The 144,179-nt window shown below is 46.5% G+C and overlaps 2 protein-coding genes across 2 annotated transcripts; one reads left to right on the top strand and one right to left on the bottom strand.

The window, feature by feature from the left end:
• Positions 1 to 27,409: 27,409 nt before the first annotated feature.
• LOC139380308 (DNA-binding protein SATB2-like) lies at positions 27,410 to 99,800 on the top strand. Its single transcript, XM_071122902.1, has 13 exons — positions 27,410 to 27,472; positions 50,006 to 50,230; positions 59,262 to 59,465; positions 73,814 to 73,940; positions 77,233 to 77,356; positions 80,317 to 80,419; positions 81,649 to 81,699; positions 81,818 to 82,407; positions 83,683 to 83,895; positions 87,194 to 87,331; positions 88,204 to 88,356; positions 89,468 to 89,662; positions 99,090 to 99,800. The coding sequence occupies exons 2-13, from the start codon at positions 50,050 to 50,052 to the stop codon at positions 99,798 to 99,800; spliced, it is 2,790 nt and encodes a 929-aa protein (XP_070979003.1). The 5' UTR covers positions 27,410 to 27,472; positions 50,006 to 50,049.
• Positions 99,801 to 136,247: 36,447 nt separating this feature from the next.
• On the bottom strand, positions 136,248 to 137,472 carry LOC139380124 (keratin-associated protein 4-12-like; the record flags this gene model as incomplete). Its single annotated transcript, XM_071122573.1, has 2 exons — positions 136,248 to 136,317; positions 137,084 to 137,472. Coding segments are annotated over 2 exons (459 nt in total), but the record flags the coding sequence as incomplete, so codon positions are not given.
• Positions 137,473 to 144,179: the final 6,707 nt, after the last annotated feature.

Raw genomic sequence — 144,179 nt, 5'->3', positions numbered from 1 at the left:
TACTCGCCAACGTGCAATCATTGGACAATAAAGTGGACGAGGTACGATCACGAATATCCTACCAACGGGACATCAAAAACTGTAATATCCTATGTTTCAAGGAATCGTGGCTGAATGACGACATGGATATTCAGCTAGAGGGATACACGCTGCACCGGCAAGATAGAACAGCACACTCCGGTAAGACGAGGGGGAGGTCTGTGCATATTTGTAAACAACAGCTGGTGGAAGTCTCTAGATTTTGCTCGCATGAAGTAGAATATTTTGTGATAAATAGCAGGCCACACTACTTGCCTAGAGAGTTCTCAGCTATACTTTTTGTGTCTTTATTTACCACCCCAATCAGATGCGGGCACTAAGACCGCACTCAGTCAGCTGTATAAGGAAACAAGTAAACAGGAAACCACTCACCCAGAGGCGGCGCCGGAGACTTTAATGCGGGGAAACTTATATCAGTTCTACCAAATCTATATCAACATGATGTTAAATGTGCAACCAGAGGGGAAAAAAATCGAATCACCTGTACTGCACACACAGAGACACGTACAAAGCTCTCCCTCGCCCTCCATTTGGTAAATCCGACCACAACTCTATCCTCCTGATTCCTGCATACAAGAAAAAATTAAAGCAGGAAGCACCAGTGACTCGGTCTATAAAAAAAATTTAAAAAAATAAAAAATTGTCAGATGAAGCAGATGCTAAACTACAGGACTGTTTTGTTATCACAGACTGGAACATGTTCCGGGATTCTTCTGATGACATTGAGGAATACACCACATCAGTCACTGACTTTATCAATAAGTGCATTGAGGACGTCGTCCCCACAGTGACTATACGTACATACCCCAACCAGAAGCCATGGATTACAGGCAACATTCGCACTGAGCTAAAGGGTAGAGCTGCCGCTTTCAAGGTGCGGGACTCTAACCCGGAAGCTTTCAAGAAATCCCGCTATGCCCTGCAACGAACCATCAAACAGGCAAAAGCATCAATACGGGGCTAAGATTGAATCCTACTACACCGGCTCCGACGCTCGTCGGATGTGGCAGGGCTTGCAAACTATTACAGACTACAAAGGGAAGCCCAGCCGCGAGCTGCCCAGTGACTCGAGCCTACCAGACGAGCTCAATCACTTCTATGCTCGCTTCGAGGCAAGCAACACTGAGGCATGCATGAGAGCATCAGCTGTTCCGGACGACTGTGTGATCACGCTCTCCGTAGCCGACGTGAGTAAGACGTTTAAACAGGTCAACATGCACGAGGATGCGGGGCCAGACGGATTACCAGGACGTGTGCCCCTGGCATGTGCTGACCAACTTCACTGACATTTTCAACATGTCCCTGAGTGAGTCTGTAATACCAACATGTTTCAAGCAGACCACCATAGTCCCTGTGCCCAAGAACACAAAGCCTAAATGACTACAGACCCGTAGCACTCACATCTGTAGCCATGAAGTGCTTTGAAAGGCTGGTAATGGCTCACATCACATGGTAGTGGTGTTAGTGATGGTAGTAGCAGTGGTGGTGGTGGTGGTAGTTTGGTAGTGGTGGCAGTGGTAGTGGTGGTTGTGGTAGTAGTAGTGGTAGTTGTGGTATTAGTATTGGTGGTAGTGGCTGTAGTAGTAGTAATGGTGGTGGTTTACGTGGTGGTGTTGGTGGTAGTGGTAGTGGTGGTGGTTTACGTGGTGGTGTTGGTGGTAGTGGTAGTGGTGGTGGTTGTGGTGGTACTGGTAGTGTTGGTAGTGGTCGTAGTGTGAGTGGTGGTAATAGTGGTGGTGGTCGTGGTAGTTGTGTTAATGTTGGTGGTGGTTGTGGTGGTAGTAGTATTGGTGATGCTGGTGGTAGTGGTGGAGGTAGTGGTGGTGGTTGGGGTGGTAGTGGTGGTGGTAGTCTTGGTGTTGGTGGTGGTGGTGGTAGTGGTGCTGATGGTGGTGGTTGTGGTAGTGTGGGTACTGTTAATTGTGGTGGTAGTACTGGTCGTGGTGGTAGTGTTGGTGGTGGTTGTGGTGGTATTGGTGGTGGTAGTGGTAGTGTGGGTACTGGTCGTGGTGGTGGTGGTAGTAGTATTGTTTGTTGTAGTAGCAGTGGTGGTGGTGGTGGTAGTTTTGGTAGTGGTGGCAGTTGTAGTGGTGGTTGTGGTAGTAGTAGTAGTGGTAGTGGTAGTTGTGGTATTAGTATTGGTGGTAGTGACTGTACTATTAGTAGTGGTGGTGGTGATAGTGGTAGTGGTGGTCGTGGTGGTGTTAGTGGTGCTAGTGGTGGTGGTAGTGGTGGTGGTGGTAGTGGTAGTGTGTGTCATGGTAGCGGTGGTGTTGGTTGTCGTATTAGTGGTGCTGTTGGTAGTTGTATTGGTACCGGTAACGGTGGTTGTGGTGGTGGTGGTAGTGGTAAGTGTGGTGGTTGTGGTACTAATGGTATTGGTGGTGACTGTGTTAATGGCGGTAGTTGTGGTAGGTACTGGTGGTGGTTGTGGTGGTGGTGGTAAGAGTGGTGGTGGTAGTGGTGGTGGTGGTGGTGGTGGTGGTGGTAGTGTGAGTACTGGTGGTGGTGGTGATAGTGTTGGTTGTGGTAATGTAGGTGGTGGTGGTAGGTGTGGTGGTGATTATGGTGGAGGTGGTGGTAGTAGTGGGGGTGATGGTAGTGGTAGTGGGGTGATGGTGGTTGTGGTGGTGCTATTAGTGGTATTGGTGGTGATGGTGGTAATGGTAGTGGTAATGTAGGTGGTGGTGGTAGGTGTGGTGGTGATTATGGTGGAGGTGGTGGTAGTAGTGGGGGTGATGGTAGTGGTAGTGGGGTGATGGTGGTTGTGGTGGTGCTATTAGTGGCATTGGTGGTGATGGTGGTAATGGTAGTGTTGGTGGTAATGGTGGTAGTGGTAGTTTTGGTGGTTGTATTGTTGGTGGTATTATTGGTGGTAGAAGTAGTGGTGGTGGTGGAAGTAGTATTTCTGGTGTTGGTAATAGTGGTGGTGTTGTGGTGGTCTGGTAGTGGTTTCAGTGATGGTTCTAGTATTGATGATGGTGATAGTAGTGGTGGTGGTGGTAGTGTTGTTGTTGTTGGTGGTGGTCATGGGGTAGTTGTACTGGTGGTTTTACTGGTGGTTGTGGTGGTAGTGGTGGTGGTAGTAGTATTGGTTATGGTATTGGTGGTAGTGGTGGTAGTGTTGGTGGTGGTAATGTAGGTGGTTTTAATTGTGGTGGAGGTGGTGGTGATTGTAGTGGGGGTAGTGGTGGTAGTGGTAGTAGTTGTAGTGGTGGTGGTGGTAATTCTAGTGGTAGTATTGGTTATTGTAGTGGTTTTGGTTGAAGTATTAGTGGTCGTTGTAGTGCATGTGATGGTAGTGGTAGGGGTGGTGTTAATGGTGTAGGTAATAGTGGTTGTGGCAACCACCACTACTACCACCATGACCACTACCACCACCACCACCACCACCACAAACACCACTACTACCACCATTACTTCCACCACGACCACTACTACTTCAACCAAAACCACTGTATTGGTACCGGTAATGGTGGTTGTAGTGGTGGTGGTAAGTGTGGTGGTTGTGGTACTAATGGTATTGGTGGTGACTGTGTTAATGGCGGTAGTTGTGGTAGGTACTGGTGGTGGTTGTGGTGGTGGTGGTAGTCTTGGTGTTGGTGGTAGGAGTGGTGGTGGTAGTGGTGGTGGTGGTGGTGGTGGTGGTAGTGTGAGTACTGGTGGTGGTGGTGATAGTGTTGGTTGTGGTATTAGTGGTGGTGGTAGTGGTGATGGTAGTTGTATTGGTACTGGTAATGGAGGTAGTGGTGTGGTGGTAATGGTGGCGGTGGTAGGTGTGGTGATGGCAGTGGTGGTGGTAAGTGTGGTGGTTGTGGTACTAATGGTATTGGTGGTGACTGTGGTAATGGTGGTGGTTGTGGTAGGTATGGTGGTGGTAGTGGTGGTGCTGGTGTTGGTAGTGGTGGTAGTAGTAGCTGTGGTGGTGTTAGTAGTATTGCTGGTAGTAGTTGTGCTGTTGGTGGTAGTGGTGGTGGTAGTAGTATTTCTGGTGGTGGTAGTAGTGGTGGTGGTAGTGGTTTTGGTGGTGTTGGTATTAGTGGTAGTGTTTCTAGTGGTGGTAGTGGTGGTGGTAGAGGTGGTGGTAGTATTTGTGGTATAGGGTTGGTTGTAGTAATGGTGGTGATGGTGGTAGTAGTGGTAGTGGTGGTGGTGGTGGTAATGTAGGTGGTGGTGGTAGGTGTGGTGGTTGTTGTGGTGGTAGTGGTGGGGGTGATGGTAGTGGTAGTGGGGTGATGGTGGTTGTGGTGGTGCTATTAGTGGTATTGGTGGTGATGGTGGTAATGGTGGTAATGGTGGTAGTGGTAGTTTTGGTGGTTGTATTGTTGGTGGTATTATTGGTGGTAGAAGTAGTGGTGGTGGTGGAAGTAGTATTTCTGGTGTTGGTAATAGTGGTGGTGTTGTAGTGGTCTGGTAGTGGTTTCAGTGATGGTTCTAGTATTGATGATGGTGATAGTAGTGGTGGTGGTAGTGTTGTTGTTGGTGGTGGTCATGGGGTAGTTGTACTGGTGGTTTTACTGGTGGTTGTGGTAGTGGTGGTGGTAGTAGTATTGGTTATGGTATTGGTGGTAGTGGTGGTAGTGTTGGTGGTGGTAATGTAGGTGGTTTTAATTGTGGTGGAGGTGGTGGTGATTGTAGTGGGGGTAGTGGTGGTAGTGGAAGTGGTGGTTGTGGTGGTTGTAGTGATGGTGGTGGTTGTGGTATTAGTGGTGGTGGTGGTGGTAGTTGTGGTGGTAATTGTGGTGGTGGTAGTAGTGGTTGTGGTGGTTTTGGTTGAAGTAGTAGTGGTCGTGGTGGAAGTAATGGTGGTAGTAGTAGTGCATGTGATGGTAGTGGTAGGGGTGGTGTTAATGGTGTAGGTAATACCACCATGACCACTACCACCACCACAAACACCACTACTACTACCAACACCACAACCACTACTACCCACACAACCACCTTTTCGACTACCACCACTACTAACACCACCAATACCACAACCACAACTACCACCACAACCACTATTACCTACACCATTAACACCACCCCTACCACTACCACCACATGGTAGTAATGATGATGATGGTTGTAGTGGTGGTGGTAGTAGGGAAGGTTGGGGTAGTGGTTGAGGTGGTGGTGGTAATTGTGGTGGAAGTTGTGGTGGTGGTAGTACTATTGGTGGTTGTGGTAGTTTTGGTAATGGTGGTAGTTGTAGTGTTCTTTGTGATAGTTGTAGTTGTGGTAGTAACAGTTGTAGTAGTAATGGTAGTAGTATCGGTAGTGGTTGTAGTGATGATAGTAGTAGTAGTGGTGGTGTAAGTAGTTTTAGTGCTGCTGGTGGTGGAGGCTGAGACAGGAGGGGTCAGGAGACACTGTGGCCCCATCCGATGATACCCCCCGGAAAGGGCCAAACAGGAAGGATATAACCTCACCCACTTTGCCAAAGCACAGCCTCCACACCACTAGAGGGATATCTTCAACCACCAACTTACCATCCTGACACAAGGCCGAGTATAGCTCACAAAGATATCCGCCATGGCACAACCCAGGTTGGGGCGCCAACCCAGACAGGAAGATCACGTCAGTGACTCAACCCACTCACGTGACGCACCCCTCCCAGGGACGGCATTGAAGAGCACCAGTAAGCCAGTGACTCAGCCCCTGTAATAGGGTTAGAGGCAGAGAATCCCAGTGGAGAGAAGGGAACCAGCCAGGCAGAGACAGCAAGGGCAGTTCGTTGCTCCAGAGTCTTTCCGTTCACCTTCACACTTCTGGGCGTGACTACACTCAATCATATGACCCACTGAAGAGATGAGTCTTCAGTAAAGACTTACAGTGCCTTGCGAAAGTATTCGGCCCCCTTGAACTTTGCGACCTTTTGCCACATTTCAGGCTTCAAACATAAAGATATAAAACTGTATTTTTTGTGAAGAATCAACAACAAGTGGGACACAATCATGAAGTGGAACGACATTTATTGGATATTTCAAACTTTTTTAACAAATCAAAAAATGAAAAATTGGGCGTGCAAAATTATTCAGCCCCCTTAAGTTAATACTTTGTAGCGCCACCTTTTGCTGCGATTACAGCTGTAAGTCGCTTGGGGTATGTCTCTATCAGTTTTGCACATCGAGAGACTGACATTTTTTCCCATTCCTCCTTGCAAAACAGCTCGAGCTCTGTGAGGTTGGATGGAGAGCATTTGTGAACAGCAGTTTTCAGTTCTTTCCACAGATTCTCGATTGGATTCAGGTCTGGACTTTGACTTGGCCATTCTAACACCTGGATATGTTTATTTTTGAACCATTCCATTGTAGATTTTGCTTTATGTTTTGGATCATTGTCTCGTTGGAAGACAAATCTCCGTCCCAGTCTCAGGTCTTTTGCAGACTCCATCAGGTTTTCTTCCAGAATGGTCCTGTATTTGGCTCCATCCATCTTCCCATCAATTTTAACCATCTTCCCTGTCCCTGCTGAAGAAAAGCAGGCCCAAACCATGATGCTGCCACCACCATGTTTGACAGTGGGGATGGTGTGTTCAGCTGTGTTGCTTTTACGCCAAACATAACGTTTTGCATTGTTGCCAAAAAGTTAAATTTTGGTTTCATCTGACCAGAGCACCTTCTTCCACATGTTTGGTGTGTCTCCCAGGTGGCTTGTGGCAAACTTTAAACGACACATTTTATGGATATCTTTAAGAAATGGCTTTCTTCTTGCCACTCTTCCATAAAGGCCAGATTTGTGCAATATACGACTGATTGTTGTCCTATGGACAGAGTCTCCCACCTCAGCTGTAGATCTCTGCAGTTCATCCAGAGTGATCATGGGCCTCTTGGCTGCATCTCTGATCAGTCTTCTCCTTGTATGAGCTGAAAGTTTAGAGGGACAGCCAGGTCTTGGTAGATTTGCAGTGGTCTGATACTCCTTCCATTTCAATATTATCACTTGCACAGTGCTCCTTGGGATGTTTAAAACTTGGGAAATCTTTTTGTATCCAAATCCGGCTTTAAACTTCTTCACAACAGTATCTCGGACCTGCCTGGTGTGTTCCTTGTTCTTCATGATGCTCTCTGCGCTTTTAACGGACCTCTGAGACTATCACAGTGCAGGTGCATTTATACGGAGACTTGATTAGACACAGGTGGATTGTATTTATCATCATTAGTCATTTAGGTCAACATTGGATCATTCAGAGATCCTCACTGAACTTCTGGAGAGAGTTTGCTGCACTGAAAGTAAAGGGGCTGAATAATTTTGCACGCCCAATTTTTCAGTTTTTGATTTGTTAAAAAAGTTTGAAATATCCAATAAATGTCGTTCCACTTCATGATTGTGTCCCACTTGTTGTTGATTCTTCCAAAAAAAGTTTTATACAGTTTTATATCTTTATGTTTGAAGCCTGAAATGTGGCAAAAGGTCGCAAAGTTCAAGGGGGCCGAATACTTTCACAAGGCACTGTAAGTCTTTACAGAGTCTGCGTCTCTGACATGGGTAGGCAGACCATTCCATAAAAATGGAGCTCTATAGGAGAAAGCCCTGCCTCCAGCTGTTTGCTTTGAAATTCTAGGGACAATTAGGAGGCCTGTGTCTAGCACTGGAGTAATATGATCAAATTTTTTGGTTCTAGTCAGGATTCTAGCAGCTGTATTTAGCACTAACTGAAGTTTATTTAGTGCTTTATCAGGGTAGACAGAAAGTAGAGCATTGCAGTAGTCTAACCTAGAAGTGACAAAAGCATGGATTAATTTTTCTGCATCATTTTTGGACAGAAAGTTTCTGATTTTTGCAATTTTACGTAGATGGAAAAAAGCTGTCCTTGAAACAGTCTTGATATGTTCGTCAAAAGAGAGATCAGGGTCCAGAGTAACGCCGAGATCCTTCACAGTTTTATTTGAGACGACTGTACAACCATCGAGATTATTTGTCAGATTCAACAGAAGATATCTTTGTTTCTTGGTACCTAGAACAAGCATCTCTGTTTTGTCCGAGTTTAAAAGTAGAAAGTTTGCAGCCATCCACTTCCTTATGTCTGAAACACAGGCTTCTAGTGAGGGCAATTTTGGGGCTTCACCATGTTTCATTGAAATGTACAGCTGTGTGTCATCCGCATAGCAGTGAAAGTTAACATTATGTTTTCGAATGACATCCCCAAGAGGTAAAATATATAGTGATCCTAACAAGGAACCTTGAGGAACACCGAAATTTACAGTTGATTTTTCAGAGGACAAACCATTCACAGAGACAAACTGATATCTTTCCGACAGATAAGATCTAAACCAGGCCAGAACTTGTCCATGTAGACCAATTTGGGTTTCCAATCTCTCCAAAAGAATGTGGTGATCGATGGTATCAAAAGCAGCACTAAGGTCTAGGAGCACGAGGACAGATGCAGAGCCTTGGTCCGATGCCATTAAAAGGTCATTTACCACCTTCACAATTGCAGTCTCAGTGCTATGATGGGGTCTAAAACCAGACTGAAGCATTTCGTATACATTGTTTGTCTTCAGGAAGGCAGTGAGTTGCTGCGCAACAGCTTTTTCCCAAAAAAGTTAGAGGAATGGAAGATTCGATATATGCCGATAGTTTTTAAAATATTTTCTGGGTCAAGGTTTGGCTTTTTCAAGAGAGGCTTTATTACTGCCACTTTTAGTGAGTTTGGTACACATCCGGTGGATAGAGAGCCGTTTATTATGTTCAACATAGGAGGGCCTAGCACAGGAAGCAGCTATTTCAGTAGTTTAGTTGGAATAGGGTCCAGTATGCAGCTTGAAGGTTTAGAGGCCATGATTATTTTCATCATTGTGTCAAGAGATATAGTACTAAAACACTTAAGTGTCTCTCTTGATCCTAGGTACTGGCAGAGTTGTGCAGACTCAGGATAACTGAGTTTTGGAGGAATACGCAGATTTAAAGAGGAGTCCGTAATTTGCTTTCTAATGATCACAATCTTTTCCTCAAAGAAGTTCATTAATTTATTACTGCTAAAGTGAAAGCCATCCTCTCTTGGGGAATGCTGCTTTTTAGTTAGCTTTGCGACATTATCAAAAATACATTTTGGATTGTTCTTGAGGGCTCTTCAATACTGCACGGTACTGTTTTTCCAAGCTAGTCGGAAGACTTCCATTTTGGTGTGGCGCCATTTCCGTTCCAATTTTCTTGAAGCTTGCTTCAGAGCTCAGGTATTTTCTGTATACCAGGGAGCTAGTTTCTTATGACAAATGTTTTTAGTTTTTAGGGGTGCAACTGCATCTGGGGTATTGCGCAAGGTTAAATTGAGTTCCTCAGTTAGGTGGTTAACAGATTTTTGTCCTCTGACGTCCTTGGGTAGGCAGAGGGAGTCTGGAAGGGCATCAAGGAATCTTAGTGTTGTCTGAGAATTTATAGCACGACTTTTGATGCTCCTTGGTTGGGGTCTGAGCAGATTATTTGTTGCGATTGCAAACGTAATAAAATTGTGGTCCGATAGTCCAGGATTATGAGGAAAAACATTCAGATCCACAACATTTATTCCATTGTACAAAACTAGGTCCAGAGTATGACTGTGACAGTGAGTAGGTCCAGAGACATGTTGGACAAAACCGAGTCGATGATGGCTCCGAAAGCCTTTTCGGTGTGGGTCTGTGGACTTTTCCATGTGAATATTAAAATCACCAAAAATTAGAATATTATCTGCTATGACTACAAGGTCCGATAAGGAGTTCAGGGAACTCAGTGAGGAACGCTGTATATGGCCCAGGAGGCCTGTAAACAGTAGCTATAAAAAGTGATTGAGTAGGCTACATAGATTTCATGACTAGAAGCTCAAAAGACGAAAACGTCATTATTTTTTTTGTAAATGTACATTTGCTATGGTAAATGTTAGCAACACCTCCGCCTTTGCGGGATGCACGGGGGATATGGTCACTAGTGTAACCAGGAGGTGAGGCCTCATTTATCACAGTAAATTCATCAGGCTTAGGCCATGTTTCAGTCAGGCCAATCACATCAAGATTATGATCATTGACTATAACAGCCTTTGAAGTGAGGGATCTAACATTAAGTAGCCCTATTTTGAGATGTGAGGTATCACGATCTCTTTCAATAATGACAGGAATGGAGGAGGTCTTTATCCTAGTGAGATTCCTAAGGCGAACACCGCCATGTTTAGTTTTGCCCAACCTAGGTTGAGGCACAGACACGGTCACAATGTGGATAGCTGAGCTGACTACACTGACTGTGCTAGTGGCAGACTCCACTAAGCTGGCAGGCTGACTAACAGCATGCTGCCTGGCTTGCACCCTATTTCATTGTGGAGCTAGAGGAGTTAGAGCCCTGTCTGTTGGTAAATAAGATGAGAGCACCCCTCCAGCTAGGATGGAGTCCGTCACTCCTCAGCAGGCCAGGCTTGGTCCTGTTTGTGGGTGAGTCCCAGAAAGAGGGCCAATTATCTACAAATTCTATCTTTTGGGAGGGGCAGAAAACAGTTTTCAACCAGCGATTGAGTTGTGAGACTCTGCTGTAGAGCTCATCACTCCCCCTAACTGGGAGGGGGCCAGAGACAATTACTCGATGCCGACACATCTTTCTAGCTGATTTACACGCTGAAGCTATGTTTCGCTTGGTGATCTCTGACTGTTTCATCCTAACATCGTTGGTGCCGAAGTGGATAACAATATCTCTATACTCTCTACACTCACCAGTTTTAGCTTTAGCCAGCACCATCTTCAGATTAGCCTTAACGTCGGTAGCCCTGCCCCCTGGTAAACAGTGTATGATCGCTGGATGATTAGTTTTAAGTCTAATACTGCAGGTAATGGAGTCACCAATGACTCGAGTTTTCAATTTGTCAGAGCTAATGGTGGGAAGCTTCGGCGTCTCAGACCCCGTAACGGGAGGAGTAGAGACAAGAGAAGGCTCGGCCTCAGACTCCGACTCGCTGCTTAATGGGGAAAACCGTTTGAAAGTTTCTGTCAGCTGAATGAGCGACACCGGTTGAGCATTCCTACAGCATTTCCCTCCAGAAGCCATGAGAAAGTTGTCCGGCTGCGGGGACCGTGCGAGGGGATTTATACTAACGTTACTATCTGTACTTACTGGTGGCACAGACGCTGTTTCATCCTTTCCTACACTGAAATTACCCTTGCCTAACGATTGCATCTGAAGCTGGGCTTGCAGCACAGCTATCCTCGCCGTAAGGGGATCATTCTCCTGTATATTATGAGTACAGCGACTGCAATTAGAAGGCATCATGTTAATGTTACTACTTAGCTTCGGCTGTTGGAGGTCCTGACGAACCATGTCCAGATAAAGCGCCCGGAGTGAAAAAGTTGAATGAGGGAAAAAAACAAAAATATAAACGGTAATTAAAAAGTAAAAACCGTAAAGTTGTCAGGTAGCAAAGGAAGGTTGGCAACAAAATGCACAGCAACACGTGGTGGTAGTAGTGGTGGTTGTGATACTAGTAGTGATGGTGGTGGAAGTAATGGTGGTAGTAGTAGTAGTGGTGGTGTTAGTGATAGTGGTAGTAGTAGTGCTGGTTGTGGTAGTGGTGGTGGTGGTTGTGGTGGTTGTGGTAGTGGTGGTTAGAGTAGTGGTGGTTGTGGTTGTGGTAGTGGTGGTGGTGGTAGTATTGCTGGTTTGTGGTGGTGGTGGTGGTGGTTGTAGTGGTGGTGCAAGTAGTTTTTGTGCTGCTGGTGGTAGTAATGGTGGTGATGGTGGTTGTGTTGTTCGGGGTGGTGGTAGTACTAGTGGTGGTGGTTGTGGAATTGGTAGTGGTGGTTGTGGTGGTGGTTAGAGTGGTGGTGGTGGTGGTTGTAGAATTGCTGGTGGTGATAGTAGTGGTAGTTGTAGTTGTGGTGGTGGTGGTTTTAGTAGTGGTAGTGATGGTAGTGGTGGTGGTAGTATTGGTGGTAGTGGTAATGGTGGTAGTAGTGGTGGTGGTGGTAGTAATAATGGTGGTCATGATGGTAGTGGTGGGTTGTTAGTTGTTGTAGTGGTGGTTGTGGTAGTTGTAGTGGTATTGGTGGTGGTAATTGTGGTGGTTGTCGTGGTTGTGGTAGTGGTGGTGGTAATGGTGGTTTTGTGGTAGTGGTGGTGGTAATTGTGGTGGTAGTAATGCTTGTGGTAGTGGTGGTGGTGGTGGTAATGGTAGTTATGATGGTGGTGGTAGTAGTGGTGGTTTTTGTGGTAGTGATGTTGGTAGTAGTTGTGGTTGTGGTAATTGTGGTGGTAGTAGTAGTTGTGGAAGTGGTCGCGTGGTGGTTGAGGTAATGGTGATGGTAGGTGTGGTGGTAGTGGTGGTAGTTGTAGTGGAGGTAGTGATAGTGGTGGTGCTAATGGTGGTATTGTGGTACTGGTGGTTGTGGTAGTAGTGGTGTTCTTGGTAGTTATGATGGTGGTGGTAGTATTGGTAGTTTTTGTGGTAGTGGTGTTAGTAGAAGTGGTGGTGGTGGTAGTAGTAGTGGTTGTGGTATTAGTGGTGTTGGTGGAAGTAGTGGTGGTTGTGGTAATTTTGGTTGTAGTAATGGTTGTGGTAGTAGTGGAGGTGGTGGTGGTAGTAGTAGTGGTGGTGGTGTAAAAAATAGTTGTTGTTGTAGTGCTGGTGGTGGTAGAGGTATTGGTAGTGGTTTTAGTGGTGGTAGTAATGGTGGTGATGGTGGTAGTTGTGGTGGTGGTGGTAGTGGTTGTTGTGGTGGTGTTGGTGGTGTTAGTATTGGTTGTGGTGATAGTGGTGGTTATGGTAGTTGTGGTGGTAGTTGTGGTGGTGCTGGTATTGGTGGCAGTGGTGGTAGTAGTAGTGGTGGTCGTAGTAGTAGTAGTGTTAGTAGCTGTTGTGGTGGTAGTAGTGGTGGTGGTGGTAGTTGCAGTTGTGGTAGTGGTATTGGTAGTGGTTGAAGTAATGGTGGTGGTAGTAGTGGTGGTGGTGGTGGAAGTAATGGTGGTTTTAATAGTGCTTGTGGTGGTGGTGGTAGTATTATTGCTGCTGGTGGTCTAGTAGTATTGTTGGTGGTAGTTGTTTTAGTGGTAGTGATGGTGGTGGTTGTAGTGTTGTTGGTTGTAGTCGTATTGGTGGTGGTGGTGCTGCAGGTGGTTGTTGTAGTGTGGGGGTGACGGGCTGAGGTCTGATGAATATATCTGTTTGTGATTAGCAGTTATAAAGCCATCACCAAATGACACCCTATTCCTTACATAGAGCACTACTTTTGACCAGAACTCTATCAGTTCTGGTCAGAACTATTTCACTATGTAGGGAATAGGGTTGTATTTCGGATGCTGTCTGCTTCTTCCTGGCCTTGGCACTACACGCCCTCAATATGTTCCATGTTAGTAGGACCACAGAGGGCTTTTGAAGAATGGATAGATGGATTGATGGATAAGGCGGTGGGGGGAAGTGGTAGTACTACCGTACTGTCAAACTCAAAGGAGGGGGTTGATGTAGTGCTGTGTTAACCTGTCCAAGGGCAGCATAGCAATAACAAACAGGAGATCACAGCACTGCTCTGGCCTCTAACCCTGGCCTCTAACCCTGGCCTCTCCTGACCAAGGAATAGATCAGTATCACACCAACACTGCCACACAGGGACAGTTGCAGCACACACACATACACAAACACACACACACACAATTATATGCACACACAGAAACGCTCAATAAGAAACATTGAAATCCCTCGTGTGGAACCGAAATCTGTGTTACCTGAATGGTTGAATCTCCAACCCATCCTGGGGTTTCTGTTCATGTGTCGGACGCTCAGACCAAGGTATTTGTTCCCTTCATCTTTGGGACATTAAATGTCTTTCACTAGGGCTTGCTTTCAATGATTAACTGCTTTTTGTAGATTTTTGTTTTTTAGCAAATCAAAGGGATTTACCTGGGAGATTTAAAGCTTCCTCATTGGTGTCTGTCAGTCAATGATTGACATTCTTCATGGCAGCTAGCTCCGCCCACTAAGGGATTCACGAAGAGAAACAGTATTTTCCGTATTGTCTTACCCACAAAGCCATTCTCATGTCCGGGTTCGGAAAAGCGCTTCAGATGCATTTGAGACGGAAACACTGGGGGACGGCTGAGACAGTCACACACTGATTGGGACAAGACCATGCAAACCACAAGACCCCAGGGTCTGATGAAACTCATGGTAAGAAGACTTCAACATCTACATGCATCAGGGCAACCGAACTTCACACCAAAACAATGTAGTATGATATAACTGCTGAGCCTGAAGTTTATTTTCCCAGAATTCAAGGCTTCCTCCTTGAGTGCTCATTGATGAGAGATACTCATGTGAGCTCTGAGTCGAGGCCACCAATATTGATGGGTAAAGCGATAAATGTGTGTGTGTGTGTGTGTGTGCGTGTGTGAGCGCATGTGTGTGTGTGCTTACTTGCTTATGTGCCTACGAACGTACGTGTGCATGTGCGATCGTGCATCAGTGTATATGTTTGATGTTGGACTTGTGTGTTGATTAGTTAGAAATGTGTTTGATGTTCTGTCTCCTTGACTTAGTGAGGTGGACTTCAAACCCTATCAGCTTGCCTTTGACGACTCTCAAATGGCTGCAGCATCACTAGCTATAAAATGGTCACCCTCCAAGCCCCTCCTTCATTGATGAACAGATAAGATTTCCTTCTCTCTCCTTCTCTCTCCCCTTCTCTCTCTCCTCTCTCTCCCATCTCTCCTTCTTTCTCGCTCTCTCTCCTCTCCCCCCCTCTCTCTCACCCTCTCTTTCTCTCTTCCCTCTCTTTCCCCACCTCTCTCTCCCCTCTCTCGCTCTTTCTCTCTCTCTTTCCCCTCTCTCCCCACCTCTCTCTCTCTCCCCCCTATCCACCTCTCTCTCTCCTTCTCTCTTTCTTCCCTACCTACCTCCTTACTCACATGAATAGTTGTACTTAGGTTGAATATAGGGCTAGTATTCAACCGTATCTGTTTCCATGTTTTCTAACCATATGCCCGAGCTTGACGTCCCCTTTTAGGCGTTGGGTCAGAGGATAAATGTGTGACAACGGTGTTGGAAAAAACAGTGTTTTCAGCTGAGCTACACCTCCCCGATGCTTTAATCTAACTGTAGGGTAAAGAGACAGGATGCAAAGTTAGACTTGTAGCCATACATCCTGTTCCAATATCTAAACACCCTATACCCTCAACAACCAGTGGACCTGTCATTTTGCTGTTGTGCCCCTCATATACACCCATTAAAGACCGCTAACTTATTTCAGATATTAAAATGTCAAGCAAACACCATTCCATAATTAAGCAATAAGGCATGAGGGCTGTTCTTATGCATGATGCAACGTGAAGTGCCTGGATACAGCCCCTAGCCGTGGTATATTGGCCATATACCACAAACCCCCGAGGTTCCTTATTGCTATTATAAACTGGTTACCAACGTAATTAGAGCAGTAAAAATACATGTTTTGTCATACCCATGGTATATGGTCTGATATACCATGGCTGTCAGCCAATCAACATTCAGGGCTCGAACCACCCAGTTTATAATGTGCATAATAAACTTCCTGTTGAGTCCTTCATTGAGCTATAACATGCTCATCAAGATGACTAAGTCACTCAGTTTTCCATTTGAATAATTGTTTGTCTCAATTTCTAGATGTTCAAGAATAGAGCTTTGCACATCTGGCATGGTGTCCTTCTGGAGGACAATCCATGTAGCGGGTCAAATGATTCCTGGCCCAAACATTGTGCACGCGCTCCATCCATCATTACTCGACCTCCACTGTTTGTTCTTAATTTAAGTGGGCCGATCAAATTCTGGAAGCTCGCGAGCCCCTCCTACCTCCACCTCTTTCAAACACGAATAGATTTCTTGGGGGTGTGTGTTTATGTTATCATTTGTAAATCTTACCAGAAGTGGACCATGAGGCACAAGGGGTAGCCTAACTCATATCCAGTTTAATGAAGTATTTACAGATCATTCCAACTGTCAAATACTTCGGCCCAATGACACAGTGCAGAGTGCTGACGATAACAACTCGCTTTCTCCCTCCCTAACTTTCTCTCTCTGCGTCTTAGGTCAGACGGATTTTATTTCAGGTAAAAACGTATTCAGAGAAGAAGAAAAAAGGCGACAAGGGTGCCAGGTTCATGGCGTTTAGTTTAAGGAAAAGCAATCCTCTTTGTTGCATGTCATAGCTCCCAAGGACTCAATTTCCAAACAGGTATTAGAAGATTACTGTTTTTCTTGATAAACGCAATTTGCACGAAAAGTTCAAACTTCTTGAGTTCATATTATTCTAAAATTCATATTATCATATTATCTAAAGTAGTGAGATATTAAAGTGAGCATCAAAGTGCGTATTTCCGGATAGGATATCTCATTTTCATTTTAGGCCTACTGCACAGTAAAACTGATTCCAGCATACCTTGCTGACGTTTTTAATGTATCCTAGATGGGCTTTATGTTTGTCTGCCATCCTTCAACCTTTTTCACAATGAATAGCTGAACCAAAACGTAAATAGGCTATCGAACATGCACAAAGGGAATACGAATACTTATCATGTCTTACTTTCATAAGCATATACGTTTTTTTCTTGAAAATGCACGACTGATTTCATTTTAATATTGTCTGTGAAGTTATTCAAATGCTTTGCCAAATATTATAATAAAAATAGTGATACTAATAGCATATTAGTGATAATAATTATAATAATAGGCTAATAATAATAATATTAGGTGTATTAGGTGTTTGTTTAAAAAATATAAGTAATATGATTATTGTGGCAGATGTTTGTGTGTATATAGCACATTTTATGTTTAGGTTTTCAATATATCGCAAACTGTTTCTGCATATTGCAAAAACATTCAGGTGCCATTCGTTTAGATTTTCAAAAGAGGAAGAACAACAAAGTAGCTCAGCACACAAACATTCTCTCACACGCAGGCACACAAACTTTCACAGGCATACATTTAAGACACTAACAAACCACAGAGAGATGACTGACTATCAGTTTAAAAGGAAAACAGGAAGGTCCTACCTGCTGAGTAAACAGAACATTTGGGATGTTATCGACCATCTCTGGTATTAATAGGCCTATACAGTCACGAGTAGCTCATGTAATCCTACTGACAGCAGCGCTGTAGCACACAGGGCGATTAGCGGGGAAAAAATGATTCGGGGCAATAATGGACTCTGAGTCATGACCTTTGTATGGAAACAATTTAGACTGGGGCTGAAGGTCCGCTCGATTAAAAGACACATTAATCCCAACCGGCAACGAGATACATCCTTTAAAAACAAGCCATTAGGCGCGCCTCAAATTCACTCAGAACCTCGCGGATCACTTGAACCAGAACATTAAGTTGCACTGTAAGGTTCACTCGTACGCCAACCGGCAACCACAAAAGATAGTTTGAGTTGTTTGATATTGTCGACATATGGTAGTTTAAGATAGAAAGGTATCCTAATATTCTTCGGGTGAAGACTACATAGGCTACTTACTACTGGTCTACAGTATTTATTTTTGTGGATGGTGTTAGATGGGCTATAATCGGTGTTGAACAAGATTGGCAATGGATTTGAATACAATGTTTATGAATTGATCATATCTGTCGACAAGCCACCAAAGGGACTATTGTTGTGAAAATATAGAGTCCAAAAATGGTGTGACCACAAGTGATACTGTAAAGATGTGTGCGTTCCCACTCCCAACTTGAATCGTGGCCATGACATGTCCTTATATACATTAATTAAGATTAATTGACGTAGGTGACGAATCTGGTGAAAGAAATCGGTGTTCTGCAAAATATGTAGGCTATTTATTTATGTTAGATTTTGTTTAATTGTCTGTTTTCTGTTTTAACGTCAGCCATTCATTTCGCGTTAGTCTCCTTCCTCTCTAATTATGGGTGATTTAAGCCATGGTTCATTGAGCAGTTACATTTTCGTTAAAGCGAAGGTTTACATTGCTTAGACCTTTTACTGAATACTGAGCCATTTTACGTTAATTAAATTAAGACTCTTTTTTTCAGGAATTAGTTTATTATAATTATTGTTACTATTATTATTACTATTAATAGTCCTATATAATTTAGTTGTGGTTGATGTTATTATCTATAGGTTAATTAAATTATTATAATTATTAGGCTAATGCTTTTTTTTACTAGCCTATTTGCCTTTGCTCTCCGTATCACGTTTTAGCACTGAGAATATACTCCTTCAAATTCCACAATGTTAAAGGAATGTGTGGTCACAGATGCAGCGTATAGTAAATTACCACGTTTGTGTTTGTGACAGCATGGAGCGGTGCTGCCATGGCCCTCCCGGCGATTTGAATTCGCTAGTAAAGGTTTCACAGAGGGCCTTGGCCTGTGGCTTCGGGCACAGTTCTCTGGCCACACCATGGCTTATACTTTGGCCAGTGGACCATTACAATATTTATCGTTATTAAAGTTTTAAAAAAACCCATTAACTATAGGTTTATCGTTTTGGTTTAAAACCTGTCATTTACAGTGCATTCGTTAAGTATTCACAATCCTTGACTTATCCACATTTTGTTACATTACAGCCTTATTCTAAAAGTGATTACATTGTCCCCCTCCCCCCTCATCAATATACACACAATACCCCATAATGACAAAGCAAACACAAGTTTTAGATATTTTTGAAAATATATTAAAAATAAAAAACTGAAATATCACATTTACATAAGTATTAAGACCCTTTACTCAATACTTTGTTGAAGCACCTTTCGCAGTGATTACAGCCTGGAGTCTTCTTGGGTATGACATTTGGGGTGTTTCTCCCATTCTTCTCTGCAGATCCTCTCAAGCTCTGTTAGGTTGGATGGGGAGCGTCGCTGCACAGCTATTTTCAAGTCTCTCCAGAGATGTTTGATCAGGTTCAAGTCCGGTCTCTGGCTGTGCCACTCAAGGACATTCAGAGACTTGTCCAAAAGCCACTCTTGTGTTGTCTTGACTGTGTGCTTAGGGTCGTAGTCCTGTTGGAAGGTCAACCGTCGCCCAGTCTGAGGTCCTGAGTGCTCTAGAGCAGGTTTTCATCAAGGATCTCTGTACTTTGCTCCGTTCATCTTTCCCTCGATCCTGACTAGTCTCCCAGTCCCTGCCGCTGAAAAACATCCCCACAGCATGATGCTGCCACCACCATGTTTCATCGTAGGGGTGGGTTCTTGGTCACCTCCCTGATTTTCTCCCCCGATTGCTCAGTTTGGCCGGGCGGCCAGTTCTAGGAAGAGTCTTGGTGGTTCCAAACTTCTTTCATTTAAGAATTATAGAGGCCACTGTGTTCTTGGGGACCTTCAATGCTGCAGAAATGTTTTGGTACACTTCCCCAGAACTGTGCCTTGACACAATCCTGTCTCAGAGCTCTACAGACAATTCCTTTGACCTCATGGCTTGGTTTTTGCTCTGACATTCAATTTCAACAGTGGGACCTTATATAGACAGGTGTGTGCCTTTCCAAATCATGTCCAATCAATTGAATTTCCCACAGGGTGGACTCCAATAAAGTTGTAGAAACTTCTCAAGGATGATCATTGGAAAGAGGATTCACCTGAGCTCCATTTCAAGTCTCCAAGCAAAGAGTCTGAATACTTATGTAAATGTCATATTTCAGTTGTTTGTGTTTTATACATTTGCAAACATTTCTAAAAACTATTTTTTTAACTTTGTAATTATGGGTTATTGTGTGTAGATTGATTATGGAAAAAAAATATTTAATCCATTTTAGAATAAGACTGTAATGTAACAAAATGTGGACAAGTCAAGAGATCTGAATACTTTGAATGCACTGTAAACCAGACTGAGCCTTCGTTTATTGGTTAGAACTGTTTGAAGTAACCTGCTTCAACCTGCTACAGTACCAGTCCAACATTTGGACACACCTACTCATTTTATTTGGACTATTTGGACTATTCAAATACTAGTCCAAATACTAGAATACTAGTGAAGACATCAAAACTATGAAATAACACATATGGAATCATGTAATAACCAAACAAGTGTTAAACAAATCAAAATATATTTGATATTTGAGGTTCTTCAAAGTAGCCACCCTTTGCCTTGATGACTGACAGCTTTGCACACTCTTGGCATTCTCTCAACCAGCTTCATGAGGTAGTCACCTGGAATGCATTTCAATTAACAGGTGTGGCTTGTTAAAAGTACATTTGTGGAATTTCTTTCCTTCTTAATGCATTTGAGCCAATCAATTGTTTTGTGACAAGGTAGGGGTGGTATACAGAAGGTAGCCACATTTGGTTAAAGACCAAGTCCATGTTATGGCAAGAACAACTCAAATAAGCAAAGAGAAATGACAGTCCATCATTACTTTAAGACAATGAAGGTCAGTCAATCCGGAAAATGTCAAGAACTTTCAAAGTTTCTTCAAGTGCAGTTGCAAAAAACATCAAGCGCTATGATGAAACTGTCTCTCTTGAGGACCACCACAGGAAACGAAGACCCAGAGTTACCCCTGCTGCAGAGGATAAGTTCTTTAGAGTTAGCTGCACCTCACATTGCAGCAGATTGCATGCTTCACAGAGTTCAAGTAACAGACACATCTCAACATCAACTGTTCAGAGGAGCCTTCGTGGTTGAATTGCTGCAAAGAAATCACTACAAAAGGACACCAATAATAAGAAGAGACTTGCTTGGGCCAAGAAACACGAGCAATGGACATTAGACCGGTGGAAATCTGTCCTTCAGTCTGATGAGTCAAAATTTGAGATCTTTGGTTCCAACCACTGTGTCTTTGTGAGACACAGAGTAGATGAACGGATATTCTCTGCATGTGTGGTTCCCACCGTGAAGAATGGAGGAGGTGGTGTGATGGTGTGGGTCATTTGCTAGGAACACTGTCTGTGATTTATTTAGAATTCACGGCACACTTAACCAGCATGGCTACCACAGCATTCTGCAGCGATACACCATCCCATCTGGTTTGCGCTTAGTGGGACTATCATTTGTTTTTCAACAGGACAATGACCCAACACACCTCCAGGCTGTGTAAGTGCAACTTGACCAAGAAGGAGAGTGATGGAGTGCTGCATCAGATGACCTGGCCTCCACAATCACCCAACCTCAACCCAATTGAGATGGTTTGGAATGAATTGGACCGCAGAGTGAAGGAAAAGCAGCCAACAAGTGCTCAGCATATGTGGGAACTCCTTCAAGGCTGTTGGAAAATCATTCCAGATGCAGCTGGTTGAGAGGATGCCAAGAATGTGCAAAGTGGTCATCAAGGAAAAGGGTGGCTACTTTGAAGAATCTAACATCTAAAATATATTTTGTTTTGTTAAACACTTTTTGCTTACTACATGATTCCATATGTGGTATTTCATAGTTGTGATGTCTTCACTATTATTCTACAATGTAGAAAATAGTGAAAAATAAAGAAAAACCCTTGAATTAGTAGGTGTGTCCAAACTTTTGACTGGAACTGTATATATAGGTTTAGTCACATATAATACATGCATTTACTGTCCTTCAGTCTGATGAGTCAACATTTGAGATCTTTGGTTCCAACCACTGTGTCTTTGTGAGACACAGAGTAGATGAACGGATATTCTCTGCATGTGTGGTTCCCACCGTGAAGAATGTATTTATATTTAGTAAATGCATGTATTATATATGCCTAATAATTGATAGGCTAAATATCACAACAAAAAATCTTTGTATTTTATTCGTTTGTATGTTAGACAGAAACAGTAGGCCTATGTATTATTCCACCTCCAAGAAATGTCAATATCAAGTTTTCGTTTGGGAATAGGGAATACCATATATTCTATGCAGAAATGATTTCTATATTTTTTCTATTTCTATTTCGAGAACTTGTGGAATCCATTATGTTGCTATTCCGTAGACCTCCACACAGTGGTGCTATTTCTACATGAAGTGGCAGGTTTTGTCACGCTGTCAATATATACTGAGCAAATGAGACCAATGAAAACCAGATGAACCGGTAGCCTAGGCCAGTGGTTCCCAAACTGTGGGTCGCGCCCCCCCCCCCCCCCCCCCCCAAAACAAATTAATAATAATATATATATATATATATATATATATATATATTTTTTTTTTTTAAAGGAACTCAGTCTGGCTTTAAACTTACTCTTGAAACTTGTAATAGTTGAATGCACGTGGTGCGGGATGTTCCCCAATGCTGGCAGTGGGGCCGAGTAAAAAAGTTTGGGAACCCCTGGTTATTTGAAAGTAGTCTCTGAAATTATTTTAAATTGACATTTTGGTTACACTTTTTCATTCCCCTGTGTTGTTGTCCTGTAGCATAGAGGCTTCACCAATTGCCCAAAGCTACACACACAACACAGTCATAACGGTGGTATTAATTCGGCATCATGGCTGACATATTCCAGATGCAGTTTTCTTTAAGTTATTCTGCTGACTTCTTGAATTTAAGTTTGCTTTGTGCCGGAGGTCTGCGTCAAATCACCAGATGATTTCCTATCAAATCCCAGCATGGGCTTCGATGGGGATGTAAATAAAATACTGTTATTCTTATTTTGGGGCTGTAGTGACGCAGTGGGCACCGAGGGGCTTAGAATCTAGATACTGTATCATCCAGTGACTAGCCTAGCCTACTCAGTCTCCGTCAGCCAGTACAAGAGGCTCGTTGGAGCCTGGTCATTCGTTGCATTTAGACCTTCCATCAGAAATCCCGCTCCCTTCGCATCCCAATTAAATGAAATCGACGCTTTTTGTGGGTCTGTTTGTCTCGCCCCCCCCCCCCCCCCCAAATCTAGACAGACCTGTTTCAACTTACCTGGGGATGATGTGTGCTCAATTGTTCTAACTGCTTCATAATTACTGTCATGTTTCACGAAAGCTTTAGGGATATTTCATGATTTGAATAATGTAAAAGCTTCTTTCGGGTTGTTTTCTATTGGGGCTATTGTCGAAATCAATTTTTCATTGTTTCACGGCATTCTGAAGTTTCTCGCTTGTTTGAGCTCATGTGCAAGACTCACTGCTACTACTGCCTTTCAACAGACGTATTATTTTAGATAACCAGTTTCCCAAGAAATGGAAAACAGTGAAGTGGAGTAAGTGCAGGAGAGATGCAAAGGAGTCACTAAGCAGTGTTAAATTATTTAAAAAGACCCGAATAGACAAGAAATAGCTGCTTTGCCAGAGGAAGTGAAATGCACATCAAGTTATCAAAACATTTCTTTGAAAAATACCACAGGATAAAACAAATGCGTCTACTTCATTTAATCCGCCTTTAGGTGAAGCGTTGAAATAAATGCCCGCACGCAGCTTTGTAATAGGCTCCATCCAATAGCCAGGTTGCTTGACAAGCGCCTTGCGTATAGCAATTAAACTAATACGACGGTTGTCGTTTAATAGGCAGCCTAATACTTTTTTTTGTAATATTCAAATATGTAATGTAAATAATAAGACATATTCCGTGTCAGACAAAAATAGAAATATATTTATAAGAATAGTAGGCCTATAGGCTATCAATAATCATATTTGAGGATAATAGATAACAGATCTATACTTAAATCACATTTTATACCCCTTAAATTCGAAATTCATTCCAAGTATTTTCGATAACACTTATTTGTTTCACTTGTAAGGAAGGACATTGGCGTTTTGATTGCCTGTTCTTCTAGACATTTTAAATTACGTGTCTCTATAGTTTAGTGGCGCATAAATCATTTTTTATCCTTGTGACAAAATTCACACAGATTGCTTTGTAAAAGTGACACGTCGAGCCAAGGCCATTCTGCCAGGAGCCACAAACACGTCCATTTACACGTCTCGTTTTCACGTATAAATTAAGACTACCTATAATTTTCGATTTGAAAAGGGGACATTTTTAGGTTAAGTTAAAACCATTGGTCTAACAAATTACATATTTGCCGAGGTCACGTCGGCCACAGTCTAGCTTTAGGGCCATCTTTAAAACACCACCGGTTCTTTATATAAGCTGAGGTTGGGCATTTCACGACCCAAAATGTTCTCATTGAGAAAAAATATATTTTAAAGATCACTTCAGAAAATGAACCAGGCATTTTACGCACGTGTTAGATATTTTAATTATACCACCCCTTTCCCACTTACGGGTTGTGCACACCGGTTGTGTAGAAGTGTAGGCCTATGCCTTCCGGCACTCCAAATTGCTGCTACTCATCTGTCGTACTTGGAGTGGTGTGGGACTGCGTGCAGTGTGTCACAGGCGTTGGATTTTTTTCAACTTGTGTGTTGCTTGCTTTTCAGTGCCATAGGCCTACCAGTATTAAACCACCGAAGAAGTTGCTCACGTGTAGCATGATTATTTTTGTTGTGATGCAACGCATGGATTGTGAAGACTATGTCAAATGTATAATTCCAAACAAAAAATGTGCACATGGCGTGCAGCGCCCAACTCGTTAGCGCACACACACACGTTTCAAAAGCAGGGCATTTTTTAAAAACCTTTATTTAACTAGGCAAGTCAGTTAAGAACACATTTTTATTTTCAATGACAGCCTACTGGGGAACAGTGGGTTTAACTGCCTTGTTCAGGGGCAGAACGACATATGTTTACCCTGTCAGCTCGGGGATTCGATCTTGCAACCTTTCGGTTACTAGTCCAATGCCTCTAGGCTACCTGCCGCAAATGTTTGCCTCCCCCAAAGACATATGTTGATTAATTGGTTTATAATACTTTTACAAATCAAATATAAGGTATTGTCTGGTCAAAAATTGTTGTTCGTTCCAAGAATCGATTTGAGAAACCTTTATGCACAGACCAGACGCTGGTCTCTAGTCTACGCACTGCTACATCATCATCATAATCATATTTAATATTATTGACGAATGAGCTACGCGCATTGGCCGGCGTTTCGCCACTGTCACCTCTCACGAACCCCAGCGCGCATCTCGTGTATTCTGCACCCAGAACACTGCGATCAGCAGAACGGTTCCAAACCGCCAATGGTCGACCTTTTCGAGCTGTTATTGAACCTTCATTACGGTGTTCCAAACCAGGTAAGGTTATGCGGCGGCACTCACTTCTAGCCTATGCTGGTAAATATTAAATTGAAACATGTATAGAGTTTTATTGATGTGACTTGTGGAGAGTTTTTGACAAAGGGTGTCGTTAACAATTTGAGTTGGCAAAGAGCGTTGTTAACACTGTGACCGAAAAACGATACGATTCCAAGGTGCCCTCTCTGACACTTTAAATCAAGTTATATCAGTCTTGCGTTCATTCTCGACATTCTCGAGACGATTATTTGATCGGTTTTGTCTGAGATTGGACATCGTGATGTTTGCTACCAATGGGCCTCCACTTAAAAAACAAATATGATCCAAGTGTTTTTACAACATGTATCATCTCCAGAGACTGTTCCGTGGATTTCGTAAAGCAAATGGCAATTGTTAGGCTATATCATGCCTTACAAAACACTGCAAACAGGAATAGAATGACCAAAAGTATCGTTTGAGACGTGCATGAAATATTGCTGCACGCGCCACTGTATCTCCTACATATTGCCCACCCTCTCTCTATATGACCCGCGCGCAGGCACTCACGTGGAGGTTCGGGACCTTCTCCTGCTTGTTGCGTCAGTTATTCAGGAGGCTAAACTATGCATCTCGAAGGCATAAGTAGCGTCGTGTGGCCGGTCCTCACATGTACTGATGCCCATCAATGTGATGTATCACACTGTCTTTGCGAGGTTTTGGGGTCGGTTGCAGGTAAATCAAATAGTCATCAAATATTTTACAAATATTCCAAAGTTTTGACTGTGTTAATTAACACCAAAACTATATATATATATATATATTGTTTTGTTTGTTGTGCATGCATGCTCCTATGGCAACACATGATAGTATTCTTTAAAATACATCTAATATCCAATTTAATCTGAAGGATTTGAGTCTTGACCCACAGGACACAGATGTCAATTCAAGGTCTATTCCACGTTGGTTCAACGTAATTTCATTGAAATTACGTGGAAACAACGTTGATTCAATCAGTGTGTGCCAAGGTGGGCAATGAGACAGAAAGGCAGACAGCAAAGTTAACCCTTCCATAGTGCCAGGCTGCCAACCATGAAGCGGCATATACGTTGTTCATCACCATCACACCGTGTGCTATTGAAACTCACCTTAAACCTATCAGAGCCTGAAACATAAAACACAGCTTATCAAATATTTAGGACAGACAGTTTTGTGTCGCTCTCTCGTCGAGGTCGTCCTGACTTTAGCACATAAACGAGAGGGCCACACAAAACAATTTGGCCTCATTATGTATTAAAAGCCGGTGACATCTGTCTGTCTATCAAGAATGTGGTTTATTATTAACTGCTTTCACCTGACACTCCTGTTGTATTTACACAGGACATCTAATAAAACAGACGGGCAGAGGCAGGGACGGCTATTTAGTCCACGTTTATTAGACTACTGATATCGTTGTTGAGCATGGACTTAAACCTCACCCTTTTGTATATCATCTGCCTGCCAATCTACTCTGATGGTAGTTCATTGTTGTTAATTGTCAGTAATGACATCATTTGTATCTGACACAGGCACACATTGTATCAGAAACCAAATATATGTGAATGGCAATGGCGCACAGTCTCGCCAAAACTGATGTTTGAAAGGAAAAAGACAAATAAGTGCAAAATGTTCTGACTTTTATATTAGTTGGATTTAAGCAAAACACCAAGGAAGGAATAGGCCTAATTACTTTTGATGCCTCCTCCCTCCTCCCCTCTCCCCTGCGCTCGCTTCCGTCTCTCCACGCCTCTCTGCCTCTCGCCTCCCTCTTCCATGAACCAGCCTGTCAGTTAGCGCGCCGGTTGACACGGGACTGATTGAACGTGACACAATCAGATTGCTCTCCGTGAAACTGTAACCGTTTAGCGGATATCAAGTTTTCTTCAGTTCAAACATTATCTGTGTCGCAAACACTGTGATTTCGGTACATTTTTATTTTGTTTGAGGAACTTGGTTGTTTTGCCTGTTGTTACAATTTTTCTGGTTATGATGCGTTTTGTGTTTTCCTTGTTCCCGCTGGTGAAGCAGCCACGAGTTCAAAGGAGGGCAGATTTGTGCCTCAGCCTTTTCTAACCGGTGACGACTGAAACGAAGTGCGATCAAACGACTCCAGCTGTGCCCATTGACGAAGTCCTCTGCGCCGCGACACGCAGCGGCTCGAGCTCCAGCAGGATTTAGCGCTCAAGCCAGCCTCCTCGAAGCACTGGGTCTGGTGCGAAAGAGACACTTTCTCTCTCTCGCTCTCTCTCTCTCTCTCTCTCTCTCTCTCTCACACAGACAATAAGCCAACATTGTCTACCCTTGTCACCCATCCTCCCCTTTCTCTCGGACTCGCTCACATCCAGCGCCCCGAGAACGAAGTTGTGTCCACCGCACCGACTCTAGCCGATTTCCGCCCGTCGTTGATCCGACGCAGCCCAACCCTGGATTCAATACTTTTAATCAATGGACAGAGCCTCCTCAACGGCCAGCAGAGGTACAGACACGCCATAAGCAGTGAGTACAAGTCAGAGGTGTTCCATAGTGACACATCTCACCGTTTCCATCTATTTCACATGAATTGTAATAAGCCATAATGCTGTATATATTTTGGACCAGACATGAGCAGCAGCTGTGTTATGCAGTAATGCAATTGATTACGAGAAAGAGAAATCACGTGTTGCGCTCAGGTGTAAAAAGCCAATCTGGGGTTTGTTATCAAATTGCTAAAATGATCGATAGGCTAAACTATTGGCTTAAAATGTTTAATTGAATTATTAATAGGCCGATAACGATATCTATAGCATATCTCCAATTCTCCCAAAGTTGTTTATGGGAAGTTTTTCGGCGACTTAATCCATATAACAATCTATTTGGTCACATATTTCATCACCAGACTAAACGATCTAAACGATTATTATAATTATTATTATTAATTATTATTATTAGTAGTATTATTAGTAACCTATTATATTAATAGTCCAATGTAATAATATGATGACAATTATTATGTTAGCCTATAGCCGACTGATAAATTATAGTATGATTACTAACTATAACAATTCATGATTATCAAGCAATTTCTATAATAATGATTTCACATATGCCGACATACTGTATGTAGCCTTTCATTCTGTTTCATCTGATTGATGTGACTCGTGCATAAGAAAGGTCAGACGAATGTCCCTATGGTAGACTAGGGGAAAACGAGGAATACACTTCTAGCTATGCATGCAGTCTTTAAATATATATATATATTTTTTATTTATTTATTTAACCTTTATTTAACCAGGCAAGTCAGTTAAGAACAAATTCTTATTTTCAATGACGGCCTGGGAACAGTGGGTTAACTGCCTGTTCAGGGGCAGAACGACAGATTTGTACCTTGTCAGCTCGGGGGTTTGAACTCGCAACCTTCCGGTTACTAGTCCAACGCTCTAACCACTAGGCTACCCTACCCTAATATATAATTATTATTTCACATTTATTTAACCAGGTAGGCTAGTTGAGAACAAGTTCACATTTACAACTGCGACCTGGCCATGATAACTTCTTTTTAAAATATTTGATTACTTTTTACATGTAGGATTGTGCTCATTTTCAGCTCGTGAAACGGCATACTTCTTCATTGTCAAAGTGAAAACAGTTATTTTGATAACTCCATGGTTGTTATAAGGTGTGATGTTTATCAATCAAATATAGATTATGTAAAACACAAATTCATTTTTCTTTCAGTGCTGCCCCTGGTTGGAATTTGGTTTAAAACCTAGGCTATTCAGTGTTCCTGAGAGTGTATCAATAGAAACACCTCGTTTAGAGTAGAGTTGGCCCTGTAATGTCACACACAAAGGTTCATCTTCCTTATTGTTATGTCTCCATCGAGTAAACACTTTCAAATTACAAATCATTAATTCACTCTCCTGCATAGGCCGGGTTGCACGTGCTATTTTAGCGTATCCCAGCGTATTTTGTGTTTTAAACTACAGCCTGAGTAAAGTTTTAGGCCTACGTTTGCGATGAGGTTTTATGGTGTTTATGGTGACTCATATGGTGAACCTTTTTGCCCCAAAAAGATAATCGTTTGAGTGAATAATTTATCAATTCACCAAAGGACTAGGTTAGGAGACATGCGCTGCTCTCGCGAACGTGTGTTTTTCCCAAAATGGAACATATTTCTTTATATTTGTGTGTGTGTGTGTGTGTGTGTGTGTGTGCTTATTTAGGTTGTCTTTTTCCTTTGACTAATATGTAACCTTATTGAAGATTTGGACTTAACTGTTGTCTCAGGAAAATCACATAATGTAGCCTACTTTGTGAAACTGCGTCATGATTAGCATTTTCTTAGAACTGTCTTGTTGAACTTTTTAATGACTGAATGACTGAGCCATTACTGTTTGAAAGGTGTCAGTTGAGTTATAAATTAACAGACAAGTTTTTAATTTAGAATTACGTGAATTTCCACTCATGGAGTTAATGAAAAGGCACATATTAACTAAATCATTCATCAAATGATGTAGTCATTATGTCGCGAATTAGTTTTGTTGTCATTTGTTGGACATTAGCCTATATTATTGTAAACCCATACGAAATATAATTACATGTATTCTAATTAATTAATATCATATTTTAGGCCTATAATAATACGATCATGTGTCTTCTAAGCATCCTAATTAAAAGCTATATGCCAAAACGCGTTGGTAGGCTATTGAATAATAAACAAACACTTTCTATTGATCTGCTATTCCTAAAAGGTGGCTGAATAATTTTCACATTTCTAATTTGCTCTCCTCACCCTAGTTAGACTGCGAAGCAGCTACCGAAGCCTAAACAGTTTCCTCTTCACCCAATAGAACATTTCGTCACTTGTCTAACTGTATTCCTAAAACTCTAGCGTTCATACAAAGTCATGCATACTATTTGTTAGATTTAAATCGTATCATGTATGGATTGATTAGTGGCTAATAGGCACGTAATGGTAGGGGAATATATATTTTATTACCTGTATAATAATCCACATAGCTACTTCGATCTCATCCTGTATTAGGCACAGCATACTTTCACCGAATTCAACAGCTCCATACCTCCAATACTAATGAGAAGAGCATGGACGTATAGACTGATAATGAGCTTTATGCAACAAAGTTATGAATCCCACACGGCATCAGTGACAGTGGAGGTAGGCTAGTCTGTCTCTCATTTTCACAGAGGGGGTCGTCTGATCCTTTCCTTAACAGGCCTCTCCCTAGGCCTACAAATCTCTCTCATGCACAGACCAATTATGCTCGTTTTTTTCTTTTGTGAGACATCGTCAAAAGGAGGCCACGGGCAACCAAACGGGCAAGTAAGTCAGGAAGCGGCCTTAAACGCAAATGTTGCCAATACAATTATAAGGTCTACGTTTCCTCTTGCAATCAATACGGGTAACATGCATCAGGGGTTGAAGCAATGCTGCATTTCAGACTAAATGGAAAACAGTCGCTCCCATCATTAAGTCGGGGAGTAGCTCTGGCAAAAACGTTTAGGCCAATTCTAGTACAGTAGAGAGAGAGATTAGTTGTATTGTTGACACCAGTCAAATGGAATGGAACCATTATTTTATTACAATTGTCATCTTCGACCATTTTCTCTTTTACATTAAACGTATCTCTTGTATGTTTGAGTAAACAGAGCAGTCCAACAAAGCCGAAAGAAACAGGAATTTGTGTCAGCTCTTAAAATGTAGATTTTTTTTTTCATTCACACCAGATCTCCTTTTGTTTAAAGTTTGCGTATATGTTGAGATTTTTTTGCACAGAGCTCACATTTTCTCGGCACTAGAAGGAACTGACTTTATAGCGCGCACAAGCGCGTGTCATAACCGAAAGAATAGATTTTTTTTAAATGATGGAAATCCGACTTTTCACCGTTCCTTTTCTCATACCATTACTTGAATTTCGCCTGAGAGTTATGTGAATTCTAAACTATGATTTGTATCACTTCAGGAAATGTTTTTCAACTGTCATTGACCCCGATGCCAACTGACATTTTTTTTCTTAATTTTTTGTAATTTAGCAGATGCTCTTATCCAGAGCTACTTAATGGAGCAATTAGGGTATGCTCAAGGGCATATCAACACATTTTTCACATATTCGGCTCGGGGATTTGAACCAGCTCGGGGATTTAACTTTTCGGTTACAGACCCAACGCTCTTTAGTGCTAGGCTACGTGCTGCCTTAAGATGCACGTCATCATCAAAGGGCATCATCCGCCAATTTGAATATTTGAAATCAGAGCGACTTAAGAGAAAGTATACCCGACTTAACTTTCTCTCCCCAGTAATACTGTAGGCCTATCTACATTTATTTAAATAATCACAGCCAATTTGATAATGAATGTGGCTGTTTTGGGGGAATGCTATACACAAGAGTCAATCATTTAGCTGCTTAATGAAATACTCAAATGTGTCAAGATTGCATCAAAAGCAATACGCTAAAAATGAGACTTGTCACCGCTGCATTTTTGCCATATCCCTTCATCCCTCCATCCTCCATCCCTCCACATATCCCTTCATCCCATCTTCCTCCCACCTCCCTTCCCTTCATCCCATCTTCCTCTCTCCATCCGCAACCCCGCCCTCCACAGCAATCTGTGTTCACATATCAAAGGTGTGTCTGTGCTATTAAACAGCAGATTAGATATCGGCAGGGATGGCCTATTGGGAAATAAAGGGCATACTAATAACCACTTCAACGTAGCGATCCAAATGGTAGCTTCTAGTCTTCCATCGTGTGTTCGGTTCCCGCTGAGAACACCCATACCATAAAATGTATGCACGCGTGACTGTAAGTCGCTTTGGATAGTTATCATGGCATAATATAAATGAATACACTGGACATATAAGTGCTAAACTGTATGTTACTGTAAAGCCTAGAGGGGTTGATGGTGTCCAAGCCGCAGCCATTCCTCTTCTGGTGAGTCTGGTGTGATTCTGGTGCGATCCAGGCTGAGGTGGGACTGAGTTGAGTTGGATTTGGCATGTAGTGTGTGCAAAGAAGCAGCCCTGTTGATGTGGCATGCCTGTTACTGTGTAGATTATCTAGTGGCCGTCACAGCCGTCCACACAGCACACCATACACAGGAGATCAGGACACAGTGGGTGTGAGGCCGCTGCTCCAGTGTCATTGCTGTCACGCGGAAGGCTGAGTTGGTGAGTGTGTCTCTGTTAGTGTGTGTGCGCATGCGTGCGTGAATCACCCCCCTCATGCGTGTGTGTGGTGTGTGTGGTCCCAGACTGTGTTAGTCAGAAGGCTGACCTAGGGTCCCATGTGTGTGCCTGTGAGTCAGTGTGTGGTCCCTGGAAGTGTCAAAGCAGTCAGCCTGTGTTGTGTGTGGCCTGTGGTTTGCGTGTGTGTGTGTGCCCGCATATGTGTGTGTGTTTTCCTGTGTATGTGTGTGTGTGTGCATGCACAAAGGGTGGGGCTATAAAGTCCTGCTGTTAACTCTTATCAAATGAGATGTTTATGAGAGAGCTAAACATGTTCGCCAGAAGGGCTCTCTCCCCCTCCAACTCCCCCTCCAACTCCCCCTCCAACTCCCCCTCCAACTCTCCCCCTCTCTCTCCAACTCTCCCCCTCTCTCTCCAGCTCTCCAACTCTCCCCTTCTCTCTCCAGCTCTCCCCTCTCTCTCCAACTCTCCCCCTCTCTCTCCAACTCTCCCCCTCTCTCTCCAACTCTCCCCTCTCTCTCAAACTCTCCCCTCTCTCTCAAACTCTCCCCTCTCTCTCAAACTCTCCCCTTCTCTCTCCAACTCTCCCCTTCTCTCTCCAACTCTCCCCTCTCTCTCCAACTCTCCCCTTCTCTCTCCAACTCTCCCCCTCTCTCTCCAACTCTCCAACTTTCCCCCTCTCTCTCCAACTCTCCCCCTCTCTCCAACTCTCCCCCTCTCTCCAACTCTCCCCCTCTCTCTCCAACTCTCCCCCTCTCTCTACAACTCTCCCCTCTCTCTCCAACTCTCCCCCTCTCTCTCCAACTCTCCCCCTCTCTCTCCAACTCTCCCCTTCTCTCTCCAACTCTCCCCTTCTCTCTCCAACTCTCCCCTTCTCTCTCCAACTCTCCCCTCTCTCTCCAACTCTCCCCCTCTCTCTCCAACTCTCCCCCTCTCTCTACAACTCTCCAACTTTCCCCCTCTCTCTCCAACTCTCCCCCTCTCTCCAACTCTCCCCCTCTCTCCAACTCTCCCCCTCTCTCTCCAACTCTCCCCTTCTCTCTCCAACTCTCCCCTTCTCTCTCCAACTCTCCCCTTCTCTCTCCAACTCTCCCCTTCTCTCTCCAACTCTCCCCTCTCTCTCCAACTCTCCCCCTCTCTCTCGAACTCTCCCCCTCTCTCTACAACTCTCCAACTTTCCCCCTCTCTCTCCAACTCTCCCCCTCTCTCCAACTCTCCCCCTCTCTCCAACTCTCCCCCTCTCTCTCCAACTCTCCCCCTCTCTCTACAACTCTCCCCCTCTCTCTACAACTCTCCCCCTCTCTCTACAACTCTCCAACTTCCCCCCTCTCTCTACAACTCTCCCCCTCTCTCTACAACTCTCCAACTTTCCCCCTCTCTCCACAACTCTCCCCTTCTTTCTCCAACTCCCTCCCTCTCTCTCCAACTCTCCCCTTCTCTCTCCAACTCTCCCCCTCTCTCTCCAACTCTCCCCTTCTCTCTCCAACTCTCCCCAACTCTCCCCTTCTATCTACAACTCTCCCCCCCTCTCTCCACAACTCTCCCCTTCTTTCTCCAACTCTCCAACTCTCACCCGCTCTCCAACTCTCCCCTTCTCTCTCCAACTCTCCCCTCTCTCTCCAACTCTCCCCTTCTCTCTCCAACTCTCCCCCTCTCTCTCCAACTCTCCCCTCTCTCTCCAACTCTCCCCTTCTCTCTCCAACTCTCCCCTCTCTCTCCAACTCTCCCCTCTCTCTCCAACTCTCCCCTTCTCTCTCCAACTCTCCCCTCTCTCTCCAACTCTCCCCTTCTCTCTCCAACTCTCCCCTTCTCTCTCCAACTCTCCCCCTCTCTCTCCAACTCTCCCCCTCTCTCTCCAACTCTCCCCTTCTCTCTCCAACTCTCCCCTTCTCTCTCCAACTCTCCCCCTCTCTCTCCAACTCTCCCCCTCTCTCTCCAACTCTCCCCTTCTTTCTCCAACTCTCCAACTCTCACCCTCTCTCCAACTCTCCCCTTCTCTCTCCAACTCTCCCCTCTCTCTCCAACTCTCCCCTCTCTCTCCAACTCTCCCCTTCTCTCTCCAACTCTCCCCTCTCTCTCCAACTCTCCCCTTCTCTCTCCAACTCTCCCCTTCTCTCTCCAACTCTCCCCTTCTCTCTCCAACTCTCCCCCTCTCTCTCCAACTCTCCCCCTCTCTCTCCAACTCTCCCCTTCTCTCTCCAACTCTCCCCTTCTCTCTCCAACTCTCCCCCTCTCTCTCCAACTCTCCCCTTCTTTCTCCAACTCTCCAACTCTCACCCTCTCTCCAACTCTCCCCTTCTCTCTCCAACTCTCCCCTCTCTCTACAACTCTCCAACTTTCCCCCTCTCTCTCCAACTCTCCCCCTCTCTCCAACTCTCCCCCTCTCTCCAACTCTCCCCCTCCAACTCTCCCCCTCTCTCTCCAACTCTCCCCCTCTCTCTCCAGCTCTCCAACTCTCCCCTTCTCTCTCCAACTCTCCCCCTCTCTCTCCAACTCTCCCCCTCTCTCTCCAACTCTCCCCTCTCTCTCAAACTCTCCCCTCTCTCTCAAACTCTCCCCTCTCTCTCAAACTCTCCCCTTCTCTCTCCAACTCTCCCCTTCTCTCTCCAACTCTCCCCTCTCTCTCCAACTCTCCCCATCTCTCTCCAACTCTCCCCCTCTCTCTACAACTCTCCAACTTTCCCCCTCTCTCTCCAACTCTCCCCCTCTCTCCAACTCTCCCCCTCTCTCCAACTCTCCCCCTCTCTCTCCAACTCTCCCCCTCTCTCTCCAACTCTCCCCTTCTTTCTCCAACTCTCCAACTCTCACCCTCTCTCCAACTCTCCCCTTCTCTCTCCAACTCTCCCCTCTCTCTACAACTCTCCAACTTTCCCCCTCTCTCTCCAACTCTCCCCCTCTCTCCAACTCTCCCCCTCTCTCCAACTCTCCCCCTCTCTCCAACTCTCCCCCTCTCTCCAACTCTCCCCCTCTCTCTCCAACTCTCCCCCTCTCTCTACAACTCTCCCCCTCTCTCTACAACTCTCCCCCTCTCTCTACAACTCTCCAACTTTCCCCCTCTCTCTACAACTCTCCCCCTCTCTCTACAACTCTCCAACTTTCCCCCTCTCTCCACAACTCTCCCCTTCTTTCTCCAACTCCCTCCCTCTCTCTCCAACTCTCCCCTTCTCTCTCCAACTCTCCCCTTCTCTCTCCAACTCTCCCCCTCTCTCTCCAACTCTCCCCTTCTCTCTCCAACTCTCCCCAACTCTCCCCTTCTATCTACAACTCTCCCCCCCTCTCCCCCTCTCTCCACAACTCTCCCCTTCTTTCTCCAACTCTCCAACTCTCACCCGCTCTCCAACTCTCCCCTTCTCTCTCCAACTCTCCCCTCTCTCTCCAACTCTCCCCTTCTCTCTCCAACTCTCCCCTTCTCTCTCCAACTCTCCCCCTCTCTCTCCAACTCTCCCCTCTCTCTCCAACTCTCCCCTTCTCTCTCCAACTCTCCCCTCTCTCTCCAACTCTCCCCTCTCTCTCCAACTCTCCCCTTCTCTCTCCAACTCTCCCCTCTCTCTCCAACTCTCCCCTTCTCTCTCCAACTCTCCCCTTCTCTCTCCAACTCTCCCCTTCTCTCTCCAACTCTCCCCTTCTCTCTCCAACTCTCCCCCTCTCTCTCCAACTCTCCCCCTCTCTCTCCAACTCTCCCCTCTCTCTCCAACTCTCCCCTTCTCTCTCCAACTCTCCCCTTCTCTCTCCAACTCTCCCCTTCTCTCTCCAACTCTCCCCTTCTCTCTCCAACTCTCCCCCTCTCTCTCCAACTCTCCCCTTCTTTCTCCAACTCTCCAACTCTCACCCTCTCTCCAACTCTCCCCTTCTCTCTCCAACTCTCCCCTCTCTCTCCAACTCTCCCCTCTCTCTCCAACTCTCCCCTTCTCTCTACAACTCTCCCCCTCTCTCTCCAACTCTCCCCTTCTCTCTCAAACTCTCCCCCATGAGCACCACAACATACTTGACTACAGCACTTCATGAATGCTCAACATACTCACAGATAAACACCCCACAATATCACAAGACTCACATTCAGCTACACAGGTTTTCATATAATTTCCATTGACACTTATGTTGTTGTGGTGGCGTGGCAGGTTCGTGCCAGGATGGTGCTATCATATTAGTACCCAATGGTAAGCAGCCAATCCCTCCTCCCCAGAGAGACAGAGAGACAGACAGAGAGAGACAGAGAGACAGAGAGAGAGAGAGAGAGAGAGAGAGAGAGAGAGAGAGAGAGAGAGAGAGAGAGAGAGAGAGAGAGAGAGAGAGAGAGAGAGAGAGAGAGAGAGAGAGAGAGAGAGAGAGAGAGAGAGAGAGAGAGAGAGAGAGAGAGAGAGAGAGAGAGAGAGAGAGAGAGAGAGAGAGAGAGAGAGAGAGAGAGAGAAAGAAAGAGCAGAGGAGAAAATAGCAACACTTCTAATATCTCTCCCTCTACCCATCTTTTATCTCTGTCATAGAGAGCAGCATTAGCCAAAAGTATGATAGCCCTGCTGTAAAACAGGACTTTGTCCCAAATGACACTCTTTTCCATATGTAGTGCACTATTTTTTTTTTACCAGGGCTCAAAGGGATCTCATCTAAAGTAGTGCACTATACAGGGTGCCATTTGGGACACAGTGTTTATTGGAGAACAGAGCTCTGCTGAGTGAACGTTCAGTAATGTGATTCATCTAATCTTTCCTGGTAATATGGTTAATAATGTGTCATAAGCCCTTCTCCCTTCCTGCTTTGCATTTCTATGGTGGAGCATTTCTTTAATACAATCTGATCACACTGTTAGCAAATAGATAGGTTTGTGTGGGACAGGCTAGGCATGTGTGGTTTACTATGTGGGGGCGAAGAGCTACTGGAAATTTGTCTCTCTCGTTTTCGCTAAGATGTTTAGCCTTCCTCTGTTTTTGTGCTCTGTCTCTCCACAGGTTATCTGCATTTAGTCTTTTCCATCATTCACTTTATATGTGTATTCTTTCAGACTGTATTTCTCTGTGTTCTTACTTACAATGTTTCTCCTCCACTCGCTTTTGTTCTCCATCTGTCCTAATACAATCTCTCCCTCTCGCAACCTCTCTCACCCCTCACCCTGTCACTCACCCCTCACCCTGTCTCTCACCCCTCACCCTGTCACTCACCCCTCACCCTCACCCTGTCACTCACCCCTCACCCCCAACCCTGTTTCTCACCCCTCACCCTGTCACTCACTCCTCACCCTGTCACTCACCCCTCACCCTGTCTCTCACCCCTCAACCTGTCACTCACCCCTCACCCTGTCACTCACTCCTCACCCTGTCACTCACCCCTCACCCTGTCTCTCACCCCCAACCCTGTCTCTCACCCCTCACCCTGTCTCTCACTCCTCAATGTGTCACCACCCTGTCACTCACCCCTCACCCTGTCTTTCACCCCTCAACCTGTCACTCACCCCTCAACCTGTCACTCACCCCTCACCCTGTCACTCACTCCTTACCCCTCAACCTGCCACTCACTCCTCAACCTGCCACTCACTCCTCAACCTGCCACTCACTCCTCACCCTGTCACTCACCCCTCAACCTGTCACTCACTCCTCACCCTGTCACTCACCCCTCAACCTGTCACTCACCCCTCACCCTGTCACTCACCCCTCAACCTGTCATTCACCCCTCAACCTGTCACTCACCCCTCAACCTGTCACTCACTCCTCAGCCTGTCACTCACCCCTCAGCCTGTCCCTTTTATAGTGTTTAGGGAGGTGAAAGGGGAGGATAGAGGAAGGTAGAGAGGAAAAGAGAGAGAGGAGGTGAATGAGAGAGAGAGAGAGAGAGAGAGAGGAGGTGAATGAGAGAGAGAGAGAGAGAAGAGGTGAATGAGAGAGAGAGAGGAGGTAAATGAGAGGGGGAGAGAGAGAGAGAGAGAGGAGGTGAATGAGAGAGAGAGGAGGTGAATGAGAGAGAGAGGAGGTAAATTAGAGGGAGAGAGATAGAGAGAGGGGGGTGAATGAGAGGGAGAGAGAGAGAGAGAGAGAGAGAGAATGGAGGTAAATGAGAGGGAGAGAGAGAGAGGAGGTAAATGAGAGGGAGAGAGAGAGGAGGTGAATGAGAGGGGGAGAGAGAGAGAGAGAGAGAGAGAGGAGGTGAATGAGAGGGGGAGAGAAAGAGTGAGAGAGGAGGTAAATGAGAGGGAGAGAGAGCGAGAGAGAGAGAGAGGAGGTGAATTAGAGAGAGAGAGAGAGGAGGTGAATGAGAGAGAGAGAGAGAGAGAGAGGAGGTGAATGAGAGAGAGAGATAGAGAAAGGAGGTAAATGAGAGGGGGAGAGAGAGAGAGAGAGAGAGAGAGGAGGTGAATGAGAGAGAGGAGGTGAATGAGAGAGAGAGGAGGTAAATGAGAGGGAGAGAGATAGAGAGAGGGGGGTGAATGAGAGAGAGAGAGAGAGAGGAGGTAAATGAGAGGGGGAGAGAAAGAGAGAGAGAGGAGGTAAATGAGAGGGAGAGAGCGAGAGAGAGAAAGGAGAGGAATTTGAAAGAGGAGGTGAGAGAGAGAGAGAGAGAGAGAGATAGAGGGGAGATGAATGAGAGGGAGAGAGAGAGGAAAAGAGAGAGGAGGTGAATGAGAGGGAGAGAGAGGGAAAGAGAAAGAGGAGGTGAATGAGAGGGAGAGAGCGGGAAAGAGAGAGAGGAGGTTAATGAGAGGGAGAGAGAGGGAAAGAGATAGAGGAGGTGAATGAGAGGGAGAGAGAGGGAAAGAGAGAGAGGAGGTGAATGAGAGGGAGAGAGAGAGAGGAAAATACAGGAGGTGTACAAGCGAAGGGAGAGACAGTCTCTTTGGCCTTACACAGTTCCACCCTGTCATTTGACTGCACAATTCTAAGAATGAATATGAGTTGGCCGATGGCCCCCGTATTACAAAGGATGATGGAAACTCATGAATACTCTTTGCTCTGTGTCTCGTACAGTATAGGAAGGTTTAGAATGACACGTGTGTGTCTGTGTGTTTCACAGATTGTTTATAGGTGTGTTCATTGCTCTGTAGTATTGTCTCATCAGTAAGGGTGGGTCTGTATTCTTCCTTTGTAATCTTACGTCTGTGCCTGTGCATTTGTTGTGTCTGTGTGAGACTGTGACATTTAGGAGTAGCCACTTATGAATTGTAGATTAAACCTTAGTGTCCAAGATAATCAAGTTAGTGAATTTCAAAGGAGTTTGTATCTAAATAGCTGCTCAAGGTCTCAAAAATGCCTCTGTGTCTTCTCTGTTATCACAAGGCCTAACAAGATGGCCGTCTCTGGGACAGATATTTAACTTCTTATCGACTCAATATTAACTGACGCTTTTATCTCACTGTTGATCTCCCAGCACCATATAAGTATCACAATGTATGATACAGTAGGATATTAATTTGAGACAGTTTGGTACAGAAGGGAAATGTGAATTATTATGTGGGTTATAATTAATGGAAATGTTTGTAGGGGTCGATAACATTTTTTACATTTCCTAACTTCAGAAGCCTTTTTAAACCTCAAATACACTACACATTTTAAATATCCTGCTCAGGAAAGTTATCCTGCAACAGGGTGATCTGTTTCTGGTGAACCTGACAAGGCCAAGTCATCTAACAGTTATATCTGGCCTGTTAGATAGATCGGTTTATTCCTCATGAAATCCGTTTATATATCGACCTTTCATAAGAACAGTTAGTAACTTTTGTCAACATTCAGTGTATATACAATGTGGAAGTGCTTCTTAACCATTACACAACTATCTGTGTGTGTGTGTGTGTGTGTGTGTGTGTGTATGTGCGTGTGTGCGTGCGTGTGTGCGTGCGTGTGTGCCTGTCTGTGTGTCTGTCTGTGTGTGTGTGTGTGTGTGCCTGTGTGTCTGTCTGTGTGTGTATGTATTCATCCGTGCTTGCATTTGTGTATGCACTCATATTTTTCCCTGTAAGTCTAGACTAGGCCATGGCACTCACCCACACACACCCATACAGACACACACACCCATACAGACACACACACCCATACAGACACACACACCCATAGAGACACGCACACCCATAGAGACACGCACACCCATACAGACACGCACACCCATACAGACACGCACACCCATAGAGACACACACACCCATACAGACACACACACCCATAGAGACACACACACCCATACAGACACACACACCCATAGAGACACACACACACACCCATACAGACACACACACCCATACAGACACACACACCCATACAGACACGCACACCCATACAGACACACACACACACCCATAGAGACACACACACCCATACAGACACACACACCCATACAGACACACACACCCATACAGACACACACACCCATACAGACACGCACACCCATACAGACACGCACACCCATACAGACACACACACACCCATAGAGACACACACACCCATACAGACACACACACCCATACAGACACACACACCCATACAGACACACACACCCATACAGACACACACACCCATAGAGACACACACACCCATACAGACACACACACCCATACAGACACACACACCCATACAGACACACACACCCATAGAGACACACACACACACCCATACAGACACACACACCCATACAGACACACACACCCATAGAGACACACACACCCATACAGACACACACACCCATAGAGACACACACACCCATAGAGACACACACACCCATACAGACACACACACCCATAGAGACACACACACCCATACAGACACACACACCCATAGAGACACACACACACACCCATACAGACACACACACCCATAGAGACACACACACCCATACAGACACACACACCCATACAGACACACACACCCATAGAGACACACACACACACCCATACAGACACACACACCCATAGAGACACACACACCCATAGAGACACACACACACACCCATACAGACACACACACCCATAGAGACACGCACACCCATACAGACACACACACCCATAGAGACACACACACCCATACAGACACACACACCCATACAGACACACACACACCCATACAGACACACACACCCATACAGACACACACACCCATAGAGACACACACACACACCCATACAGACACACACACCCATAGAGACACACAGCCCCATAGAGACACACACACCCATACAGACACACACACCCATACAGACACACACACCCATACAGACACACACACCCATAGAGACACACACACACACCCATACAGACACACACACCCATAGAGACACGCACACCCATACAGACACACACACCCATAGAGACACACACACCCATACAGACACACACACCCATACAGACACACACACACCCATACAGACACACACACCCATACAGACACACACACCCATAGAGACACACACACCCATACAGACACACACACCCATACAGACACACACACCCATAGAGACACACACACACACCCATACAGACACACACACCCATAGAGACACGCACACCCATACAGACACACACACCCATAGAGACACACACACCCATACAGACACACACACCCATACAGACACACACACACCCATACAGACACACACACCCATACAGACACACACACCCATAGAGACACACACACACACCCATACAGACACACACACCCATAGAGACACACAGCCCCATAGAGACACACACACCCATACAGACACACACACCCATACAGACACACACACCCATACAGACACACACACCCATAGAGACACACACACACACCCATACAGACACACACACCCATAGAGACACACACACCCATACAGACACACAAACCCCACAGACACACAGCCCCAACCCCACAGGCACACAGCCCCAACCCCACAGGCACACAGCCCCAACCCCACAGGCACACAGCCCCAACCCCACAGGCACACAGCCCCAACCCCACAGGCACACACCCCCAACCCCACAGGCACACAGCCCCAACCCCACAGGCACACAGCCCCAACCCCACAGGCACATAGCCCCAACCCCACAGACACACATCCCCAACCCCACAGACACACAGCCCCAACCCATACAGACACACAGTCCCAACCCCACAGACACACAGCCCCAACCCGTACAGACACACAGTCCCAACCCCACAGACACACAGCCCCAACCCATACAGACACACAGCCCCAACCCCACAGGCACACAGCCCCAAGCCCACAGACACACAGCCCCAACCCCACAGACACACAGCCCCAACCCCAGCCCCAACCCCACAGGCACACAGCCCCAACCCCACAGACACACAGCCCCAAACCCAGCCCCCTCCCCACAGGCACACAGCCCCAGCCCCCTCCCTACAGACACACATCCCCAACCCCAATAATGACACTATGACACATGGGTGGCTCTGCTCTGCTCTCGCTACAGGTCCACAGGCTAACAGGCATTGTCTGGCTCTGGGTTTCATATTTAATATACACCACATTCTTACAATCCATAATTCAGAAAGATAAATGTTTCACCAGATCACCGGATTTGACTGAAAAGGGATTGTCGTAGATATTGATACTTTTCAGTGAGGCTGCTATTGTTAGTGGGTTTGGTCTGCCTCGTCTCGAGACAGGAACTTAATAACAGTCAGGACATTGGAGAGGCAACACAATGTCCTCTGGGGTGTATCAGCCTCCTCCTTATTGGTACAAGTTGACTTCACTGGGTCTCTACAGTAACAAACATCACATTAACATCACATTAAAGAGGGGAGGAGAGGAGAGGTTGTATCAAATTAACTGAGAGAGAGTTGAAGGGAGCGGAGGTCAGTGTGGCAGGAAGGAAGATACGATTCAACGTTATGCAAAAGAGAAAGCTATCATCTCTGAACCTTATTCACTGTTGCTACACAACTTCCCATTTACTATGATATCCTTCCTGGTGCACGACCACACACTGGGCTAGCTAGCGTACCGGAGGCTCTATTCTGTGTTGTTGTGGTAAAGCCACCAGCCAAGCTATAAGGAGTAAAAAAATCATCTTAATTACAGGAGGTTGGGAGTCAATTTGTCTCCATGCAGTTTAATGGCTGTTCCTAAAGCTGTAGACATTAGACAGTATATTATAGAAAAATAAAGCTTATGTGTGTTCTTGAACAGAGCTGCAGGTTGGATTTAAAGGTGAAACCGAGCTATAGACCCCCCCCCCTGTTGGTGAGCTCCACTGTGTACCCCCCCCCCCCCTGTTGGTTAGCTCCACTGTGTACCCCCTCCTGTTGGTGAGCTCCACTGTATACCCCCTCCTGTTGGTGAGCTCCACTGTGTACCCCCTCCTGTTGGTGAGCTCCACTGTGTACCCCACCCCTCTGGTGAGCTCCACTGTGTACCCCACCCCTTTGGTGAGCTCCACTGTGTACCCCACCCCTGTTGGTGAGCTCCACTGTGCACCCCCCCCCCCCCCCTCTGGTGAGCTCCACTGTGCACCCCCTCCCCTCTGGTGTGCTCCACTGTGCACCCCCCCCCCCCCCCCCCCCCCCCGGTGAGCTCCACTGTGCATCCCCCCCTCTGGTGAGCTCCACTGTGTACCCCCCCCTCTGGTGAGCTCCACTGTGCACCCCCCCCCTCTGGTGAGCTCCACTGTGTACCCCCCCCCCCCTCTGGTGAGCTCCACTGTGTACCCCCCCCTCTGGTGAGCTCCACTGTGTACCCCCCCCCCCTCTGGTGAGCTCCACTGTGCACCCCCCCCCTCTGGTGAGCTCCACTGTGTACCCCCCCCCCCTCTGGTGAGCTCCACTGTGTACCCCCCCCTCTGGTGAGCTCCACTGTGTACCCCCCCCCCCTCTGGTGAGCTCCACTGTGTACCCCCCCCTCTGGTGAGCTCCACTGTGCACCCCCCCCCTCTGGTGAGCTCCACTGTGTACCCCCCCTCTGGTGAGCTCCACTGTGCACCCCCCCCCTCTGGTGAGCTCCACTGTGTACCCCCCCCCCCTCTGGTGAGCTCCACTGTGTACCCCCCCCTCTGGTGAGCTCCACTGTGTACCCCCCCCCCTCTGGTGAGCTCCACTGTGTACCCCCCCTCTGGTGAGCTCCACTGTGTACCCCCCCCTCTGGTGAGCTCCACTGTGTACCCCCCCCCTCTGGTGAGCTCCACTGTGTACCCCCCCCTCTGGTGAGCTCCACTGTGTACCCCCCCCTCTGGTGAGCTCCACTGTGTACCCCCCCCCTCTGGTGAGCTCCACTGTGTACCCCCCCCTCTGGTGAGCTCCACTGTGTACCCCCCCCCTCTGGTGAGCTCCACTGTGTACCCCCCCCTCTGGTGAGCTCCACTGTGTACCCCCCCCCCTCTGGTGAGCTCCACTGTGTACCCCCCCCTCTGGTGAGCTCCACTGTGTACCCCCCCCCTCTGGTGAGCTCCACTGTGTACCCCCCCCTCTGGTGAGCTCCACTGTGTACCCCCCCCCTCTGGTGAGCTCCACTGTGTACCCCCCCTCTGGTGAGCTCCACTGTGTACCCCCCCCTCTGGTGAGCTCCACTGTGTACCCCCCCCTCTGGTGAGCTCCACTGTGTACCCCCCCCCTCTGGTGAGCTCCACTGTGTACCCCCCCCCCTCTGGTGAGCTCCACTGTGTACCCCCCCCTCTGGTGAGCTCCACTGTGTACCCCCCCCCTCTGGTGAGCTCCACTGTGTATCCCCCCCTCTGGTGAGCTCCACTGTGTACCCCCCCCTCTGGTGAGCTCCACTGTGTACCCCCCCCTCTGGTGAGCTCCACTGTGTACCCCCCCCTCTGGTGAGCTCCACTGTGCACCCCCCCCCTCTGGTGAGCTCCACTGTGTACCCCCCCCTCTGGTGAGCTCCACTGTGTACCCCCCCCTCTGGTGAGCTCCACTGTGCACCCCCCCCCTCTGGTGAGCTCCACTGTGTACCCCCCCCTCTGGTGAGCTCCACTGTGTACCCCCCCCCCCTCTGGTGAGCTCCACTGTGTACCCCCCCCTCTGGTGAGCTCCACTGTGTACCCCCCCACTGTTTGGCCCACGTAAAGTTTCTTGTTAATCATGCCAAGGCTAATGTTTTTCATTTATTATTCATTTAGAAATGTCAACCAAACTCGGAATTCCTCTTTGATTGGGTGTGTGGGCTGTTTTTTGTTTTTGTTTCATAGTTGGTGGTGTGTTTCTGTTGGTGGGAGAAGAGAGGGAGAGAGACCGCAGCAGGAAAACATTGTCTTTGTGGGGACTTATGACAGCGTTAGCAGGGACAGAGAGACTAGGTCTGTAAAAACAATCAGGGGAAGAGGATGGAGATCATCCCTCGCTTTCAAACACGTCTTATGCTTAGTTTTTTTTCCTTTGTCACATTTCTTGGTCCTCCCTCTTGCTCCCAAAATTAGGTCATTCCTATTTTCCTCCCCGCTTATTTGTAGGCAGTAAAAGAAGGTCAGATATGCCTGTGGTCTAAATAAAATACATCCTCTTAGCCTCCCCCAGTCATCTGTGGTGGGTACCTTTTGTAATTCTCTCTCTCTCTCTCTCTCTCTCTCTCTCTCTGCTCTCTACTCTCTACTCTCTCTGCTCTGCTCCCTCTGCTCTCTCTCTCAATTCAATGCAATTCAATTGACATGACAAGTTCATTATTACTTACATTGTCAAAGTATACATATCTAAAAATAAAAATATATATTTATATATATGGTGGGACCGACAGCTCTCTTTCTCTCTCTGCTCTCTCTCTCACTCTGCTCTCTCTCTCACTCTGCTCTCTCTCTCTCTGCTCTCTCTCTCTCTGCTCTCTCTCTCACTGCTCTCTCTCTCTCTCTGCTCTCTCTCACTCTCTGCTCTCTCTCTCACTCTGCTCTCTCTCTCTCACTCTGCTCTCTCTCTCTCTCTGCTCTCTCTCTCACTCTGCTCTCTCTGCTCTCTCGCTCACTCTACTCTCTCTCTCTGCTCTCTCTCTGCTCTCTCTCTCACTCTGCTCTCTCTCTCTGCTCTCACTGCTCTCTCTCTCTCTCTGCTCTCTCTCACTCTCTGCTCTCTCTCTCACTCTGCTCTCTCTCTCTCTGCTCTCTCTCTCACTCTGCTCTCTCTCTCACTCTGCTCTCTCTCTCTCTCTGCTCTCTCTCTCACTCTGCTCTCTCTCTCTGCTCTCACTGCTCTCTCTCTCTCTCTGCTCTCTCTCACTCTCTGCTCTCTCTCACTCTCTGCTCTCTCTCTCACTCTGCTCTCTCTCTCTCTGCTCTCTCTCTCACTCTGCTCTCTCTCTCACTCTGCTCTCTCTCTCACTCTGCTCTCTCTCTCACTCTGCTCTCTCTCTCACTCTGCTCTCTCTGCTCTCTAGTATTACCTTCAATTTTAAGAATATCCTTGCTGTTAGATTATCAACTGTAGCTAATATTTTACTTGCTTAGCCTAAGATGTTTAAATAGCTCTCTCTCTCTTTCTCTCTCTCATTGGTCACACACATTGGCTGGCAGTGTCCAGGGACTAGTATGTAAATAAGGCTCTGCTCTTTGATACATGGCAGGTGTCATATATGGCTTAGCAGCCTCTTGAATGCACAATACCAGTATGAGAGCACGATACCAGTATGAGAGAACAATACCAGTATGAGAGCACAATACCAGTATGAGAGAACAATACCAGTATGAGAGCACAATACCAGTATGAGAGCACAATACCAGTATGAGAGAACAATACCAGTATGAGAGCACAATACCAGTATGAGAGCACAATACCAGTATGAGAGAACAATACAAGTATGAGAGAACAATACCAGTATGAGAGCACAATACCAGTATGAGAGCACAATACCAGTATGAGAGAACAATACCAGTATGAGAAGAGAGAACAATACCAGTATGAGAGCACAATACCAGTATGAGAACACAATACCAGTATGAGAGAACAATACCAGTATGAGAGCACAATACCAGTATGAGATATCAATACCAGTATGAGATGAGAGAACAATATCAGTATGAGAGAACAATACCAGTATGAGAGAACAATACCAGTATGAGAGAACAATACCAGTATGAGAGAACAATACCAGTATGAGAGCACAATACCAGTATGAGATATCAATACCAGTATGAGATGAGAGAACAATATCAGTATGAGAGAACAATACCAGTATGAGATAACAATACCAGTATGAGAGCACAATACCAGTATGAGCACAATACCAGTATGAGCACAATACCAGTATGAGAGAACAATACCAGTATGAGAGAACAATACCAGTATGAGAGCACAATACCAGTATGAGAGCACAATACCAGTATGAGAGAACAATACCAGTATGAGAACAATACCAGTATGAGAGAACAATACCAGTATGAGAGAACAATACCAGTATGAAAGAACAATACCAGTATGAGAGAACAATACCAGTATGAGATGAGAGAACAATACCAGTATGAGAACAATATCAGTATGAGAGCTTTGGCAGACCAATATTAGTGATCCCAGGACACTGCACTGATGCATCCAGCAACGCACGTATGAACAGACTCATGCACACACACACACACACACACACACACACACACACACACACACACACACACACACACACACACACACACACACACACACACACACACACACACACACACACACACACTCCTGACTGACTATGTGAGTGGCGTGGCTAGAGGAGAGAGAGGGAGACAGAGAGGAAGACAAAGAGGGAGACAGAGAAGGAGACAGAGAGGGAGAGAGAGACGGAGAGAGAGACACCACCCCACCACCCTACAATCCCACCAGATAGCCAGATAGTGATAATTTTGCTGGTATTGAGAGGGAGACGGGGAGTGAGACGGAGAGAGAGGGAGACAGAGAAGGAGACAGAGAGGGAGACAGAGAGGGAGACAGAGAGGGAGAGGGATACAGAGAAGGAGACAGAGAAGGAGACAGAGAGGGAGACAGAGAGGGAGACAGAGAAGGAGACAGAGAGGGAGAGAGAGACGGAGAGAGAGACACCACCCTACAATCCCACCAGATAGCCAGATAGTGATGATTTTGCGCAAAAACAAAGGAGTTAGACAGGCCTTCTAGGCAGAAAATGGACCAGCCCATCAGGTATTTGCCCGAGATGCCAGATGTCCAGTCCGCCTCTGGTGGTGAATGTGCTGCTAAAAAGGCAAATCAGGCAGCAAATCCAGGAGATGCAGGCAAACATTAAGAAGAAACCACTGTTCATGATTCCACTTGTTCTCAAAGAGGCAGGAACGATTAGAACTCAGATCATGAATACAAGCATTCTGAACACTGGGTGCAATATTTACATGTTGACTGTTGACCCTTTATTGTGTACTATTTGTGTATATCTATTAGTATTACATTTTCTGATGAGAAAAATGACCAGAGTCCGGACCTCGGTGTTCTCATATTTAAGGCCACGATCACATGGTTTATCCACCTCTGTTACTGCCAACAAAGTTGACTACAAATACAAACTTGCCAATGTATTTGCAGTTAATACAAACAAGCGACTTGTAAAAATTAAAACCGAGATGTCTGCATTAAAATGTAAATACAGTAGGCTATATGCCTATGTAAATCATATTGAGATACATTTCATGTTCAATCAATTGAGTTCTATTTTTCTACTGTCTGGGGCGGCAGGATAGCCTAGTGGTTAGAGTGTTGGACTAGTAACCGGAAGGTTGCAAGTTCAACCCCCCGAGCTGACAAGGTCTTTCTGTCGTTCTGCCCCTGAACAGGCAGTTAACCCACTGTTCCTAGGCCGTCATTGAAAATAAGAATTTGTTCTTAACTGACTTGCCTAGTTAAATAAAGATGTTTTTGTTTGTTGTCTTGATGTACACTGAGTGTACAAAACATTAGGAACACCTGCTCTTTCCATGACTCAGACTGACCAGGTGAATCCAACTGAAAGCTATGATACCTTATGATCAATCAGTGTAGATGAAGGGGAGGAGAAAGATTACATAAAGATTTTTAAGCCTTGAGACAATTGAGACATTGATTGTGTATGTGTGCCATTGAGAGGGTGAATGAACCACACAAACAATTTAAGTGCCTTTGAACAGGGTATGGTAGTAGGTGCCAGGTTCACCGGTTTGTGTCATGAACTGCAGCGTTGCTGGGTTTTTCACGCTCAACAGTTTCCTGTGTGCATCAAGAATGGTCCACCACCCACAGGACATCCAGTCAGCATTGGGGTCAACATGGGCCAGCATCTGGAATGCTTTTCAGGGGGGGGGGGGGGGACAACTCACTATTAGGAAGCTGTTCCTAATGTTTGGTATACTCAGTGTATTTCATGATGTGTAACCTAACATGTGAGCACTGATGTGCCAAATGTTGATTTAATTCATTATTATAGGGTAAGCATTAGAATAAACCGCCTCAATATTTGCAACCATTGGTGATCAATCTTTCTTGGAGCTGATCCATCGTCAGTATTGTGGAATAATTCTAATGATAAGAGAAAGCTTTCCTTCAATCCTATCAGTATTGACACATGCCTCAATGACACACTTAGCAAACGTTGGAAAGACGTATTGTTAAAACACTCCTAAGCCGAAATTCAATCGCTATCGGGAAACCTGAACCTGGTCAATTTCTCCCTCTCTCTCTCGCTCCCCCCCCCCCTCTTCCTCCTCTCTCTCTCTCTCTCTCTCTCTCTCTCTCTCTCTCTCTCCCTCCCTCCCTCTTCTCTCTCTCTCTCTCTCCCTCCCTCCCTCTTCTCTCTCTCTCTCTCTCCCTCCCTCCCTCTTCTCTCTCTCTCTCTCTCTCTCTCTCCCCTTCTCTCTCCCTCTCTCCCTCTCTCCCCCTCTCTCTCCCTCTCTCTCTCCCTCCCCCTTCTCTTCTCTCTCTCTCTCTCTCTCTCTCTCTCTCACCTCTCTCTCTCCCCCCTCTTCCTCCTCTCTTACCCTGCTAGGCCCTTACCCTCTGGCATTAGCTCCCCCTGGTGGTTGGAGGGGGATGGAGCGCGGTGGTGGGGAGAGCCCCCGTATGCAGGACAGTCCTGAGCGGGAGCGGCGGGGGGGCAGCCCGGACCTCAGCGGACCACCGCCAGGGAAGATGGGGCGTCTGGAGCGCAACGGGAGCCCCACTGGGCCATGTCTCCTACACCACAACGGCAACCCACACGGACCCCTGGGAGGTATGATACCCCAAAACACACCCACAGATAGATGCTGCTCTACACCAATCCAAGGCTTTGAAATCCGTAATGGGGTGTGTGCAAGTGAGGAGAATCAGGATGCAGTCACACTCACAGTAGAGGCCTTCACAGGTCCTAAAAATTGGACCGAACCCGATATGCATAAATTAATTAGTACAATATAGAGAACCGTTCCGAATGGACCCGAGGACAACTAGACCCGTTCCATATAGACCTGGTTAGATCCAGAACCATTCCAATCCAATCTTTCCTGACTGCATCAAACTGGGAAAAGTTAGATAAGCTAGCTAGATAGCTAGGCTAACTGAGGCTGCATGCACTTTCTCATCCTACAGTCACAAACAACAAGAACTCCATTCAGAATATTAAGTAACAGCCTACCTGTTGGCTCTTGGTCGTTGAAGCCTGTCCTTCTTTAACTTTGAATTCCGTCATTTTAATTCCATCTTCCATTGATTAGATATCTCCTAACTTTTGCCACAAGGAGGCTCTAGGACTGTAGCCTATTGCCGCTTTGATGACTTCTGATTGGCCAACAACAACAACATGCTACATGCGCCACTCTGATGAAAAGTAAAGAGCAGTAGCATAAATTATATAATTTGTCTCTCTCTCTACTGCAGCAGTCACGTTTGAATCTATATGGGTCCTTCTGGACAAGTCAGTTGAAATTACACATACCCGAGACCTGCGACAATTAGATCAGAGCTGACCCATTTAGAATTCTGGTTCTGGTTCTGGATCGGGTCTCGGGTATTCTCTAACTCAAAGCCCTGAAAGCTCTTTCTTTGTCTCTGTCTTACTCCCTCTCTCTCTGGCCCTGACCCTCTGGTAACTGGGGCCAGAACTGGAGTTCTGGCCGTAATCGTACTGCACAATGCCATGCACTCTAGAGTTCACAATGCCATGCACTCTAGAGTTCACAATGCCATGCACTCTAGAGTTCACAATGCCATGCACTCTAGAGTTCACAATGCCATGCACTCTAGAGTTCACAATGCCAAGCACTCTAGAGTTCACAATGCCATGCACTCTAGAGTTCACAATGCCATGCACTCTAGAGTTCACAATGCCATGCACTCTAGAGTTCACAATGCCATGCACTCTAGAGTTCACAATGCCATGCACTCTAGAGTTCACAATGCCATGCACTCTAGAGTTCACAATGCCATGCACTCTAGAGTTCACAATGCCATGCACTCTAGAGTTCACAATGCCATGCACTCTAGAGTTCACAATGCCATGCACTCTAGAGTTCACAATGCCATGCACTCTAGAGTTCACAATGCCAAGCACTCTAGAGTTCACAATGCCATGCACTCTAGAGTTCACAATGCCATGCACTCTAGAGTTCACAATGCCATGCACTCTAGAGTTCACAATGCCATGCACTCTAGAGTTCACAATGCCATGCACTCTAGAGTTCACAATGCCATGCACTCTAGAGTTCACAATGCCAAGCACTCTAGAGTTCACAATGCCATGCACTCTAGAGTTCACAATGCCATGCACTCTAGAGTTCACAATGCCATGCACTCTAGAGTTCACAATGCCATGCACTCTAGAGTTCACAATACCATGCACTCTAGAGTTCACAATGCCATGCACTCTAGAGTTCATGAGGCTCATTGCAGTATTTTATAGCATTGTATAATAGGATGAATTCCATCATATACTGTGATGTGTAGATCTAGGCCGCTCCGTAAGAGTGGGAACTATAGAACACTGAGGTTACTGAATAAAGTAGCGCTGTATGAAGCTGATTTATATTCCTCTCTAGGTTATCGATCGCTCCGCAAACATAAGGTTCTGAATGTATGAGTGGGATTATCCAGTACACACACACACACACACACACACACACACACACACACACACACACACACACACACACACACACACACACACACACACACACACACACACACACACACACACACAAAGGAAACTTTGAGATGAGCATAAGGGGGCAAAGAGATGATAATGGTGTCGGCTGTATACAGACGACATGTCTTCTGCCATTGTAATAACTATTGACCAAGCTATGTTAGAGCTGCAATCAGATTTTTGTTACATTACAGAAAGCCCTTGTTGATTTAAAACTTGTACTTAATGCGAGAAAAACTAAATATATGTTGTTAATCAAATTGTCAGAAAAATGTCTGATGGCTTCATATTCACTCATTGGATGGTTCTCTCATTGGATGGTTCTCTCATTGGATGGTTCTCTCATTGGATGGTTCTCTCATTGGATGGTTCTCTCATTGGATGGTTCTCTCATTGGATGGTTCTCTCATTGGATGGTTCTCTCATTGAATGGTTCTCTCATTGGATGGTTCTCTCATTGAGCGGGCTCCCACCTGTAAATACAATGCCTTGCGAAAGTATTCGGCCCCCTTGAACTTTGCGACCTTTTGCCACATTTCAGGCTTCAAACATAAAGATATAAAACTGTATTTTTTTGTGACGAATCAACAACAAGTGGGACACAATCATGAAGTGGAACGACATTTATTGGATATTTCAAACTTTTTTAACAAATCAAAAACTGAAAAATTGGGCGTGCAAAATTATTCAGCCCCCTTAAGTTAATACTTTGTAGCGCCACCTTTTGCTGCGATTACAGCTGTAAGTCGCTTGGGGTATGTCTCTATCAGTTTTGCACATCGAGAGACTGAAATGTTTTCCCATTCCTCCTTGCAAAACAGCTCGAGCTCAGTGAGGTTGGATGGAGAGCATTTGTGAACAGCAGTTTTCAGTTCTTTCCACAGATTCTCGATTGGATTCAGGTCTGGACTTTGACTTGGCCATTCTAACACCTGGATATGTTTATTTTTGAACCATTCCATTGTAGATTTTGCTTTATGTTTTGGATCATTGTCTTGTTGGAAGCCACTACTCTTGAACCATTGGATGCTGTCTAACATAGCCAGCCCCCCCCCCCCCCCCCCCCCGTTTTTAACCCCGCTTTATTAGACAGTAGGAGACAGTTTTAATACCCATCACTGCATCCTGTATCAGTCCCGTAAATCCCTTCCTTACTCACATGTTGTTTACAAAGCTCTGCTCCACAAGCTTCCAACAGACATACAAATCAAATTTTATTGGTCACATACACATGGTTAGCAATATTAATGTGAGTGTAGCGAAACGCTTGTGCTTCTAGTTCTGACAGTGCAGTAATATCAACAAGTAATCTAACAATTTCCCAACAACTACCTAATACACACAAGTGTAAAGGAATGGAATAAGAATATGTACATATAAATATATGGTTGTCCTTGATGATCTTTTTGGCCTTCCTGTGACATCGGGTGGTGTAGGTGTCCTGGAGGGCAAATAGTTTGCCCCCGGTGATACGTTGTGCAGACCTCACCACCCTCTGGAGAGCCTTGCGGTTGATGGCGGGGAAGTTGTCATACCAGGCGGTGATACAGCCCAATAGGATGCTCTCAATTGTGCATCTGTAAAAGTTTGTGAGGGTTTTAGGTGACAAGCCATATTTTTTCAGCCTCCTGAGGTTGTGTGGGTGGACCATTTCAGTTTGCCCGTGATGTGTATGCCGAGGAACTTAAATGTTCCACCTTCTCCATTACTGTTCCGTCGATGTGGATAGGGGGGTGCTCCCTCTGCTGTTTCCTGAAGTCCACGATCATCTCCTTTGTTTTGTTGACGTTGAGTGAGAGGTTGTTTTTCTGACACCACACTCCGAGTGCCCTCACCTACTACCCTGTAGGCTTTCTCGTCGTTGTTGGTAATCAAGCCCACTACTGTTGTGTCGTCTGCAAACTTGATGATTGAGTTGGAGGCATGGTTGGCCACGCAGTCATGGGTGAACAGGGAGTACAGGAGGGGGCTGAGCACGCACCCTTGTGGGGCCCCGGTGTTGAGGATCAGCGAAGTGAAGATGTTGTTTCCTACCTTCACCACCTGGGGGTGGCCCGTCAGAAAGTCCAGGTCCCAATTGCACAGGGCGGGGTTGAGACCCAGGGCCTGAAGCTTAATGATGAGCTTGGAGGGTACTATCCCCCACGATCCCCCACAGCTTTCTTACATAGGTATTCCTCTTGTCCAGATGGGATAGGGCAGTGTGCAGTGTGATGGTGATTTTATCGTCTGTGGACCTGTTGGGGCGGTATGCAAACTGAGGTGGGTCTAGGGTGGCAGGTAAGGTGGAGGTGATATGATCCTTGACTAGTCTCTCAAAGCACTTCATTCAACATTCAACACCATAGTACCCTCCAAGCTCATCATTAAGCTTCAGGCCCTGGTTCTCAACCCCGCCCTGTGCAATTGGGTCCTGGACTTCATGATGACAGAAGTGAGTGCGATAGTCATTTAGTTCAGTTATCTTTGCCTTCTTTGGTACAGGAACAATGGTGGCCATCTTGAAGCATGTGGGGACAGCAGACTGGGATAGGGAGCGATTGAATATGTCCGTAAACATACCAGCCAGATGATCTGCGCATGCTCTGAGGAGGCCAGAAGCCTTGCGAGGGTTAACACGTTTAATGGTCGAATGGCTCCATCTATCCACGGCTTCTGGTTAGGGTAGGTCTTAATAGTCACATTGGGTACAACATCTCTAATGCACTTCCTTATAAACTCACTCACCGAGTCAGCGTATAGATCAATGTTATTCTCTGAGGCTGCCTTGGAACATTTCCCAGTCCCGTGATCAAAACAATCTTGAAGTGTGGATTCCGATTGGTCAGATCAGCGTTGAATGGTTCTAATCACCGGTACGTCATGTTTGAGTTTCTGCCTATAAGACGGTAGGAGCAAGACATCCCTCACTTCCTTGTTGAATTATAACAATATGAGATACCAAACTCATTCGCAGGGTTAACTCTTGAGGTCCCGCTTGTCCCCACAAAGTTTTAATGCACCACAGTTATGGAATACATTACAAAACAAATTCCACCTGGATTCCCTGGTGCCGATAATGTAACGCTCGTCGGAAGAAGTGGACCAAGGTGCAGCATGGTACGTGTTCATGATTCTTTATTTAATCGGCCGCCACGTTCTGAAGGCTACACAGAGCTAACAAAAATCAACATCCCACAACCTAAGGTGGCAAAACAGGCTGCCTAAGTATGATTCCCAATCAGAGACAACGATAGACAGCTGTCCCTGATTGAGAACCATACCGGCCAAAACATAGAAACACAAAACATAGAAATAAAGAACATAGAATGTCCACCCAAATCACACCCTGACCAAACCAAATAGAGACATAAAAAGGCTCTCTAAGGTTGGGGCGTGACAGATAGGGCAGTTTAAAACTCTGTTGTTAAATAAGTAATGTATTTTTTGCTGTCTTGATGTAATTGTTGTCCTCAGGGCACCATTGTAAATGAGACAATGGTCTCAATTAGGTTCCGCTGAATAAATAAAAGTTAATAAATAAAGTGAAATAAAATAAAGGGAAAAGGGGGTGATGGGGAGAAGTGATAAGGGGAGAGGGGAGAGGGGAGACGGGGAGAGGGGAGAGGGAAGAGGGGAGAGGGGAGACGGGGAGAGGTGATGGGGAGAAGTGATAAGGGAAGAGGGGAGAGGGGAGACGGGGAGAGGGGAGACGGGGAGACGGGGAGAGGGGAGAGGGAAGAGGGGAGAGGGGAGACGGGGAGAGGGGAGAGGGAAGAGGGGAGAGGGGAGACGGGGAGAGGGGAGAGGGAAGAGGGGAGAGGGGAGAGGTGATGGGAGATGGGGAGAGGGAAGAGGGGGAGAGGGGAGAGGGGGAGAGGTGATGGGAGATGGGGAGAGGGAAGAGGTGATTGGAGACGGGGAGAGGGGGAGAGGTGATGGGAGATGGGGAGAGGGAAGAGGTGATGGGAGATGGGAAGAGGGGAGAGGTGATGGGAGGAGGGGAGAGGTGATGGGAGATGGGGAGAGGGAAGAGGTGATGGGAGATGGGGAGAGGGGAGAGGGGAGAGGGGAGACGGGGAGAGGATGGGAGATGGGGAGAGGGAAGAGGTGATGGGAGATGGGGAGAGGGGAGAGGGGAAGAGGGGGAGAGGGGGAGAGGTGATGGGAGATGGGGAGAGGGAAGAGGGGGAGAGGGGGAGAGGTGATGGGAGATGGGGAGAGGGAAGGGGAGAGGGGAGAGTTAGAGAGTGAGGGGGGAAGAGGGAGAGAGAGAGAGAGGGGGGGGAAGAGAGAGAGAGAGAGAGAGAGAGAGAGGGGGAGACTGAGTTTCAGCAAGAGGCAAGAGGGAACTACGAGAGAGTGGGAAAAAAGAGAAAGGTGTTGGAAAGGAGACGAGGTAGGGGACGAGGAAGAGAGAGAGAGAGGGGAAGAGGGAGAGAGTTAGAGAGTGAGGGGGGAAGAGGGAGAGAGAGAGAGGGGGGGAAGAGAGAGAGAGAGAGAGAGAGGGAGACTGAGAGAGTGGGAAAAAAGAGAAAGGTGTTGGAAAGGAGACGAGGTAGGGGACGAGGAAGAGAGAGAGAGGGGGAAGAGGGAGAGAGTTAGAGAGAGAGAGAGAGAGGGGGAGAGAGAGAGAGAGAGAGAGAGAGGGGGGGGAGAGAGAGAGAGAGGGGGGGAAGAGAGAGAGAGAGAGAGGGAAGAGAGAGAGAGAGAGAGAGAAAGAGGGGAGAGAGAGAGAGAGAGAGAGAGAGAGAGAGAGAGAGAGAGAGAGAGAGAGAGGGGGGAAGAGGGGAGAGAGAGAGAGGGGGGGGGAAGAGAGAGAGAGAGAGCGAGAGAGAGAACTACGAGAGAGTGGGAAAAAAGAGAGCGAGAGAGAGCTGGTTGGAGCTGCTCTGTGTTGACAGTTATATTGGCCTGTTGGGGGAAATTCACTTACTTGAATTGGCACACAGAGCTCCAGTGTGTAATTCACTCCATAAGAGCCCAGCAAACTGGGAGCCGGGATGATTCATGGAGAGGAAGTAGAAATATAGCAATTGACTGATTAAAACAAGAGAGAGGGAGAGATCTAATGGTGCTGGTGTGTGTGTGTGTGTGTGTGTGTGTGTGTGTGTGTGTGTGTGTGTGTGTGTGTGTGTGTGTGTGTGTGTGTGTGTGTGTGTGTGTGTGTGTGTGTGTGTGTGTGTGTGTGTGTGTGTGTGTGTGTGTGTGTGTGTGTGTTATAGCTCTACTCTTATTATTAGTGCAGGGAGTTTGCCTAATGCTCAGACCCTCATTTCTTCTGAGAGCCTTAATTAATTAGTCGACAGGTGGCCTACAACCAAAAGCCTTTTAGTAAGAAGAGGAATATTGGTGGAGGAATTGAATTGTTCCTGTGAGCCAAAAGGATAGTGGGGCCATAGAGATGAACGCCATAGAAAACCATGTGTGTGGGCATCGTTTAGGCCGTTGTGACTTTGGGAACGGTTACCATGGTTCCAGCTTTATCTATGAAACTAACGGGTAAGCTATAAGAAAACATCTACATGTACAGTCAAATGAGATGAGACATGGACAGTCAAATGAGATGAGACATGGACAGTCAAATGAGATGAGACATGGACAGTCAAATGAGATGAGACATGGACAGTCAAATGAGATGAGACATACACAGTCAAATGAGATGAGACATGGACAGTCAAATGAGATGAGACATGGACAGTCAAATGAGATGAGACATGGACAGTCAAATGAGATGAGACATGGACAGTCAAATGAGATGAGACATGGACAGTCAAATGAGATGAGACATGGACAGTCAAATGAGATGAGACATACACAGTCAAATGAGATGAGACATACACAGTCAAATGAGATGAGACATGGACAGTCAAATGAGATGAGACATGGACAGTCAAATGAGATGAGACATACACAGTCAAATGAGATGAGACATGGACAGTCAAATGAGATGAGACATGGACAGTCAAATGAGATGAGACATGGACAGTCAAATGAGATGAGACATGGACAGTCAAATGAGATGAGACATGGACAGTCAAATGAGATGAGACATGGACAGTCAAATGAGATGAGACATGGACAGTCAAATGAGATGAGACATGGACAGTCAAATGAGATGAGACATGGACAGTCAAATGAAGAGATGAGACATGGACAGTAAATGAGATGAGACATGGACAGGAAATGAGATGAGACATGGACAGTTAAATGAAGATCTGGAGACGCTAAACTGCGATAAATCAGCACCAGCCTGGTCGTTCAAATTGCATTGCATGTCTACTGAATTCTGTGTAATTATAAAATATGAAAGATCTGATAATGAACACAGTAGCTTGAATCACCGTTGGGTCCAAAATACATCCACTGCACATAACTGACCTTCAATGAATGTAAATAACTTAGCTAGTTATGGAATAGATAGTTATGAAATTGTAAGGTGTGCATGTTGGTGGCAGGGAAGTCAGGTGCAGGAGAACAAACTTGGTATAAACAGAGTCATTTAATAAGAACTACAAACAAACCACAAAAACCAAAATATACCAAAAAATAATAAAATGGGTCCAAAACCCGTCGCGCACCAACACATAATAGCACTAACATACAAACAGTCTCCGACCAGGACATGAGGGGGAACAGAGGGTTAAATACACAACATGTAATTGATGGGATTGGAACCAGGTGTGATGGAAGACAAAACCAAAGGAAAATGAAAAGAGCATCAGCGATGGCTAGAAGGTCGGTGAGGTCGACCGCCGAACGCTGCCCGAACAAGGAGAGGGACCGACTTCGGCAGAAGTCGTGACAATAGATAGTTATGGAATAGATAGTGATAGTTATGAATAGATAGTTGTGGAAAACTGTGAAGCTTTTACATTTATTAGACACTTAGATTTTTTTCTAGGTCCTTTTTTTTATAATGTCTTTGGATGTCCATTCTTCTAGTATTACCTCTAATCTTAAGGATTTCCTTGCCGTTAGATTGGTGACTTTACATCTTTGCATTGTTTGGAATCCTATCAGTATACACAACAGGTGATTTAACAGCCACCCAAGTCAGCAGCATTCTACGTAATTAGACCTAACATTGTACTCGCTTAGCCTGTTGTTTATTTTGCCTAACGTTCTGATCTCCCCCCCCCAGGTCTGATGATCCCAGTATTCTGTGTGGTGGAGCAGGCAGGGCCGGACGGAGGGATGCAGCGTGAGGAGGTGGAGAGGAGCGAGGGCCACAGGGAGGAGCATGCTGAGTTTGTCCTGGTCAGGAAAGACATCCTCTTCAACCAGCTGGTGGAGACGGCCCTGCAGGCCCTGGGGTACTCCCACAGCTCTGCTGCTCAGGCCCAGGGTGAGTACTGTAGCCTCCACTAAACACCATCCATAACTCCAAACACTTGAACTGAGCACTTCTCCACTAAACACCATCCATAACCCCAAACACTTGAACTGAGCACTTCTCCACTAAACACCATCCATAACCCCAAACACTTGAACTGAGCACTTCTCCACTAAACACCATCCATAACCCCAAACACTTGAACTGAGCACTTCTCCACTAAACACCAGACACAAAGGCTCTATCAGCCAAAATAATATATGCCATTTAGCAGACACTTTTATCCAAAGTGACGTACAGTCATGTGTGTAATGCACTTTATGTATGGCTGGTCCCGGGAATCGAACCCACTACCCTGGCGTTACAAGTACCACGCTCTACCAACTGAGCTACAGAGGACAAAACAAAGCTTTCACCTGGTACTGAGTTTGAGATTGTGCTAAAACGCTATACAACCTGTTAGAAAAGAGTCAGCACAGCACTAATTCACTGGCCGGGATGCTAGCCAGACTAAACACTTCTGTATGATGTTTTGAGCTCTCAGGCTAAGTAAAGAATGTTTGAAAAACACAACCAAAGAGAAACTTGTTAAACAAAGAACAAAGAGTTGGAAAGAAATGAGTCTAGTTCCTCCAAGAGGCCAAAATAATATGTGTGCGACTAAATTTGTCTAAGTATATGCACATGCTTTAATGTGTGTGTGTGTGTGTGTGTGTGTGTGTTCATGTCTGTGTATGTGTGAGAATGTTTATGAAAGAGGTCTAGGGGAGAAACATAATAGCTGTGTAATTTATTGTTGCACACATGGTTACCATCGCCAAGAGGACAGTGCAGTTTACTTGTGTTCACTAAAGTATGTAGAACATTCTATCTGGGGGAGCTTCACGTTGATATATGGTAACAATAGACACAACCAGGCAGCTGACATACAGATGTAGGAGCTTCATTTGATCACTCTTTTGTTGCTGAGGATTTTCCTGCACAGGTTTCAAAAGGCTTCTAGAGTTTGTAATGTCCACTTTAAAATGTCCGACTTGATTTGCCCAAATGAAAAATGTATCAACCCGTACAAATAAAATACATGAATTATCATCCACATAATCATTTGCATGTCCTGTTGCTGCGGGTTATTTTCCTGCTGTAGCAAACTGGCTCAAATTAAGATCCTACATCTGTACATGGATTTAAACTGAAATAGTGTGTGAATGTGCTTCTTTTGATGTCTCTGTCAGTGGCTACAATGACACAACCTCTAGAACTCTTTCCTTATGTTAAAACAGTCTGGATTCTTAGGGGCTATTAACGGAATTAGACAATAATTGTACTGTTGCCCCTGTGTGTCAGATATAAAAATACATGTATGCAGTATTTTTTGCAGTACTATTGCGATGCATCAAGATACGCCACTCAATTGATCACTGTCTATGTGTAAAGTGGAGATGCTCTGATATCAGATATCATATAATGTCAGTTATAGTTTGACCTGACAAATCTCACGTCATGTTGTGAGACGTACGTGAGAGAGCTCACGTCATACAGTACACCAACACATCGTAACAGACGTGTGTGTGTGTGTGCATGTGTGTAAGACAAATGTGTACATCACAGGTAATCCCTGTTTACTGCCTCAAGGTCAACAACTATTATTACCCTTTGAACAAACTCCTCTCAGTCTCTGTGTGTGTGGGTTAACCCACTGTTCCTAGGCCGCCATTGAAAATAAGAATTTGTTCTTAACTGACTTGCCTAGTTAAATAAAGGTCAAATAAAAATGTTCCTTGCCAGGGAAAATCCTGACCCTAGTTCCCAGCTCTGAATAAGGCCATTAACTAACCAATGACCTTTATTCCCTGTTCAACCTATATTTCTAGTGTATTTATTGTCTGAAGGTAGTGAGGTTAACGGGAGTCTCTGCCCAAAGCCACAGTTGGTCAGTGGGTGGTACTTTTCATTTGATGACTTTCTTTGAATTGTTTAGATAATAACTACTGTGTGCAAATAGACAGCATTTAACTATATCCTCCGTTTGATATGAAAATGTACTTCAATGTTATTTTAAACAAGGTGACGGTAACGGCGATGTCTTTTTGTTGTCGTAGGTTTAACAATCAATAATCAGACTGTTACTGCAAATTACAGTCAGTAATGCTGCTCACATATTCTGTGTTTCCCCGTTGTATCTCTTTAAAAGTCTGCTCTCTCAGCGGTGCTGGAGGCGTCACTACAGACCCGGGTTCCATCCCGGGCTGTGTCACAGTCGACCGGGAGACCCATGAGGCGTCGTACTATTGGCCCAGCATTGTCCGGGTTAGGCGAGGGTTTGGCCGGCCGGGATGTCCTTGTCTCATCGTGCTCTAGCGACTCTTTGTGGTGGCCAGGCGCCTGCCAGCTGACTTCAGTCGCCAGTCATTCGGTGTTTCCTCCGACACATTGGTGCGGCTGGCTTCCCGGTTAAGTAAGCAGTGTGTCAATAAGCAGTGCGGCTTGGCAGGGTTGTGTTTCGGAGGACGAATGGCTCTCGACCTTCGCCTCTCCCAAGTCCATAAGGGAGTTGCAGTGATGAGACAAGACTGTAACTACCAATTGGATATTCTGAAAAAGGGGTAAACATTTTTTTTTTAAGTATAATATTTACTGCCTGAAAAGTAAAACATTTGCCATGGTATGCAAATGAATGTCATTACTAGCTAGTAGTTGTAGCCTAGATGTGTGTGCCAAGTATCAGTGGAGGCCTCTCTCTCATCAGTCCCTCTAAAACAGCAGGCCACAGTGGTCCCCTGTCAACATCAATACACTCCAATTAACCTCCAGGCTGTTCAAAGCCAGACTAAACCAGACATCACAACAGCAGCAAACAAACTGCGACCGGAGCAGCAGCAGTAACACAACACCCCAGTCACACAGTTTAACCCTCAGTCAGTCTGAGTTATAATACACACACACACACACACACACACACACACACACACACACACACACACACACACACACACACACACACACACACACACACACAAAAGACAAACAGTTGTGCACACGCATAGACAGTACACACACACTCACACACTCATAGAGTTGCACGCACTGACCCAAAAATAGACACGAAAAGCAAATAACACACTCACACACACACACACACTGACCCACAACACCCCTCCCCCATTCGCTCCTCCTCCTCAAATGAAAACTTCTTTGTATTTTTTTTTAAATAAGTGTTTATGTTAAAGGAATCATTTCTGGCTTAAATTATAAAAAATATCCTCTGTGGTCACCGACCAAAATTACACAGAGTCCGGGCTATTTTCTCCCTGTTTGAATTGTGTCCTGCATACTTGTGTCCCAGTGGTGTATTTAAAGTCTCTTTAATTAGACCCAGCTAGTAATTAACTGGTGCATATTGTTTATTTCAATTATAAGGGTCTGAAGGCTTTTATACAATGGAAGGGACAGACCTGTACTTTAAAGTGATACTTGGGGATTTTGGCAGTGAGGCCCTTTATCTACTTCCCCACAGTCAGATGAACTAGTGGACACCATCTTTAGGACTGGAAGTCTATGGGTATCTTCTAGCATAGACACCCATTAACTTTCAGTCATAAAAATGGCGTCCACAAGTTCATCTGACTCATTGCCAAAATCCGGAAGTATCCCCTTTAAGGCATAAGGCATTTTATGGTGGCCGGCCGTCCATATTGTAGGCCTTAGATAGGAGAGGAAGAGAGGAGAGTTTGCATCGTTGCCCTGCTGCCACGTTACAGGGTCAGAGAGATATACAGGACAAACATTTTTATTTTATTTTAGGGGATGTCCAACTGACTAGGCTGTGAATAGGAGTGAATAGGCTGTGAATAGGCTGTGAATCGGCTGTGAATCGGCTGTGAATAGGCTGTGAATAGGAGTGAATAGGCTGTGAATAGGCTGTGAATAGGCTGTGGATAGGAGTGAATAGGCTGGGAATAGGAGTGAATAGGCTGGGAATAGGCTGTGAATAGGCTGGGAATAGGCTGTGAATAGGCTGTGAATAGGAGGGAATATGCGGTGAATTGGCTATGAATAGGAGTGAATAGGCTGGGAATAGGAGTGAATAAAGGAAGGGGGGATACCTAGTCAGTTGTACAACTGAATGCATTCAACTGAAACGTGTCTTCCGCATATAACCCAACCCCTCCGAATAGGCTGTGAATAGGCTGGGAATAGGAGTGAATAGGCTGTGAAAAGGAGGGAATAGACTGCAAATAGGAGTGAATAGGAGGGAATATGCGGTGAATTGGCTATGAATAGGAATGAATAGGCTGTGAATATGAATGAATATGCTGTGAATAGGAGTGAATGTGCTGCGAATAGCCTGTGAATAGGAGTGAATAGGCTGTGAATAGGAGTGAATAGGCGGTGGATAGGAGTGAATATGCTGTGAATAGGAGAGAATAGGAGTGAATTGGGGTGAATAGGCTGGGAATAGGAGGGAATAGAAATGAATAGGCTGTGAATAGGAGTGAATAGGCGGTGAATAGGAGTGAATAGACTATGAATAGGCTGTGAATAGGAGTGAATAGGTGGTGAATAGGAGTGAATAGGCTGTGAACAGGAGTGAATAGGCGGTGGATAGGAGTGAATAGGCTATGAATAGGCTGGGAATAGGAGTGAACAGGAGTGAATATGCTGTGAATAGGAGTGAATAGGAGTGAATAGGGGTGAATAGGCTGTGAATAGGAGTGAATAGGAGTGAATAGGAGTGAATAGGAGTGAGTAGGACTGCGTAGGCGTGTTGTGAATAGAAGGCCTGTCACTCACATTTGAGGCAGAAGTTACCCCTAACCACAGATCTAGGATCAGATTACCTTTAACCATTACCTCTTAACCTTAACCCTTCTTCAGATAAATAAATACATATCTGACCTTGTATCAGTGGTTAGGGGTAACTTCTACCTTCTCTGTCACACACTCTAGCCCTGTTTATACAGTGCCTTGCGAAAGTATTCGGCCCCCTTGAACTTTGCGACCTTTTGCCACATTTCAGGCTTCAAACATAAAGATATAAAACTGTATTTTTTTGTGAAGAATCAACAACAAGTGGGACACAATCATGAAGTGGAACGACATTTATTGGATATTTCAAACTTTTTTAACAAATCAAAAACTGAAAAATTGGGCGTGCAAAATTATTCAGCCCCCTTAAGTTAATACTTTGTAGCGCCACCTTTTGCTGCGATTACAGCTGTAAGTCGCTTGGGGTATGTCTCTATCAGTTTTGCACATCGAGAGACTGACATTTTTTCCCATTCCTCCTTGCAAAACAGCTCGAGCTCAGTGAGGTTGGATGGAGAGCATTTGTGAACAGCAGTTTTCAGTTCTTTCCACAGATTCTCGATTGGATTCAGGTCTGGACTTTGACTTGGCCATTCTAACACCTGGATATGTTTATTTTTGAACCATTCCATTGTAGATTTTGCTTTATGTTTTGGATCATTGTCTTGTTGGAAGACAAATCTTTGTCCCAGTCTCAGGTCTTTTGCAGACTCCATCAGGTTTTCTTCCAGAATGGTCCTGTATTTGGCTCCATCCATCTTCCCATCAATTTTAACCATCTTCCCTGTCCCTGCTGAAGAAAAGCAGGCCCAAACCATGATGCTGCCACCACCATGTTTGACAGTGGGGATGGTGTGTTCAGCTGTGTTGCTTTTACGCCAAACATAACGTTTTGCATTGTTGCCAAAAAGTTCAATTTTGGTTTCATCTGACCAGAGCACCTTCTTCCACATGTTTGGTGTGTCTCCCAGGTGGCTTGTGGCAAACTTTAAACAACACTTTTTATGGATATCTTTAAGAAATGGCTTTCTTCTTGCCACTCTTCCATAAAGGCCAGATTTGTGCAATATACGACTGATCGTTGTCCTATGGACAGAGTCTCCCACCTCAGCTGTAGATCTCTGCAGTTCATCCAGAGTGATCATGGGCCTCTTGGCTGCATCTCTGATCAGTCTTCTCCTTGTATGAGCTGAAAGTTTAGAGGGACGGCCAGGTCTTGGTAGATTTGCAGTGGTCTGATACTCCTTCCATTTCAATATTATCGCTTGCACAGTGCTCCTTGGGATGCTTAAAGCTTGGGAAATCCTTTTGTTTCCAAATCCGGCTTTAAACTTCTTCACAACAGTATCTCGGACCTGCCTGGTGTGTTCCTTGTTCTTCATGATGCTCTCTGCGCTTTTAACGGACCTCTGAGACTATCACAGTGCAGGTGCATTGATACGGAGACTTGATTACACACAGGTGGATTGTATTTATCATCATTAGTCATTTAGGTCAACATTGGATCATTCAGAGATCCTCACTGAACATCTGGAGAGAGTTTGCTGCACTGAAAGTAAAGGGGCTGAATAATTTTGCACGCCCAATTTTTCAGTTTTTGATTTTTTAAATTTTTTTGAAATATCCAATAAATGTCGTTCCACTTCATGATTGTGTCCCACTTGTTGTTGATTCTTCACAAAAAAATACAGTTGTATATCTTTATGTTTGAAGCCTGAAATGTGGCAAAAGGTCACAAAGTTCAAGGGGGCCGAATACTTCCGCAAGGCACTGTACCTGTCGTTAACATGTGTCCTTTGTCCTGATCTTGTCTGTTTACATTTATAAGATCTGATTGCAATCTGATCGCAATGCATCGTCTACACTTGTCTAAGAAGGTGGGCAGTCAGAATGTGGACAAGATCCGGACAAAGGCCGCATGTCAGGTATAAACACATCCCCTTTCCAGTCATACTTAAAACGTCACAGAACAAAACAGTAATGGCAGAATGTATTTTTCCCCCTCACTGTTGTGTCCACTTATCCAGACAGACAGATGAATAGGAGTTCTGCGTTTGGCTATGATGATGTACAGTAGAGAGGTTGCACAGTAGAGAGGTTGTACAGTTTAGAGGTTGTACAGTAGAGAGGTTGTACAGTAGAGAGGCTGTGTGACTCATGCATGTGGGGTTTCCCATGGTGTGTGCCAAGGGCATCGGGGGCCTGAGGGGCTGCGCAACCTGGAACCAGTTTGGAATGAGGAGCTCTGTGTGTGCAGCTAGCCTGCAGCATCGCTTAAGCCTTGTTCCACTGGATTGTGTGTGTGTGTGTGTGTGTGTGTGTGTGTGTGTGTGTGTGTGTGTGTGTGTGTGTGTGTGTGTGTGTGTGTGTGTGTGTGTGTGTGTGTGTGTGTGTGTGTGTGTGTGTGTGTGTGTGTGTGTGTGTGTGTGTGTGTGTGTGTGTGTGTGTGTGTGTGTGAGATAAAATGAGAGGAAAAGCCAACATGTTCGTGTGGATGGGCACACATTGGCACAAGCCACCAGTTGGCCACATGAAGGGACGTCTTTGGGAGTCAGAATGTTTATGTGGAAATTGGAACAATGATTTCTACTTTTACATATGGACATGAAGCAGGAGCCACATAACAAGGAACCAAAACTGATTCATTAATAATGAATACACCACTGCTATGCATGTGTATGAATACTTATGTGTGTTTGTGTGCGCCCGTGTGCATGGGAGTATGTGTGTCTGTAGCTGCGAGTGCACGTCCATGCTCCTCCATATTCACTGTGTTAGTTGATCTAGACTCATCTGGCTGTTCCTAGGCCCCCTAGCCTATACCCTCCACTGTTCCTAGGCCCCCAAGCCTATACCCTCCACTGTTCCTAGGCCCCCAAACCTATACTCTCCACTGTTCCTAGGCCCCCAAGCCTATACCCTCCACTGTTCCTAGGCCTAGCCTATACCCTCCACTGTTCCTAGGCCCCCTAGCCTATACCCTCCACTGTCCACAGGCCCCCTAGCCTATACCCTCCACTGTCCCCAGGCCCCCTAGCCTATACCCTCCACTGTTCCTAGGCCCCCAAGCCTATACCCTCCACTGTTCCTAGGCCCCCAAACCTATACTCTCCACTGTTCCTAGGCCCCCAAGCCTATACCCTCCACTGTTCCTAGGCCTAGCCTATACCCTCCACTGTTCCTAGGCCCCCTAGCCTATACCCTCCACTGTCCACAGGCCCCCTAGCCTATACCCTCCACTGTCCCCAGGCCCCCTAGCCTATACCCTCCACTGTCCACAGGCCCCCTAGCCTATACCCTCCACTGTTCCTAGGCCTCCTAGCCTATACTCTCCACTGTTCCTAGGCCCCCTAGCCTATACCCTCCACTGTTCCTAGGCCCCCAAGCCTATACCCTCCACTGTCCCCAGGCCCCCTAGCCTATACCCTCCACTGTCCACAGGCCCCCTAGCCTATACCCTCCACTGTTCCTAGGCCTCCTAGCCTATACCCTCCACTGTTCCTAGGCCCCCTAGCCTATACCCTCCACTGTTCCTAGGCCCCCAAGCCTATACCCTCCACTGTCCCCAGGCCCCCTAGCCTATACTCTCCACTGTACAACCTATACCCTCCACTGCCCCTAGGTCTCCTACCCAACCAACCTATACCCTCCTCTGTCCCTAGGTCCCCTAGCCAGCCAGCCTATACCCTCCACTGCCCCTAGGTCCCCTAGCCAGCCAGCCTATACCCTCCACTGCCCCTAGGCCCCCTAGCCAGCCAGCATATCTCCTCCACTGTCCCCAGGCACCCTAGCCAGCCAGCCCTCCTCTCCACTGTCCTTAGGCCCCCTAGCCAGCCAGCATATCTCCTCCACTGGCCCTAGGCCCCCTAGCCTATACCCTCCACTGTCCCTAGGCCCCCTAGCCTATACCCTCCACTGTCCCTAGGCCCCCTAGCCTATACCCTCCACTGTCCCTAGGCCCCCTAGCCTATACTCTCCACTGTCCCTAGGCCCCCTAGCCTATACCCTCCACTGTCCCCAGGCCCCCTAGCCTATTTACTCAACTGTCCCCAGGCACCCTAGCCAGCCAGCCCTCCTCTCCCCTGTCCCTAGGCCCTCTAGCCAGCCAGCAAATACCCTCCTCTGTCCATAGGCCCCCTAACCAGCCAGCCTTTACCCTCCACTGCACATTGAGACACACAATGAGGAAAACAGACAGTTCTTCCAAATTAATGCTAACTGAGCTATATAAACAGAAAGCACACAGAGAGAGGAGAGAGAAAGGGAACCGAGAAGGAGAGAGGGAGGAGGAGGGTGAAGGGATTAAGGAGGAGAGAGGGCAGTTATTCACAAACTGTCTTCATAGCTTTTCCTCTCTAATTTAGTATCTGGGGAATCTACTGTGTCTGTCCACAGATACATTGTTAGTAGAGGAGGAAATGCTAGAAAACGAAACGCAGCCTCTTGCTGGGACGGAAAGATTGGGTCATTTAACCCAACTCAGTCTAACACATATTTTTGAAAGAATAGGAAGTAAATGTGTTTTGCATGACACTGGAGCTGTTTGACTATTACATTTAGCTCTGTGTGCACACGTATGTACAAACGTGGCTCTGTGTTTGTGTCGGTGTGTGTGTGTGTGTGTGTGTGTGTGTGTGTGTGTGTGTGTGTGTGTGTGTGTGTGTGTGTGTGTGTGTGTGTGTGTGTGTGTTTGTGTCGGTGTGTTTGTGTCGGTGTGTGTGTGTGTGTGTTTGTGTGTGTGTGTGTGTCGGTGTGTGTGTGAGACAGCATCCCTGTTAGATCTATGTAGAGCTCCTACAGCCAGTAAGAGGAAGACAGAGGGAGAGAGAGAGAAGAGGGGGATGGGAGAAGGGAGAAAGAGAGAGACGGGATCTGTCCAGGCCCTGTCTGGATCTCATTTAGAGGATAGTAATGCAATTAGCATTGTTTACTTTTCACAGCTCCAGCCAGCCAGAGTCTCAGGAAGGCCGTGTGTGTGTGTGTGTGTGTGTGTGTGTGTGTGTGTGTGTGTGTGTGTGTGTGTGTGTGTGTGTGTGTGTGTGTGTGTGTGTGTGTGTGTGTGTGTGTGTGTGTGTGTGTGTGTGTGTGTGTGTGTTCTTGCTATTTGTACCTAACATCTTACACAGATATTCTCCATCTCCTTCAACACTCATTATCTCTGTTTGTAGATTGAGGTTGTCGATGGACACAGCCTTTGATCCAAAATGAAGGAACAGCCAGAAACTCCAGAGAAGGACAGTGTATAATGTGGTGTTAAAGTGTTGAAGGACAAACCATCAGACATAATGTATCTCAGTGGAGGCTGCTGAGGGGAGAACGGCTCATAATAATGTCTGGAATGGAGTCCATGGGGTTGTATGTGTTTGATACCGTTCCATATACTCCATTCCAGACATTATTATGAGCCTTCAGCAGCCTCCACTGATGTATCTCTTTATTCTCTGCTCTAACTCTAACACAGAACCCAAACCAGCTGCGCCATCGTGCATAAATGTATTTTGTCCCCCTACACTAAACGCAATCACGACACGCAGGTTAAAATATCAAAACAAACTCTGAACCAATTACATTAATTTGGGGACAGGTCGAAAAGCATTTGCTTGCTGTTGCTAGCTAATTTGTCCTTTTTAGCTAGCTTGTTGTTGCTAGCTAATTTGTCATTTTTAGCTAGCTTGTTGTTGCTAGCTAATTTGTCCTTTTTAGCTAGCTTGTTGTTGCTAGCTAATTTGTCCTTTTTAGCTAGCTTGTTGTTGCTAGATAATTTGTCCTTTTTAGCTAGCTTGTTGTTGCTAGCTAATTTGTCATTTTTAGCTAGCTTGTTGTTGCTAGCTAATTTGTCCTTTTTAGCTAGCTTGTTGTTGCTAGATAATTTGTCCTTTTTAGCTAGCTTGTTGTTGCTAGCTAATTTGTCATTTTTAGCTAGCTTGTTGTTGCTAGCTAATTTGTCATTTTTAGCTAGCTTGTTGTTGCTAGATAGTTTGTCCTGGGATATAAACATTGAGTGGTTATTTTACCTGACATGCACAAGGTCCTCTACTCCACCAATTAATCCACACATAAAACGGTCAACCGAATTGTTTCTAGTCATCTCTGCTCCTTCCAGGGTTTTTCTTCTCTTGACTTTATATTGCGATTGGCAACTTTCATAAATGAGGTGCATTACTGCCACTGACCTCGTTCGTCTTTCAGTCACCCACATGGATATAACCAATGAGGAGATGGCACGTGGGTACCTGCTTCTATTAACCAATGAGGAGATGGGAGAGGCAGGACTTGCAGCGCGATCTGCGTCAGAAATAGAACTGACTTCTATTTTATCCCTTGGCAACGCAGACGCTCGTTGGCGCGCGCGAGCAGTGTGGATGCAATAATTGAATAACATACATTTCAAAATGTATTTTGCAACACTCACGCACGTGACGCGAGTGGTGTAGTCAGCCTGTTACTGTCGGGGGAATAATGATCTGACGAAGATCCAACTCGGGAACATTGTCTTTGTTTGTGTGTGTGATTAAATCACCATTGGAACATAATAGAGTTAAGAGCATACCTTTCTTCTTTGATATGTTCTTCTGTCCTGCAGTTGGATGTGCATATTTAGTATTTTTTCTCTGGTGAATGATGACAGCCACGAGCAACATTAGACAGTCTTCGTCTCTCAGGCAATATAGTGGTCAATTATACTGCAGGTCATTTTTTGTGTTTTAAGGCTGGGCTGTAACTAAAGCCTGCAATATAGTGGTCAATTATACTACAGGTCATTTTTTGTGTTTTAAGGCTGGGCTGTAACAAAAGCCTGTAATATAGTGGTCAATTATACTACAGGTCATTTTTTGTGTTTTAAGGCTGGGCTGTAACAAAAGCCTGCAATATAGTGGTCAATTATACTACAGGTCATTTTTTGTGTTTTAAGGCTGGGCTGTAACTAAAGCCTGCAATATAGTGGTCAATTATACTACAGGTCATTTTTTGTGTTTTAAGGCTGGACTGTAACTAAAGCCTGCAATATAGTGGTCAATTATACTACAGGTCATTTTTTGTGTTTTAAGGCTGGGCTGTAACTAAAGCCTGCAATATAGTGGTCAATTATACTACAGGTCATGTTTTGTGTTTTAAGGCTGGGCTGTAACTAAAGCCTGCAATATAGTGGTCAATTATACTACAGGTCATGTTTTGTGTTTTAAGGCTGGGCTGTAACTAAAGCCTGCAATATAGTGGTCAATTATACTACAGGTCATTTTTTGTGTTTTAAGGCTGGGCTGTAACTAAAGCCTGCAATATAGTGGTCAATTATACTACAGGTCATGTTTTGTGTTTTAAGGCTGGGCTGTAACTAAAGCCTGCAATATAGTGGTCAATTATACTACATGTCATTTTTTGTGTTTTAAGGCTGGGCTGTAACTAAAGCCTGCAATATAGTGGTCAATTATACTACAGGTCATTTTTTTGTGTTTTAAGGCTGGGCTGTAACCAAAGCCTGCAATATAGTGGTCAATTATACTACAGGTCATTTTTTGTGTTTTAAGGCTGGGCTGTAACTAAAGCCTGCAATATAGTGATCAATTATACTACAGGTCATTTTTTGTGTTTTAAGGCTGGGCTGTAACTAAAGCCTGCAATATAGTGGTCAATTGTACGGAAGGTATTCTTTTTAAATGCTGGGCTGTAACAAAAGCCTGCACCTCTGGATTAGTGGGGGCAGGGGTTAGGGGATCTCTCCCAACGCTGACAAATCTATTCTATAGAAAAGTTAACTCTTATCACCCTGTTAGCCCAGCCCATCCCACCCATCCCTCACACAACGAGCGCCTCTTTTACGCCCTTCAATTTGGGTAGATCAAACAATCATTGACCTGTTTTATTGCAGGTATTAGTGAGTGGGTTGACGAGTTACCCCCTCACACACTGTCTTGTCTGTCTGCTGCGTTGACGTCTTCTGCTCTTCTCCCCTGCTATAAAAGACTAGTGGCAGACCAGGTGTGTGTGTGTGTGTGTGTGTGTGTGTGTGTGTGTGTGTGTGTGTGTGTGTGTGTGTGTGTGTGTGTGTGTGTGTGTGTGTGTGTGTGTGTGTGTGTGTGTGTGTGTGTGTGTGTGTGTGTGTGTGTGTGTGTGTGTGTGTGTGTGTGTGTGTGTGTGTGGGGGGGGGGGGGATTGGGCTAGCTGGTTGGTTGTCTCTTCCATAGCTGATAAGATTCTATTAGATAAGGTTTTATCTGTTGTTCCCTCTGTCTGCTTTACAGCCTTGCTGAATGAACTGCTACACTGGGAGAGAAAGACCTTCACACACATACACACACCTTGACAGATATCCATGGGCACGTAAACACAAACACAGACAGCAAACACACACGTTCACAGACTCAGACGGGCAGACAGATAGGGAGTCATGTGCCAACTGGCACATTGTTAGCACAGATCGCTCAAGATTGACTTGAAATTGGATTTTTGTACATGTCCTGAGAACATTGGGAAATGCCTTTAAAACTGTCCACTAGGGGCAACAGTGAGCATTATTACCATCAATAATCGCATAACTCCGGATCAAAGGTTGAGTGTTCAATCCCAAGGTTGACATTTTTTTACCCTATCACAAACCTTAACCCCTAACTTAACCATTCAGGACTGAACCATATCACAAACCTTAACCCTTAACTCAACCATCAGGACTGAACCCTATCACAAACCTTAACCCTTAACTTAACCATTCAGGACTGAACCCTATCACAAACCTTAACCCTTAACTTAACCATTCAGGACTGAACCCTATCACAAACATTAACCCTTAACTTAACCATCGGGACTGAACCATATCACAAACATTAACCCTTAACTTAACCATCAGGACTGAACCATATCACAAGCATTAACCCTTAACTTAACCATCAGGACTGAATGCTTAAATCAATCAATCAATTAATCAAAAACGCACAAATCTAAATTTGACGTTCGGAGAAAAGTGGATAAATGTCAGAATCTACCTCTCTATATTACCTGTGTGTAAAGTTTACCTCTATATTACCTGTGTGTGAAGTTTACCTCTATATTACCTGTGTGTGAAGTTGACCTCTATATTACCTGTGTGTGAAGTTGACCTCTATATTACCTGTGTGTGAAGTTTACCTCTATATTACCTGTGTGTGAAGTTTACCTCTATATTACCTGTGTGTGAAGTTGACCTCTATATTACCTGTGTGTGAAGTTTACCTCTATATTACCTGTGTGTGAAGTTTACCTCTATATTACCTGTGTGTGAAGTTTACCTCTATATTACCTGTGTGTGAAGTTTACCTCTATATTACCTGTGTGTGAAGTTGACCTCTATATTACCTGTGTGTGAAGTTTACCTCTATATTACCTGTGTGTGAAGTTGACCTCTATATTACCTGTGTGTGAAGTTTACCTCTATATTACCTGTGTGTGAAGTTTACCTCTATATTACCTGTGTGTAAAGTTGACCTCTATATTACCTGTGTGTAAAGTTGACCTCTATATTGCCTCTCTCTCTCTCGCTCTCTCTCTCTCCCTCTCTCTCTCGCTCTCTCTCTCTCTCTCAGGCATCATCAAGGTGGGCCATTGGAACCCTCTGCCCATCCACTTCCTAACAGACGCTCCTGAAGCCACAGTGGCTGACATGCTGTTGGACGTCTATCACATGGTCACTCTCCACATACAGCTACAGAGGTGTGTGTGTGTGTCCCAGCGTGTGTGTTACTGTAGGGGCCACCTTTGCCACCTTTCCAACAAGTCAGTTCGTCAAATGTCTGCCCTGCTAGACTTGCCCCGGTCAATTTTAAGTGCTGTTATTGTGAAGTGGAGATGTCTATGAGCACCAAGCTCACAGGACGGGACCACTGAGTGCTGAAGCTTGTAGCTTGTAAAATCACTCACAACCGAGTTCCAAACTGCCTCTGGAAGCAACATCAGCACAAGAACTGTTTGTCGGGAGCTTAATGAAATGTGATTTGCAGATACAGCTTTAGCTACACAGTTTATAAGCGCGCAGTGACAATTTATTGAAAGGATTTTTCAATGTTTAGAAATAGATGGATTTTGGAGATAGACTACACTACACATTCCAACTGTTGGAATGAAGTTGGAATTAGTTGGAGTTACTGAATCAGAATGGAGTTCCTTTGGGGGACTGATCTCATCTTGGCATATTCTACACTTTCACAATAGATTCTCATAGTTCAACAGTTTACCATAGTGGAACATTAAGTTTAAAATCAAAATTGTGAGTGATCCAAGGAGGCAGCTAGCCCAGATCCCAGCATCAGAGATTTATCTATTATCTGCCTTTCTCTCTCAAATGGATTTCATGCCAGTAACTTGCAGATGGATTTCATACCAGTAACTTGCAGATGGATTTCATACCAGTAACTTGCAGATGGATTTCATACTAGTAACTTGCAGATGGATTTCATTGCAGTAACTTGCAGATGGATTTCATACCAGTAACTTGCAGATGGATTTCATACCAGTAACTTGCAGATGGATTTCATACCAGTAACTTGCAGATGGATTTCATACCAGTAACTTGCAGAGGGCTTTCATTGCAGTAACTTGCAGATGGATTTCATACCAGTAACTTGCAGATGGATTTCATACCAGTAACTTGCAGAGGGCTTTCATTGCAGTAACTTGCAGAGGGCTTTCATTGCAGGAACTTGCAGATGGATTTCATACTAGTAACTTGCAGATGGTTTTCATTGCAGGAACTTGCAGATGGATTTCATACCAGTAACTTGCAGATGGATTTCATACCAGTAACTTGCAGATGGATTTCATACCAGTAACTTGCAGATGGATTTCATACCAGTAACTTGCTGATGGATTTCATACCAGTAACTTGCAGATGGATTTCATACCAGTAACTTGCAGATGGATTTCATACCAGTAACTTGCAGATGGATTTCATACCAGTAACTTGCAGATGGATTTCATACCAGTAACTTGCAGAGGGCTTTCATTGCAGGAACTTGCAAAGGGCTTTCATTGCAGTAACTTGCAGTTTCCCAAAGAGTGAGTGAAGATGTTCCTGATAAATGGAGATAGATAGACTACAGATGAGTGGATTGTGGTCGGTATTGTGTTGTTGCATACCATCCAGCTTTGTTTACATCTGTCTACATGGTGATGGTTTCACCTGACAACCGGTATTGCCCTCAGTGACTGATAGGAGTTGAGGCAAATACATTTGTGGTTTGTGGAATAATACAGTCTCTGGATGTGATTCACGACATGACCAAAAGTATGTGGACACCTGCTCGTCGAACATCTCATTCCAAAATAATGGCCATTAATATGGAGTTGGTGCCCAATTTGCTGCTATAACAGCCTCCACTCTTCTGGGAAGGCTTTCCACTAGATGTTGGAACATTGCTGTGGGGACTTGCTTCCATTCAGCCACAAGACCATTAGTAAGGTCAGGAACTGATGTTGGGTGATTAGTCCTGGCTCGCAGTCGGCGTTCCAATTCATCCCAAAGGTGTTTGATGGAGTTGAGGTCAGGGCTCTGTGCAGGCCAGTCAAGTTCTTCCACACCGATCTTGACAAACCATTTCTGTATGGACCTCGCTTTGTGTACGGGGGTATTGTCATGCTGAAACAGGAAAGGACCTTCCCAAACTGTTGCCACAAAGGTTGGAAGCACAGAATCGTCTAGAATGTCAGACTAAAATCAAATCAAATGTTATTGGTCACATTCCCGTGTTTAGCAGATGTTATTGCGGGTGTAGCAAAATGCTTGTGCTTCTAGCTCCGACAGTGCAGTAATATCTAACAAGTAATATCTAACAAATTACACAACATATACTCAATACACACAAACCTAAGTAGGAATGAATTAAGACTATATACATATGGACGAGTGATGTCAGAGCAGAACGGACTAAGATACAGTAGAATAGTATAGAATACAGTATATATATATATGAGATGAGTAATGCAAGATATGTAAACATTATTAAGTGAATGAGATACCGTAGAATAGTATAGAATACAGTATATACATATGAGATGAGAAATACCAGATATGTCAACATTACTAAGTGACTATGATAATGTAGAATAGTATAGAATACAGTATATACATATGAGATGAGAAATACCAGATATGTCAACATTACTAAGTGACTATGATAATGTAGAATAGTATAGAATACAGTATATACATATGAGATGAGTAATGCCAGATATGTAAACATTATTGTTGTAGCGTTGTAGCATTAAGATTTCCCTTCACTGGAACTAAGGGGCCCGAACCATGAAAAAGCCCCAGACCATTATTCCTCCTCCACCAAATGAAACGTGATTCATTACTCCAAAGAACGCGTTTCCAATGGCGCCGAGCTTTACACCACTCCAGCCAACGGTTGGCATGGTGATCTTACACTTGTGTGCGGCTGCTCGGCCATTAAAACCCGCTCCATGAATCATGAAGCTTGTGTGGCCTACCACTTCGCGGCTGAGCCATTGTTGCTCCTAGACATTTCCACTTCACAATAACAGTACATACAGTTGACAGGGGCAGCTCTAGCAGGGCAGACATTTGACAAACTGACTTGTTGGAAAGGTGGCATCCTATGACGGTGTCATGTTGAAATTCACTGAGCTCTTCAGTACGGGCCATTCTACTGCCAATGTTTGTCTATGGAGATTGCATGGCTGTTTGAGCAATTTTATACACCAATCAATAACAGTGTGGCTGAAATAGCGTAATCCACTCATTTCAAGGGGTGTCCACATACTTTTGTATATATAGTGTATGAATGTGCATTCCAATTCCCTAGTTATTGACAATAATTATGACTTAAAAAATTCAGTATGATGTAGTTAGGAATTTACCCAAAGCTGGTGCAACCTAGCCTGGTTAAACCAGACTGAATGGAGTGTTCAGTCTAGTTTACCCAGGCTAGTTGCAACCAGCGCCAGGACAGGAAGTATGTGACTGACTTCATTTAACATTCTGTAGCTTTGCCAAGCTGGAGGATCTTCCGTCAGAGCAGTGGAACCACGCCACGGTGAGGAACGCTCTTAAGGAGCTTCTCAAGGAGATGAACCAAAGCACACTGGCTAAGGAGTGCCCACTGTCACAGGTAATACTTCAGCCCTATCAAACCTCCACAACAGTCCATTACTACACTGATCTGCTAAATTCTCTCACAATTGGTGGGTGGGGGGCTTAACAGCCTCTGTGGCTAAGCAGGTTCAGCATCAACTTTTTTTGCACAGACTACATACTGCCCAAAACAAAGCATTAGTCCTAGGTTAAATAATGCATGTGTGAAACAAGGGAAAGTTAGCCCGAGGCCAGTGGGACAGTCTCATTCCTGGGGTGGAAGATAGCCCTGTTTTTAAGGCAATACAGGGTAACAGGGCCCTTATGTCTGGTTAAGCCTATTCCTCATCAGTGTGTGGTGCTGTCTGGATGAGAGGGTGTTGATCTCTGCCATGTGTGGCTGCTGAGGGGTTTTAATTCCATGGGGGGCTTCCTCTGGTGATATACAGTGGGGCAAAAAAGTATTTAGTCAGCCACCAATTGTGCAAGTTCTCCCACTTAAAAATCAAATCAAATCAAATCAAATCAAATTTTATTTGTCACATACACATGGTTAGCAGATGTTAATGCGAGTGTAGCGAAATGCTTGTGCTTCTAGTTCCGACAATGCAGTAATAACAAGTAATCTAACTAACAATTCCAAAACTACTGTCTTGTACACAGTGTAAGGGGATAAAGAATATGTACATAAGGATATATGAATGAGTGATGGTACAGAGCAGCATAGGCAAGATACAGTAGATGGTATCGGGTACAGTATGTACAAATGAGATGAGTATGTAAACAAAGTGGCATAGTATAGTATAAAGTGGCTAGTGATACATGTATTACATAAGGATACCGTCGATGATATAGAGTACAGTATATACGTATGCGTATGAGATGAATAATGTAGGGTAAGTAACATTTATATAAGGTAGCATTGTTTAAAGTGGCTAGTGATATATTTACATCATTTCCCATCAATTCCCATTATTAAAGTGGCTGGAGTTGAGTCAGTGTCAGTGTGTTGGCAGCAGCCACTCAGTGTTAGTGGTGGCTGTTTAACAGTCTGATGGCCTTGAGATAGAAGCTGTTTTTCAGTCTCTCGGTCCCAGCTTTGATGCACCTGTACTGACCTCGCCTTCTGGATGATAGCGGGGTGAACAGGCAGTGGCTCGGGTGGTTGATGTCCTTGATGATCTTTATGGCCTTCCTGTGACATCGGGTGGTGTAGGTGTCCTGGAGGGCAGGTAGTTTGCCCCCTGACAGGTGCCAGATGAGAGAGGCCTGTAATTTTCATCGTAGGTACACTTCAACTATGACAGACAAAATGAGCAGAAAAAATACAGAAAATCCCATTGTAGGATTTTTAATGAATTTATTTGCAAATTATGGTGGAAAATAAGCATTTGGTCAATAACAAAAGTTTATCTCAATACTTTGTTATATACCCTTTGTTGGCAATGACAGAGGTCAAACATTTTCTGTAAGTCTTCACAAGGTTTTCACACACTGTTGCTGGTATTTTGGCCCATTCCTCCATGCAGATCTCCTCTAGAGCAGTGATGTTTTGGGGCTGTTGCTGGGCAACACGGATTTTCAACTCCCTCCAAATATTTTCTATGGGGTTGAGATCTGGAGACTGGCTAGACCACTCCAGGACCTTGAAATGCTTCTTACGAAGCCACTCCTTCGTTGCCCGGGCGGTGTGTTTGGGATCATTGTCATGCTGAAAGACCCAGCCACGTTTCATCTTCAATGCCCTTGCTGATGGAAGGAGGTTTTCACTCAAAATCTCACGATACATGGCCCTATTCATTCTTTCCTTTACACGGATCAGTCGTCCTGGTCCCTTTGCAGAAAAACAGCCCCAAAGCATGATATTTCCACCCCCATGCTTCACAGTAGGTATGGTGTTCTTTGGATGCAACTCAGCATTCTTTGTCCTCCAAACACGACGAGTTGAGTTTTTACCAAAAAGTTATATTTTGGTTTCACCTGACCATATGACATTCTCCCAATCTTCTTCTGGATCATCCAAATGCTCTCTAGCAAACTTCAGACGGGCCTGGACATGTACTGGCTTAAGCAGGGGGACATGTCTGGCACTGCAGGATTTGAGTCCCTGGCGGCGTAGTGTGTTACTGATGGTAGGCTTTGTTACTTTGGTCCCAGCTCTCTGCAGGTCATTCACTAGGTCCCCCCGTGTGGCTCTGGGATTTTTGCTCACCGTTCTTGTGATCATTTTGACCCCACAGGGTGAGATCTTGCGTGGAGCCCCAGATCGAGGGAGATTATCAGTGGTCTTGTATGTCTTCCATTTCCTAATAATTGCTCCCACAGTTGATTTCTTCAAACCAATTGCAGATTCAGTCTTCCCAGCCTGGTGCAGGTCTACAATTTTGTTTCTGGTGTCCTTTGACAGCTCTTTGGTCTTGGCCATAGTGGAGTTTGGAGTGTGGCTGTTTGAGGTTGTGGACAGGTGTCTTTTATACGGATAACAAGTTCAAACAGGTGCCATTAATACAGGTAACGAGTGGAGGACAGAGGAGCTTCTTAAAGAAGAAGTTACAGGTCTGTGAGAGCCAGAAATCTTGCTTGTTTGTAGGTGACCAAATACTTATTTTCCACCATAATTTACAAATAAATTCATAAAAAATCCTATAATGTAATTTTCTGGATTTTTTTTCTCAATTTGTCTGTCATAGTTGAAGTGTATGATGAAAATTACAGGCCTCTCTCATCTTTTTAAGTGGGAGAACTTGCACAATTGGTGGCTGACTAAATACTTTTTTGCCCCACTGTATGTCCGTCTTCTTCAATGATCGTGTGTGTGTGAGCGACCATGCAAATTTGTCTCCAGTCAATCCCCTCTACCTCTCTCGCTCTCTCGCTCTCTCTCCCTCTCCCTCTCCCTCTCCCTCTCCCTCTCCCTCTCCCTCTCCCTCTCCCTCTCCCTCTCCCTCCCCCTCTCCCTCTCCCTCTCTCTCTCTCTCTCTCTCTCTCTCTCTCCAGAGTATGATTTCCTCAATAGTAAACAGCTCCTACTATGCCAATGTCTCCACTGCCAAATGCCAGGAGTTTGGACGCTGGTACAAGAAGTACAAGAAAATCAAAGGTGATTTTTGTGACCCCTTGGGATCTCCAGCTGGCACGGACCATTTTCTCTTGTACACCATTTATATCAACCCCCTTCTCACAGCCACTTTACAAACTGTCTCCTATCCTTCTCTAACCTAAAACAGACAATGATTATCATGTACTTTATTTGGGCAAGCCATTTGAGTGACAGCCTCTTAGCGGCCAATGGCCATTCCCAGTTCTGTCCTGGGCTGACCCCTCGCTGGTGTCTGAAAGTCTGTCGCACAGACTCTTCAGTGTTGCCTGTTAACTGACATCCCCATTCACACAGACTCATCAGTGTAACCACAACCACAGGGGGTCCTACAGTACAACACAGACCACTGTCCCCCCCCACGTCTGTCTGTCTGTCTGTCTGTCTGTCTGTCTGTCTGTCTGTCAGTCTGTCCATTACACAGCCTGCACGGGACAATTTCTCCTCTCCTCTCCAGCCTCCTTGTCCTCCATTACACACACATACTCCCATCCCCCCCATAGCTCTATTATTACCCTACCTGAACCCCAGAGAGACCAGAGGAGAATAGAGTGATGTGGAGGGAGGCAGCGGGTGTCTGACAGAGTGAGTTGATGCAGTGTTGGGTTACACAGCCACTCCACTATTAGTTCTGGCCTCTGACTGGCAGGGAGAAACACATGCAGATCGCTCGCTAGCCTCCTGATGCGGACCCAGAGAGTAATCTCTCGTGGACAGATTCAGGCAGTGACAACTTTCACAACCAAGTTTAGCTGTCCTGTCAGTCATAGTTGAGGTGTGCAGATAGGTGTAGAGGAGAGGAATGGGTGATCTCCCGTTGGCTGGCTGTCCTGTCAGTCATAGTTGAGGAGTGCAGATAGGTGTAGAGGAGAGGAATGGGTGATCACCCGTTGGCTGGCTGTCCTGTCAGTCATAGTTGAGGAGTGCAGATAGGTGTAGAGGAGAGGAATGGGTGATCTCCCGTTGGCTGGCTGTCCTGTCAGTCATAGTTGAGGAGTGCAGATAGGTGTAGAGGAGAGGAATGGATGATCTCCCATTGGCTGGCTGTCCTGTCAGTCATAGTTGAGGAGTGCAGATAGGTGTAGAGGAGAGGAATGGATGATCTCCCATTGGCTGGCTGTCCTGTCAGTCATAGTTGAGGAGTGCAGATAGGTGTAGAGGAGAGGAATGTGTATATGTGTGTGTTGTGAAGTGTTTTTCATCTCACCCTATCTCTCTCTCTCATTTCCTAGGAGACTATCAGGAGAAGATGTGGCCAGGAAGAGAACATTCTGAAATCAAAGGTGACGAATCTACTGTTTGTACTGTTTCTATGGTTAACTGAAGTTAGGATTTGTCCCGTGGTGTTAGATAAGCACCACACTCATCTCCTCCTCCCCCACCTTCCTTTCCCTTCCCCAGTGGAGAGAGACAGCCTGGCAGACTTCTATGTCCTGGGCCAGCGTCCCCCTCCCCACCTGGCCAGCTTGATCCAGCTCAGCCACCTCAGAGGGGGTGGAGGTGCTCTCCTCAAGGGTGGCTCCGGGGACCCCCAAAACCCCTCCCAACCCTCCCAACAACAACAACAATCCCAACAACAACACCCCCCCTCGCCCCATGGCCAGCACCACAACAGCCCCCCCCTACGTGGCCAGGTCCCCCCTCGCGGCCCTCCAACCTCCCTACAACCTCTCCTCGGCCCAGGCGGGCTTCTCTCCCCCCAGCTCAGCCCTCAGCTGGTTCGACAGCAGCTAGCCATGGCTCACCTCATCAACCAGCAGCTAGCTGTTAGCCGCCTGCTAGCCCACCAGCATCCACAGGCCCTCAACCAGCATTTCCTCAACCACCCTCCTATCCCTCGCCCCTCCAAGGCAGGGGCCCCTGGAGACCCTGGGAGCAACCCGTCTGCTGCGGAGGTCTCCATTGATATCTACCAGCACGTCAGGGATGAACTGAAGAGGGCCAGCGTCTCACAGGCCGTGTTCGCCCGCGTGGCCTTCAACAGAACACAGGTAACCAGACTAACAGAACACAGGTAACCAGACTAACAGAACACAGGTAACCAGACTAACAGAACACAGGTAACCAGACTAACAGAACACAGGTAACCAGACTAACAGAACACAGGTAACCAGACTAACAGAACACAGGTAACCAGACTAACAGAACACTGGTAACCAGACTCACAGAACACAGGTAATACAGTTAACAGAACACAGGTAACCAGACTAACAGAACACAGGTAACCAGACTAACAGAACACTGGTAACCAGACTCACAGAACACAGGTAATACAGTTAACAGAACACAGGTAACCAGACTAACAGAACACAGGTAACCAGACTAATAGAACACAGGTAACCAGACTAACAGAACACAGGTAATACAGTTAACAGAACACAGGTAACCAGACTAACAGAACACAGGTAACCAGACTAACAGAACACAGGTAACCAGACTAACAGAACACAGGTAACCAGACTAACAGAACACTGGTAACCAGACTCACAGAACACAGGTAATGCAGTTAACAGAACACAGGTAACCAGACTAACAGAACACAGGTAATACAGTTAACAGAACACAGGTAACCAGACTAACAGAACACAGGTAACCAGACTAACAGAACACAGGTAACCAGACTAACAGAACACAGGTAACCAGACTAACAGAACACAGGTAACCGGACTAACAGAACACAGGTAATACAGTTAACATAACACAGGTAACCAGACTTGGATGGCCTTTAACAGAACACAGGGCAGAAAACCCACAATGTGTCTAGCCACACACAGGGCAGGGCAGGGTAGGGAAGGGCTGAAGAACTGAAGACACAGGGTGAGAGGATGGAAGGAATATCAAGGCTGATGTCCCATTCAATACAATAGCATTATATTTGGATTATTGGGATGACTTTGAGACAAATCAGCAGCAATATTTTCTGATTTGGTTTCTCCTCTGGGTTTCAGACAGTTTCATCTCTCTGTATAGAGTTATGAGTGAGGTAATCTGGTGTGACAGCTTGTTCCAGTTCAGTTTCCTCCTCCGCCCTCCCAGCAGTACACACACCTGCTGCATTCACACACACACCCCATTAGAGCCAATATGGAGCCCACATGAGGGGTGGGAGGTTACAGCTTTAGAGCAGGTGAAGGGTGTGTGTGTGTCTGCATGCTTGTGTGTACGTGCGAGTGAGTACAGTGTGTGTGTATACAAGCTGCAAGCCACTCATTCTAAAAGTATACGTTGGCGGCGTGTGTGTGCGTGTGCGTGTGTGTGTGCACCAGGGCCTGCTGTCGGAGATTCTGCGGAAGGAGGAGGACCCTCGCTCTGCCTCTCAGTCCCTGCTGGTCAACCTCAAAGCCATGCAGAACTTCCTCATCCTCCCTGAGGGGGAGAGAGACCGTATTTACCAGGAGGAGCGTGAGCGCAGCATCAACCCCTCTGTCGGCCTGCCCCCTACCCCTACCTCCAGTCCCGGGGGCCCCCGCCTCTCTCAGGTACCCCGCCCTCCACCCACCACCCACCGATCCCCAAAACTACTGTAAACACTCTCCACAAAACTCCCCTACAGCAGGGCCTGTGTGTGTCTGGTTGACTGTGTGATGTCTGTCTGTATTTGTGCCTCTTTGATGGATCATGTTGTCTTTGTGTTTTAGTTTTCGTATGGATGTTGGAAAGTTTTCTTTGAGTTTGCTTTGGTTGGTGTCTGTGATGTTAGTATTGGTTGGTGTGTCTGTGGTGTTAGTATTGGTTGGTGTGTCTGTGGTGTTAGTATTGGTTGGTGTGTCTGTGATGTTAGTATTGGTTGGTGTGTCTGTGATGTTAGTATTGGTGTGTCTGTGATGTTAGTATTGGTCGGTGTGTCTGATGTTGTATTGGTGTGTCTGTGGTGTTAGTGTTGGTGTGTCTGTGATGTTAGTATTGGTTGGTGTGTCTGTGATGTTAGTTTTGGTTGGTGTGTCTGTGATGTTAGTATTGGTTGATGTGTCTGTGATGTTAGTATTGGTTGGAGTGTCTGTGATGTTAGTATTGGTTGGTGTGTCTGTGGTGTTAGTATTGATGTGTATGTGATGTTAGTATTGGTTGATGTGTCTGTGATGTTAGTATTGGTTGGAGTGTCTGTGATGTTAGTATTGGTTGGTGTGTCTGTGGTGTTAGTATTGATGTGTCTGTGATGTTAGTATTGGTTGGTGTGTCTGTGATGTTAGTATTGGTTGATGTGTCTGTGATGTTAGTATTGGTTGGAGTGTCTGTGATGTTAGTATTGGTTGGTGTGTCTGTGGTGTTAGTATTGGTTGATGTGTCTGTGGTGTTAGTATTGGTTGATGTGTCTGTGATGTTAGTATTGGTTGATGTGTCTGTGGTGTTAGTATTGATGTGTCTGTGATGTTAGTATTGGTTGGTGTGTCTGTGATGTTAGTATTGGTTGGTGTGTCTGTGGTGTTAGTATTGATGTGTCTGTGATGTTAGTATTGGTTGGTGTGTCTGTGATGTTAGGGGTGGTGTGTCTGTGTTCTACACCAGAGGGTCTCTCAAGTCAAGGTTAGAAAATGGAAAGGGGATAGTACTAAACACTCTGATCTATCTGTATCTAACCATAGCTTGAGTAAAGGCACTTAAATACATTAAAATACTTTCCATTGATTGTTTCTATGTATGTTGTAGTTGTGGCTGAAGAAGTGGTAACCTGTGTAAACCTTGTGGCTGAAGAAGTGGTAACATGTGTAAACGTTGTAGTTGAAGAAGTGGTAATGTGTGTAAACGTTGTATTTGAGGCTGAAGAAGTGGTAATGTGTGTAAACGTTGAGGCTGAAGAAGTGGTTGAGGCTGAAGAAGTGGTAACATGTGTAAACGTTGTAGTTGAAGAAGTGGTTGAGGCTGAAGAAGTGGTAACATGTGTAAACGTTGTAGTTGAAGAAGTGGTAACATGTGTAAACGTTGTAGTTGAAGAAGTGGTAACATGTGTAAACGTTGTAGTTGAAGAAGTGGTTGAGGCTGAAGAAGTGGTAACATGTGTAAACGTTGTAGTTGAAGAAGTGGTAACATGTGTAAACGTTGTAGTTGAAGAAGTGGTTGAGGCTGAAGAAGTGGTAACATGTGTAAACGTTGTAGTTGAAGAAGTGGTAACGTGTGTAAACGTTGTATTTGAGGCTGAAGAAGTGGTAACATGTGTAAACGTTGTATTTGAGGCTGAAGAAGTGGTAACATGTGTAAACGTTGTAGTTGAAGAAGTGGTAACATGTGTAAACGTTGTAGTTGAAGAAGTGGTAACATGTGTAAACGTTGTATTTGAGGCTGAAGAAGTGGTAACATGTGTAAACGTTGTATTTGAGGCTGAAGAAGTGGTAACATGTGTAAACGTTGTATTTGTGGTTGAAGAAGTGGTAACGTGTGTAAACCTTGTGGATGAAGAAGTGGTAACATGTGTAAACGTTGTAGTTGAAGAAGTGGTAACGTGTGTAAACGTTGTAGTTGAAGAAGTGGTAATGTGTGTAAACGTTGTATTTGAGGCTGAAGAAGTGGTAATGTGTGTAAACGTTGAGGCTGAAGAAGTGGTTGAGGCTGAAGAAGTGGTAACATGTGTAAACGTTGTAGTTGAAGAAGTGGTTGAGGCTGAAGAAGTGGTAACATGTGTAAACGTTGTAGTTGAAGAAGTGGTAACGTGTGTAAACGTTGTAGTTGAAGAAGTGGTAACATGTGTAAACGTTGTATTTGAGGCTGAAGAAGTGGTAACATGTGTAAACGTTGTATTTGAGGCTGAAGAAGTGGTAACATGTGTAAACGTTGTAGTTGAAGAAGTGGTAACGTGTGTAAACGTTGTATTTGAGGCTGAAGAAGTGGTAACATGTGTAAACGTTGTATTTGAGGCTGAAGAAGTGGTAACATGTGTAAACGTTGTAGTTGAAGAAGTGGTAACATGTGTAAACGTTGTAGTTGAAGAAGTGGTAACATGTGTAAACGTTGTAGTTGAAGAAGTGGTAACATGTGTAAACGTTGTATTTGAGGCTGAAGAAGTGGTAACGTGTGTAAACGTTGTATTTGAGGCTGAAGAAGTGGTAACGTGTGTAAACGTTGTATTTGAGACTGAAGAAGTGGTAACATGTGTAAACGTTGTAGTTGAGGCTGAAGAAGTGGTAACGTGTAAACGTTGTAGTTGAAGAAGTGGTAACATGTGTAAACGTTGTATTTGAGGCTGAAGAAGTGGTAACATGTGTAAACGTTGTAGTTGAAGAAGTGGTAACGTGTGTAAACGTTGTATTTGAGGCTGAAGAAGTGGTAACATGTGTAAACGTTGTATTTGAGGCTGAAGAAGTGGTAACGTGTGTAAACGTTGTAGTTGAGGCTGAAGAAGTGGTAACATGTGTAAACGTTGTATTTGAGGCTGAAGAAGTGGTAACATGTGTAAACGTTGTATTTGAGGCTGAAGAAGTGGTAACGTGTGTAAACGTTGTAGTTGAGGCTGAAGAAGTGGTAACATGTGTAAACGTTGTATTTGAGGCTGAAGAAGTGGTAACATGTGTAAACGTTGTATTTGAGGCTGAAGAAGTGGTAACATGTGTAAACGTTGTATTTGAGGCTGAAGAAGTGGTAACATGTGTAAACGTTGTATTTGAGGCTGAAAAAGTGGTAACGTGTGTAAACGTTGTATTTGAGGCTGAAAAAGTGGTAACGTGTGTAAACGTTGTAGTTGAAGAAGTGGTAACGTGTGTAAACGTTGTAGTTGAAGAAGTGGTAACATGTGTAAACGTTGTAGTTGTGGCTGAAGAAGTGGTAATGTGTGTAAACCTTTGACAGGATCTATTTAGACCGACCGTCACTAACCATGTCCCATACCACCTCATGCAGAAGGTGTGGGAGAGAGGTCTGGACGAACAGCTCACTCCTGATGCCTGGGCTGCTATCTGGAGAAACAAGACCAAAGCCTCCTCTGTGGTGAGCCGTGTATTCATCCACAATCGCTTTTGACTCGCTCACAGAATGTACCTCATACGGAATTACTTTTGGTCAGAAATGGCTGAATTACTTATGTCAAATACTGGCTATGATTTGTTTAGCTTGCATGGTACTGTGGAATCAAAGGAGTAGTCCCAAAGTACATGACTGTCGCTACTTCCTGTTGTAGCTACGGTAAATGCAGTATATTTTGGTAATTGAGTACTGACTCTAAAGAAAGAGTTCTGTACCTCTCTTTACATGTTCACACTAAATAAACAGCCTTTAACCTGTTGTCATAGTAATGTGTGCTAGAGAGAGGGACACTTGGTTTTGTTATACTTCCCAACCCCACACAGCCTTATAGGACCATCACAGATAACATACTATGATGCCATACCAGGGCAAACACGCATTCTCTCTGTTCGGCATCATCATTATTATGTCTGTACATATTTATCTTGATGCCATAGTTTATACTTGGGAACGCCAGATTACTAGTCTGGACCTGCACAGATAACTTCAAAGTCTTCGAAGAGAACATAATGAGATTAAATACAGTGTAATTCAAACATAGATTAGAGTACAAAGGAGAGGAGAGAGAATGACTTAATGACTTTTAATCTGTATACATTCTCCATGTCAGAAACATGTATATCTATGTGTATAATGTGTGTAAAAAAAACAATCGTAAACTGATCATCAACAGATTACCCATCATGCTTAGTTAAAACCTTTGGTCCTTGGTGTGGCAACATGTGGACTGGAGTTGGCAGTGTTACCCACGCAGGCAAGCTCTGGTAACTCATGGTTAGATAACTGTTTTCTCTGTGGACCCTCTCTCCCCGGTCCCTATCCCTCCTCCCCTCCAGCCCAAGCCACCAGGCCCCAACCCAGACCTGCCCCTGAAGCTGGAGTCTCTGGTCAACATCACGTCAGGTATCTATGATGAGATCCAGCAGGAGATGAAGAGGGCCAAGGTGTCTCAGGCGCTGTTCGCCAAGGTGGCTGCCAACAAGAGCCAGGTGAGAGGCCTGTTTGACCCATGACATTGTTCCTATCCTGCTACAATGTTCCCAATCTATTGTGCCATAGTGTGTCCCTCTGCTTGAGGTAGAAGTGGCCCTTAACATCTAGGATCCCATTACCCAACTCCAAATCCTAACCTTAACCATTAAGGGAATGGAAACATATCTGGCCCTTGTCAGGTGGTTATGGGTAGTTTCTCTACCTCCTCCTGTCCCTGTGATGTGGGTGGGATTACCTTCTTCCCCAGGCTGTTGTGTTAGACTGTCAGTTAACTTCCACAGCAGCAGATAAGCAATACCAGACAGACAGACAGACAGACAGACAGACAGACAGACAGACAGACAGACAGACAGACAGACAGACAGATAGACACTACACAGACACACACACACTACACAGACACACACACACTACACAGACACACACACTACACAGACACACACTACACAGACACACACTAAACACACACACTCTCTCGTGAATAGACCTACTCTCTCTCATGCGATCATGTGATCAATCAACGTTTTGTTGCAGTTTGATTCAGTTAGACAGAGTGCATCAAATGAATTCTGACCGCTTTAAGTTTTTCTTGGTTGTTTGTGAGTTGACAGACAGACAGACAGACACACTGTTTAGAGCACATGAAGAGATGGTGCTGCAGCATGTGAGTCACTCAGTGAGAATGGATATCTACAGCAGTGACACTGTTGTGTGTGTGTCTACGTGTGTGTGTGTCTACGTGTGTGTGTGCGTGCGTGTGTGTGTTTGTGCCAGAGTGGCAGGTTGTGTGGTGATCAAGCTGTGTCTCCCAGGTTCAGGGGTCAGGGGGTCCGGGGCTGGCTGGGCTAGGCTGGGCTGGGGGTCATGGCTCACTGCACCCATCTGCTGCAGCTGAGAGGAGAGAGGGATGATGAGAGAGGTGGAGACCTGATCAGGTTATTAACACTGCATGCTGGTAGAGTCTGGATGCACACAACAGCTGGTGTCAGACTGGCCCATTCTAGCAGAGATAATCAAATCTTCTCCATCTCTCTCTCTCTCCCTCCCTCCCTCCCTCCCTCCCTCCCTCCCTCCCTCCCTCCCTCCCTCCCTCCCTCCCTATCTCAGGGCTGGCTGTGTGAGTTGCTGCGGTGGAAGGAGAACCCTAGCCCAGAGAACCGTACTCTGTGGGAGAACCTGTGCACCATCCGGAGGTTCCTGACCCTGTCCCAGACAGAGAGGGACATGGTGTATGAAGAGGAGTCAAGGCACCACCACAGTGAGAGAGTCCACACTGTACTACACCTGCCCCAAGACCCACAGGTGAGACCAGCCCATCTAGGATCAGATGAACTTAGCCTGCATGCTAACCTTAGTGCTATGGATCAGATGAACCTAGCCTGCATGCTAACCTTGGTGCTATGGATCAGATGAACCTAGCCTGCAGGCTAACCTTAGTGCTATGGATCAGATGAACCTAGCCTGCATGCTAACCTTAGTGCTATGGATCAGATGAACCTAGCCTGCATGCTAACCTTAGTGCTATGGCTCAGATGAACCTAGCCTGCATACTAACCTTAGTGCTATGGATCAGATGAACCTAGCCTGCATACTAACCTTAGTACTATGGTTCTGCACTGTCCATCTCTATGTGAGTACAGAGTTTTATACAGCACAGCACTATTTATTTTTATTAAAACAATTTAAAATAAGATATTATTTGATCAGGAAAGATAATACAATCGATACATATGAGACAACATCAATGTGGGGTAGAGAACAGAGACCCCAGTCACATATTCATAACAACAGGGATCCACAAATAATGATCCATACCAAAAAGATGTTTAGACACCTATGCATATAGCATCATACACAGAGGTACAGTAGTCCAGCCTTGCTGATTAAATGGACTTTCTCAATGCCAGCCAGAGTCATTATTGGATGGAATACCTTTCTACCTCCTTCTGTCCTTGTGATGTGGCTGGGGTCGGTCAGAGGTCATAACCCTCTTCCCCAGGCTGTTGTATCAGACCGTCAGTGTGTATCTGCCCCAAATACCAACCTGGGGAAGAACCGATCGACACTGGAGATCTCTCATACTGCTGGGAAATTACATGTGATACCTGTCCTGCATATCTCTCAACCCCACCCTTAACCCCCCCTTCAACCCCACCCTTAACCCCCCCTTCATCCCACCCTTAACACCCCCTTCCATCCCACCCTTAACCCCACCTGAACCCCACCCTTAACCCCCTCTCAACCCCACCCTTAACCCCCCCTCAACCCCACCCTTAACCCCCCCCCCTCAACACCACCCTTAACCCTCACCCATCAACCCCACCACTCAACCCCACCCTAATCCCCCAACCCTCAACCTCAACACCCACCCCTCAACCCCACCCCTCCCCTCAATCTCACCCCTTAACTGCACCCTCAACCCCCACCCCTCAACCCCACCCTAACCCAAACCCCCACCGTCAACCCCACCCCTCAACCCCACCCCGCAATCTCACCCCTTAACCGCACCCTTAAACCCCACCCCTCAACCCCGCCCTAACCCCCACCGTCAACCCTCAACCCCACCCCTCAACCCCACCATCTCACCCCTTAACCGCACCCTTAAACCCCACCCCTCAACCCCACCCCTCAACCCCACCATCTCACCCCTTAACCGCACCCTTAAACCCCACCCCTCAACCCCACTTAAACCCCCACCGTCAACCCTCAACCCCACCCTAACCCCCCCTTCATCCCACCCTTAACACCCCCTTCCATCCCACCCTTAACCCCACCTGAACCCCACCCTTAACCCCCTCTCAACCCCACCCTTAACCCCCCCTCAACCCCACCCTTAACCCCCCCCCTCAACACCACCCTTAACCCTCACCCATCAACCCCACCACTCAACCCCACCCTAATCCCCCACCCCTCAACCTCAACACCCACCCCTCAACCCCACCCCTCCCCTCAATCTCACCCCTTAACTGCACCCTCAACCCCCACCCCTCAACCCCACCCTAACCCAAACCCCCACCGTCAACCCCACCCCTCAACCCCACCCCGCAATCTCACCCCTTAACCGCACCCTTAAACCCCACCCCTCAACCCCACCCTAACCCCCACCGTCAACCCTCAACCCCACCCCTCAACCCCACCATCTCACCCCTTAACCGCACCCTTAAACCCCACCCCTCAACCCCACTTAAACCCCCACCGTCAACCCTCAACCCCACCCTAACCCCCCCTTCATCCCACCCTTAACACCCCCTTCCATCCCACCCTTAACCCCACCTGAACCCCACCCTTAACCCCCTCTCAACCCCACCCTTAACCCCCCCTCAACCCCACCCTTAACCCCCCCCCTCAACACCACCCTTAACCCTCACCCATCAACCCCACCACTCAACCCCACCCTAATCCCCCACCCCTCAACCTCAACACCCACCCCTCAACCCCACCCCTCCCCTCAATCTCACCCCTTAACTGCACCCTCAACCCCCACCCCTCAACCCCACCCTAACCCAAACCCCCACCGTCAACCCCACCCCTCAACCCCACCCCGCAATCTCACCCCTTAACCGCACCCTTAAACCCCACCCCTCAACCCCACCCTAACCCCCACCGTCAACCCTCAACCCCACCCCTCAACCCCACCATCTCACCCCTTAACCGCACCCTTAAACCCCACCCCTCAACCCCACTTAAACCCCCACCGTCAACCCTCAACCCCACCCTAACCCCCACCCCTCAATCCCACCCCTCAACCCCACCCTAACCCCCACCCCTCAATCCCACCCCTCAACCCCACCCTAACCCCCACCCCTCAAACCCACCCTAACCCCCACTCAAACCCCCACCGTCAACCCTCAACCCCACCCTAACCCCCACCCCTCAATCCCACCCCTCAACACCACCCTAACCCCCACCCCTCAATCCCACCCCTCAACCCCACCCCTCAACCCCCACCCTCAACAAACACTGTTTAGAGCACATGAAGAAATGGTCTTGCAGATTAAATGGACTTTCTCCAATGCCAGCCAGGGTCGTTATTGGATGGAAATCACTGAGGACACACATGCATTATGCATTAAAACTGAACACACACACGACTATTCTGTGGTCACACAGTATTATCAGGATTACCATGTGGGCAAAGGTACGAAGGCCAGGTTTCTCCCCCCCCCCCCATTCCTCCTCTCATTTTGATTGATTTATTCTTAGTTATAATTCATATTTCAAAGTGATAACTACAATATTGAAAGGGGGATACCTAGTCAGTTGTACAACTGAATGTCTTCAACTGAAATGTGTCTTCCGCATTTAACCCAACCCCTCTGAATCAGAGGGTAGAACGCAGATGTTCCCACCTTCCCAGCTCAGGGATTCAAACCAGTGACCTTTTGCTTAATGGCCCAATGTACTTAACCGCTAGGCTACCTGCCTCTCCAGTGACCATAACATAAATGAACATGTTAATATCATATAAAGATATTATCAGTGAGGATCCAGTCATCTCCACAGGGGAGTAAACAGACTGTTGTTGCATTGTGTTGTGGGGAGGAAATACCCCGTTAGGAGGGGGTAAGGGGACAGGGGGAAGGATGGGGACACACCCAGACACGTCAATTGTCAAGGTGAGACTACCCACCACAGTGTGCCTATATCACTATGATACATCCAACACAGAACACGTGACCCACTCTACCAAACACACACGCACACACACACACACACACACACACACACACACACACACACGCACCATCCCGCCTCCCTGCCTGTCACCACAGACAGACCACACGTGTCCCAGCTGCTACACAGCTCAGTCACTCACACACACAAATACACTCACTGTACACTATACACACACAAATACACTCACTGTACACTATACACACACAAATACACTCACTGTACACTATACACACACAAAAATACACTCACTGTACACTATACACACACACAAATACACTCACTGTACACTATAGACACACAAATACACTCACTGTACACTATAGACACTCAAATACACTCACTGTACACTATAGACACACAAATACACTCACTGTACACTATAGACACTCAAATACACTCACTGTACACTATAGACACACAAATACACTCACTGTGCACTATACACACACAAATACACTCACTGTACACTATAGACAGCACATTATGTGAATACTATTCTCCCCCAGACAACCCCAGACACCCCCACACACCCCCACACAACCCCAGACACCCCCACACAACTCCACACAACCCCACACACCCCCACACAACCCCCCACACACCCAGACACCCCCACACACCCCCAGACAACCACACACAACCTCACACAACCACATACAACCCCAGACAACCGCTGACCAAAAACAAAAGGACTCAAGGGTTATGAATTATGAATTTACCACTGCACTATAACATTTTAATTATGATCATGTCTGATCATGGCTGGTCGGATGTCTGAGCATGGCTGATCATGGCTGGTTGGGTATCTGAGCATGGCTGATCATGGCTGGTTGGGTATCTGAGCATGGCTGGTCATGGCTGGTTGGGTATCTGAGCATGGCTGATCATGGCTGGTCAGATGTCTGATCATGGCTGGTCAGATGGCTGATCATGGCTGGTTGGGTATCTGAACATGGCTGATCATGGCTGGTTGGGTATCTGATCATGGCTGGTCAGATGTCTGATCATGGCTGGTTAGGTATCTAAGCATGGCTGATCATGGCTGGTCAGATGTCTGATCATGGCTGGTTAGGTATCTGAGCATGGCTGATCATGGCTGGTTAGGTATCTGAGCATGGCTGATCATGGCTGGTCAGATGTCTGATCATGGCTGATCAGATGTCTGATCATGGCTTGTCAGATGTCTGATCATGGCTGATCATGGCTGGTCAGATGTCTGATCATGGCTGGTTAGGTATCTGAGCATGGCTGGTTAGGTATCTGAGCATGTCTGGTTAGGTATCTGATCATGGCTGGTTAGGTATCTGAGCATGGCTGGTCATGGCTGGTCAGATGTCTGATCATGGCTGGTTGGGTATCTGAGCATGGCTGGTCATGGCTGGTTGGGTATCTGATCATGGATGATCATGGCTGGTTAGGTATCTGATCATGGCTGGTTAGGTATCTGAGCATGGCTGGTCAGATGTCTGATCATGGCTGGTTGGGTATCTGAGCATGGCTGGTCATGGCTGGTTGGGTATCTAATCATGGCTGATCATGGCTGGTCAGATGTCTGATCATGTCTGGTTAGGTATCTGAGCATGGCTGGTTAGGTATCTGATCATGGCTGGTTGGGTATCTGAGCATGGCTGGTTAGGTATCTGAGCATGGCTGGTTAGGTATCTGATCATGGCTGGTTGGGTATCTGATCATGGCTGGTTGGGTATCTGATCATGGCTGGTTGGGTATCTGATCATGGCTGGTTAGGTATCTGATCATGGCTGGTTAGGTATCTGAGCATGGCTGGTTAGATATCTGATCATGGCTGGTTAGGTATCTGATCATGGCTGGTTGGGTATCTGATCATGGCTGGTTGGGTATCTGATCATGGCTGGTTGGGTATCTGATCATGGCTGGTTGGGTATCTGATCATGGCTGGTTAGGTATCTGATCATGGCTGGTTAGGTATCTGATCATGGCTGGTTAGGTATCTGATCATGGCTGGTTAGGTATCTGATCATGGCTGGTTGGGTATCTGATCATGGCTGGTTGGGTATCTGATCATGTCTGGTTGGGTATCTGATCATGTCTGGTTGGGTATCTGATCATGGCTGGTTGGGTATCTGATCATGGCTGGTTGGGTATCTGATCATGGCTGGTTGGGTATCTGATCATGGCTGGTTGGGTATCTGATCATGTCTGGTTGGGTATCTGATCATGGCTGGTTGGGTATCTGATCATGGCTGGTTGGGTATCTGATCATGGCTGGTTGGGTATCTGATCATGGCTGGTTGGGTATCTGATCATGTCTGGTTGGGTATCTGATCATGGCTGGTTGGGTATCTGATCATGGCTGGTTGGGTATCTGATCATGGCTGGTTGGGTATCTGATCATGGCTGGTTGGGTATCTGATCATGGCTGGTTGGGTATCTGATCATGGCTGATCAGGGTGAGTATGACTATCTGGGTGTGTACAGTATGTCAGCCTTTTTATACATTTACATTGTAGTCAACTTACAGGAACAATTAGAGTTAGGTGCTTTTCTCAAGGGCACATCAACACATTTTTCACCCAGTCGGCCCAATTCAAACCAGCAACCTTTCTTTTACTGGACCTACGGTCAGGCTACCTGCCGCCCCATATCTACAGTACCATGTGACATGTACTGTTTGTGCTTGTCCATTAGATCTACAGGTGTGTGTGTGTGTGTGTGTGTGTGTGTGTGTGTGTGTGTGTGTGTGTGTGTGTGCGTGCGTGCTATGATGATGCTGGCTCTCTTCCCAGCAGTACACACTCTGCTGCCCTGCTTATACCTCCATGTGTTTAGCAGTAAGTGCGTCCCTCTGCTAATTTGGCAGGCCCTGCCCTTATGAATAATTTCTCTATTGTTTTTGCTAAATTGAATTCTGCTGGGTAGTGGGTACTGTGTGCTGCCTGCACCTTGGATTGAGACCCCACGAGTGCTGGACTAGATAGTGAGCTGGCAACAAGCCCCCTTCTTTCTACACACATAAACTCTCACAGACACAGACACACACACACACACAGACACACACACAGACACACACACACACAGACACACACACAGACACACACAGACACAGACACACACACAGACACACACACAGACACACACACAGACACCCCCTGACACACAGACACACACACAGACACACCCTGACACACACAGACACACCCTGACACACAGACACACACACAGACACACACACAGACACACCCTGACACACCCTGACACACAGACACACACACAGACACACCCTGACACACAGACACACACACAGACACACACACAGACACACACACTATTCTTTCTGCTGCCCCCCTCTGTCTCGTTATGTAGTTTCATTCATCTACACATGCTAACACTTTTATAAACCTATTGCTTCCTCTGATGGTCTAATTGTCAGTTTGAGGGGCTGAGTTCAGCTCTCAGCTGGGTAAACCACAGCCAGCTTAATGCTTTAATTACAGATAAGTGGAAGGATTTCCACACACACATGTGCAGCTACATCGTACATGATTTCAGTTACTGTACAAGTACTATAAAACAACTCAGTATTCAAGTCACACACCTATGCAACAAAGACAGGCTCAGTCCCACACACACACAAGCCCACACACAAGCCCCCACACACACACACACACACACACACACACACACACACACACACACACTGACTCATCCACTCCCCAGGCCCGGTGACACAGGAGAGAGAGGGAGAAGAAAAAACATACTGATTAACAGGAAAGGTGAAAGGTGAAGTCATGCAGAAAGTCAACAGAAAACTTATTTTCTGTCATTACATATTTATTTGTGTGTTAATGGTGTCTCCGGTGGCAGAAAACTGTCCCATGCAGCATCAACACACAGACACACACACAGTGAAACACACACACACCCCCCACCCGTGGTCTGCCCGTGGCCCCAGGAGAACAAGCCCTCATTAAGGCTTTAGTCTGAATATTTCATGTAGTATAATTATTTAATAGCTCTGCATCTCTGTAATTCGCCTTGATTTGATTTGTGTTAAAAAGGAAACCTTTTTCTTTAATGCAATGAACTTACAAGAAGCTTCCGAGTGGCGCAGCGGTCTAAGGCACTGCATCTCAGTGCTAGAGGCGTCACTACAGACCCTGGTTCGATTCCAGGCTGTAAATAATTAAAATACAGCATTCCCCGGTCGCAACTGAAAGAAGGAAAAAAACAAGAGAGAAAATGGAAGAATATTTAATTATGCCACGAGGAGAACAACTTCCATCCAGAGTTTACAGTACCGTGTAGCTGTAAAGTGACGGATGTTTACAGTATCCTAACGGAGAGGTTGGTGGAGGGGTAGAGGCTCAGCTGGCGGGATAAAGGGGTAGAGGGTACAGAAATTGACGGATTGGAGGGGTATAGGCTTAACTGGAAGGGTGAAATGATAGAGGACAGAGGGGAGGGAAGGGGATTTCATCGCTTAGCAGGATTGGGGGTTGGAGTCATGTTGGCTTGGCACTGACTCTCTTCATGAGAGAATGGTGGTTGGGCTGACTGGTGGTTCCTTAATCCAGAGCCCATACCCCTTGAGCCCATACCCCTCGTGTGTTTGGCTAGGCTCTCTCCTGTTGCCACAGATATCATCATTAGTGCGTGAAGGAGACCAGGCCTCTGTGTCTGTGAATCCGTCTGTGAGAGGAGTAAAGAAATGACTGTCTGGTGTCTATTTGTGAGTGTGTGTTTGTTCCTGGTTGTGGAAGAGGGAAGGGCTTGTAACTCCCCGATGTTTCACTATCAATTTAGATATTAAGTATTTCAATATCTCTGTGGGGGGGTTGCGTGCGTGTGAGGAGTGTGTGGTCCAACCTACACTCTTCCTGTAAATCACCCAACCTACACTCTTCCTGTAAATCACCCAACCTACACTCTTCCTGTAAATCACCCAACCTACAATCTTCCTGTAAATCACCCAATCTACACTCTTCCTGTAAATCACCCAATCTACACTCTTCCTGTAAATCACCCAACCTACACGCTTCCTGTAAATCACCCAACCTACACTCTTCTTGTAAATCATCCAACCTACACTCTTCCTGTAAATCACCCAACCTACACTCTTCCTGTAAATCACCCAATCCATACTATTCCTGTAAATCACCCAACCCACACTCTTCCTGTAAATCGCTACCCTCAAACAGCCCCCACATGTGAAATCTGAACAATTTGATGGTCTGGCTTGCCCTCAATATTATTTAAGTAATACCCTGTTATTATTGAGGGAGAGAGAAAAGAGAATGGCTATTATCTTTATGTGGGTCCTTTAATTTTAATGCACCACATATTTCTAGTTTAGAGTTCCAGAGCAGAGTCAAAGTGACTGAGCAGGGGCCCGGGTTGGGAAACCAGCGGGACAGAGCTACAGTATGTAGTAGCATCCTGGCTCTCTGACACTCCTCTACCACAACACTGTCTCTAATCCCACTGACTCCCCTGGTCTGGCTGTAATCACCTCTCACCTTTACTAACCTTGACTCTGTCTCACCCACCCTCCTTGACCTCTCCTCTGCTCCTCTTCTCACCCCTCCGCCCCCTCACTCTTCTTCTTTACTGTCTTCCCCCAGTCTACCACCTAATCCTTCCTCTAGTGCCCATCTCCCCCAGTGTTGTTAATGATCAGTGGGTATTTGCGTAACTCCAACCAGAGAGGAGACTGGAGACACGTCCCTCTCTACCTCAGCGGGTTATGTTCTGGCCCTGTCTGGTTAAACAGTGATGATGGTCCGTGATTGATGGCAGAGAAGGTGGTTGTAGTTTTACTACGTGCTAAACTTACATCCAGGTCATAGGTCAAAGGTAGCTATAATATTGTCCATCTGCGATGGTATCTAAGCTATGAAGCACTGACTGGCTCTGTCCTGGCCTCAGCCAATGAGCACCGCTGTTAAACATGGCTCAGCCAATGGGCATCGCTGTTGTTACCTAGTTGAACTTGTTGTTGAAAGACCTCTGACACATGTGGAATGGCTCTCTACTCTGTAGCTTTGATGAGGGGTCACTGATCCCCACTAATCAGTTGTACTGTTTTTCTCACCAGGCGCTGCACAGGCAACCCCCACAGCCCCTGAAGCACCACTCCCCCATGCGCGAGGACCCCGTGCCCGCCCAGGGTAACGAGGAAGGGTCACAGAACGTTGAAAGAGGTGGTGGTGGGGGTGGCTGCACGGGCGGCCCAGGAGTCGGTGTTTGCATGGTCGCTAAGAAGCCTCGGTCGCGCACTAAGATCTCTCTAGAAGCCCTGGGCATCCTGCAGAGCTTCATCCAAGACGTGGGTCTGTACCCCGACCAGGAAGCCATCCACACCCTGTCAGCCCAGCTGGACCTGCCCAAACACACCATCATCAAGTTCTTCCAGAACCAGCGCTACCATGTCAAGCACCACGGCCGGCTGAAGGAGCTGGGGGAGGGAGCTGGCGGCGTGGACGTCAGCGAATACAGAGACGAGGAGCTCCTCTCCAGCTCAGAAGACCCTGAGTCCAGTGAGGATGGTCACGAGGAGATGTACCCCACTACTGAGAGGGAAGGAGGGGAGAGGGAGAGCAACGCAGCAGGGTCAGCCTCTTCCCTGGCCCCAGCCCCAGGCCAGTCTTCAGGGACCAGTATGGGAGCCATGGAGGAGAGCAAGGACAAGGGGCATTCTCATGGTCTGGGTGGGGGCCGAGCCAGCTCCCTGCCCCCTAGTAGCTCCTCATCCAGTCCCAGAGAACAGGCTGACTTCCAGAGATAGAGACCCAGAGACTAGATGAGACACTGGAAGAGATGGGCGGAGACATGAGAGACATGAGAGACACAAGAGACGAAGAGACACAAACGAGAGAGAGAGAGAGACGAGGGGAAGCGATTGGGAACAAAACACTGGGAGAGGGGAAGAGAGGCATAGATGAGACAATGAGAGACTCACTGACACACACACACACACACACACACACACACAAATATAAACAGACAGAAGCGATCCTAAGGAGGGCTCGTCAAAGAGGGATTTCAGTGAAAATACAAGTTGTTACCTCAGCAACAGGGATATGCCATGAAAGAGCAGCCATGTGGAACAGTTAGAATAGTATGTTCACTGAACCAATAGACAGAGAGAAAACCAAACACACACATCTCACCCCTGTCCACAAGAGGAACTCGCCACATCAACACCACTCTTGAATTGAGCCAATCCCAAAATTCAGCTTTACCCAAGAGGGCCGGCTCTCATCTGATCTGTCCAATGACTACTCTCCCTAATGTCTCAACCACACCCACATGCTGAGCACTTGTCCTGATTTCGATGTTGGGTCTTGAGTCAGGCCCCTAACTGACACTCATAGACTGAATACTGGGGGCCTGCTCAGACCTCCTTCCTCCTATGGTCCCTCAGCTCCAGATCTACAGCACATAGCTGGCTGCTGTAGCTGTCCTCCAAATCCTCCCCCTCTCCGCCCCTCTAGTCATTCTAGTCTTTGGTCTTTGACACCGTTGACAGTTTGAGTGGGTGGTTGGACAGTGGATGGGTGTTGGGTGGAGGTAGGAACAGTGGTATGGGGGGAATTCACCAATGATAAACACATATGGTTTAAGTCCAGAATGGAAGCTTATGGTATTTAAAAAAAAGTTGGAATCGCCCCTCCCATCCAGCCCCCATTGCCAAACCTCAATGGTGCAACAACATCCCTATGCGATGGACCAGACTATCCCTCTAACCCCCTGCCCCCTAACCCCTAACCCCCTGCCCCCTAACCCCCTGCCCCCTAACCCCCTACCCCCTGCCCCCTAACCCCCCGCCCCCTAAACCCCTGCCCCCTAACCCCCTGCCCCCTAACCCCTAAACCCCTAACCCCTAACCCCTAAACCCCTGCCCCCTAACCCCCTGCCCCCTACCCCCTGCCCCCTAACCCCCTGCCCCCCTACCCCTTAACCCCCTAACCCCCTGCCCCCCTATCCCCCTGCCCCCTAACCCCCTGCCCCCTAACCCCCTAACCCCTGCCCCCTAACCCCTACCCCCTGCCCCCTAACCCCTGCCCCCTACCCCCCACTCTAAATATGGTTAATTCTCTCTATCACTGTACAGTAGTTATTACACACTAACCTAGTGTGTATGGCCACTGTGGTTTATGAGGACACTACTAGCTGAACATATCATGGTTTAGGACATAAAAGAGGACAGCCTTGTGAGGACAATGAGGACCCAGTGGTGTACAAGGACACTCAGGATAACAGTTACTCTGTTCTGTCCTCTGTCCCCCCTGCATACCCAACCTCTCCCTATGTGGAGAGAAACAGGGAGGGACACAACAGAATGGAGGTTCAGCAATCAATCAATCAGCCACTTTCTGTGCGCTAGCCCACCCCTTCCCTCTTCTTCTCTCTTTCCCCCCCATCCCTCATTCCCTTCCTCATTCTCTCTCTCTATAATTGGTGTCCCCTTCCACCACACCTACCCACATGTAACTTCTCCACCATATTTATTGCTATCTTTATCCATGATTATCATTATCATTATTGTTATGGTTGTTATTGTTGTTATTGTTGTCATTGTTTATTTTTTACTTCTATTTCCATGCTTGTAATATTGGCTTTCCGAGCACCGTGGTTGTTTTGGTAACGAGAGACGTTTTTTGAGACATGAGAAACACACACTGCCGAACAAGAGCGGAAGAAAAAGCAAAAAAGAAGCAGTTACTGTAACATTTATCAAAGTAGAAATCCATGTTGTGTCTAAGCAACTCACGCGTTTTTCCAAAGAGAGACGGACTGAAACGGGACTGGAAGCCAAAGAGTAAAGGAAACACAATGAATGAACTGAGGTTTTGTTACAGATGTTACCAATCTGACATGTTTGGAGCCGTTGGAAAACACGGCAGGCTTGAACTCTGTGTGTTATGTACAAGTGTGTCTACAGTTCAGTACAAATCCTTATCTGAGAGTGGGTACTTCGAAGGATGCATCCCGGAGAGAGGGAATAGGGTGGCATTTGGGGCACAGACAAAGTAACAGAGTAACCATTATTTACTTGTCTGTCTCTAGGCAGCTGAATGACCTGTCTTGTACTGTAATTCATTAATCAACCATACAATACATTGTGTTTTATCAATCTTTATGAATCAGGGTTAAATCTTGTTTCTGTATGTCAAATGTCCATCCAGTGACACGCCATACACATAGAGGACTGTCACATCCGTCAGAGAGTGAATACCAAGCCCTGACCCAGAACAAGTTTTTTTCATACTTCTCCAGTTCCCACCCCATGTCCTGCCACAATACACACACACACACACACACACACACACACACACACACACACACACACACACACACACACACATGCAGAGGGACTGTGGCTAGCCCTGCATTTCTCCAAGCCAATCAATTAGAGGCCTCCCTAAAGCCTCATGACTGAGGTTTCTAATAAGAGGCAGCGCACAGGGACTCACAGTAATTCACATGGAAAGGCTGCTGGCTGAATGGTTGGCTGGGTAGCTGGCTGAATGGTTGGCTGGGTAGCTGGCTGAATGGTTGGCTGGGTAGCTGGCTGGTTGGCTGGGTAGCTGGTTGGCTGGGTAGCTGGCTGGTTGCCTTGGTAGCTGGTTGGCTGGGTAGCTGGCTGGTTGGCTAGGTAGCTGGGTAGCTGGCTGGGTAGCTGGCTGGTTGGCTGGGTAGCTGGCTGGCTGGTTGGCTGGGTAGCTGGCTGGTTGGCTGGGTAGCTGGCTGGTTGGCTGGGTAGCTGGATGGTTGGCTGGTTGGCTGGGTAGCTGGCTGGTTGGCTGGGTAGCTGGATGGTTGGCTGGTTGGCTGGGTAGCTGGCTGTTTGCCTTGGTAGCTGGTTGGCTGGGTAGCTGGCTGGTTGGCTGGGTAGCTGGCTGGTTGGCTGGGTAGCTGGCTGGCTGGTTGGCTGGGTAGCTGGCTGGTTGGCTGGGTAGCTGGCTGGTTGGCTGGTTGGCTGGGTAGCTGGCTGGTTAGCTGGGTAGCTGGCTGGTTAGCTGGGTAGCTGGATGGCTGGTTGGTTGGCTGGGTAGCTGACTGTTTGGCTGGGTAGCTGGCTGGTTGGCTGGGTAGCTGGATGGTTGGCTGGGTAGCTGGCTGGCTGGTTGGCTGGGTAGCTGGCTGGTTGGCTGGGTAGCTGGCTGGTTGGCTGGGTAGCTGGATGGTTGGCTGGTTGGCTGGGTAGCTGGCTGGTTGGCTGGGTAGCTGGATGGTTGGCTGGTTGGCTGGGTAGCTGGCTGTTTGCCTTGGTAGCTGGTTGGCTGGGTAGCTGGCTGGTTGGCTGGGTAGCTGGCTGGTTGGCTGGGTAGCTGGCTGGCTGGTTGGCTGGGTAGCTGGCTGGTTGGCTGGGTAGCTGGCTGGTTGGCTGGTTGGCTGGGTAGCTGGCTGGTTAGCTGGGTAGCTGGCTGGTTAGCTGGGTAGCTGGATGGCTGGTTGGTTGGCTGGGTAGCTGACTGTTTGGCTGGGTAGCTGGCTGGTTGGCTGGGTAGCTGGCTGGTTGGCTGGGTAGCTGGCTGGTTGGCTGGGTAGCTGGCTGGTTGGCTGGGTAGCTGGCTGTTTGCCTTGGTAGCTGGTTGGCTGGCTGGGTAGCTGGCTGGTTGGCTGGGTAGCTGGCTGGCTGGTTGGCTGGGTAGCTGGCTGGTTGGCTGGGTAGCTGGCTGGTTGGCTGGGTAGCTGGCTGGTTGGCTGGGTAGCTGGATGGTTGGCTGGTTGGCTGGGTAGCTGGCTGGTTGGCTGGGTAGCTGGATGGTTGGCTGGTTGGCTGGGTAGCTGGCTGGTTGCCTTGGTAGCTGGTTGGCTGGGTAGCTGGCTGGTTGGCTGGGTAGCTGGATGGCTGGTTGGTTGGCTGGGTAGCTGGCTGGTTGGCTGGGTAGCTGGATGGCTGGTTGGTTGGCTGGGTAGCTGACTGTTTGGCTGGGTAGCTGGCTGGTTGGCTGGGTAGCTGGCTGGTTGGCTGGGTAGCTGGCTGGTTGGCTGGGTAGCTGGATGGTTGGCTGGTTGGCTGGGTAGCTGGCTGGTTGGCTGGGTAGCTGGATGGTTGGCTGGTTGGCTGGGTAGCTGGCTGGTTGCCTTGGTAGCTGGTTGGCTGGGTAGCTGGCTGGTTGGCTGGGTAGCTGGCTGGCTGGTTGGCTGGGTAGCTGGCTGGTTGGCTGGGTAGCTGGCTGGTTGGCTGGTTGGCTGGGTAGCTGGCTGGTTAGCTGGATACCTGGATGGCTGGCTGGTTGGCTGGGTAGCTGGCTGGTTGGCTGGGTAGCTGGATGGTTGGCTGGTTGGCTGGGTAGCTGGTCACACAGACCAGTTTGGACAAGGTCCATGTTCATTAGGAATGGTAAAATTAGTCTTCAAATGGAATATGAATATGAGCGTTCTTATACCCCATCATATGTTCATGTTGCCTGTGCTGTTCTCACCTCTGGTCTTGTGTTACTGGCCTAGCTCTCCTTCAGGTCTTGTGTTACTGGCCCAGCTCTCCTTCAGGTCTTGTGTTACTGGCCCAGCTCTCCTTCAGGTCTTGTGTTACTGGCCCAGCTCTCCTTCAGGTCTTGTGAGGCAGAATAGAAATGGCCTATCGCCCATTTGTGTCTCTGTCCCTTTTGGTTCTGTAAACCATTTGGGTCTGAGCTGTGTGATTGGTCCATCAATCAGGAGCCATTAGCAGCTATCCAGAGCCATGTGGTCTTTGTGTGACTGAATAAAGTAGCTCACCTGCAGGGTTATTGGGATTGCTCAGTGGGCTATTACCCAACCACACCACACTTACACCTGTCAGTCAAAGCTACTGCCCCACCTCTGTCATTACTGGCTGGCCCGACGTATATGTGCATGCATACACACACACACACACACACACACACACACACACACACACACACACACACACACACACACACACACACACACACACACACACACACACACACACACACACGCACGGACGCGCACGGACGCAGGCGCGCACACACTCAGGCACACACGCACGCACGCTCACACATACAAGCACAGTATACCTCTCTCCTCCTCCACTTCCTCCTCCTCTCTCCTCCTCCACTTCTTCCTCCTCTCCTCCACTTCCTCCACCTCCTCTCTCCTCCTCAACCTCCTCTCGACTCCTCTCTCCTTCTTCACCTCCTCTCCTCTCTCCTCTTCCTTCTCCACCTCCTCCTCCTCCACTTCCTACTCTCTCCTTCTCCACCTCCTCTCTCCTCCTTCTCCATATGCAGAGTGTTGCTTGTCAACAATCTAACCAAATGTACCTGTCATGTGCCAATCCCTCTTCCTCTTTTCAACCTCATCCCCCTCTACTCCTCCAGTTCACGCTGTGGCACCATGACCCCCTCTCCTCCTGACTGAGTACAATCACAGCTCACGCTGTGGCATCAGGATAATTAGACCTAAAGGATGGCACTCCATGGCTGGCCTGAACGATGTGAACACTTTCTTTCTGTGTGGCGTTGAAACCAGAACACTCAATCAGGAAAAGATAGACACACACACACTACACAGACACACGCTACACAGACAGATACACACACTACACAGACAGACAGACAGACAGACAGACAGACAGACAGACAGACAGACAGACAGACAGACAGACAGACATAGACACACACACTACACAGACAGACACACACTACACAGATAGACACACACTACACAGACACACACACACACTACACAGACACACACACACACTACACAGACACACACACACACTACAGACACACACACACACTACACAGACACACACACACTACACAGACACTACACAGACACACACACACTACACAGACACACACACACTACACAGACACACACACTACACAGACACACACACAATACACAGACACACACACACTACACAGACACACACACACTACACAGACACACACTCTCTCGTGAATAGACCTACTTTCTCTCATGCTGTGATCAATCAACGTTTTGTTGCAGTTTGATTCAGTTAGACAGAGTGCATCAAATGAATTCTGACCGCTTTAAGTTTTTCTTGGTAGTTTGTGAGTTGGATGGGGAAGGGGCCGATATGAGTTGGATGGGGAAGGGGCCGATATGAGTTGGATGGGGAAGGGGCCGATATGAGTTGGATGGGGAAGGGGCCGATATGAGTTGGATGGGGAAGGGGCCGATATTTCCTGTTTTGTTTTCTTTCAGTGCCTCTTGACTAAAGCACAATGCTCCATCAAACCTGTCTGAAACAATGCATTCAGATGGGTAACTGTCCTTTCTGAAACAATGCATTCAGACGGGTAACTCTCCTTACTGAAACAATTCATTCAGACGGGTAACTCTCCTTACTGAAACAATTCATTCAGACGGGTAACTCTCCTTACTGAAACAATTCATTCAGACGGGTAACTCTCCTTACTGAAACAATGCATTCAGATGGGTAACTCTCCTTACTGAAACAATGCATTCAGATGGGTGACTCTCCTTACTGAAACAATGCATTCAGATGGGTAACTCTCCTTACTGAAACAATGCATTCAGACGGGTAACTCTCCTTACTGAAACAATTCATTCAGACGGGTAACTGTCCTTTCTGAAACAATGCATTCAGACGGGTAACTGTCCTTTCTGAAACAATTCATTCAGACGGGTAACTGTCCTTACTGAAACAATGCATTCAGACGGGTAACTACTTTCTGAAACAATGCATTCAGATGGGTAACTGTCCTTTCTGAAACAATGCATTCAGATGGGTAACTGTCCTTTCTGAAACAATGCATTCAGACGGGTAACTCTCCTTACTGAAACAATTCATTCAGACGGGTAACTCTACTTAACTAATAGTTCTTATTCAAATGATCAGTTCTGCAGCCATCATTCCTCTTCTTCACCAACTTCATCATTGCCGACAATGTGAATCAGAATTTCTGTCTGGTACTTTTTGCATTCCCTGTTTAATCATGCCAGTTATCACTAAGTGATCATTAAAACGTCTTATGTGCATTAATCTTGAGGTTCTTGTGTTTTTGTTTAATTTTTTTGTCTATATTTTTATTTTATTTTTCAAATTGCTGTCGTTGTTTAAATAAAGTGCATCCAATGAAAAGACTGTCCGTGTTCTGAGGATTCATCTGGATGAGCCTCGCAGTTTATACCATCCTTGGAACAGAGTGTTGTCTGTTCTTCAAAGCTAGTATTTGATTGCCTGAAGACTCAAACTAAATTTCTCCGCTGCTCTGAGTTCCCTACATACTTTAGTCTGAGACTGCCACCGTTGAAGTCATTTGTGATGTCGTCAAAATGAGGGGTGTTGGACAAAAGAAAGTCATCAGCGAATGGATCATCTCTAACCAATCAGAGTTTCAAAGCCAATGGACGGATTGTCTAAATGCGCTTTATCAACATGTGTTCTGGCTTGGCCCAATCCAACGGTTTCTGGGACCAATCAGACGGTCTAGAATGGATTTCCTTTCTAAAAGGGAAGTACTACAAAAAGACACTAACTTCCTTGGGCATGGCGTAGGGTTTGGCCAGAGCAAGGAGTTTGGGTAGCCGGGCAAAGTATTTGAGAGTGTTTCGCCTTTAGAAGTAAACAATGCTATGATATAAAAGGCTGGATGAGGTCTGGTGGAGGAGGTGGTGGGGGTATGAGGACTTTGGGCATACCATGGCGTGGTCACAGGAACCAAATACGGTTTCATGTGTACATAAAGACAATTAAGACCATTTTGGGGTGGAATTGACTGGAAACAGCCCGTCGACGATAACAATGTAACTCCTTGTTTATTCTGTAAAGGAATACCTCTTAGAAAAAAGTTAGCATTATGTAGGAGTATGGGTGTTCCAAAGTGGAATTACTAACTAAATCTGTCCGTCGCCAGCTCTCTCTAGATTGGCAGAAGCATTACAGTTCATGCTCTTGTTTAATAAACCACACTCATTAGACTAGAGGAGACCATTATTCCTGTTATGTAACTCGACTGATATGAGCCTTTAAGTATGAGGCTTTGGGGAGGCAGGTAGCCTAGTGGTTAGAGCATTGGGCCAGTAACCGAAAGGTTGCTGGATCGAATCCCCAAGGTAAAACTCTGTTGTTCTGCCCCTGAACAAGGCAGTTAACCCACTGTTCCCTGGTAGGCTGTCATTGTAAATAAGAGTTTGCTCTTAACTGACTTGCCCAGTTAAATTATTATTATTTAAGTAGCCACGAACTTGGAATTAATGTGAGAAGTCCTGATTAAGACCCTGTGACCGATAGCGTTTTCTCCTCTAATAATCCCATTGAAACGGTGTGTACCAAAGTATCACTCCTGCCCCTATTCCAAACGCAGGTTGACGCTTATTGTCATGAATCTTGTTCTGGAGGCAGCTCTGCAGTGGTGGGCCTGGCACAGCCACTAAGTTATAAAATCTGATTTTAAACGTAACCTTAACCTTAACCATACTGCTAACCCTAATGCCTAACCCTAACCACACTGCTACCTAATCCCTAACCTTAAATTAAGAACAAAAATCTCATTTTTGTTTTCATGCATTTTTACAATATAACCAATTGACCTCAGCCTCCTCCTCCCCTCTCCTCACCCTTCTCTCCCTATCCCTCTGTTATTCCACTCCCCAGCTTGCTGTCTATCTGTCCTCAAGGTTCCTCTGGTTTTCATTCAGCGGCAGTTCCCCAATCTCCTAATTCAACTCATTATTCGCTCGACTGGCAGGCTTTAACCCTTTGGGCCGCTGGTTGTCATTAGCAAGGGGATTTACTTCGGCACCGAAGGTAAACGTTGATGGCAGCGGGGAGTTGTAGGGGTGTCGGAGGGAAACTGTATGGGGAATGAGGAGACAGCAGCGTCACAGCATGGCTGTGGCCAGACCACCCAGAGATCTGTGGTTCTATTCTGCTGTATACTGTAATCCTCTACTCTTTTCATTGATACTGTACACCAGGAGCTGTGCCAGGCCCGCCACGTCTGTTGTCTCATCCAGCTGTAACGCATATAATTCCCTGGCTTGCATGTGAAGCAGTAATTGGTTCAAAACATCTCCTGCCATGTCACTGATGCGTCGTGAAACAGTGTTATTTGATGAAGGCATTGTCTGTATAGTTTTTTGGGCCTTTTCCCCCAGCATTGTCCCAGCCATATCCGCGACAGCAGGAATAATTAAGTCCTCTACAATAGTAAGGGGCTTGCCTGTCCTAGCCACTCGGTAGCTCACCATATAAGACGCTTCTAGCCCCTGCTTATTAATGGCATCTGTTACTTTTATACATGTCTTACTACTCAAAAATCATCATAATTCTCGCTCCAAAAAGTCCTGTGGCTTATTTTTCAAATCAGCATGTTTTGTTTCTAAATGTCTGCGCAAGAGTGAAGGTTTCATCGAGTTGTGAGATAGTACAGTCGTGGCCAAAAGTTTTGAGAATGACACAAATATTAATTTTCACAAAGTCTGCTGACTCAGTTTGTATGATGGCAATTTGCATATACTCCAGAATGTTATGAAGAGTGATCAGATGAATTGCAATTAATTGCAAAGTCCCTCTTTGCCATGCAAATGAACTGAATCCCCCAAAAACATTTCCACTGCATTTCAGCCCTGCCACAAAAGGACCAGCTGACATCATGTCAGTGATTCTCTCGTTAACACAGGTGTGAGTGTTGACGAGGACAAGGCTGGAGATCACTCTGTCATGCTGAATGAGTTTGAATAACAGACTGGAAGCTTCAAAAGGAGGGTGGTGCTTGGAATCATTGTTCTTCCTCTGTCAACCATGGTTACCTGCAAGGAAACACGTGCCGTTGTCATTGCTTTGCACAAAAAGGGCTTCACAGGCAAGGATATTGCTGCCAGTAAGATTGCACCTAAATCAACCATTTATCGGATCATCAAGAACTACAAGGAGAGCGTTTCAATTGTAGTGAAGAAGGCATCAGGGCACCCAAGAAAGTCCAGCAAGTGCCAGGACCGTCTCCTAAAGTTGATTCAGCTGCGGGATCGGGGCACCACCAGTACAGAACTTGCTCAGGAATGGCAGCAGGCAGGTGTGAGTGCATCTGCACGCACAGTGAGGTGAAGACTTTTAGAGGATGGCCTGGTGTCAAGAAGTGCAGCAAAGAAGCCACTTCTCTCCAGGAAAAACATCAGGGACAGACTGATATTCTGCAAAAGGTACAGGGAGTGGACTGCTGAGGACTGGGATAAAGTCATTTTCTCTGATGAATCCCCTTTCTTGTCCGGAGAAGACAAGGTGAGCGCTACCATCAGTCCTGTGTCATGCCAACAGTAAAGCATCCTGAGACCATTCATGTGTGGGGTTGCTTCTCAGCCAAGGGAGTAGGCTCACTCACAATTTTGCCTAAGAACACAGCCATGAATAAAGAATGGTACCAACACATCCTCCGAGAGTAACTTCTCCCAACCATCCAGGAACAGTTTGGTGAGGAACAATGCCTTTTCCAGCATGATGGAGCACCTTGCCATAAAGCAAAACTGATAACTTAGTGGCTCGAGGAACAAAACATCAATATTTTGGGTCCATGGCTAGGAAACTCCCCAGACCTTAATCCCATTGAGAACTTGTGGTCAATCCTCAAGAGGTAGGTGGACAAACAAAAACCAACAAAGTTGGTTAATTGACAGCATGCCAGAAGTTAATTGACAGCATGCCAGGGCGGATTACAGGGGTCTTGAAAAAGAAGGGTCAACACTACAAATATTGACTCTTTGCATCAACTTCATGTAATTGTCAATACAAGCCTTTGACACTTATGAAATGCTTGTAATTATACTTCAGTATTCCAAAGTAACGTCTGACAAAAATATCTAAAGACACTGAAGCAGAAAACTTTGTGGAAATTAATATTTGTGTCATTCTCAAAACTTTTGGCCACGACTGTACTTTTTCACATATAACACACCGTGGCAGAGGAAAGGCACTACTCACAATATAAGTGAACCCCCAATCAATGTAGTTTGCATCATATTTGATGGTCCAACGTCCCTGTCTGTTGTTTGATGCTTTCCCAGGTAAGGGGCCAGTAGCTCTTTGGCTGTATCAGATTCACAACTGTCAGTGTCCATGCTAGCTGGGCTAACAACAACTGTAGAATTACTGATGCTAGCATTGGATGTGCTCATGGAAGCAGAATAACTTGTGTCATCGACAGGTGCAGGTGTAGTACCGCTGGTAGTAGCAGTACTACCAATAGAGCTGGTATGTGTCTCTATGGACGCGGGCCTTACTAAATGGACTGCTTGAAAATGTGAAGATTGTTTTTTTAAATACACTCTCCCTCTCCCCTTCTCTCTCCTCTGACGCAGTAAATGTTTTTGTGTTTATAATTAGCCAACCACAGAGAACGGCATGTCAGGAAACGGTAGGAGCCCATGTGGTCATGGTTTCTAGTGGACACAATTAACGGCATCATTGTTTGACTGAGGGGTTTAGATATCATTATATTGTGTTGTGTAGAAAAGGCCAAGCTGTCTGTAGCGCTGTCTGTGGGGCTGTCTGTAGAGCTGTCTGTAGGGCTGTCTGTGGGGCTGTCTGTGGAGCTGTCTGTGGGGCTGTCTGTAGGGCTGTCTGTGCGGCTGTCTGTGGGGCTGTCTGTAGGGCTGTCTGTGGGGCTGTCTGTGGGGCTGTCTGTGGGGCTGTCTGTGGGGGCAGGTCTGTGGGGCATGTCCCTGAAAATCTTGTCTACAAAGGCTTGGAAGACTGATGGAGCATTCATCAACCCGTACGGCATGATGAGGTACTCATAATGCCCTGAGGTTGTACTGAACGCCATCTTCCACTCATCTCCCTCCCGGATACGCACCAGGTTGTAAGCACTCCTGAAATCAAGTTTGGTGAAGAAGAGCGTGCATTGACTCAATCGCCGTGGCGATAAGAGGTAGCGGGTAACTGTTCCTCACAGTTATCTGATTAAGACCTCGATAGTCAATACACGTGCGCAGACCTCACTCCTTCTTCACAAAAAATAAACTTGATGATGCGGGGGAAGTGGTGGACCGAATGTACCCCTGACGCAGGGATTCAGAGACATATGTCTCCATAGCCTCCGTCTCCGCCTGTGAGAGGGGATACACGTGACTCCTGGGAAGTGCAGCATCTACCAGGAGATTTATCTCACAATCCCCCCGTCGATGGGGTGGTCATTGAGACGCCTTCTTTTTGGAGAAGGCGAGAGCCAAATCGGCATATTTGGGGGGAATGCGCACGATGGAGACCTGGTCTGGACTTTCCACGGCAGTAGCACCTACAGAAAACACCCAAACACCTCCCCGAGCACTCTCGCGACTACCCCATGAGTTTGAGTTTGAGTTTATTTTTATTTTTACAGGGACAGTGCACATTAATCAACGTTTCAGTAAAAGTGCCGGTTTTAGCCAGCCGGCTAATTTTCAACCGCAGTCCCTGGGCAGGTTATTAAAAACAATTACAATATAGACAATAGCAGCATAGAACAAGCAAGACATAGCAACATAGGACAAGCAAGACGTAGCATACAGACAGAGCAACATAGGACAAGCAAGACGTAGCATACAGACAGAGCAACATAAAACAAAAAGCAGCAAGACAAAATTCATAAAAGCAACAAAGTGTTTCCACACCTCACAAGCTACAGACAACAGACAACATGGAAAGCGGCAACACACAGCTAGGGACCATGTTCACAAATCTGATTGACCTTTAGCCATGTCTTCAAGCATTTTGTGAAAGTGTGATATGTGGTGCAGTTATGTGTGTCTGATGGCTTTGTATTCCAGACATGGGAAGCTCTCACAGAGAATGCAGATTTACTAAAGGTGCTTTTCCTTAGGGGAACATGAGAGCCCTCCGTAGCCATGAAACAGTGGGGTCATGACAAGCTAACCAGGGTAGGCCAAGCACCACGGGAAATGCAGGAGAGGCAATGAGAAAGAGACTGATTCTCTCCGTGTGACCCCCCTGCGTCACCATGCCCAGAGGAGCGGTAGCCTCCCTAATCAACCCTGACCCTAATGGTTGACTATTTAAGGCGTGAACTGGGAAGGGCGTAGCCACAGGATCGATGGGGATCCCTAAACTATTGAAAAATTATCTGTCAATAAAATTCCCAGCCGCGCCTGAATCGACGAGCGCCTTATGCTGGGAATGCAGGGAAAACTCAGGAAAGTGACGAACAAAAACGTGTGCAACAGAATGGTGCCTTCTCACCTGGGGTGACGCTAGAGTGTCCTGCCTGCTGCCTCGACCTCCAGAGGAACCAACTCGCCACCGACCGGCAGTGTGACCTCTGCGGCCACAGATGATGCATGAGACGGAACCTCCTCCAGTCTCCCTGAGCGCAGCACCTCCATGGGTATCTGAGTGGTGGTGCTGAGTGGTGGTGCTGGGGAATGGAAACAACAGACCCCAATCAGACAAATTATGCTACCCTCTGCCTCTTGGCTACTTCAAAATACAACACTGCCCCTTTAAGACAAAACAAAACTCTTTACCTGACTTGCTTTTCAAAGATGTCTGGAAATGTACATGGTTTGTGCTCTTGTAGGAATAAATCCCTTCCTTATTGCTGACTACAAATGATCTATAACTGTGCTGATAATTCACTAACTAGTAAAGGATATGAACAAAACTTGCATACGTTGCTGCATGCAGCTCTTGCTTTGATCTCAAAACAAGCTCATCTACTCAGGACCACAGCTGTAAACACAGTCCAGTTCAAAGTAAATGGCACAGATCCATATATGGCAATGGTCTATTTGCATATAGGCCTACTGCAGCTCTGATTGGTTATGCCACATCAGTCTGTGTAGAGTACTGGTTGAGTCCTGTGTGTCAATGAAATAGAATCCTACTTAAATGCGTTCTGCCTACAACAAAAATCTCTCATATTTCTTTGTGGCAGTCAGGGGGACCTGCATGGCAGTCTCGGGGCTACTGTGCAGCTTAGAGGGAACATTGCCTACTACCATACCCTGTTCAAAGGCACTTAAATATTTTGTATTTTCCGTTCACCCTCTGAATGGAACACATACACAATCCATGTCTCAATTGTCTCAAGGCTTTAAAAAATTATTTAACCCGTCTCCCCCTTCCTCTACACTGACTGAAGTGACATCAATAAGGGATCATAGCTTTCACCTGGATTCACCTGGTCAGTGTGTCATGGAAAGAGCAGGTGTTCTTAATGTTTTGTACACTCAGGACCCTGTTTCGCAGTCGTCACTAGTTACCATAGCCACAAAGTCATAAACCCTACCTATTTCTACAATGTATTTTTTTTAACCTAACCCTAACCTTAATCACACTGCTAACTTTATGCTAACCCTAACCTTAAATTTAGACCAAAAAGCTCATTTTTGTTTTCCAGATCGTTCATGATACAGACAATTTTGACTTTGTGGCTGTCGTAAGTAGTGACAACCCTGTTTCGCTCACTCGGATGCTTTTTCCGGTGAGACAGTTTCAACAGAAAGGAAGAGGTGAAGCGAGAGGGCTCACTCTCACCAAAATACAAGCGTTTCTATGGGTTTAATGTGCAGACCTAAGCTTGTCGCATGCCTGCTCACCTTTGGGAGAATGACTCCCATTGTTAGGGTGGCGACATGAGCATCTCGTCACTATATACAGATCTCCGGTTTCAGCCACTTGTAATTGTAAAGGAAAGTTGCCGGGTGCCCAGTGCACTGTTCAGATGCTTGAGGTTTGATTGTCTTAACCGAACACGTCCACCACTAATAAGCTGAGCTTCTCAGTCATTTTCTCTTCACCTCACACTGTAACTCCACAAAGTCTGGTTTTTACATCCATTGCAAATGATAATAAACTCAGTAAAAAAATAAATGTCCTCTCACTGTCAACTGCGTTTATTTTCAGCAAATTTAACATGTGTAAATATTTATATGAACATAACAAGAGTCAACAACTGAGACAAACTGAACAAGTTCCACAGATATGTGACTAACAAAAATGGAATAATGTGAACCTGACCAAAGGGGGGGGGTCAAAATCAAAAGTAACAGTCAGTATCTTATGTGGCTACGAGCTGCATTAAGTACTGCAGTGCATCTCCTCCTCATGGACTGCACCAGATTTGCCTGTTCTTGCTGTGAGATGTTACCCCACTCTTCCAACAAGGCACCTGCAAGTTTCTGGACATTTCTCGGGGGAAAGGCCCTAGCCCTCACCCTCCGATCTAACAGGTCCCAGACGTGTTCAATGGGATTGAGATCTGGGCTCTTCGCTAGCCATGGCAGAACACTGACATTCCTGTCTTGCAGGAAATCACACACAGAACGAGCAGTATGGCTGGTGGCATTGTCATGCTGGAGGGTCATAGCCCGTGCTACGGGTGGGTGCTGCTATGGTGACCAGTGAGCTGAGATAAGGCGGGGCTTTGCCTAGCAAAGACTTATAGATGACCTGGAGCAAGTGGGTTTGGCAACGAATGTGAAGCGAGGGCCAGCCAATGAGAGCATACAGGTCGCAGTGGATGGCACTGTGATAGACTGCATCCAATTTGCTGAGTAGTGTTGGAGGCTATTTTGTAAATGACATTGTCAAGTCAAGGATCGGCAGGATAGTCAGTTTTATGAGGGTATGATTGGCAGCATGAGTGAAGGATGCTTTGTTGCTAAATAGGAAGCCAATTCTAGATTTAATTTTGGATTGGAGATGTTTGATGTGAGTCTGGATGGAGAGTTTACAGTCTAACCAGACACCTAGGTATTTGTAGTTGTCCACATATTCTAAGTCAGAACTGTCCTGTGTAACGATGCTGGACGGGCGGGCATGTGTGGGCAGCGATCGGTTGAAGAGCATGCATTTAGTTTTACTTGCATTTAAGAGCAGTTGGAGGCCACGGAAGGAGAGTTATATGTCATTGAAGCTCGTCTGGAGGTTAGTTAACACAGTGTCCAAAGAAGGGCCAGAGGTATACAGAATAGTGTTGTCTGCATAGAGGTGGATCAGGGAATCACCTGCAGCAAGAGTGACATCATTGATGTACACAGAGAAAAGAGTCGCCCTGAGAATTGAACCTTGTGGCTCCCCCATAGAGACTGTCAGAGGTCCGGACAACAGGCAACAGATTTGACACACTAAACTCTGTCTGAGAAGTAGTTGGTGAACCAGGCGAGGCAGTAATTTGAGAAACCAAGGCTGTTGAGTCTGCCGATAAGAATGTGGTGATTGACAGAGTCGAAAGCCTTGGCCAGGTCGATGAATACAGCTGCACAGTATTGTCTCATATCGATGCCGGTTATGATATCGTTTAGGACCTTGAGCGTGGTTGAGGTGCACCCATGACCAGCTCGGAAACCAGATTGCATAGCGGAGAAGGTACGGTGGGATTCGAAATGGTCAGTGATCTGTTTGTTAACTTAGAAAGGCACGGTAGGATAGATATAGGTTTGGGTCTAGAGTGCCCCCCCTTTTGAAGAGGGGGATGACCGTAGTAGCTTTCCAATCTTTGAGGATCTCAGAATATTCGAAAGAGACGTTGAACAGGCTAGTAACAGGGATTGCAACAATTTCGGTGGATAATTTTAAAAAGAGAGGGTCCAGATTGTCTAGCCCGGCTGATTTGTAGGGGTCCAGATTTTTCAGCTCTTTCAGAACATCAGCTATCTGATCAATGTAAGGTCTACACCTGTTGTATTCGGTGCACATGACAAATAAACTTTGATTTGATCTGTATTTGGGTGAAGGGGAAGTGGGGAGGCTTGAGCAAGTTGCTGTGGGGGGTGCAGGGCTGTTGACCGGGCTAGGGGTAGCCAGGTGGAAAGCATGGCCAGCCGTAGAAAAATGCTTTTGAAATTCTCAATTATCGTGGATTAATCAGTGTTTCCTAGCCTCTTTGCAGTGGGCAGCTGGGAAGAGGTGCACTTATTATCCATTGACTTTACAGTGTCCCAGAACTTTTTGGAGTTTGTGCTACAGGATGCAAATTCCTGTTAGGAAAGCAAAGGCTAGCTTTTTCAAACTTCCTGTCTATATTGGTTCCTAACTTCCCTGAAAAGTTGCATATTCGATGCTAATGCAGTACGCCACAAGGTGTTTTTGTGCTGGTCAAGGGCAGTCAAGTCTGGAGTGAACCAAGGGCCATATCTGTTCCTGGTTCTACATTTTTTGAATGGGGCGTGCTTATTTAAGATGATGAGGAAAGCACTTTTGAAGAATAACCAGGCATCCTCTACTGACAGAATGAGGTCAATATCCTTCCAGGATACCCGGGCCAGGCAATTAGAAAGGCCTGCTCGCTGAAGTGTTTTAGGGAACGTTTGACAGTGATGAGGGGTGGTTGTTTGACCATAGACCCATTACAAATGCAGGCAATGAGGCAGTGATAGTACCTGGTAGGTTCATTGATCATTTGTGTGAGATTGAGGGCATTAATCTTCGATTGTAGGATGGCCGGGGTGTTAAGCATGTCACAGTTTAGGTCACCTAATAGCACAAGCTCTGAAGATAGATGGGGGGCAATCAATTCACATATGGTGTAGAGGGCACAGCTGGGGGCAGAAGGTGATCTATAGCAAGCGGCAACGGTGAGAGACTTGTTTCTGGAAAGGTGGATTTTTTAAAGAAGAAACTCAAATTGTCTGGGCACAGACCTGGATAGTAAGACAGGACTCTGCAGGCTAACTCCGCCACTTTGGCAGTTTTATCTTGCCGGAAAATGTTATAGTTAGGGATGGAAAGTTCAGGGTTTTGGTGGTTTTCCTAAGCCAGGATTCAGACACGGCTAGGACATCCGGGTTGGCAGAGTGTGCTAAAGCAGCGAATAAAACAATCTAAGGAAGGAGGCTTCTAATGTTAACATGCTTGAAACCAAGGCTTTTACGGTTACAAAAGTCAACAAATGAGAGCGCCTGGTGAATGGGAGTGTAGCTAGGCACTGCAGGGCCTGGATTATCCTCTACGTCACCAGAGGAGCAGAGGAGGAGTAGGATAAGGGTGCGGCTAAAGGCTATAAGTACTGGTCATCGAGCACGTTCGGAACAGAGAGTACAAAGAGCAGGTTTCTGGGCACGGTAGAATAGATTCAAGGCATAAGGTACAGACAAAGGTATGATAGGATGTGAATACACTGGAGGTAAACCTATGCATTTAGTGACGATGAGAGATATTTTCTCTAGAAACATAATTGAAACCAGGTGAGGTCACCGCATGTGTTGGAGTTGGAACTAAAGGTTAGCTAAGGCGTATTGAGCAGGGCGAGAGGCTCTACAGTGAAATAAGGCAATAATCACTAACCAAAACAGCAATGGACAAGGCATATTGACATTAGGGAGAGGCATGCGTAGCCGAGTGATCATAGGGGTCCAGTGAGTAGCTTGGCGGGCTGGAGACACGGCAATTCAGACAGCTAGCGGGCCGGGGCTAGCAAGCTAGCTGAAGGGCAGAAGTCTGTTGTAGCCCCCTCGTGCTGTTACGTCGGCAGACCAGTCATGATCGATCAGCATTGCTCCGTGTGGTAAAAGGATCCAGGCCATTTGGAAAAATAGGTATAGTGGCCAAATAATTTGTCCGATGGCCCCTCTTCAGCAAACAGTCCAATATGCTGGAGACAGCTAGCGGGCCGCGGCTAGAAGGCTAGCAGATGGACATTCAGGGGTCGTCGCGACGGAGGAGCCAGTTGAAAAATCCCCTCAGGCAGATAACGTCGATAGTCCAGTCATGATGGATCGGCGGGGCTCCGTGTCCGCAGTAAAAAGGGTCCAGGCCAATTGGCAAAATAGGTATTGTAGCCCAAGGAGTGGCTGATGGACCTATTCGGCTAGCCAGAAGATGGGCCTTGCAAAGGCTAGCTTCAGGCTAATTGGTTCTTGCTTCGGGACAGAGACGTTAGCTGGGAGTGGCCACTCGGATAGCAGCTAGCACATAGGGTGAGGCGGATTGCAGGAGAGTATCTTGAAGTTGAGGTTAAGAAAAATATTTAAAAAATATATGCGAAGAACAAAAATATATAAAAATATATACACACGGGACACGACAAGACAAAGACAACGACGTCTGACTGCTACGCCATCTTGGATATCACGGACCTCATTCCTTTGACGATAAACGTGAATCCGACCATCCCCCCTGGTGAGACAAAACCGCAACTTGTCAGTGAAGAGCACTTTTTGCAAGTCCTGTCTGGTCCAGCGACGGTGGGTTTGTGCCCATAGGCGACATTGTTGCCGGTGATGTCTGGTGAGGACCTGCCTTACAACAGGCTTACAAGCCTCTGTCCAGCCTCTCTCAGACTATTGTGGACAGTCTGAGCATTGATGGATGGAGTGTGCTTTCCTGGTGTAACTCGGACAGTTGTTGTTGTCATTCTGTACCTGTCCCGCAGGTGTGATGTTCAGATGTACCGATCCTGTGCAGGTGTTGTTAGACGTGGTCTGCCACTGCGAGGACGATCTGCTGTCCGTCCTGTCTCCCTGTAGCGCTGTCTTAGGCATCTCACAGTACGGACATTGCAATTTATTGCCCTGGCTACATCTGCAGTCCTCATGCCTCCTTGCAGCATGCCTAAGGCACGTTCACGCAGTTGAGCAGGGACCCTGGGCATCTTTTTTTCAGTGTTATTCTGAGTCAGTAGAAAGACCTCTTTAGTGTCCTAAGTTTTCATAACTGTGACCTTAATTGCCTACCGTTTGTAAGCTGTTAGTGTCTTAACAACCGTTCCACATGTGCATGTTCATTAATTGTTTATGGTTCATTGAACAAGCATGGGAAATGGTGTTTAAACCCTTTACAATAAAGATCTGTGAAGTTATTTGGATTTTTACGAAATATCTTTGAAAGACAGTTTCTTTTTTGCTGAGTTCAGTTCCTCTCAGATTTTGAAAAATCTGTCCAACACTCTCCCGACCTCGATAATAAGCCTCGGCGTGAAAGAGCAAAATATAATGATCTGAGGATCCCATATATACAGTGGAAACGTCATAAAATACAATAAAATGTTTCTCTTGTGCAAAAACAGCTCTCTGTCCCAAACTCACTGCCACAGGAAACTCCGAGGGCCCAGAATACGCTAGTTGATACAATGTTGCAAGTTCGCTAGGGACAGCTTCGGGCCGGAACCAGTTGATTGTTTTGATACAATTTTGCACTTCACTAGAGATAGCGCAAGTCCATACAGACAGAAAGGGAGGCAAGACAGGGGGAGTAGAGAGATGAACGCTGTCACACTCTAATCTGTTTCACCTGTCTTTGTGTTTGTCTCCACCCCCCTCCATATAAGCTATCTCTGAGTTCCATGCTATCATTTCTTTAGCCGCCAATGGATAAAGGTGTATCAATGTGGCTGGCATAGATGCGGGAAGATGTTTGGGGATGGGGGATTTTTTTGGGGGGGGGGGGGGGGGGGGGCTATATCTGTCCTGTAATAAAAGGACTTTTGTGAGAAAAATTATTTTATTATTTTAAATTTGTAAATTCTTTCTATGCTCACTTTGAGGCAAGCAACACTGAAACATGCATGAGGGTACCATCTGTTCCAACCACTGTGGGATCTCACGCTCTGTAGCCGATGTGAGTAAGACCTTTAAAACAGGCTAACATTCACAGCGGGCCAGACGGATAACCAAGACGAGTACTCAGAGCATGCGCTGACCCGCTGGCAGGTGTATTCTCAGACATTTTCAACATCTCTGACCTGGTCTGTAATACCAACCTGTTTCAAGCAGACCACCATAGTCTCCGTGCCCAAGAATGCCAAGTTAACCTGCCATAAATGACTATCACCCCATAGCGCGCACATCCATGACATGCTTTGAAAGGCTGGTCATGGCTCCCTGCCATCCTACACCAGGTTGTGTCAGAGGAAGGCCCAAAAAATGGTCAATGACTGGAACCAACAGGACCCTGAACAGCTTGTACCCCCAAGACATAAGACTGCTGAAATAAGACTGCCAAATAGCCAATCAAATGACCACCTGGACTACCAACATTTACCTTTTTTTTGCACGAACTCTCTTGTACTGAACTAGCTCAATGCACAAACACTGGACTCTACCCACCCATTCACACATACTGACAATGACATCCCAACACACACATACACATACACATACAGTGCCTTGTGAAAGTATTCGGCCCCATTGAACTTTGTGAACTTTTGCCACATTCCAGGCTTCAAACATAAAGATATAAAACTGTATTTTTTTGTGAAGAATCAACAACAAGTGGGACACAATCATGAAGTGGAACGACATTTATTGGATATTTCAAACTTTTTTAACAAATCAAAAACTGAAAAATTGGGCGTGCAAAATGATTCAGCCCCCTTAAGTTAATACTTTGTAGCGCCACCTTTTGCTGCGATTACAGCTGTAAGTCGCTTGGGGTATGTCTCTATCAGTTTTGCACATCGAGAGACTGAATTTTTTTCCCATTCCTCCTTGCAAAACAGCTCGAGCTCAGTGAGGTTGGATGGAGAGCATTTGTGAACAGCAGTTTTCAGTTCTTTCCACAGATTCTCGATTGGATTCAGGTCTGGACTTTGACTTGGCCATTCTAACACCTGGATATGTTTATTTTTGAACCATTCCATTGTAGATTTTGCTTTATGTTTTGGATCATTGTCTTGTTGGAAGACAAATCTCCGTCCCAGTCTCAGGTCTTTTGCAGACTCCATCAGGTTTTCTTCCAGAATGGTCCTGTATTTGGCTCCATCCATCTTCCCATCAATTTTAACCATCTTCCCTGTCCCTGCTGAAGAAAAGCAGGCCCAAACCATGATGCTGCCACCACCATGTTTGACAGTGGGGATGGTGTGTTCAGGGTGATGAGCTGTGTTGCTTTTACGCCAAACATAACGTTTTGCATTGTTGCCAAAAAGTTTAATTTTGGTTTCATCTGACCAGAGCACCTTCTTCCACATGTTTGGTGTGTCTCCTAGGTGGCTTGTGGCAAACTTTAAACAACACTTTTTATGGATATCTTTAAGAAATGGCTTTCTTCTTGCCACTCTTCCATAAAGGCCAGATTTGTGCAATATACGACAGATTGTTGTCCTATGGACAGAGTCTCCCACCTCAGCTGTAGATCTCTGCAGTTCATCCAGAGTGATCATGGGCCTCTTGGCTGCATCTCTGATCAGTCTTCTCCTTGTATGAGCTGAAAGTTTAGAGGGACGGCCAGGTCTTGGTAGATTTGCAGTGGTCTGATACTCCTTCCATTTCAATATTATCGCTTGCACAGTGCTCCTTGGGATGTTTAAAGCTTGGGAAATCTTTTTGTATCCAAATCCGGCTTTAAACTTCTTCACAACAGTGTCTCGGACCTGCCTGGTGTGTTCCTTGTTCTTCATGATGCTCTCTGCGCTTTTAACGGACCTCTGAGACTATCACAGTGCAGGTGCATTTATACGGAGACTTGATTACACACAGGTGGATTGTATTTATCATCATTAGTCATTTAGGTCAACATTGGATCATTCAGAGATCCTCACTGAACTTCTGGAGAGAGTTTGCTGCACTGAAAGTAAAGGGGCTGAATAATTTTGCACGCCCAATTTTTCAGTTTTTGATTTGTTAAAAAAGTTTGAAATATCCAATAAATGTCGTTCCACTTCATGATTGTGTCCCACTTGTTGTTGATTCTTCACAAAAAAATACAGTTTTATATCTTTATGTTTGAAGCCTGAAATGTGGCAAAAGGTCGCAAAGTTCAAGGGGGCCGAATACTTTCGCAAGGCACTGTAAGCCCACACACACATGCTGCTACGGACACCACATACACATTCACACTCACCACATACGCTGCTGCTACTGTCTAGTATGTATCCTTTATCCCTACATACAGTATACTGCTGCTACTGTCTATTATCTATCCTGTTGTCTAGTCACTTTACCCCTACCTACAGCATACTGCTGCTACTGTCTATTATCTATCCTTTACCCCTACATACAGTATACTGCTGCTACTGTCTATTATCTATCCTGTTGTCTAGTCACTTTACCCCTACCTACAGCATACTGCTGCTACTGTCTATTATCTATCCTGTTGTCTAGTCACTTCACCCCTACCTACAGTATACTGCTGTTACTGTCTATTATCTATCCTGTTGTCTAGTCACTTTACCCCTACCTACAGTATACTGCTGTTACTGTCTATTATCTATCCTGTTGTCTAGTCATAACATAAAATCTGTTTGTATATGTGACACATTCGCCGAATATAACAGGTTACCTTACCGTGAAATGCTTACTTACAAGCCCTTAACCAACAATGCACTTTTAAGAAAAATAAGTTGAGTAGTTGAGAAAATGTTTACTAAATAAACTAATGTAAAAAAAATAAGAGAAACAATAAAATAACAATATTTTATTTTACCTTTATTTAACCAGGCAAGTCAGTTAAGAACAAATTCTTATTTTCAATGACGGCCTGGGAACAGTGGGTTAACTGCCTGTTCAGGGGCAGAACGACAGATTTGTACCTTGTCAGCTCGGGGGTTTGAACTCGCAACCTTCCGGTTACTAGTCCAACGCTCTAACCACTAGGCTACGCTGCCGCCCCACGAGGCTATATACAGGGGGTACCATTACCGAGTCAGTGTGCGGGGGTACAGGTTAGTCTAGGTAATACACTACCGTTCAAACGTTCGGGGTCACTTAGAAATGTTCCTGTTTTTGAAAGAAAAGCTACTTTTTTGTCAATTAAAATGTCAAATCGATCCAAAATACAGTGTAGACATTGTCAATGTTGTAAACGGCTATTGTAGCAGGAAACGGCAGACAGAAAGGAATATCTACATAAGCGTACAGACGCCCATTATCAGCAACCATCACTCCTGTGTTCCAATGGCACGTTGTGTTAGCTAATCCAAGTTTATAATTTTAAAGGTTAATTGATCATTAGAAAACCTTTTTGCAATTATGTTAGCACAGCTGAAAACTGTTGTGCTGATTAAAGAGGCAATAAAACTGAAGATCTCGTACAACGCTGTGTACTACGCCCTTCACAGAACAGAGCAAACTGGCCCTAACAAGAATAGAAAGAGGTTGTCCCACTATTCTGGTTAGGGCCAGTTTGCACTGTTCTGTGAAGGGAGAAGTATACACAACGTTGTACGAGATCGTCAGTTTCTTGCCAATTTCTCGCATGGAATAGCCTTCATTTCTCAGAACAAGAATAGACTGACGAGATTCAGAAGAAAGTGCTTAGTTTCTGGCCATTTTGAGCCTGTAAATGCTGATGACCCACAAATGCTGATGCCCCAGATACTCAACTAGTCTAAAGGACAGTTTTATTGCTTATTTTTTCAGCTATGCTAACATTCTTGCAAAGAGGTTTTCTAATGATCAATTAGCCTTTTTGAAATGATAAACTTGGATTAGCTAATACAACGTGCCATTGGAACACAGGAGTGATGGTTGCTGATAATGGGCCTCTGTACGCCTTTGTAGATATTCCATTAAAAATCAGTCGTTTCCAGCTACAAATAGTCATTTACAACATTAACAATGTCTATACTGTATTTCTGTTCAATTTGATGTTATTTTAATGGACAATTTTTTTTGTTTTTCTTTCAAAAACCAGGACATTTCTACAGATAAGGGTAAAGTGACTGTGCATGTTATTCCTCATGTCACTATTTCTATAAATATGTTGTTATTTTTTATTTGACCCTGTATCTTAACTCTGCATTGTTGGAAAAGGATCCAAAAGTAAGCAAGTCACTGTCTAAACCTGAAGTGAAGTGATTTGATTTAAAACACACAAAATAGTGAGAACAGGGCTGAGGAAGTCAGAGCACCAGAGCAGGTCAGCATTGTGTCCATTCACACACAACTGTAACTTATTTTTGAAGCAGTACACATTTACATGATTCTTGTTTAACTAAGTTACAGATGAATAGCGCAGGGGCAGTGCTGGGTAAGACATTGAGGTTGGTTTGATCAGTAGGATGTATTAAGATAAACAGACAGGAAGACAATAAGTGACAGACCTTCGTTGACCTCTGACACCTGAAGAGAGGACACAGTTCATACTGCTATGTTGAATCACAGAAAGGGGATCAATCATTCACTGATAGCTCATTACGACATAACAACTCTTTGTCTGCATTTTCTCTCTACTCTCTGTCAACAAATCAACTGATCAATCAATTTGATTTACTGATGAAGGAGCTCCTGCTGCTTTACCAAGGCCCCTCAACTCAGCACATTAACACATAAACATGGGCATGCAGCGTACACACACTGTCTTCAATAATCATCAGCACAAGTTGCCACATGATGGGCTTCTTCCGCTGAAACATTTTAACAGCAGACCTAAAATACAGTACAGTACCACACACACACACACACACACACACATGGACACACACACTCCATACCACTGCATTAGGACAAACAGTGACATTAGGAACTCTATACTGTGACCAAAGGTGACTGGGGATCATGGGGGTTGAGGACAGGAATGAAGAACAGCAAGACATGAGGGTTAGGGTTCAGGTTCAGGTTCGGTTTAAGGTTATGCTGTCTAGTCCACAAACTGAGGATTACATTGTTATTGAAATGTATGATAGGATAGTATTTTTTCACATTATAAATATATTACTGTGTGAGAGAACCATTTTGCAGGGATATGTATGTGTTTATTACACTGTGTGTGTGTGTATGTGATTCTCCCCTTCAGTGCGTGGGAGGGTGTGTATTAGCTCACCTGTGTACCGGCACAATACCACCCATCCCATCTGTCACGCTCAATTAGCCATCACTGGGCATGTGCAGAGTGACCTCCTGCCCCGCCCCCTCCCGTCTCTCTCCCCTTCTGATTGGCAGATGGCCGCAGTGATATCATTGAGTCTCTGTCTCCCTGGTAGCAGCAGCCGTCTGCAGATGGAGAAGCAGATATCACTCACACACACACACACACACAGCACACAGCACACAACACACACACACACACACACACACACACACACACACACACACACACACACACACACACACACAGCATTCACAGACTCTTTTATCCTCACAAACATCTAGCACATCAATGGGCTGGCGTCCCATCTATGGTGAGATAGTGAACATGCAGCAGCCTCTGCCCCCACCTCGCTGGGCAGTGGGTAAGGGCACATAGCTGCCACACACAGACTGGCACAGTGACAGAGCGAAGTTTGAATATTAAATTATTTCCCACACGTTTTGGTTGGGAAATGGTCAAGGGCAGGCTGTATCCCTGGAGGGAGGGCTGGGGGAAGTTAGACACACAACTGGCACAGACCCTGGCACACTGACACAGCTTACAGAAAACTCTACTTCATGAATATGATGAAGTCTGAATATAAACATGACATGATGTCCCATACTTAATAAAAACATACTATCTGACTCACTGTTCATATATCACATCATTCAGTGTTCTAGAACAGAGGCAAGACTCCAAGTTCCAAGACTCCAAGTTCCAAGACTCCAAGTTCCACTCATCTACCAGAAGTGGAATGTTAAGGTGAAGTGCCAGATGACATCATAGGTCTGAGTGACATGTGATTATGGACGGTATGGAGCTGTACAATATGTGACATTGGATAACTAGCTCAAGGAGAGAAAAATGTATTGTGGGTGGAATTGGATAGAGAAAGAGTGGCTCAGGGCATAGTTTAAGAATGGAATGTGTGGATCAGTTGGTGACCAATAGTGAATCAGAGGTCCAGTGTGTCAGGAATGAGATTAGTTAGAACATGGCATCATTACAAGAAAAACAAACTAATTATGACTCTGAGACAAAAGAATCAATAATAACACGTACTTTATCACCCATTTTATAAATAAAAACATGGACTCAGTCACACCACTCCTCCTCCGATCCACCACTGGTGTCAAAGCCAAACGAAATAACCCCCCCATGTGTCCATATCAGTAATTGTGTTCTAATGGGTATGTTTGAAGCCTTTCTGGTGCGTAAACAGGCGGAGGATGTATTTAGGACCGTAATCACACACACACACACACACACACACAAACCACACACCAACCTCCCCTCTCCTGGCCTCCCAGACAACTGCAAACAATTAGTCAAATTAGTGGCTCCCCCATCGCCATCAAGAGGCCTGCTTGTTTGTAATTTAATCGAAGCGAATGTCAAAACAGTCAAGCCTTGAGAGAAACAAGATGCGTTGGTGAGATGAAATTGAAACTGTCAGCCAGCTCAGAATATTAACTGTGTTTGTTTAACAGCCTGCGACCAACAACTGTGTATGGAAGGGAAAGGAGGAAGGGATACAGAGTGAGGGAGAGGGGGGGATACAGAGAGAGGGGAACAGGAGGGAGGGATACAGAGAGAGAGGAACAGGAGGGAGGGATACGGAGAGAGGGATACAGAAAGAGGGGAACAGGAGGGAGGGATACAGAGAGAGGGGAACAGGAGGGGGGGATACAGAGAGAGGGGAACAGGAGGGAGGGATACAGAGAGAGGGGAACAGGAGGGAGGGATACAGAGAGAGGGGAACAGGAGGGAGGGATACAGAGAGAGGGGGGGATACAGTTGGGGGAACAGGAGGGAGGGATACAGAGAAGGGGAAAAGGAGGGAGGGATACAGAAAGAGGGGAACAAGAGTGAGGGATACAGAGAGAGGGAGAAGGGGGATACAGAGAGAGGGGAACAGGAGGGAGGGATACAGAGAGAGGGAGAGTGGGAACAGGAGGGAGGGATACAGAGAGAGGGAGAGGGGGAACAGGAGGGAGGGATACAGAGAGAGGGAGAGGGGGGAATACAGAGAGAGGGAGAGGGGGAACAGGAGGGAGGGAGAGGGGGAACAGGAGGGAGGGATACAGAGAGAGGAAGAGGGGGAACAGGAGGGAGGGAGAGGGGGAACAGGAGGGAGGGATACAGAGTGAGGGAGAGGGGGAACAGGAGGAAGAGATACAGAGAGAGGGAGAGGGGGAACAGAAGGGAGGGAGAGGGGGAACAGGAGGGAGGGATACAGAGAGAGGGAGAGGGGGAACAGGAGGAAGGGATACAGAGGGAGGGAGAGGGGGAACAGGAGGGAGGGATACAGAGGGAGGGAGAGGGGGAACAGGAGGGAGGGAGAGGGGGAACAGGAGGGAGGGATACAGAGAGAGGGAGAGGGGGAACAGGAAGGAGGGATACAGAAAGAGGGAGAGGGGGAACAGGAGGGAGGGATACAGAGTGAGGGGGAGGGGGGACAGGAGGGAGGGAGAGGGGGAACAGGAGGGAGGGAGAGGGGGAACAGTAGGGAGGGATACAGAGCGAGGGGGAGGGGGAACAGGAGGGAGGGAGAGGGGGAACAGTAGGGAGGGATACAGAGCGAGGGGGAGGGGGAACAGGAGGGAAAGAGGGAGTAAAAGAGAAAACGGAAAGAAAATGATATATTTTATTTATTTAGTCTCTTGCTCGTTTCTGTCACTCCGTCTCTTAACGGTGCTCTGGGATCCGAGCCCCCTTTCAAATTCATTATAAAAGCTTTCTGTTAACTACAGTGCCTTGCGAAAGTATTCGGCCCCCTTGAACTTTGCGACCTTTTGCCACATTTCAGGCTTCAAACATAAAGATATAAAACTGTATTTTTTTGTGAAGAATCAACAACAAGTGGGACACAATCATGAAGTGGAACGACATTTATTGGATATTTCAAACTTTTTTAACAAATCAAAAACTGAAAAATTGGGCGTGCAAAATTATTCAGCCCCTTTACTTTCAGTGCAGCAAACTCTCTCCAGAAGTTCAGTGAGGATCTCTGAATGATCCAATGTTGACCTAAATTACTAATGATGATAAATACAATCCACCTGTGTGTAATCAAGTCTCCGTATCAATGCACCTGCACTGTGATAGTCTCAGAGGTCCGTTAAAAGCGCAGAGAGCATCATGAAGAACACTGTTGTGAAGAAGTTTAAAGCCGGATTTGGATACAAAAGGATTTCCCAAGCTTTAAGCATCCCAAGGAGCACTGTGCAAGCGATAATATTGAAATGGAAGGAGTATCAGACCACTGCAAATCTACCAAGACCTGGCCGTCCCTCTAAACTTTCAGCTCATACAAGGAGAAGACTGATCAGAGATGCAGCCAAGAGGCCCATGATCACTCTGGATGAACTGCAGAGATCTACAGCTGAGGTGGGAGACTCTGTCCATAGGACAACAATCAGTCGTATATTGCACAAATCTGGCCTTTATGGAAGAGTGGCAAGAAGAAAGCCATTTCTTAAAGATATCCATAAAAAGTGTTGTTTAAAGTTTGCCACAAGCCACCTGGGAGACACACCAAACATGTGGAAGAAGGTGCTCTGGTCAGATGAAACCAAAATTGAACTTTTTGGCAACAATGCAAAACGTTATGTTTGGCGTAAAAGCAACACAGCTGAACACACCATCCCCACTGTCAAACATGGTGGTGGCAGCATCATGGTTTGGGCCTGCTTTTCTTCAGCAGGGACAGGGAAGATGGTTAAAATTGATGGGAAGATGGATGGAGCCAAATACAGGACCATTCTGGAAGAAAACCTGATGGAGTCTGCAAAAGACCTGAGACTGGGACGGAGATTTGTCTTCCAACAAGACAATGATCCAAAACATAAAGCAAAATCTACAATGGAATGGTTCAAAAATAAACATATCCAGGTGTTAGAATGGCCAAGTCAAAGTCCAGACCTGAATCCAATCGAGAATCTGTGGAAAGAACTGAAAACTGCTGTTCACAAATGCTCTCCATCCAACCTCACTGAGCTCGAGCTGTTTTGCAAGGAGGAATGGGAAAAAATGTCAGTCTCTCGATGTGCAAAACTGATAGAGACATACCCCAAGCGACTTACAGCTGTAATCGCAGCAAAAGGTGGCGCTACAAAGTATTAACTTAAGGGGGCTGAATAATTTTGCACGCCCAATTTTTCAGTTTTTGATTTGTTAAAAAAGTTTGAAATATCCAATAAATGTCGTTCCACTTCATGATTGTGTCCCACTTGTTGTTGATTCTTCACAAAAAGAATCAACTCGTCTCCATTTCTATATGCCGTCTATCACCATGTCCAACCAATCAAAGGTGATGCCACGGACAACATTGGCCAACCACAACTTTTCACTGTAGGGACATTAGGGTACTTTATTGTGGTTTATCCAAATCTCGACTTACATCTCTGTGGGTCAACAGATAATTATATCAATATAGAGTAGTCCAAGGTTCCTCTTAAGAAAGTTAAAAGCTTACAAGCCAACATACTGAAGGAAAAACAAACTTTTTGTGAGAAAATATCCAATACATGAACATGCCCTATTATAGCACTGTATGTGCATCATCAATGAGCACAGGAAATACTATCAACCAGCTCAATGGATAGAACTGGTCAGGCACCAGGAAATACTATCAACCAGCTCAATGGATAGAACTGGTCAGGCACCAGGAAATACTATCAAGCAGCTCAATGGATAGAACTGGTCAGGCACCAGGAAATACTATCAATCAGCTCAATGGATAGAACTGGTCAGGCACCCGCACAAATACAACTAATGGGTTGTGTCTGAATTACAGGTGTAGTTGATGATAAGCTGCTGCTGCTGTAAGTGATCCACAGAGAACCAGAGAGCTGGAATAAGAGCTGAGACAGATGGAGGCACCCAGACCCACCCAGACCCACACTGACCCACCCAGACCCACACTGACCCACCCAGACCCACCCAGACCCACCCAGACCCACACTGACCTACCCAGACCCACCCAGACCCACCCAGACCCACACTGACCCCCAGTGACCCACCCAGACCCACGCAGACCCACCCAGACCCAGACAGACCCACACTGACCCACACTGACCCACGCAGACCCAGACAGACCCACACTGACCCAGGCAGACCCACACTGACCCACGCAGACCCACGCAGACCCACCCAGACCCACGCAGACCCAGACAGACCCACACTGACCCAGGCAGACCCACACTGACCCAGGCAGACCCACCCAGACCCACGCAGACCCAGACAGACCCACACTGACCCAGACAGACCCACACTGACCCAGGCGGAGCCATGCAGAGCCAGGCAGACCCACACTGACCCAGGCAGAGCCAGGCAGAGCCATGCAGACCTTGGCAGAGCCATGCAGACCTTGGCAGAGCCATGCAGACCCAGACAGACCCACACTGACCCAGGCAGACCCATGCAGACCCAGGCAGAGCCATGCAGATCCAGACAGACCCACACTGACCCAGGCAGAGCCATGCAGACCCAGACAGACCCACACTGACCCAGGCAGAGCCATGCAGACCCATGCAGACCCAGGGGAGGTGAGCTGACTGCCCGGCCCGACGCTAGGTGCTGAGGGCTAACCACTGGACACAGCCACACACACACACACACATTTGCAGACAGACAGACATGCAGGCACTACCTATCAACCTATCAGCCAATCAGCCGCCAGTCTGCAACAATAATCCCACCGCTATCAGCCCTCTAATTGGATCAGCAGTACTAATGTGATTACAGCAGGCATATTTATTTACATAATAATTATTACTGCCATCCCACAGGAGCCAGGGCAGAGAGATCTGGAGAGGAGGGAGGAAGGGTGGAAGAGACATGGAGAGGGAGGGCAGAGAGATCTGGAGGGGGAGGGAGGGAGGGACATGGAGAGGGAGGGAGGGAGGGACATGGAGAGGGAGGGCGGAAGAGACATGGAGAGGAGGGAGGCAGGGACATGGAGAGGGAGGGAGAGCGGAAGAGACATGGAGTGGAGGGAGGTAGGGACATGGAGAGGGAGGGAGGGCGGGCGGGAGAGACATGGAGAGGGAGGGAGAGACATGGAGAGGAGGGAGGGAGGGACATGGAGAGGGAGGGAGGGCGGGAGAGACATGGAGAGGGAGGGAGGGAGGGAGGGACATGGAGAGGGAGGGAGGGCGGGAGAGACATGGAGAGGGAGGGAGAGACATGGAGAGGAGGGAGGGAGGGAGGGAGGGACATGGAGAGGAGGGAGGGCGGGAGAGACATGGAGAGGGAGGGAGAGACATGGAAAGGAGGGAGGGAGGGAGGGACATGGAGAGGGTGGGAGGGTGGGAGAGACATGGAGAGGGAGGGAGAGACATGGAGAGGGAGGAAGAGACTTGGAGAGGGAGGGAGGGCGGGAGAGACATGGAGAGGGAGGGAGGGAGGGACATGGAGAGGGAGGGAGAGCGGAAGAGACATGGAGAGGGTGGGAGGGTGGAAGAGACATGGAGAGGAGGGAGGGAGGGACATGGAGAGGGAGGGAGGGCGGGAGAGACATGGAGAGGAGGGAGGGAGGGACATGGAGAGGGAGGGAGGGCGGGAGAGACATGGAGAGGGAGGGAGAGACATGGAGAGGAGGGAGGGAGGGAGGGACATGGAGAGGGAGGGAGGGCGGGAGAGACATGGAGAGGGAGGGAGAGACATGGAGAGGAGGGAGGGAGGGAGAGACATGGAGAGGGAGGGAGAGACATGGAGAGGGTGGGAGGGCGGAAGAGACATGGAGAGGAGGGAGGGAGGGACATGGAGAGGGAGGGAGAGCGGAAGAGACATGGAGAGGAGGAGGGGGGGACATGGAGAGCGAGGGAGGGCGGGAGAGACATGGAGAGGGAGGGAGAGACATGGAGAGGAGGGAGGGAGGGAGGGACATGGAGAGGGAGAGAGAGAAATGGAGAGGAGGGAGGGAGGGAGGGACATGGAGAGGGAGGGAGGGCGGAAGAGACATGGAGAGGAGGGAGGGAGGGACATGGAGAGGGAGGGAGGGTGGGAGAGACATGGAGAGGAGGGAGGGAGGGAGGGACATGGAGAGGGAGGGAGGGTGGGAGAGACATGGAGAGGAGGGAGGGACATGGAGAGGAGGGAGGGACAAGGAGAGGAGAGTGGGAGAGACATGGGGATGGAGGAAAGGAAGGAGGGGGAAATGGAGGAGTCTAAAAAGGGATGCTGTGATGCTCTGGTGGAAGGTAGTCTATTAGAGAATCAGTGTGGAGCTAGCAACAAGGTTAACTGGATGAGCTTGTGATTAGGAGCGAAATACTAGATAGTGTGGAATGAGGTAATCACTTAGCTTAGCATACTGCCTGCTAGTGTAGGCCATGTCCGGGGACAGAGTTTGGCGTCGCGACAGTTTTTTCTCCTAACCTATTGATCTCAATGACTTGAGGTTGAACACAACAGTTTACTTCTCTCCACCCTTCTACAGTCCATACCTCTCTCCATTCCTCCCTGTACCATAGAGAGAGAGGGAGAGAGAGAGAGAGAGATGGATGTATGTTCTCAGGAGAGAGAGATGGATGTGTGTTCTCAGGAGAGAGAGAGATGGATGTGTGTTCTCAGGAGAGAGAGATGGATGTGTGTTCTCAGAAGAGAGAGATGGATGTGTGTTCTCAGAAGAGAGAGATGGATGTTCTCGGAAGAGAGAGATGGATGTGTGTTCTCAGAAGAGGGAGATGGATGTGTGTTCTCAGAAGAGAGAGATGGATGTGTGTCCTTAGGAGTTCTCAGTTTATGTTGAGTACATTGAAGTTGTCCCAGGCCTGGGTTTGGTTGCTGTTAAATGCTGCTTAATCACGGAGCTCCTAACCCAGGCCATTATATCAGCATTGAGCTGTAGGTTAACACACTGGACCGTCAGCCACAGGTCTGAACACACACACACGCTGGGCCAGAACAAATCTCATTTTGTTCATAACCCTCCATTAATCAGATCCATTACATTACAGCCACTGGACCAGAGAGAGTGTGTGTGTGTGTGTGTGTGTGTGTGTGTGTGTGTGTGTGTGTGTGTGTGTGTGTGTGTGTGTGTGTGTGTGTGTGTGTGTGTGTGTGTGTGTGTGTGTGTGTGTGTGTGTGTGTGTGTGTGTGTGTGTGTGTGTCATCCATTACAGAAACCACCGGACCAGAGGGCTTGAGTTCCCGTGCGGCACGTCGGCTTGATAAATGCACCGCGGTGGAAAAACAAAACAATTTACCCACCTGGTCTAAACTATCTTTCGACCCATTGTGTGTGTGTATTAGTCTAGACATGGGCGGAACAGGAACCACACGGCCTGCCTAAAGAGACCCAGAGGAGAGTTATGGACTATAAAGCTGAAGGGCTGTAACTCAGTGATGTACCGATGGGTGTGTGCTGCTATCTCCCTCCCTGACATCACAAAGGCGCATCAGGGGCCAAACACTGTCCTAATGGGGGGTTAATCAAATATCTGGCAACCGCAGTGTCCTGAATACCCACTGACTCCCTTTGGACAAATAAAACATGGCCTCTCCATTGTCCTGAATGACCACTGACTCCCTTTGGACAAATAAAACATGGCCTCTCCATTGTCCTGAATGACCACTGACTCCCTTTGGACAAATAAAACATGGCCTCTCCATTGTCCTGAATACCCACTGACTCCCTTTGGACAAATAAAACATGGCCTCTCCATTGTCCTGAATGACCACCGACTCCCTTTGGACTAATAAAACATGGCCTCTCCATTGTCCTGAATGACCACTGACTCCCTTTGGACAAATAAAACATGGCCTCTCCATTGTCCTGAATGACCACTGACTCCCTTTGGACAAATAAAACATGGCCTCTCCATTGTCCTGAATGACCACTGACTCCCTTTGGACAAATAAAACATGGCCTCTCCATTGTCCTGAATGACCACTGACTCCCTTTGGACAAATAAAACATGGCCTCTCCATTGTCCTGAATGACCACTGACTCCCTTTGGACAAATAAAACATGGCCTCTCCATTGTCCTGAATGACCACTGACTCCCTTTGGACAAATAAAACATGGCCTCTCCATTGTCCTGAATGACCACTGACTCCCTTTGGACAAATAAAACATGGCCTCTCCATTGTCCTGAATGACCACTGACTCCCTTTCTGAGTGCTTTACCACAACTGTACCTCAGTACCGTAGTCAACACACATTTAAGAAACATCTCATTGTAAAAAGGCTTGTTTTAACTGTAAGTGAAAGCAACAACTGAGTGGAAATGAATGATGGATAAATGTTCCATGGTTCTGGGGAGACCTCGTGGTTCTGGGGAGACCTCGTGGTTCTGGGGAGACTTCTTTGTTCTGGGGAGACCTCGTGGTTCTGGGGAGACCTTGTGGTTCTGGGGAGACCTCGTAGTTCTGGGGAGACTTCTTTGTTCTGGGGAGACCTTGTGGTTCTGGGGAGGCCTCGTGGTTCTGGGGAGGCCTCGTGGTTCTGGGGAGACTTCTTGGTTCTGGGGAGACCTTGTGGTTCTGGGGAGAACTCATGGTTCTCTTTTCTTTTCCAACCTGCATGTTTTCTATGTTGTTTTTATTATTCCCTTCCACTACTTCACATTTCCTTCTACTCATTAGTTTGTTTGTTCATACCATCCTATCTGTCTCCCTCCCTCCATCCTATCTCTCTCTCTCCCTCCCTCCATCCTATCTGTCTCTCTCTCTCCCTCCCTCCATCCTATCTGTCTCTCTCCCTCCCTCCATCCTATCTGTCTCTCTCTCTCCCTCCCTCCATCCTATCTGTCTCTCTCCCTCCCTCCATCCTATCTGTCTCTCTCTCTCCCTCCCTCCATCCTATCTGTCTCTCTCTCTCCCTCCCTCCATCCTATCTGTCTCTCTCCCTCCCTCCATCCTATCTGTCTCTCTCCCTCCCTCCATCCTATCTGTCTCTCCCTCCCTCCATCCTAATTCTCTCCCTCCCTCCATCCTATCTGTCTCTCTCTCTCCCTCCCTCCATCCTATCTGTCTCTCTCCCTCCCTCCATCCTATCTGTCTCTCTCCCTCCCTCCATCCTATCTGTCTCTCTCCCTCCCTCCATCCTAATTGTCTCTCTCCCTCCCTCCATCCTATCTGTCTCTCTCCCTCCCTCCATCCTATCTGTCTCTCTCCCTCCCTCCATCCTATCTGTCTCTCTCCCTCCATCCTATCTGTCTCTCTCCCTCCATTCCCCCCATCTCTCTCTCTCTCTCTCTCCCTCCATCCTATCTGTCTCTCTCCCTCCCTCCATCCTATCTGTCTCTCTCCCTCCCTCCATCCTAACTGTCTCTCTCCCTCCATCCTATCTGTCTCTCTCCCTCCATTCCCCCTATCTGTCTCTCTCTCTCCCTCCATCCTATCTCTCTCTCTCCCTCCCTCCATCCTCTCTCTCTCTCTCCCTCCCTACATCCTATCAGTCTCTCTCCCTCCATTTCCCCTATCTGTCTCTCTCCCTCCCTCCATCATATCTCTCTCTCTCCCTCCCTCCATCCTATCTGTCTCTCTCCAGTCTGTTAGTGACAGGGACAGGGCTCTTCATAACAGATAAAGCAGCTAATGTCATTAATTATAAACCAATATGTTACTGGGGGCCTCCTGGGGCTCCTGGTCCAACACCGGCATCTGGTCCAGTCTCCCAGGGAGGGAGAGGGGTAAAGAGGGATGGAGAAATAGGAGGAGAGAGGGAAAGAGGGTTGGGGGAATAGAAGGAAAGAGGGATGGGGAGGAGAGAGGATGGGGAAATGGAATGAGAGAGGGAAGGGGAGAGAGGGATGGGGAGAGGGAGAGTGGAATGGGGAGAGAGGGATAGGAGAGAGAGGGATGGGAGAGAGAGGGATGGGAGAGAGAGGGGTGGGGGAGAGAGGGATGGGGGAGAGGGATGGGGAGAGATGGAGAGATGTATGGGGAGAGAGGATATGGAAATGGAATGAGAGAGGGAAGGGGGAGATTTGGAGAGAGAGAGAGAGAGAGAGATAGGGAGAGATGGATTGGAGAGAGAGAGAGGGAGAGAGGGATGGAAGAGAGGGATGGGGAGAGATGGAGAGATGTATGGGGAGAGAGGATATGGAAATGGAATGAGAAAGGGAAGGGGAGAGAGGGATGGGGAGAGAGGGATGGGGGAGAGAGTGAGAGACATATGGGGAGAGAGGATATGGAAATGGAATGAGAAAGGGAAGGGCAAGGGGGAGATGGGGAGAGAGGGATGGGGGAGAGAGGGAGAGAGAGATAGGGAGAGAGCGATGGGGGAGAGAGGGAGAGACGTATGGGGAGAGAGGACATGGAAATTGAATGAGAACAGGGAAGGGGGAGATAGGTAGAGAGGGATTGGAGAGAGACAGGGAGCGCGGGATGGAAGAGAGGGATGGTGAGAGATGTGAGAGTGGAGGAGGAAGGAAGACTCTTTTTTCTGGGTCTGGGAGAGTGGTTGACAGCAGAGAGGTTGACAACAGAGAGGTTGACAGCAGAGAGGTTGACAGCAGAGAGGTTGACAGCAGAGAGGTTGACACCAGAGCGGTTGACAGCAGAGCGGTTGACAGCAGAGAGGTTGACAACAGAGAGGTTGACAGCAGAGAGGTTGACAGCAGAGAGGTTGATAGCAGAGAGGTTGACAGCAGAGAGGTTGACAACAGAGAGGTTGACAGCAGAGAGGTTGACAGCAGAGAGGTCGACAGCAGAGAGGTTGACAGCAGAGAGGTCGACAGCAGAGAGGTCGACAGCAGAGCGGTCGACAGCAGAGCGGTTGACAGCAGAGAGGTTGACAGCAGAGCGGTTGACAGCAGAGCGGTTGACATCAAAGCAGTTGACAGCAGAGAGGTTGACAGCAGAGAGGTTGACATCAGAGCAGTTGACAGCAGAGCGGTTGACAGCAGAGAGGTTGACAGCAGAGAGGTTGACGGACGGACGGACGGACGGACAGACACACACACACACACACACACACACACACGAGCCACTGCCTGTTCACCCCTCTATCATCCAGAAGGTGAGGTCAGTACAGGTGCATCAAAGCAGGGACCGAGAGACTGAAAAACAGCTTCTATCTCAAGGCCATCAGACTGTTAAACAGTCATCACTAACATTGAGTGGCTGCTGTCAGCATACTGACTCAATCTCTAGCCACTTTAATAATGGATAAATTGGATGTAATAAATGTACCACTAGTCACTAAAACAATGCCACTTTATATAATGTTTACATACCCTACATTTCTCGTCTCATATGTACAGTATATCACAAAAGTGAGTAGCTTGTATAACAGTGTAAATTTGCTGTCCCCTCAAAATAACTCAACACACAGCCATTAATGTCTAAACCGCTGGCAACAAAAGTGAGTACACCCCTAAGGGAAAATGTTATACAAGCTGTAAACTCACTACTTTACATTGTAGCAAAGTGTCATTTCAACAGTGTTGTCACATGAAAAGATATACTCAAATATTTACAAAAATGTAAGGGGTGTACTCACTTTTGTGATATACTGTATATACTGTACTCTATACCATCTACTGCATCTTGCTTATGCCATTCGGGCATCACTATATATATATATATATATGTGCAGTCGTGGCCAAAGATTTTGAGAATGATACAAATATATATTTTCACAAAGTTTGCTGTTTCAGTGTCTTTAGATGTTTTTGTCAGATGTTACTATGGAATACTGAAGTATAATTATAAGCATTTCATAAGTGTCAAAGGCTTTTATTGACAATTACATGAAGTTGATGCAAAGAGTCAATATTTGTAGTGTTGACCCTTCTTTTTCAAGACCTCTGCAATCCGCCCTGGCATGCTGTCAATTAACTTCTGGCCACATCCTGACTGATGGCAGCCCATTCTTGCAAAATCAATTTGTGAGTTTTTGTTTGTCCACCTGCCTCTTGAGGATTGACCACAAGTTCTCAATGGGATTCAGGTCTGGGGAGTTTCCTGGCCATGGACCCAAAACATCGATGTTTTGTTCCTCGAGCCACTAAGTTATCAGTTTTGCTTTATGGCAAGGTGCTCCATCATGCTGGAAAAGGCATTGTTCCTCACCAAACTGTTCCTGGATGTTTGGGAGAAGCTGCTCTCGGAGGATGTGTTGGTACCATTCTTTATTCAGGGCTGTGTTCTTAGGCAAAATTGTGAGTGAGCCCACTCCCTTGGCTGAGATGCAAACCCACACATGAATGGTCTCAGGATGCTTTACTGTTGGCATGACACAGGACTGATGGTAGCGCTCACCTTGTCTTCTCCGGACAAGCTTTTTTCCGGATGCCCCAAACAATCGGAAAGGGGATTCATCAGAGAAAATGACTACCCCATTCCTCAGCAGTCCAATCCCTGTACCTTTTGCAGAATATCAGTCTGTCCCTGATGTTTTTCCTGGAGAGAAGTGGCTTCTTTGCTGCTCCTCTTGACACCAGGTCATCCTCCAAAAGTCTTCACCTCACTGTGTGTGCAGATGCACTCACACCTGCCTGCTGCCATTCCTGAGCAAGCTCTGTACTGGTGGTGCCCCGATCCCGCAGCTGAATCAACTTTAGGAGACGGTCCTGGCGTTTGCTGGGCTTTCTTGGACACCCTGAAGCCTTCTTCACAACAATTGAACTGCTCTCCTTGAAGTTCTCGATGATCCAATAAATGGTTGATTTAGGTGCAATCTTACTGGCAGCAATATCCTTGCCTGTGAATTGTGCATTTCACTACACTCGCATTAACATCTGCTAACCATGTGTATGTGACCAATAAAATGTGATTTGATTTGACATACAGACAGACGCACACTACAGTAGTGTGTAGGACATGGATGTGACAGAGGAGGCAGGATGAGGATAGTGGTTGTAACAGGTGTGTCCCTCACGCTACGCTGCATCCCAGCTCTCACAACTGTGGCCAATCAGTTGCGCTTCACGTCCACACAAAGGCATTGTGGGAGATAAATATGGGAGTCGCATGTGTATCTGGCATTAATAGTAATTGTGTGTGTAAACTGTTTCACATCAGCCTGGGTCTCACAGCTGCCCTGGAAATCACCACAGATTAGAGACTGGCAGCTGATCAGGGGGGAAGTGTGTGTGTGTGTGTGTGCCTGCGTGCTTCAGTGTGTATATGTGTAGGTGTACGTGTGTGTGTACCTCTGCTTAAGATGGCTCATCGGTACTGGTCAGTTCATTAAGTGATATCATTGGTTGACAAATCCAGAGTACACATATAGAAGCAGACGTGAAGAGGACAAGAGAATCCACAGAGGGCGGAGTCAGGAAATGGGAGTTCATGTGTTGGCTTAGGGAGTTTTCAATGACTTCTGTGTGGTGTGTACACTGCTCACTTGCTATTTGGGGCCCTGTGTGTGTGTTGTTTAGTTGTGCTGTTAAACTAGTGGTTAAATGCTGGATTGCGTTAATGATGTTGTCAGAAACAGAGACAAACAGTTAGCATGCCTAACCTTCGAACTTATCATAAACCCTCGGGATGATCCCTGTCATAAATAGCACCCTTTCTGTCCTCCTGCACGTACACACACACATGAGCACAGAACACACACACACACACACACACACACACACACACACACCCCCCCCCCCACCCCACTTTGCTGTGGAGTCGTTCTGTGGACGGTCAGGGTCAGATCTGTGGTGTGTCACACTGCATTCCCTGACACCACACACACACACACACACACACACACACCACTCTGTCCGCAGACGCCCAGCCATGCCTCATGATTAGTACTGCCTGTTCCATGCCTTGTTTTTCTTCTTTGTTTGTTTGCCTCACAACTATTTCCTGTAACATAGCAGGATTCCACTGTAGGGTTAGCAACACCATGTGTTCAGGCTCATTCTATGGCAGCTATACTTAACAGGCATGTCTGGCCTCTGCCAGAGAGACAATAGAACTTAATGTTACTGCTGTGTGTGGATCCTATGTCTCACACACACATTCTTTCAGGCCCATAATACCCAGCTTGGCCTGTCCAAGGGATGAACCATGACGTATAGGCCTACACATCAACAGAGAGAGAGAGAAGGAGCAGAGATAGAGAGAAGGAGCAGAGAGAGAGAGAGAAGGAGCAGAGAGAGAGAGAGAAGGAGTAGAGAGAGAGAGAGAAGGAGCAGAGAGAGAGAGAGAAGGAGCAGAGAGAGAGAGAGAAGGAGCAGAGAGAGAGAGAGGAGCAGAGTGAGAGTGAGAAGGAACAGAGAGAGAGAGAATGAGCAGAGAGGGAGATAAGGAGTAGAGAGAGAGAGAAGGAGCAGAGAGGGAGAGAAGGAGCAGAGAGAGAGAGAGAAGGAGAGAGATAAGGAGCAGAGAGAGAGAGTGAAGGAGCAGAGAGAGAGAGAAGGAGCAGAGAGAGAGAGAAGGAGCAGAGAGAGAGAGAGAGAGAGAAGGAGCAGATAGAGAGAAGGAGTAGAGAGAGAGAGAAGGAGCAGAGAGAGAGAGAGAAGGAGTAGAGAGAGAGAGAGAGAAGGAGCAGAGAGAGAGAGAGAGAAGGAGCAGAGAGAGAGAGAGAGAAGGAGCAGAGAGAGAGAGAGGAGCAGAGTGAGAGAGAGAAGGAACAGAGAGAGAGAGAATGAGCAGAGAGGGAGATAAGGAGTAGAGAGAGAGAGAGAAGGAGCAGAGAGGGAGAGAAGGAGCAGAGAGAGCGAGAGAAGGAGAGAGATAAGGAGCAGAGAGAGAGAGCGAAGGAGCAGAGAGAGAGAGAAGGAGCAGAGAGAGAGAGAAGGAGCAGAGAGAGAAGGAGCAGAGAGAGAGAGAGAAGGAGCAGAGAGGGAGAGAAGGAGCAGAGAGAGAGAGAGAAGGAAGTATAAGTCTGGAACAGTATTGATACAGGGCAACCACAAACAGTTTCAGCTGGACTTTTACCTAATCAAAGAATTAGCTCAGCAGGAGAAGCTCTCCCTTGAGAAAGATATTCCCACCCCGAGCGGGTCAGACCATACCTCTTCATTATATAACCCCACAGACAGGCAACCCAAGTGGAAAGTAAACCTCCCAGCACAGAGTACTACCCCCTCATTGAAATGAAGGATACATTTACCCAGCTGGAGGTAAGGCAGGTGGAGCTGGAACGGTGATTACACTTCAGTCAGCACAGACCCAGACAACAGTCCAGCACAACAACACTCTCTTAACCAGACCCAGAGAGCTGGAGGTGGAGAGAGACATATCTGCACTCTGTGGTGAGACAACTTCAACATGATTAAAAGCATGAGCAGGAGAAGAACAGAACACTAGAGGAGAGGATCAGGCTGCTGGAGGAGAGGGTGAGTGGGGTGGCGTGTGACAGAGAACAACCCACTAGAGAGGTGGCCACCCCCGCAGAGAAGCCAGCAGAACAGCCCACCACATACCCTGCCCATAGCCTCAACATCACAGCGGAAAAGACAAATGAAGAACCCTAAGCCCAGCAGCTCTCACCCCCTCTGAACACCCCCCCCCCCCCTGTCAGCCACCCTGATAGCCCTCCTGACAACCCCCCCACACCCACTGAGGACATACACAAGACACATATTGTACTCCTTATGGACTCAAATGGGAAATATATACAAACACAGTGTGTCTAAACTCTGGTGTCCAAACATCCAGCGCTCCCTAGACCTTCGGTCTGAGGACCAACTAGGTTCACCTAGCCACATAATAATACACACAGGCACACATGACCTGAGATCACAGCAGGAAAGGGTGGCCACAGCACCGAAGGGAGGGATTGAAAAAGCTTATTCTACTTTCCCCAATGCACAAGTGGTTATCTCCACCCTGCTACCACGAAAAGACTTCCACCCTACTACCATACAACGGGTAAACGCAAGTATTTCCCTTGACTGTGCCTCAAAACCAAATGTTTTCCTGGCCCACCACTCCACCCTGGACTTGAACAACCTCTATGACCAGGTCCACCTCTACAAGTCAGCAGTGCCCACCTTCGCAGTGCACACCACCAGCCACATACACAGCCCCACCCAACCAATCAACACCCACCTGTCATGACTGTCCTGGCCAGGTCAGGTTACAGGAGACTACAACCCTACAGATTATCTCTCAACCCCAACAGAGGAAGAGAGATCTAGGGGTCTGAAGACGTGAGGGGTTTTATGACCCCTCACGCCCCTGGTAAATCTCAGGCCACAGACAAATTCCTTTGTCCTGTTACTATGGAGAACCAGCCTCAGAACATTAAACATGAAATAAAGGGACTTTGGAACAAGGGTTTCCGTCAGCCACAATGGTGGTCATGAAGATAGATGGAATATGAAAATGTATATAATTTTATTATTAAAGGTTAATAGATGACGTTATTACGAAAACATTGTAATGTGAAGAGTTTTCCTAGTATATGTTTGATGTTTATAGATTGTACATTGAATGGAAAATATCCAAATCAAAGAGAATGTTTTGGGGACGATGAAATGTTAAGTTAGTTGTCTAAAATTGGATTTGAATCAAATCTAGCCCTTGCCTCGTTAACTTGGTACACCCAGAGAATTGCCCTAAAGGCGGTTACGCCCACTTCTGACCCAAGGTTACAAAACCTGTGAGTATAGAATTCACAGACAAGACTACGTGACCCCAGCTGCAGCAAGGTCTAAAAAGTCAATGAACCCAGAACGCAACACAAGTTTGAGGACAAAGAAATCATTTTCTACCCAAGCTCCGGATGAGTAGCTGTGTCTAAGCGGGTGAATTCAAGTCGGACCACCTAGCCTCCAACTCCCATCGAATCGTGGTATCTAAAGGGTTTCATTCCTATGCTGCTAGCTCTGAGCTACAGAGCTGTCTGTCCTCAGAAGACCCCTTCCAGAGCAAAGGGTGAGAGAATAGACTCCCAAGCCAAAAAGGACACTGACATCGGGAGGAATCTCAGAGAGGTGCGCCGGAGAAGTGCGTCATCGAACAGCTGAACGGTCCACACAGAGAATCCTCAGAGATCATCCCCACGTAATTACATCATTATATTCTGACCCATAAGAGCGGCAGTTTGGGGCAAGGCTAGGGTTAGAATAGCATAGCTGACAAATTCACCCAAATGTATATATCTCTTGTGTACTTTCTTTTTTCTCTCTCTTTTGAAATCCACCATTGTGGGTAACACGCGCCATAGTGTGTTGGCCCGTTATACTAAGTTATAATCAATAGCCTATAATGTGTTTTGTTTATGTGTATCTTTTATCATCATGTTAGCTTTTTAGTAAATAAATATTCAACTGAGATTGGTGTGGTACGAACTCATTGGTGAGACCCGGGTCCGTGCAGATTCACGGGCTATACGACGTTCAGAACGAGATGGTAGAGGTGACTGTCACACCCTGACCATAGTTTACTTTGTATATTTCTATGTTTTGGTTGGTCAGGGTGTGATCTGAGTGGGCATTCTATGTTACATGTCTAGTTTGTCCAGTTCTATGTTCGGCCTGATATGGTTCTCAATCAGAGGCAGGTGTTCGTCATTGTCTCTGATTGGGAACCATATTTAGGTAGCCTGGGTTTCACTGTGTGTTTGTGGGTGATTGT

This window comes from Oncorhynchus clarkii, chromosome 22 (assembly GCF_045791955.1).
Source record: "Oncorhynchus clarkii lewisi isolate Uvic-CL-2024 chromosome 22, UVic_Ocla_1.0, whole genome shotgun sequence".
Lineage (NCBI taxonomy): Eukaryota > Metazoa > Chordata > Actinopteri > Salmoniformes > Salmonidae > Oncorhynchus > Oncorhynchus clarkii.
The sequence above is the reverse complement of the archived record's forward strand: the minus strand, read 5'-3'. Positions and strand labels throughout refer to the sequence as shown.

Coding starts and splice junctions, on each gene's coding strand:
- LOC139380308 (XM_071122902.1), top strand. CDS start 50,050: ATGGAGCGCGGTGGTGGGGAGAGCCCCCGTATGCAGGACAGTCCTGAG. Junction 50,231..59,261: donor CCCACACGGACCCCTGGGAG/GTATGATACCCC, acceptor TCCCCCCCCCAG/GTCTGATGATCCCAGTATTC. Junction 80,420..81,648: donor GAAGTACAAGAAAATCAAAG/GTGATTTTTGTG, acceptor CTCATTTCCTAG/GAGACTATCAGGAGAAGATG.